The sequence below is a fragment of the Dendrobates tinctorius genome, unplaced genomic scaffold (assembly GCF_039654945.1).
Source record: "Dendrobates tinctorius isolate UK_male_01 unplaced genomic scaffold, ASM3965494v1 ptg000038l, whole genome shotgun sequence".
NCBI classification, from domain to species: domain Eukaryota; kingdom Metazoa; phylum Chordata; class Amphibia; order Anura; family Dendrobatidae; genus Dendrobates; species Dendrobates tinctorius.
The window spans coordinates 28890234-29034412 of record NW_027361706.1 but is presented as its reverse complement, the minus strand read 5'-3'; the positions used below and the strand labels follow the sequence as shown (position 1 = coordinate 29034412).

The 144179-nt window shown below is 43.8% G+C and overlaps 2 protein-coding genes across 2 annotated transcripts; both read left to right on the top strand.

Moving 5' to 3' along the window:
* Positions 1–57317: 57317 nt before the first annotated feature.
* Positions 57318–58850, top strand: LOC141088375 (uncharacterized). The gene is made up of 2 exons (XM_073574394.1): positions 57318–57479; positions 57594–58850. The coding sequence occupies exons 1-2, from the start codon at positions 57388–57390 to the stop codon at positions 58699–58701; spliced, it is 1200 nt and encodes a 399-aa protein (XP_073430495.1). The 5' UTR covers positions 57318–57387; the 3' UTR covers positions 58702–58850.
* Positions 58851–78823: 19973 nt separating this feature from the next.
* Positions 78824–139791, top strand: CDC42EP1 (CDC42 effector protein 1). Its single transcript, XM_073574335.1, has 3 exons — positions 78824–78956; positions 131216–132031; positions 134695–139791. Exons 2-3 carry the CDS (start codon positions 131623–131625, stop codon positions 135231–135233), a joined length of 948 nt encoding a protein of 315 aa, XP_073430436.1. The 5' UTR covers positions 78824–78956; positions 131216–131622; the 3' UTR covers positions 135234–139791.
* Positions 139792–144179: the final 4388 nt, after the last annotated feature.

The window sequence follows — 144179 nt, the reverse complement described above, 5'->3', positions numbered from 1 at the left end:
TCTGTCACAGGACAGTGATGTCCCACCTGTGACTATTTAATAAAGTTAAAAAAAAAATAAAAAAAAGTGTTAAAAATAATTTTAAAAAAATCGCCAAATAAATTAGAAAAAAAAAAAATATTCCCCCAAATAAATCCATTTTTTGGAAATAAAAAAAAACAAAACAATAAAAGTACACATATTAGGTATCGCCGCGTCCGTAACGACCCGCCCTATGAAACTGTCCCATTAGTTAACCCCTTTAGCGAACCCCTTAAAAAATAAAAATAAAAAACGAAGCAAAAAATAATGATTTATTATCATACCGCCAAACAAAAAGTGTAATAACGCGCGATCAAAAAGACGCATACAAATATCCATGGTACCGCTGAAAACGTCATCTTGTTCCACAAAAAATGAGCCACCACACAGCATCATCAGCAAAAAAATTAAAAAGTTATAGCTCGCAGAATAAAGCGATGCAAAAATAATTATTTTTTATATAAAATAGTTTGCATTGCATAAAACCGACAAAACATAAAAAAAGACCACTATGAGGTATCGCTTTAACCGTACTGACCCAAAGAATAAAACCGCTTTATCAATTTTACCGCACGCGGAACGGTGTAAACGCACTCCCCCAAAAGAAATTCATGAAACGCTGGTTTTTGTTCATTCTGCGTCCCAAAAATCGGAATAAAAAGCGATAAAAAAATGTCACATGCCCGAAAATGGTACCAATAAAAACGTCAACTCGTCCCGCAAAAAATAAGACCTCACATGACTCGGTGGGTCAAAATACGGAAAAATTATAGCTCTCAATATGTGGTGATGCAAAAACTATTTTTACAATAAAAAGCGTCTTTTAGCGTGTGACAGCTGCCAAATATAAAAACCGCCATAAATAGTAAATCAAACCCCCCCCGTTATCACCCCCTTAGTTAGGGAAAAATAATAAAATTAAAAAAATGTATTTATTTCCATTTTTCCATTAGGGCTAGGGTTAGGACTAGGGTTAGGGTTAGGGCTAGGGTTAGGGTTAGGGCTAGGGTTAGGGCTGAGATTAGGGTTAGGGGTGTGTTGGGGTTCGGGTTGGAGTTAGAATTGGGGGTTTCCACTGTTTGGGCACATCAGGGGCTCTCCAAATGCAACATTGCGTCTGATCTCAATTCCAGCCAATTCTGAGTTGAAAAAGTCAAATGGTGCTCCTTCCCTTCCAAGCTCTGCCATGCACCCAAACAGTGTTTTACCCCCACATGTAGGGTATCAGCCTACTCAGGACAAATTGCAAATCAATTTTGGGGGTCCAATTTCTCCTGTTACCCTTAGGAAAATAAAAAATTGGGGGCATAAATATCATTTTTGTGGAAAAAAATGATTTTTTTATTTTCACGTCCGAGCGTTATAAACTTATGTGAAGCACTTGGGGGTTCAAAGTGCTCACCACACATCTAGATAAGTTCCGTGGGGGGTCTAGTGTCCAAAATGGGGTCACTTGTGGGGAGTTTCAATAGTTTAGGTACATCAGGGGCTCTCCAAATGCACATGACACCCGCAGACCATTCCATCAGAGTCTGCATTCCAAAACGTCACTGCTTCCCTTCCGAGCCCCGACGTGTGTCCATACAGTAGTTTTCTCCCACATATGGGGTGTCAGCGTACTCATGACAAATTGGACAAAAACTTTTGGGGTCCAATTTCTCCTGTTACCCTTGAGAAAATGAAAAAATTGGGGACTAATTGATCATGTTTGTGGAAAAAATACGATTTTTTTATTTTCATGCCCGGGCATTATAAACTTCTGTGAAGCCCTTGGGGGTTCAAAGTGCTCACCACACATCTAGATAAGTTCCTTAGGGGGTCTCGTTTCCAAAATGGGATCATTTGTGGGGGGTTTCCACTGTTTAGGTACATTAGGGGCTCTTCAAAGGCAACATGACACCCGCAGAACATTCCCTCAAAGTTTGCATTCCAAAACGTCACTGCTTCCCTTCCGAGCCCCGACGTGTGTCCATACAGTAGTTTTCTCCCACATATAGGGTGTCAGCGTACTCATGACAAATTGGACAACAACTTTTGGGGTCCAATTTCTCCTGTTACCCTTGGGAAAATGAAAAAATTGGGGACTAATTGATCATGTTTGTGGAAAAAATACGATTTTTTTATTTTCATGCCCGGGCATTATAAACTTCTGTGAAACCCTTGGGGTTTCAAAGTGCTCACCACACATCTAGATAAGTTCCTTAGGGGGTCTTGTTTCCAAAATAGGGTCATTTGTGGAGGGTTTCCACTGTTTAGGTACATTAGGGGCTCTCCAAAGGCAACATGACACCCGCAGAACATTCCCTCAAAGTCTGCATTCCAAAACGTCACTGCTTCCCTTCCGAGCCCCGACGTGTGTCCATACAGTAGGGTTCTCCCACATATGGGGTGTCAGCGTACTCACAACAAATTGGACAACAACTTTTGGGGTTCAATTTCTCCTGTTACCCTTGGGAAAATAAAAAAATTGGGGACTAATTGATCATGTTTGTGGAAAAAATAAGATTTTTTTATTTTCATGCCCTGGCATTATAAACTTCTGTGAAGCCCTTGGGGGTTCAAAGTGCTCACCTCACATCTAGATAAGTTCCTTAGGAGGTCTAGTTTTCAAAATGGGGTCATTTGTGGGGGGTTTCCACTGTTTAGGTACATTAGGGGCTCTCCAAAGGCAACATGACACCCGCAGACCATTCCATCAATGTCTGCATTCCAAAACGTCACTACTTCCCTTCCAAGCCCCGACGTGTGCCCATACAGTAGTTTTCTCCCACATATGGGGTATCAGCATACTCAGGACAAATTGGACAACAACTTTTGGGGTCCAATTTCTCCTGTTACCTTGGGAAAATAAAAAAATGGTGACTAAAAGATCATGTTTGTGGAAAAAATACGAATTTTTTTTATTTTCACGCCCGGGCGTTATAAACTTCTGTGAAGCACTGGGGGGTCCAAAGTGCTCACCACACATCTAGATAAGTTCCTTGGGGGGTCTAGTTTACAAAATGGTGTCATTTGTGGGGGGTTTCCACTGTTTAGGTACATCAGGGGTTTTCCAATCACGACATGGTGTCCGATCTCAATTCCAGCCAAAACGTCAAATGGCGCTGCTTCCCTTCCGAGCTCTGCCATGCACCCAAATAGTGGTTTACCCCCACATGTGGGGTATCAGCGTACTCAGGACAAATTGCACAATAACTTTTAGGGTGCTGTTACCCTTGGAAAAATAAGAATTGAGGGTGAAAAGATAATTTTTGTGGAAAAAATATGATTTTTTAATTGTACGGCTTTATGTTATAAACTTCTGTGAAGCCCTTGGGGGTTCAAAGTTCTCACCACACATCTAGATAAGTTCCTTAGGGGGTCTAGTTTCCAAAATGGTGTCATTTGTGGGGGGTTTCCACTGTTTTGGTACATCAGGGGTTTTCCAATTGCGACATGGTGTCCGATCTCAATTCCAGCCAAAAACGTCAAATGGCGCTGCTTCCCTTCCGAGCTCTGCCATGCTCCCAAATAGTGGTTTACCCCCACATGTGGGCTATCAGCGTACTCAGGACAAATTGCACAATAACTTTTAGGGTCCTGTTACCCTTGGGAAAATAAAAATTGGGGTGAAAAGATCATTTTTGTGGAAAAAATATGATTTTTTAATTGTACCGCTGTACGTTATAAACTTCTGTAAAGCCCTTGTGGGTTCAAAGTTCTCACCACATATCTAGATAAGTTCCTTGGGGGGTCTAGTTTCCAAAATGAGGTCACTTGTAGGGGGTTTCCACTGTTTAGGTACATCAGGGACTCTCCAAACGTGACATGGCGTCTGATCTGAATTCCAGCCAATTTTGCATTGAAAAAGTCAAACGGCGCTCCTTCCATTCTGAGCTCTGCCATGCGCCGAAACAGCCGTTCCCCCCCACAAATCAGGTATCAGCGTACTCAGGACAAATTGCACAATAACTTTTGCAGTCCAATTTCTCCTGTTACCCTTGGTAAAATAAAAAAAATTGAACCTGAAGTATTTTTTTTGTGAAAAAAAGTTAGATGTTCATTTTTTTTTTAAATATTCAAAAAAATTCTTGTGCCGCACCTAAAGGGTTAATAAACTTCTTGAATGTGGTTTTGAGCACCTTAAGGGGTGCAGTTTTTAGAATGATGTCACTTTTGGGTATTTTCTATCATATAGACCCCTCAAAGTGGCTTCAAATGTGATGTGGTCCTAAAAATAAAATGGTGGTGTAAAAATGAGAAATCGCTGGTCAACTTTTAACCCTTATAACTTCCTAACAAAAAAAAATTTTGGTTCCAAAATTGTGCTGATGTAAAGTAAACATGTGGGAAATGTTAGTTATCAAGTTTTTTGTGTGCCGTATCTCTGTGATTTAAGGGCATAAAAATTCAAAGTTGGAAAATTGCGAAATTTTCAAAATTTTTGCCAAATTTTCGTTTTTTTCACAAATAAACGCAAGTTATTTGAATGAAATTTTACCACTAACATGAAGTACAATATGTCACGAGAAAACAATGTCAGAATCACCGGGATCCATGGAAGCGTTCCAGAGTTATGACCTCATAAAGGTACAGTGGTCAGAATTGTAAAAATTGGCCCGGTCATGAACGTGCAAACCACCCTTGGGGGTGAAGGGGTTAAAAAGCCAAAATGTTGCCATGAAAAACACTCCAAAGCAAAAAAATCCCATAATAGGGATCAATTGCTCACCTCCTTCAAAGTGCTGGGCAGAAAACACACACAAAATAGAACCAAGTCATAAAGTACAGATATATGTGGAAAATGGGACCTGAATAGAGCATATAATGAACAGAATCTCACTTCAGAACATGATAGGGCATTATGCACATAAATTAGAACCCGTATTGCACATAAGACCTGGAATCTAAGTAAACCTAGTGTGAAAAATATATAAACACTGATGCCTTGATTATAACAAATGCAGATAGATCAGGTGGTATATAACACACAGTACCATCGGGTACACATAAGATAAAGCCCCTCAAAAACACCAAAACCATCAGGTTATAATATAACCAAGAAATATAGCGATTCCTGAAAGTACACTATTAGGGCTACAGATGAAAAAAACAAAGAGATTAAATAAAGCAGAAATTTCAGGAAAGCAAAGTTTGATCAGCTTAGAGAGGACCTTCGCCGAATTGATTGGGACAATGTCCTCAAAAATAGGAGCACAGAAAATAAATGGGAAATATTTAAATCAGTTTTACACACCCACTGCGAGCTAACCATACCGTACAGAAATAAAAGGGCTAGGAACAGGAGAACACCAAGGTGGCTAAATAAGGATGTAAAAAGGGCAATAAACAACAAGAACAAGGCATTTAGGAAGCTAAAACAAGAAGGCAATGAAGAAGCATTAAAAAGTTATAGAGAAAAAATAAAATGTGTAAAAAACAAATACATTTAGCAAAAGTGGAAACTGAGAAACTCATTGCTAAGGAAAGTAAAACAAACCCCAAACTATTCTTTAATTATATAAACAGTAAAAAGATTAAAACTGATGGTGTCGGCCCTTTAAAGAACAAAGAGGGTGAAATCATAGAGAGCGATGTGGGAAAAGCAAATGTTTTAAATACTTTTTTCTCAACAGTGTTCACACAGGAAAAGGATTTGCCAGAGGAAATGCAGAGTGATAATGTAAACTCCCCATTAAGTATTACCTGCCTAACCCAGGAAGAAGTGCAGAACCGCCTTAGTAAGATTAAAATTGACAAATCACCAGGCCCTGATGGCATTCACCCTCGGGTATTAAGGGAGTTAAGTAATATGATAGACAGGCCTCTATTCCTTATATTTAAAGACTCTATAGAAACAGGGTCTGTTCCTTTTGATTGGTGGCAAGCAAATGTGGTACCAATATTCAAAAAGGGGTGTAAAAGGGAACCTGGAAACTATAGGCCGGTAAGCTTAACATCTGTTGTGGGTAAAATTTTTGAAGGGTTTCTAAGGGATACCATTATGGAATATCTCAATGTTAATAAATGTTTAAATGTATATCAACATGAATTTATGAAGGATCGCTCCTGTCAAACTAACCTGATCAGCTTCTATGAGGATGTAAGCTCTCAAATGGACCAAGGAGAATCATTGGATGTCATTTATCTCGACTTCTCTAAAGCATTTGACACTGTCCCACATAAAAGATTGGTAAGTAAGATGAGAAAGCTTGGGCTAGGGGAAAAAGTGTGTAGATGGGTAGGTAGCTGGCTTAGTGATAGAAAACAAAGAGTGGTTATTAATGGTGCATACTCAGATTGGGCCAGGGTTACTAGTGGGGTACCACAGGGTTCTGTATTGGGCCCCTTACTATTTAATATATTTATTAATGATCTAGTGGATGGCTTACACAGCAAAATAACAATATTTGCAAATGATACAAAACTATGTAAGGTAGTTAACACAAAGGAGGACAGTTTGCAACTACAGACAGATTTGAGTAAATTAGAGAATTGGGCTGAAAAATGGCAAATGAGGTTTAACACAGATAAGTGTAAGGTTATGCACATGGGAAGGAGAAACAGATGCTACAATTACTTACTAAATGGGAAACTGCTGGGGAAATCAGACATGGAAAAAGACTTAGGCATCTTAGTCAATAAGAAGCTAAATTGGAGTGCCCAGTGTCAGGCAGCTGCCACCAAAGCAAATAGGGTCATGGGATGCATTAGAAGAGGTCTGGGGACACGAGATGAAAACATAATTCTCCCTCTGTACAAATCACTCGTCAGACCACACTTGGAGTATTGTGTGCAATTTTGGACGCCGGTGCTCAAGAAAGACATTACTGAACTTGAAAGGGTTCAAAGGCGAGCTACTAAAATGATAAATGGAGTTGGTTCACTACAATACCCAGAAAGGTTATCAAAATTAGGTCTATTTACTCTAGAAAAGAGAAGACTTAGGGGAGACTTAATATATATGTACAAGTATATCAGAGGGCAATACAGAGATCTCTCCAATTAACTGTTTGTACCAAGGACTGTGACAAGAACAAGGGGGAATTCTCTTCGTTTGGAGGAAAGACAATTTTTCCACCAGCATAGAAGAGGGTTCTTCACGGTAAGAGCAGTGAGGTTCTGGAATTCTCTTCCTGAGGAAGTGGTCATGGCCAACTCACTGAATGAATTTAAGAAAGGAATGGATGCTTTTCTTGTGAGTAACAGTATAGAAGGTTACAAATAACAGAATATTATAGGTAGATGGTTGACCCCGCTTAGGGGAAGGAATTTTTTTCCCTATGGAGAAAATTGGCTTCTACTCTGTGGGTTTTTTGCCTTCCCCAGGATCAACAATGCAGAACAGCTGCACTAAAAATAGGCTGAACTAGATGGACATAAGGTCTTCCTTCAGCCTTCAAAACTATGTTACTATGCCTAAATAATGAAGCCCAATTCGGGCAAGAAAGCCCTAACAATGTCCTAACATATAACCAGATGCCCGCATAATATGCCAGGGGGAGGTGGGTGGAAACCCCACGCATATCGCCAACGTAGCATGGCTTCCTCAGGGGAAAATGGAGGTAGATCTTAGTCACAATAATGTGCCTTTTATATGTTGTTAAATTTTTAATAGCTACTCACATGTGAAGCCAGTTCAGCATACAACGTGCTGGTGTCCGGAAGTGATGACAGTGCCTGCGTCAAAGAACACCCTGTGTGGGTTGGTGGTAAACAGTGGTCAAAGAGATCTCGCGCATGTGCGAGTTCACCATACTCAAGACAGAGTCCGGAAGTAATAACGGCGCCTGTGTCAAGTGGCACTCAGGATAGGCTGACGGTAGATGGCAATCAAAGAAACCTAGCGCATGCGCAATAAAGCATAACAGCGGCGCCTGCGTCACAAGATACCTAAAATAGGCTGATGGTAAATGGCAATCAAAAAACAGCGCATGCGCCATGAAGCATTTGGAACGCTAGAAGGATGTAAATGCAACGTACCATAAGAGGAGCCGTTTTGGCATATAGCGGATCGGCGTCCTAAAGCACTCAATGCGCAGGCGCTAATAATACAAACGTCACAAGGCACTCAGTATTTATCTAGAAACAAAAAAGACTTTATGGACGCACAAAAAGCAATCAGTAGAGATCGCAATTATCATAAAGTCATTCAACATGCAAAAAATTATGAACATTTAGAGATCATGTATGCGCAAGCGAAGACAAGGTGTTAGCCAAAGGACAATGGTGGAGACCAATTAGAATTTTGACACACGCGCAATGTAAAGCAAATGACCAACGAGAGAAGTTGTAGTATAATGCAAAACAATTGAAGTTTTGACCCACGCATAATATACACCAAATAAATTAACTGGAAAAATAATATATGAAAAAAACCACCAGAAAAAAAAAAGTAAAAAAAAAAAAAAAAAGTGGTAACAGTCATGGCTGCGAATGGTAAAAACCAAGTGAATAGAAATAAGGACGCGTCGTTGTATCAGCGTCAAATTACCAGTAAAAATACACAGCTTATAGTTGTACGAACATTAATATAAACACCCCCATGATAAACACCACAGGGGGTGAATGGCAAAAAGCAAAAAACAACATTTTACAGAGACGCAGCGTGTCGCAAAGCTATGTTGAAACACTCAAATGAGTAGTGTCTGAACCACAGATAGAAGAAAGGGAACAAACATGAAGTAGACAAAGGAAAACTTAACGAGACCTTATCTTAGCTATATGAAAGCACCTCAAAATTGCTCAATATAATAATACAGAAAATACTTCATCCCCTATCCTATCCTTTTCCTTTAAGACATTTCAATAGCACTTCCTCCCCCTACAAACCTAAAAAAAATTGTGTGTTTAAGGCCATGGATCAAAGTTACTAAGATAACATATGGTGACAATGCAGGTTATATATTTATTGTCACATATGACAAAACAAACTTTATTAACCCCATTTGCCAAACACTTTGGAGGAGAAAGATGAGCTAAAATTAGAAAGATATTAGTATTTTATTTCTTATAGAAACCGGTGAACAGAAGTTCTTCATTGAGGCCATTAGGCACTAAACTCTGCAACTGAAAGATCCATCTGGATTCTTTTCTTAGTAATACATCTTTACAACGTCCACCCCTTATTGAAGTCTCAACCTTGTCAACCACCATTATCTGTGTTTTACCAGGGAGTCCATTGTGGCACAGCAGAAAGTGATTGGCCACTGAGGTAATTGGTTTACCGAGTTCCTGATCCCTTCAGGCACAAGAAAAATTTTCCATTGTTAATGTGTGTGGTCAGCAGTCCCCCTTATATCTGTCAGTAGTGCCCTCAAGTTTTTCTGTTGTTGCGTTTCCCAGAATGCTTGCAGGTGCCTTTTCTCGGCCAATGAGCAAGGACGCACACTGTGGGCAACGCGATGACATGGGCAGCGGCCACCACCATTTTAGAGAAGGGCATTGCAATGATTGGCTTGCTTTGTGTGGCGTCACAGTGGCAATAAAAGCCCGGACCGCCGACCGCCATTTTACTTCTGCCAATCTTAGTGTAGGGAGAGGTTGCTGCCGCTGTTTCTCAGTAGGGAGAGAGTTAGGCAGGAAAGAAAAGTGAATCTGTGCTTGTGCTGATAGCAATTGTGCTGTACAGTTAGTGTGCAGTGACAGGGGAGGATTTTCTTGTGTGCAGCAGCGCTGGTTATTAGGCTGCCTGATAGCTGCATTGCTGTGTGTACACTGCTGTGCAGACTGCTTTTTACACAGCACTAATACTTTTAATCTTTTTTTCTGCACAGTTACCGACCGTTCATTTTTTCCCACACTGTATAGAGCTGTACGCTCCTCACACACTATCGTGTACTGGCTGGTATCACGGACAAATACATGCTGACTATCTGTGTGTGACTCCGGAGATAAATACGGAGATTTAAATTTTCCCCTACACTGTATACAGCTGTATGCTTTTGATACAGTACCGTATATCTGCTGTTTGGATTATGGTCAAATACATACTGGGAGAGCGTCTGTGTGTGACTAAGGAAATATATATGGAGATTTAAATTTTCCCCTACACCGTATACAGCTGTATGCTTCTGATACAGTACCGTATATCTGCTGTTTGGATTACGGTGAAAAGCATACTGGGAGAGCGTCTGTGTGTGACTAAGGAAATATATACAGAGATTTAAATTTTCCCCTTCACCGTATACAGCTGTACGCTTCTGATACAGTACCGTATATCTGCTGTTTGGATTATGGTCAAATACATACTGAGAGAGCATCTGTGTGTGACTAAGGAAATATATACGGAGATTTAAATTTTCCCCTACACTGTATACAGCTGTACGCTTCTGATACTGTACCGTATATCTGCTGTTTGGATTATGGTGAAATACATACTGGGAGAGCGTCTGTGTGTGACTAAGAAAATATATAAGGAGATTTAAATTTTCCCCTACACCGTATACAGCTATACGCTTCTGATACTGTACCGTATATCTGCTGTTTGGATTATGGTCAAATACATACTGAGAGAGCATCTGTGTGTGACTAAGGAAATATATACGGAGATTTAAAGTTTCCCCTACACTGTATACAGCTGTGCGCTTCTGATACAGTACCGTATATCTGCTGTTTGGATTATGGTGAAATACATACTGGGAGAGCGTCTGTGTGTGACTAAGAAAATATATAAGGTGATTTAAATTGTCCCCTACACCGTATACGGCTGAACGCTTCTGATACAGTACCGTATATCTGCTGTTTGCATTACGGTGAAATAAATACTGGGAGAGCGCCTGTGGGTGACTAAGGAAATAAATATGGTGATTTAAATTTTTCCCTACACCGTATACAGCTGTACGCTCCTCATTCAGTACCATATATCTGCTGGTATTTTTGGTACATTTTCCCAAACATGAGGAAGTAAGGAAGTATGGTGGAAGAGGCTGCGGATGTGGGCGGGGGGGCAGCTGGTACTGATGGTGGTGGTTGTGCATCTGCTGGTTATGCCAAAAGCACAATAGCAGCTTAAGGCAGGAGGTGTTGACCCTGCGTCATCACTTGGCTCAAGAAGGCCTGGAAGGTTCCCTTTTCTGGGAGTAGGTAAACCGCTTTTAAAGCCGGAGCATCAGGAACAGGTTTTGGCTTACATTGCCGAAACAGCCTCCAGCTCTATCGCCTCCTCTTCTGAAGTTTCAAAAACTGCAAGCACTGAGTCGTCAGTGCAGGCTTCTGGTCAGGAATAACACCGTTCCTTGTGTCCTTCACCCCCACCAAAAGTGAAGGATGCGGCAGGCCACACTTCAGATTACTCCATGGAACTCTTTTCACATACCATGCTTGGGTTACCAAGTCAAATCCTGAATTCCCGAGTCCAAGATTAATCTGACATGGAGTGCACTGATGCACAGCCACTGCTAGATGATTCTGCTGGTACATTGGCCCAGAGCACTACATTGCCCTCGCAGTCTACTGAGCCAGAATCTGACCCTGATGAAACTCAGGTGCCCCTTCCCGCATACTATACCACCTTACACGGTGACAAAGAGGAAGGTGCAGCTGAAATTGAAGAAGAGGTGATGGATGACCCCGTTGTTGACCCGGATTGGCATCCATTGGGGGAAGAGGGTGCTGCTGGCAATAGCTCTGAAGAGGAGAAGGATCTGCAGCAGGCATCGATATCTCAGCAGCAGTTATCTGGCAGGCCCGTTGCTGTCCAAAAACGTGTTAAAAAAACAAAAAGAGTTGCAGGACAGCTTGGGCAGATGGTCAAATTAGCACAGCGTGCAAGCCCTGAAATTTGTACCATAGTAGGAAGAGTGCAGTGTGGCACTTTTTTGACTAAAATCCTATTGATGAGGCAAAGGTTATCTGTAAGAAGTGTGGAAGGACCTTTAGCTGAGGGAAAAATCTCCAAAATTTTAATACCAGTTGCATGCTTAGACATTTAATCACCATGCACTTGCAAGTGTGGACGAACTACAAAACCTCAGGTAGCACATGTGCACCTGCTCCGACTGAAGGTAGCTAGCAACTTTCCATCGCTTCCCCCACTGTAAGCCCACCGGTAAGCACACCACCAGCAAGAAATGTTGAGGTGTCGTTGCAAGGCCAAAGCAATCAGGGAATCACAATGTTTTTGCAACAAAAGACTGAATCTAGGCCATCACCACCACCACCATCACCTCACCAACCCCCTCTCAGTCCGTCAGGTCCACTGCTAGTTTCCCCATATGCAGCTCTCAAGTCCAGCTCACCCTAGCAGACACTCTGAGTAGGACAAGAAAGTACTCATCCTCTCATCCTCGTACACTGGCTTTGAACACCTACATTGCCAAACTGATCTCATTAGAGATGATGCCCTTCCATTTGGTTGAAAACGCATCTTTCTGAAAGCTCATGGCTTACGCTGTCCCACGCTATGACCTACCCAGTTGGCACTTCTTTTCTAGAAAAGCCATCACTGCCCTCCACCTGCATGTGAAAGACCGCATTGTCCATGCACTCAAACAATCAGAGCGTGGAAAGGTGCACCTCACAACAGATGCATGGGCCAGTAGGCAAGGCCAGGGCCGTTACGTGTCCATCACTGCGCACTGGGTTAACGTGGTGGATGCAGGCTCCACAGGGGACAGCGGCGGTGGAACAGTGCTGCCTAGCCCATAGTATAGGAAACAGTAGGCGTTCGACCCTCCTCCTCCTCCTTCAGAAGCGAAAGCTCGTCAACAGAGCGCAGTCGCACGAGCACTCCATCCGCAGCTGCCAGTGTTGCACGCGAGGTGTCCCACTATTGAACAGCTAGTGGTAAGCGTCAGCAGGCTGTTTTAAAGATGATGTCTTTGGACGACAACAGACACACCGCGGAGGTACTGGCTGAGTACTTGCAGCGAGAAACTGAGGCATAGCTGGGCAGTCTACATCTTGAGCCAGGCAAGGTAGTCAGTGATAACGGGCGTAATTTTGTGGTGGCCATAGCCCTTGCAAAACGCAGACACATACCTTGCCTGGCTCACACCTTGAACCTGGTAGTGCAGTGCTTCCTAAATAATTATCCGGAGTTAACAGCCTTGCTCCATAAGGTGCGGAGACTGTGCTCGCACATCCGTTGCTCACCCGTAGACTCCAGTCGTATGCAGAGGCTGCAGCGATCGCTCAACTTCCCCAAGCACCGCCTAATCATAGACGTTGCAACAAGGTGGAACTCCACCATGCACATGGTTGAGAGGCTGTGTGAACAGAGGCAGGCTGTAATGCATTTGTGGGAGGATACACGGGCAGGCAGCTTGAGGGCAGACATGGAGTTGTCGGGTGTGCAGTGGTCAAAGCTGAAAGACCTCTGTAAAGTCCTTCAGTGTTTTGTGGAATGCACATGGCTGGTAAGCGCAGACAATGCCATCATAAGCATGAGCATCCCACTTATGCGTCTGCTCATGCAAACTTTGACTCACATTAAGGATCAGGTGTCTGCAGCAGAGGAGGAGGAAGAGGAGGAGGGAAGCCTTGATGACAGTCAGCCATTGTCTGCTCAGGGAACTGTCCTGGATGAGGTGGAGGAAGAAGAGGAAGAGGAGGAGGATGAGGGGGATGATTATTTTGGTGAGGAGGATGCTTGTCGGGGGGCAAGAGAAAATGTTGGCTTGCCAAGGTCTGGTACAGGGTTTGTGAGTGACTGGAGGGATGTGGATTTGGCAGAAAGTGCTCCTCCACCCACCACTGGCAATGCATCATTGACACCTGGAACAATGGCCCACATGTGTGATTATCTCTTGCGGATCCTAAAAAGGGACCCCCTGCATTGTCAAAATTATGAAGGATGATGACTACTGGTTGGCCAGCATCCTCAATCCACGCTATAAAGGCAAATTACAGATCATGCCACAGGAGAACCTAGAGATAATATTGGTGAGCAAACAAGCAACTCTGGTAAACCGTTTGTTAGAGGCATTCCCAGCACACAGCAGCAGTGCAGGTTCTACCATGAACCGTACTGGGCCAAATGGAAGAGGTGTTCGTGGTGCACACAGCTGAACTGGCATTGGCGACAGGGGTTTCATGACCATATTGTGGACTGATTTCTCGAGGACCGCTCACACGACTGTTAATACTGAATCGATTGCAACAGACAGGAGACAGCAGTTGTCAACTATGGTTCAAAATTACCTCACCTCCCCTATCGATGTTCTCCCTCACAGCTCATTCCCCTTTGACTACTGGGCCTGTAAACTGGACACCTGGCCTGAATTGGCACAATATGCCTTACAGAAGCTCGCTTGCCCTGCTGGTAGTGTGCTATCAGAAAGAGTCTTCAGTGCTGCTGGATCAATCCTGACAGAAAGAAGGACCTGGCTGTCGACCCAAACTGTTGATGATCTCACCTTCATTAAAATGAACCATGCATGGGTTTCAAAGGATTTTGTCCCACCTTCCCCTGATGACACATAGGTTGCCAGCAAAATGGCTCGCTTTGTACTCCTCTTTTTCTGACTTCTCCAATTCCTCCATTTGCAGCTGCTAAACGTCCAGCCTATACCTCAACATATGCCAGATTTTCCACCTCCCTAACTGGGCTGTCCCCCCCCCAGGGCCGGCGTCAGCACCTGGCGCACCTGGACAAGTGGCAGTACCCTGAGCAGGTGAGGGGGCTCACTCGTGGGCGATGGCATTGGCACAGGGCCCCTCACAGTATGCCTGTGTCTCTGACGGTGGGAGGGCCCACTCACCGTTACAGACACCGATGTACTGAGGGGCCCTCTGCCAGTGCCGTCGTCCACTAGTGGGCCCCCCTGCTTTCTCAGGGCACCAGCACTTGCAATACTTACCTCTCCCTGCTCCACCGCTGTGATCTCTTCCGCGTTTCCTGACAGTGACATTCAGTTCAGAGAGCACGATGATGTCACATCTGTACGCCCTCTGCCTGAACAGTCCAAGTGCAGAGAGCTGGAAGATGGCGACGCTGAGGAGTCTAGAGTAGAGCAATGCCCAGTGAGGAGAGGTATTTCATTTTTTTAATGTTTGGAGCAATATATGGGGAGCATTATACACCGGTGAATAATATATGGGGCCCATGTTATACTTGAGCATTATAGATAGGGCCTATTATACACTGGAGCATCATATGGGGCCCATTACATATGGAGCATTATATGGGCCCATCATACACTGGAGCATTATAAATGGGGCCCATCATACACTGGAGCATCATCCATGGGGCCCATCATACACCTGCGCATTATAAATGGGGCCCATCATACACTGGAGCATCATCCATGGGGTCCATCATATACTGGAGCATCATATACGGGGCCGACTATACACTCGAGCATTATGAATGGGGCCCATTATATATGGAGCATTGTACACTGTTTGCATAATTATTATTAGGCAAGTTGTATTTGAGAGGAGTCTTTTTATTATTGAACAACAACTATGTTGTCAATCAACCAAAAAGACTCATAAATATGAAAGCTTAATATTTTTGGAAGTTGGAGTGGGTTTTTTTTTTAGATTTGGCTATCTTAGGATGATATCTGTTTATGCAGGTAACTATTACTGTGCAGAATTTTTAGGCAACATAATAAAAACCAAATATATACCCATCTCACTTGTTTTTTTTCACCAGGTAAACCAATATAACAACACAAAATTTAGAAATAAACATTTCTGACATTCAAAACTGTTATGATTGGGTCACCGAGGAGGAAAGCAAGACCAAGCTAAGCCACAGAAAACCAGAGAGGTTGGTAACTAAGCGGATTGCAGACCCCTGATCCTATCCACACAACTAGCAGTAGCCGTGGAGTGTACCTATGATGATTCTAGATGCCTCGACACAGCCGGAGAACTAAATAAACCTAAAGCAAGAAAGGGGAAATCTAAACTGCCCCAGAGCAGACCCCAAAGGAATAGATAGCCCCCAAACATATATTGTCAGAGAGACATCAAAGTGGCAGAACTAGCTCTATTGTTTAGCGAGAATTCGGCCAAGGGCAAAAATGAGACTCAGTCATCCTGATCAGCAGATATAAAACATCTCAAATAGGACTCCAAAGTCTGGTTTGTTCTCTCAGTCTGCCCATTGGTCTGAGGATGAAACGCAGAGGAGAATGATAACTGAATTCCCAGATTGGAACAAAAAGTTCTCCAAAATCTGGAAACAAACTGGACTCCTCTGTCTGATAGAATGTTCTCAGGAATCCCATGCAACCGAACCACCTGTTGTAAAAACAAGGGCGCCAACTCTGAAGAAGATAGCAACTTTGGGAATGGTACAAGAAGGATCATCTTAGAAAATCTATCACAAATTACCCAGATAACAGTCATTCTCTGAGAGACAGGCATATCAGAAATAAAATCCATTGAGAAATGGTCCATGGCCTCTTGGGCACCGGCAGGGGCATCAACAACCCACTAGAACGAGAACAGGGTTTAGACCGAGAACAAGTCCCACAGGGCTGCACAAAATTCCTGACATCACGAGATAAGGCAGGCCACCAAAAAGACTGACTCACCAAATCTCTGGTACCAAAAATACCTGGATGACCAGCCAACGCGGAGCAATGAATTTCAGACCTTGCTCTCTTCCTCCACTGGTTAGGAACATACAATTTTCCCATAGGGCAACGCTCAGGTTTGTCCTCCTGAAATTCCTCCACGGCACGTCTCAAATCGGGCAAGATGGCAGAAAGAACTACCAACCTCACCTAGAAAGGCAGTAGGCTCAGTCACAATAAGAGAATCCGCAAAGAAACTCCTAGAAAGGGCATCCGCCTTAACATTCTTAGTGCCCAGAAGAAAAGAGACCACAAAATTAAAACGCATGAAAAACAAGACCCACCTAGCCTGTCTAGGATTCCAGCGTTTGGCTGATTCAAGATAAATCAAATTCTTGTGGTCGGTGAGGACCACAACTTAATGTCTTGCTCCCACCAACCAATGTCTCCACTCTTCAAATGCCCATTTCATGGCCAACAATTCCCGATTCCCCACATCATAGTTACGTTCAGATGGGGAGAATTTTCGAGGAAAGAAGGCACAGGGATTCATTTTAAAAGTCACCGAATCTTTTTGGGGCAAAACAGCTCCTGCACCAATCTCAGAAGCATCTACCTCCACCTGAAATGGAAGTGATACATCAGGTTGCCTTAGAACCGGAGCAGAAGTGAATCTCCGCTTAAGCTCCTCAAATGCCGAGACTGCCTCTGGAGACCAATTCACCACATCAGCGCCCTTTTTGGTCAGATCAGTCAGTGGTTTGACAATACCAGAAAAATTATTACCTATAAATTTACGATAGAAATTAGCAAAACCCAAAAACTTCTGAAGAGCCTTCAAAGAAGTGGGCTGAACCCAATCATAAATGGCCTGTACCTTGGCCGGGTCCATTTCAATACCCGACGGAGACAAAATAAATCCCAAAAATGAAATCCTCTGTACACCAAAGTAGCATTTCGATCCCTTAACATACAGGGAATTTTCCCTCAAAATCAGGAACACAGTCCGAACATGTTCCACATGAGAATCCCAATCACTGGAAAAGATCAAGATATCATCCAGATAAATGATCAAAAACTTATCCACAAAGTCCCAGAAAATATCGTTCATAAAGGATGGGAAGACAGAAGGGGCATTAGTGAGCACAAAAGGCATCAGCAGGTACTCAAAATGTCCCTCCGGAGTATTAAACGCTGTCTTCGATTCATCCTCGTGCTTGATGCGAATAAGATTATACGCCCCCCTGAGGTCAAGCTTGGTAAACCAGCAGGCACTTTTAACTCTGGAAAATAAATCAGAAATCAGGGGTAACGGGTACTGATATTTAACAGTGATTTTGTTAAGGGAACGATAGTCAATACATGGCATTAATGATCCATCTTTCTTGGTCACAAAAAAAAACAGCAGCTAAGGGTGAAGAGGATGGTCTAATATGACCCTTCTCCAACGACTCCTTGATATAAGGTCGCATAGCATCATGTTTGGGTACCGATAAGTTGAAAATGTGACCCTTGGGAAATTTACACCTGGGCATTAACTCAATTGCACAGTAATAACTCCTATGTGGAGGCAAAGACGCAGACTTACTCTCACTAAATACATCAGAAAAATCAGCCAAATAATCAGGAATATCATGAGACTGGGGAGAGGTGGAGAAAACAGGAGCGTCCCTAAGAACACACTGACAACCCCAACTCACCACAGACACAGATTTCCAATCCAAAACAGGATTATGAGTTTGCAACCAGGGAAAAACCAGAACAATAGTATCATTCAAATTGTGCAGCACCAAAAATTTACAATTTTCTTGGTGGTCCGGGGTGACCCGCATTATCACCTGGGTCCAAAACTGGTGTTTATTCTCCGCCAAAGGAGTAGCATCAATACCCCTCAAAGGGATAGGAGTCCGCAGGGGTATCATGGGAAAACCACAACGTTTAGCAAAGTCCAAATCCATCAGATTCAAAGCTGCTCCTGAATCCACAAAAGTCTTAGCGGAAAATGTAGATAAGGAGCAGATCAGAGTAATTGCCAAAAGGAACTTAGGTTGTACACTGCCCACAGCAAATGTGTACGCAAAACGTTTCTCTCGTTTAGGGCAGACAGAAATAATATGAGAGGTGTCTCCACAGAAAAAACACAGCTTATTACGCCTTCTAAACTCCTGATGTTGTGCCCTAGACAAAACCCTATCACATTGCATGGGTTCAGACGTTTGTTCAAAAGGCCGTAACGCCTCTTGTGTAGTTTTACGTTCACGTAAACGCCGATCAACTTGAATGGCTAATGACTTGGAATCATCAAGACCAGAGGGAACAGGAAATCCCACCATAACATCTTTTATGGTTTCTGATAAACCCTTCCGAAAGAGAGCTGCTAAGGCACCGTCATTCCATGTAGTAAGGACCGCCCACTTTTGGAATTTTTGACAGTATAACTCTGCAGAATCCTGACCCTGGTTCAATGTCAATAGGGTTTTCTCAGCTTGATCAATAGCATTAGGTTCATCATACAACAACCCCAAGAATCAAAAAAATGCATCCACATTAGTCAGAATAGGATTTCCAGGTGTCAGGGTGTCATTGAAAAAGCCCAATCCTGGGGATCGCCGTGCAGCAAGGAGATGACAATTTTAACCTGCTGCACAGAGCTCCCCAATGAGTTAGGCTTCAAGGCAAGAAATAGTTTACAATTATTCTTAAAATTCAAAAATTTAGATCGATCCCCAGAAAACACATCAGGAGTAGGGATTTTTGGTTCAAAAGCAAGTGATTGAGTGAGATAGGCGGAAATTCCCCGCACTTCAGCAGAGAGCTGCTCAACACGATCAGACAATTGCTTAATCTCCACTAGAGAAAAAAAAAATCATCCTACGGCCCAAGATAAAAAAAAGAGGAAAATATATATATATATATATATATATATATATGTATATATTTTTTTACAATTCTCTCCTGCTTTTGAGTACCCTAGAATCTGCAATTTAGGCTGGTGATTGTGTTATGATTGGGTCACTGAGGAGGAAAGCAAGACCAAGCTAAGCCACAGAAAACCAGAGAGGTTGGTAACTAAGTGGACTGCAGACCCCTGATCCAATCCACACAACTAGCAGTAGCCGTGGAGCATACCTACGATGATTCTAGATGCCTCAACACAGCCGGAGAACTAAATAAGCCTAAAGCAAGAAAGGGGAAATCTAAACTGCCCCAGAGCAGACCCCAAAGGAATCGATAGCCCCCCAAACATATATTGTCGGTGAGACAAGATGAAAACACAAACGCAGGTAGGAAAGTAGGCTGAGCAAACGATGGGGCCCAAACTAACTAGACAGGACAGGAAAGGAATGACACTGTCTGCAATCACGCAAAAAAACCTGCAAAAAATGCCCATCACGTTTGATAGAAAAAATACTGAAGTCACTAGACTTCGCCCACTATATCAGCACTCTGGTATATTCTGAAAGCAGAGCAAAGAGAGGCCAATCTAATAAGGGACAAAAACAAACTGGCACAAACAGTAACATAAGGATAGAAATTCAGCACAGCCCCAGCCGGGGCTGGCTGACCACACAAAACTGAAATAGACCAAACCAAATCAAATGTGAACAATAGCAAAAGAACACTTAGCTTGAGCATGCAGGGACTGAGCTGGAAACTAAGACCTCAGGAGGCAGGAAAAAATCACCAGCATGGATAGAGGGAGTTGGCTGTCTTAAATCCAGTCAGAAACTCCCAAAATCCAATCGCCCTCCTCATTATCAGGTGGCAGGCCTCTGTTAATTAGATCAGCTCCATTACCTCCTGTAACCACCAGAGGGAGCCTGGAAAGAGAATTCGCGACCCCTCTGTCAATATGACCATCTCAACTACCTTCACCAGTAACAGAGGTAGGCCAGAAAGTGAATTCACAACACAAAACCCCCCCCAAAAAAGGGACCAACATAGCCACCTTTCTTTACGATGACACTCAAAAGCCTTCCATCCATAGATTCTGTCAGTTGCTTGATCTGTTTATGATCAACATTGCGTGCAGCAGCCACCACAGCCTCCCAGACACTGTTCCGAGAGGTGTACTGTTTTCACTCCTGTAGATCTCACATTTTATGAGGGACCACAGGTTCTCTATGGCGTTCAGATCAGGTGAACAAGGGGGCCATGTCATTATTTTTTCTTCTTTTAGACCTTTACTTGGCAGCCACGCTGTGGAGTATTTGGATGTATATGAAAGAGCATTTTCCTGCATGAAAATCATGTTTTTCTTGAACGATACCGACTTCTTCCTGTACCACTGCTTGAAGAAGGTGTCTTCCAGAAACTGGCAGTTGGTCTGGGAGTTGAGCTTCATTTCATCCTCAACCTGAAAAGGTCCCACAAGTTCATCTTTGGGACCAGCCCATACTAGTACCCCACCTCCACCTTGCTGGCGTCTGAGTCAGAGTGGAGCTCTCTGGCCTTTACTCATCCAGCCTTGGGCCCATCCATCTGGCCCATCAAGAGTCACTCTCATTTCATCAGTCCATAAAACCTTACAAAAATCTGTCTTAACATATTTCTTGGCCCAGTCTTGATGTTTTATCTTATGTTTCTTGTTCAAAGGTGGTTGTTTTCCAGCCTTCCTTACCTTGCCCATGTCCCTGAGTATGGCACACCTTGTGCTTTTTGATGCTCCAGTAATGTTGCAGCTCTGAAATATGGCAAAACTGGTGTCAAATGGCATTTTGGCAGCTTCACGCTTGATTTTCCTTAATTCATGGGCAGTTATTTTGAGCCTTTTTGTTATCAACATGCTTCTTGCAACCCTGTTGGCTATTTGCCATGAAATGCCTTATTGTTCAGTGATCACGCTTCCACAGTTTGGCAATTTCAAGACTGCTGCATCCCTCTGCAAGACATCTCACAATTTTTGACTTTTCAGAGTCCGTCAAATCTCTCTTCTGACCCATCTTGCAAAAGGAAAGGAAGTTACCTAATAATTAAGCACACCTTATTTAGGGTGTTATTGTCATTAGACCACACCCATCCTCATTACAGAGATGCAAATCACCAGATTTACATAATTGGCAGTTGGCTTTCAAGTGTCATGATCTGAAGTGATCTGACAGTTTTAAATTGCACTGGGTGAACTTTTTTTACTTTGGAAAGTTCCAAGGTGTCTTGACTGTCCCCGGTGGTGGTGAGTGGTATTGCACTTTAGGGTTTTTTGCACTTAATTATGGATCAGGTGTGACACCCTATAAAGGTGTGCTCAGGGTGTTCACTCACTGCCTGTGATATTGTGAGATTGCTTTCACTTTGAAGTGGAGAGCCTGGAGGAAGGATGGAGCTGGTGAGGAGTCCTGCGCAGCTTAGCCAGGGGGGACTTGTTGCAGCTATGGTGTCTGGACGAAGGGCTGGCATGGCGTGGTGGGGTCGCAGTGATGGAGTCGGCGGGAAGTGTCTGCATGGTCTGGTGGAGTGGCTACTATGGAGAGTGGCACTCACCATGTGGGACTTGGCCATTGAGCTGGACTCAAGCATGCTTGACTTCGTGGCAGAAGCTGAACACTTCCTTGGGACTCTGGTTCTAAGCAGCTGCAACTGGTGTTGGACTCTGCTCCAAGGCTGCACTAAGGTGAAGGATCCTGTTATGGTGATGGATCCAGGTGGAGGAGAAGATGCACTCAGGTGGAGGGCTCTGTTGCTAGGAGCGCACGCAACAGAGCAAAGCTAAGTGGTGTTTCCCCTGTATTGTCTCTTTCCTCATGTGTGTTATTAGTGCAGTGGTGGGATTAGTCTCCGCACCGACCCATTCCTTAGTGAGGGTTTAGGGTCAGGGTGAGCAAGGGCGTTAAGGTATGCGTGCGGCGACAGGTGCGGAGCCTGTTTAGGGAATGTAAGGAGTGCAGGGACACTGGCTTAGGAGGTCTCCATGTCCCCATTCCCTATCGCAGGGCCCACCATTGTTAAAGTTACCCAGGTTCCCCCTTTATTATTTGATTTACTGTATAACGTGTAATACCTAAATTCGCCAGGTGGAGGCAGCGTATCCACCTGCACGTGTTATTATTTAAATACGCCCCACTGGAGGCGGTGTATCCAGGGTCACGTGTGTTATGGGTCCGCCTTGCGGAAACATCTGCGTCCGGACACACGTGATCATTACTTTATCACAGGCCATACAGTTTTTTTTTTTCTGGTGAGCTTTGGCCATGTGGAGACCTGTTAGTAATTGCTGCCAGGCCTCACTGAGGTTAGTGGGGAGCGGCATGGTGTGTTAGAGACGCTGCAGCAGCAGTTATCTGGGTCTGGGGCCTCTGCTCAGCTAACCAGAAAATAAAAAAAAAATGGCGGCTGCGGTCTGGCTAAAGCCCCCTAGAGTCGCTGCTGGGGAGCGGGACTTGCTCATGCACGTGGGCGTACCCAGGCAGGTGGGAGGAATGGTGCCCCACGGAGCTGCTTGGTGTTCCCCGAGGTGAAGGGGTGCGTTCCAGTGATGAGCAGACTGATGTAGAGTCCGCGGGGTTTATGCCAAATCTTCAAATACCACCGTAGAAGCCGCCCCTCCTGGCCGTGTGGAGGCGGCCAGTGAGTGTATATTTCCTCCATATGCGTTCCCTCTCCTCCTGGTGTGTGCAGCAGGTGTGCTGCGGGGGAGTAGGGAAAAATCTCTACCCTCGCCATTAACCAACCCTAGGAGGCGCAGTCTTCATGGTGAAAGGGTTGGAGGGTGGTGTCCCTTGGTGAATAGTGGGGGTGTGAGTGTGGTGACACAGGGGGACGCCTCTGTTGAGTCCAGAGTGAGTTCACCAAGTTATGACATATGTATGTGTGCAATAAACGTTCAGGTCCGGACCTGTGTGTGAACGAGCATGTATGTGTGCCACCAAAAAACATCGTGGAAGTGTGTTGTGGAGCCTGATCAGCTCATAACAAATAAACATACACATACATAATCTCGTTCCCCAGGTCGGCGCTCTGGAGATGAGTGGTGCCTCCAAAAGGAACTTTATTGCCAATACCAGCGGTGTGTTTGTCATAAACCTGAAGTGTCAGGTAGTGGTGGGGTGAACTCAGGATCTGGGCGTCCCTGCTGTAGGTGTTTCCCTAATGAGGGGTTGTCTTGAGGGTCCAGAGGCCCCTCATTAAGGAGGGGGTACTGTCATGATCTGAAGTGATCTGACAGTTTTAAATTGCACTGGGTGAACTTTTTTTACTTTGGAAAGTTCCAAGGTGTCTTGACTGTCCCCGGTGGTGGTGAGTGGTATTGCACTTTAGGGTTTTTTGCACTCAATTATGGATCAGGTGTGACACCCTATAAAGGTGTGCTCAGGGTGTCCACTCACTGCCTGTGATATTGTGAGATTGCTTTCACTTTGAAGTGGAGAGCCTGGAGGAAGGATGGAGCTGGTGAGGAGTCCTGCGCAGCTTAGCCAGGGGGGACTTGTTGCAGCTATGGTGTCTGGACGAAGGGTTGGCATGGCGTGGTGGGGTCGCAGTGATGGAGTCGGCGGGAAGTGTCTGCATGGTCTGGTGGAGTGGCTACTATGGAGAGTGGCACTCACCATGTGGGACTTGGCCGTTGAGCTGGACTCAAGCATGCTTGACTTCGTGGCAGAAGCTGAACACTTCCTTGGGACTCTGGTTCTAAGCAGCTGCAACTGGTGTTGGACTCTGCTCCAAGGCTGCACTAAGGTGAAGGATCCTGTTATGGTGATGGATCCAGGCGGAGGAGAAGATGCACTCAGGTGGAGGGCTCTGTTGCTAGGAGCGCACGCAACAGAGCAAAGCTAAGTGGTGTTTCCCCTGTATTGTCTCTTTCCTCATGTGTGTTATTAGTGCAGTGGTGGGATTAGTCTCCGCACCGACCCATTCCCTAGTGAGGGTTTAGGGTCAGGGTGAGCAAGGGCGTTAAGGTACGCGTGCGGCGACAGGTGCGGAGCCTGTTTAGGGAATGTAAGGAGTGCAGGGACACTGGCTCAGGGGAGCTTAGGAGGTCTCCATGTCCCCATTCCCTATCGCAGGGCCCACCATTGTTAAAGTTACCCAGGTTCCCCCTTTATTATTTGATTTATTGTATAACGTGTAATACCTAAATTCGCCAGGTGGAGGCAGCGTATCCATCTGCACGTGTTATTATTTAAATACGCCCCACTGGAGGCGGTGTATCCAGGGTCACGTGTGTTATGGGTCCACCTTGCGGAAACATCTGCGTCCGGACACACGTGATCATGACATCAAGCCTATACAGGTTGGAGTAGGACAACATGTATAAAAAGGATGATGTGATCAAAATATTCATTTGCCTTATAATTCTGCACACAGTGTATAGGCCCATCATACACTGGAGCATCATCCATGGGGCCCATCATATACTGAAGCATCATATGGGGCCCATTATATATGGAGCTTTATACAGGCCCATCATACAATGGAGCATCATCCATGGGGCCCATCATATACTGGAGCATCACATGGGGTTCATTATTTATGGGGCATCATATAGGGTATGAAGTATTATATGGAGCACATATGGGGCTTATTCTGTATGGAGCATTATATGGAGCCCATTCTGTATGGAGCAATATATGGGGCCCATCATATACTGTATGGAGCTTTATATGCGACTCATTATACTGTATGGAGCAATATGTGGGGCTCATTCTACTCTATGGGGGCTGTCCTATACTGTATGGCACATTATATGGGGACATCATATACTGTAGCATTATGTAGAGCTCATCATATACTGTATGGAACATTATATGGGACCAATTATTCTGTATGGAGCAATATATGGGGCTCATTATTCTGTATGGCGCACTATGTGGTGGCCAATATACTGTATGGAGGTATATACTGTCCGTTTTTTGAGCTATTGTAGAATTTAAAATAGATATCAGTCATGTAATGTAAGAAGTGAAGTATTTGTCATTGCACTATACCAATATTTCTCTGCCGTATCGGAGCACCATGAATTGTGGTATGTGTTAAAGGGGCCCACTGACACTCTTTCACCCAGGGCACACAAAAACCTGGAGCCAGCCCTACCCCGCCACACAACTTTAGCCAAATAACCTCCAGTTTTCAATGCGTAACTATTATTATAAAGTAAATTAAGTTTGACAAGCTTAAGTAATAAGAATTGATGTCAATGGCATTAAATTGGGCAATGTAGGTGTGTTTACTGTCCTCCACTCCCTGCCGACTTTGCTTCCCCATTGACTTGCATTGGGTCTCGTGTTTCAGTCGGACCTCAGACTTTTCCCGATAGTTGACCGATTTTGTTCGACTCGACTTTTGAGAAAGTCGGGTTTCATGAAACCCGACTCGACCCTAAAAAAGGCAAAGTCGCTCATCCCTAATGAAGAAGAACTCAGCGCTTGAACAGTTAATTTGAAGAAAAAAAAAACATTCTAGGAATCCAAACACAGTTTTGAGTGTTGATTAGGCCTGACACCCTAGACCTTTTTTAAAAAAGGTAAAAAAAAATGTCTGAGGTGTCAGACCAAAATGTCACTTGAAACTGTCTTGGATTGTTAGAGCGCAGAGCTACCACAGGACTGGCGTATAGCAAATGTGGTGCCAATATTCAAAAAGGGGACAAAAACTGAACTTGGAAATTATAGGTTAGTAAGTTTAACCTGAACTGTAGGTAAAATCCTGGAGGGTTTTCTAAGAGATACTATACTGGAGTATCTGGAGAAGAATAACCTCATGACCCAATATCAACATGGGTTTACAAAGGACCGTTCCTGTCAGACTAATCTGATAAACTTTTATGAAGAGGTAAGTTCCAGACTGGACCAAGGGAATGCAGTGGATGTGGTGTACATGGACTTTTCAAAAGCTTTTGATACGGTGCCACACAAAAGGTTGATACATAAAATGAGAACAATGGGGATAGGGGAAAATATGTGTAGGTGGGTTAAGAACTGGCTCAGGGATAGGAAACAAAGGGTGGTTATTAATGGAGCACACTCGGACTGGGTCACGGTTAGCAGTGAGGTACCACAGGGGTCAGTTTTGAGTCCACTTCTTTTTAACATGTTTATTAATGACCTTGTAGGGGGCATAGAGAGTAGAATTTCAATATTTGCAGATGACACGAAACTCTGCAGGGTAATCAATACAGAGGAAGACATTTTTATATTACAGGAGGATTTATGTAAACTAGAAGCTTGGGCTGATAAATGGCAAATGAGCTTTAATGGGGATAAATGTAAGGTAGAACTTGGATAGAATGAATAAGATGTATAATTATGTGCTTAATTGTAAAACACTGGGCAAAACTGTCACTGAAAAAGACCTGGGTGTATGGGTGGACGACAAACTCACATTTAGTGGCCAGTGTCAGGCAGCTGCTGCAAAGGCAAATAATATAATGGGATGCATTAAAAGAGGCATAGATGCTCATGAGGAGAACATAATTTTACTTCTATATAAGTCACTAGTGCGACCACTCTTAGAATACTGTGTACAGTTCTGGTCTCCGGTGTATAAGAAAGACATAGCTGAACTGGAGCGGGTGCAGAGAAGAGCGACCAAGGTTATTAGGGAACTAGGAGGTCTGCAATACCAAGACAGGTTATTACACTTGGGGTTATTTAGTTTGGAAAATCGAAGGCTTAGGGGTGATTTTATTACAATGTATAAATAAATGCGGGGATAATACAAAGACCTTTCTAATGATCTTTTTACTCTTAGACCTGTGACGGGAACAAGGGGGCACCCTCTATGTCTGGAGGAAAGAAGGTTTAAGCATACTCACAGACGCGGATTCTTTACTGTAAGAGCAGTGAGACTATGGAACTCTCTGCCATATGATGTTGTAATGAGTGATTCCCTACTAAAATTTAAGAAGGGACTGGATGCCTTTCTTGAAAAGTATAATATTACAGGGTATATACACTAGTTTCCTTAATATTGCATTGATCCAGGGAGCTAGTCTGATTGCCGTATGTGGAGTCGGGAAGGAATTTTTTTTCCCCAATGTGAAGCTTACTGTTTGCCACATGGGTTTTTTTTGCCTTCCTCTGGATCAACATGTTAGGACAGGTTAGGACAGGATATGGGTTGAACTAGATGGACTTAAAGTCTCCCTTCAACCTTAATAACTATGTTACTATGTTACTATGTTCTTCATATCATAGACAACATTTGTGTTGTCACGAAATCAATTAATTCATATTATTTTCTTGAACTCCAATTAATATTGTTTGGGGCTTAAAAGTTTCCCAACTTTTATAGGGAAATAAACCCTTTACGCCTTTTCCTTCCTTGTTCCCTGCCTTCAAATCACTATAGACCATACAGTCTATAAAGGGAACTTTATAGCTAATACATGGTGCCAGGCTCGGACTGGCCCATAGGGTAACAGGGGAGTCCCTCGGTGGGCCACTGTGCAGAGCTGGGCCCCCAACCCCACTGTATGAGACGTACTTGGCATAATTCAATTGATTCTGTATAGGAAAAGACTACAACTCATCATTCATTAATCAAACTACCCAGTTTATTATTATATAGAGATATAGGCACATTTGTGAAGGAGGGTAGTGTAATATTTGTATGCAAGTGGGCCCCCAAAGTCACTGTTACTGGTGGACCCTTGGCACCCCTGTCCGACACTGCATGGTGCCCAAATAGCGGGCAGCTTGTATCATATCAACCAATGGTTGTAGTATCCCAGCCGTGTGTGTTGGACTCAAAAACGATGCAGCGTTTCAGGGAAAAATATATTTTAATAGCCTCCGGGGACCTAGACCACGCTAGACCTGCCAACAGGCAGGAGAAGCCGCCGATTCAGTTAGTCTATAGTTCGGTGTAGGTCCCCGGTGGCTAATAAAGTATGTTCTTCTCTAAAATGACACAACATTTCAGAATCAAACACACCTGGCTAGGACATCACAGCCAGTGGCTGATACATGCTGCCCATGGTCATCAGTTCTCAGGTTCCCTTTAATTGGTTACACACTCTGATATACTTCTGTTGGTCTAATCTTTTCTATTTTATCAAAATGAGCCAATTTTCATAAAAAACTTTTTTTTTACTTTTCTAGCTTCCCTTGAAAAGCGAAGCCTGTTGCAAACATTAAAGTAGTTGTCCAGTCAAGTCATATAATATTGATGACCGACTTTGCGATGGGCCATCAATATGAGATCAGTGGGGGTCTAATAAACAGCACTCACACTGATCAGTTGTAATGAGCTCCAGCTAATTCTCTTGAATAGGGTCAGATTTGTATCACTCGTCATTATCATTACACAGAGCTGAGCAGTCCTGCCCCATTCAACAGCTGCTTAGTAGGGGTATCAGGTATTAGACCCACAAAGATCTTTAATAGATGACTAATCCCAAGATAGGTCATCAATATTATATGACCAGTTAACCCCTTTAAAGAGCTAACCTTTCTAGTGTTCTTTTTTCAATATTGCTTTTCATTGTTTGTTAACGTCTCCCTATGTATTTTCTGGATTTTTTCCATGATGTGTTTAATTCCTAACTGTCATAGTTTTCTTTCTCCAATCTTGCATTTTCACATTTGATTTTGTTCCAAGTAATAATGTTACCTTGAACAATTCTTTCTTACCCTCACTTCTTTTCATGTTCAATAAAACTAATATAGTCTGTTACTTTTTAAGATGGTTCCGTCAAGGAAAAGTGTTAAGTCAAGAAAGTTGACTTTTTTTTTCCTTCTAATGTCACACATTAGAAGAATGTTCCAACCATTATCATGCACCCCCAACAAGAATTTGTTTAAGTGTTTACTATTCTGAATGAGGAGACAATCTTCTCTGTAATTCCACCAAATTGAGTTATTGTGGAGGCATCACATAGACAAAAAGCATCTTCTCACATCACCATGAATATATTTGCATCATCGAGGGTGAATTTCATCCCCATCGCAGTACCTTTTTTTTGGTAAGTAGCACATCTCCTCCCACTAAAAATGTGTTATGAATGAGTCACCGTAGGAGGCAAAAGCAGAAATACAAGCTAAGTCCAGAAAACCAGAGAAGTTGGCAACTATCAGATTGCAGAACCCTGAACCTATCAACACAACTAGCAGTAGCCGTGGGGGGTTCCTACGATGCCCTAGACCCCTCGATCACAGCCGGAGAATTACATAGGCCTAAAGAAAGAAAGGGGAAATCTAAACTGCCCCAGAGCAGACCCCAAAGCAATAGGCAGCCCCCAACATATAATGACGGTGAAGCAAGATGAAAATACTAACACAGACAGAAAGATAGACTGAGCAAAGACGGGGCCCAAAACTACCTAGATAGGAAAGGACAGGAAGGCTGCTGTCTGCAATCTGCCAAAACCCTATCAAAGACATAAGCCAACAAGGTGATATGAAAAAGGCCCTGAAGCAGCTAGGCTTCAAAAACTAAATCAGCACTCAGGTATTTTCAGAAGACAGAGCTAAATGAATTCAGCACACCCCAGCAGGGAATGGCAGAAATCCAGAAAAACAAAGCAAAACAAAGTCAAAGCACCAAAGCAAAAGGCCGAGCAGCAAACTTAGCTTTAGAGGAGCAGGAATTCAGACTGGTCTCCAAGGATCCCAGAGAGAAATCACCCGCAGGGCAGAAGGGCGTCGGCAGCCTTATATCCAGTCCGTAACTCCACTCAGCCAGTCATCATCATCAGCCTCAGGTGTTTGATAATCAGGCTCACTACCTTTCTTTACCAGAAGAGGGAGTTCCTCGGGCCTCAGTAATGAAGGGGAAAATGAACTCACAACAGTACCTCCCCCTTGAGGAGGGGTCACCGAACCCTCAACTACGCCACCAGGGCGATCAGGGTGAGCCCGATGAAAGGCACGCACCAATCTTTTGGCATGAATATCAGAGGCAGAGACCCAGGAATTATCCTCCTGACCATAACCCTTCCACTTAACCAAATACTGGAGTCTCCGTCTAGCCAGACGGGAATCCAGTACTTTCTCTACCTCATATTCCAAGTTACCTTCAACCAATACAGGGTCTGGTGGTGCCACCACCCGGAACAACAGGTTCAACAAACTCTTCAACAAAGATTTATGGAACACATTATGGATTTTAAATGTGACAGGAAGAGCCAAACGAAAAGAGACCGGATTAATAATCTCCACAATCTTGTAAGGTCCAATAAATCTAGGCTTAAACTTAGGAGAAGCCACCTTCATAGCAATATTTTTTGATGATAACCACACCATATCACCAACCTTAAACTGGGGACCAATGGTCCTATGTCGGTTGGAAAACCGCTGGGCCTTTTCCTGGGAGAGAGATAACTTATCCACCACTTGGTCCCAGATCTGGTGCATTCTCTCCACCACAGTGTCAACACCTGGGTAGGCAGAGGGCTCCACCTGCCCTGAAGAAAATCGAGGATGAAACCCAAAGTTACAAAAAAAAGGTGACATCAAAGTGTCAGAACTAGCTCTATTATTTAAAGCAAATTCGGCCAAGGGCAAAAATGAAACCCAATCATCCTGATCAGCAGAAATAAAACATCTCAAATATGACTCCAAGGTCTGGTTTGTTCTCTCTGTCTGCCCATTGGTCTGAGGGTGAAAAGCAGAGGAGAAGGACAACTGAATTCCCAGCCTAGAACAGAAAGTTCTCCAAAATCTAGACACAAACTGGACTCCTCTGTCAGATACAATGTTCTCAGGAATCCCGTGCAAACGAACCACCTGTTGTAAAAACAGGGGCACCAACTCAGAGGAAGACGGCAACTTAGGGAGTGGTACAAGATGAACCATCTTAGAGAACCTATCACAAATCACCCAAATAACAGTCATCCTCTGAGAGACAGGCATATCAGAGATGAAATCCATTGAAATATGGGTCCATGGCCTCTTGGGGACAGGCAAAGGCATCAACAACCCACTAGAGCGAGAACACGATTTAGACCGGGAGCACGTCCCACAGGACTGCACAAAATTCCTGATATCACGAGACAAGGAGGGCCACCAAAAAAAACGACTCACCAGATCTCTAGTACCAAAAACACCTGGATGACCAGCCAAAGCAGAGCAATGAACTTCAGAGATCACTCTCTTCTTCCACTGGTCAGGAACATACAACTTTCCACTGGGACAACGCTCAGGTTTGTCCTCCTGGAACTCTTCCAGAGCACGTCTCAAATCGGGCGAGATGGCAGAAAGAACTACCCCTTCGCCTAAGATGGTAGCAGGCTTGGTCACCACAGGAGAATCAGAAAAGAAGCTCCTAGAGAGGGTGTCTGCCTTGACATTCTTTGTTCCAGGAAGAAAAGAAACCACAAAATCAAAACGTGTAAAAAACAAGGCCCACCTAGCCTGTCTAGGGTTCAAGCGCTTAGCCGACTCTAGGTAAATCAAATTCTTGTGGTCAGTGAGGACTACGACTTGATGCTTAGCTCCCTCCAACCAATGTCTCCACTCCTCAAATGCCCATTTCATGGCCAACAGTTCCCTATTCCCCACATCATAGTTACGTTCAGATGGAGAGAACTTTCGGGAAAAGAAAGCACAGGGATTCATTTTAGATGTTACAGGATCCTTTTGGGACAAAACAGCTCCTGCACCAATCTCAGAAGCATCCACCTCTACCTGGAATGGAAGTGAGACATCAGGTTGCCGCAAAACCGGGGCGGAGGTGAATCTTCGCTTCAGCTCCTGAAAGGAAGAAACAGCCTCCGGAGACCAATTTAACACATCAGCACCCTTTTTAGTCAAATCAGTCAATGGCTTGGCAATACTAGAAAATTTTGCTATAAATTTCCGAAAAAAATTAGCAAAACCCCAAAACTTCTGGAGGGCCTTCAAAGAAGTGGGCTGAACCCAATCGTGAATGGCCTGTACCTTGGCGGGGTCCATTTCAATAGTTGACGGGGACAAAATAAATCCCAAAAAAGAAATCCTCTGTACTCCAAAAAGGCATTTAGATCCTTTGACATACAGGGAATTCTCCCTCAAGATCCGGAACACAGTCCGAATATGTTCCACATGAGAATCCCAATCCTTGGAGAAGATCAAAATATCATCCAGATAGATAATCAAAAATTTATCGACAAAATCTCGGAAAATATCGTTCATGAAGCACTGGAAGACAGAAGGGGCATTAGTGAGCCCAAAAGGCATCACCAGGTACTCAAAATGTCCCTCCGGAGTATTAAAGGCCGTCTTCCATTCATCCCCATGCTTAATGCGAATAAGATTATACGCCCCCTGAGGTCAAGCTTGGTAAACCAGCAAGCACCTTTAACTCTGGAGAATAGATCAGAAATCAGGGGTAACGGATACTGATATTTAACAGTAATTTTGTTGAGGGCATGATAATCAATACAAGGTCTTAATGATCCATCCTTTTTGGCTACAAAAAAAAACCCGGCACGTAAGGGTGACGAGGATGGTCTAATATGACCCTTCTCCAACGCCTCCTTAATATAGGATCGCATAGCCTCGTGCTCGGGTACAGATAAATTGAAGAGCCGACCCTTGGGAAATTTACACCCCGGGCTCAGTTCAATTGCACAGTCATAACTAGAGTTGAGCGAAACGAGTCGAAAAAATTCAAAAGTCACCGACTTTTGGCAAAGTCAGGTTTCATGAAACGAAACCCGACCCTAGGATGAGGTCGGCCACGAGGTCGGCGACTTACGCGCCAAAGTCGCGTTTCAAAAGTTTGTTTTGCGCTCTTTTTCAGCCAATCAGGATCCACGGACACTGTGGGCAACGTGATGACATAGGCACGGGTCACCACCATCTTTCAGAAGGGCATGCAAGTGATTGGCTTGCTTTGGTGGGCGTCACAGGGGGTATAAAAGGGCGTGCACACCGACCGCCATCTTACTTCTGCCGATCTTAGTATAGGGAGAGGTTGCTGCTGATTCTGTAGGGAGAGCGTTAGGCAGGGAAGAAGACAAAAAAACTGCTTCTGCTGCTAGCGATTTGGCCTGCACAACACACCAGTCACTGTGTGTGCAGTGCAAGGGGAGGCTATATAGTGGTGTATCAGTGGTGTTGGTTGTTGGGCTGCCTTCTAAGGCTTCCTGACATTCCTGCATTGCTGTTTACCCACTGCTCTGCAAACTGCTTTTTTAAAAGCAATCCCAATTTTTTTTTTTTGTCCTGCTGAGAAGACAAAAAAACTGCTTCTGCTGCTAGCAATTTGGCCTGCACAACACACCAGTCACTGTGTGTGCAGTGCAAGGGGAGGCTATATAGTGGTGTATCAGTGGTGTTGGTTGTTGGGCTGCCTTCTAAGGCTTCCTGACATTCCTGAATTGCTGTTTACCCACTGCTCCGCAAACTGCTTTTTTAAAAGCAATCCAATCTCCCTTATCCTCTAGTCACTTTGGTCACAGCTGTGCCATCGAGCCTGTCACATAGCGCTCAGATATTCATTGGGCCTCACACAATCCAAAAGTGTCCAGTGTCCAAAAGTGTGTGCAGAGATTCAAAATCTCCCTTATCCTCTAGTCACTTTGGTCACAGCTGTGCCATCGAGCCTGTCACATAGCGCTCAGATATCAGTGGGCCTCACACAATCCAAAAGTGTCCAGTGTCCAAAAGTGTGTGCAGAGATTCAAAATCTCCCTTATCCTCTAGTCACTTTGGTCACAGCAGCTGTGCCATCGAGCCTGTCACATAGCGCTCAGATATTCATTGGGCCTCACACAATCCAAAAGTGTCCAGTGTCCAAAAGTGTGTGCAGAGATTCAAAATCTCCCTTATCCTCTAGTCACTTTGGTCACAGCTGTGCCATCGAGCCTGTCACATAGCGCTCAGATATCAGTGGGCCTCACACAATCCAAAAGTGTCCATCCAGTGTCCAAAAGTGTGTGCAGAGATTCAAAATCTCCCTTATCCTCTAGTCACTTTGGTCACAGCTGTGCCATCGAGCCTGTCACATAGCGCTCAGATATCAGTGGGCCTCACACAATCCAAAAGTGTCCATCCAGTGTCCAAAAGTGTGTGCACAGATTCAAAATCTCCCTTATCCTCTAGTCACTTTTGTCACAGCTGTGCCATCGAGCCTGTCACATAGCGCTCAGATATCAGTGGGCCTCACACAATCCAAAAGTGTCCAGTGTCCAAAAGTGTGTGCAGAGATTCAAAATCTCCCTTATCCTCTAGTCACTTTTGTCACAGCTGTGCCATCGAGCCTGTCACATAGCGCTCAGATATTCATTGGGCCTCACACAATCCAAAAGTGTCCAGTGTCCAAAAGTGTGTGCAGAGATTCAAAATCTCCCTTATCCTCTAGTCACTTTGGTCACAGCTGTGCCATCGAGCCTGTCACATAGCGCTCAGATATCAGTGGGCCTCACACAATCCAAAAGTGTCCAGTGTCCAAAAGTGTGTGCAGAGATTCAAAATCTCCCTTATCCTCTAGTCACTTTGGTCACAGCAGCTGTGCCATCGAGCCTGTCACATAGCGCTCAGATATTCATTGGGCCTCACACAATCCAAAAGTGTCCAGTGTCCAAAAGTGTGTGCAGAGATTCAAAATCTCCCTTATCCTCTAGTCACTTTGGTCACAGCTGTGCCATCGAGCCTGTCACATACCGCTCAGATATCAGTGGGCCTCACACAATCCAAAAGTGTCCATCCAGTGTCCAAAAGTGTGTGCAGAGATTCAAAATCTCCCTTATCCTCTAGTCACTTTGGTCACAGCTGTGCCATCGAGACTGTCACATAGCGCTCAGATATCAGTGGGCCTCACACAATCCAAAAGTGTCCATCCAGTGTCCAAAAGTGTGTGGAGAGATTCAAAATCTCCCTTATCCTCTAGTCACTTTTGTCACAGCTGTGCCATCGAGCCTGTCACATAGCGCTCAGATATTCATTGGGCCTCACACAATCCAAAAGTGTCCAGTGTCCAAAAGAGTGTGCAGAGATTCAAAATCTCCCTTATCCTCTAGTCACTTTGGTCACAGCTGTGCCATCGAGCCTGTCACATAGCGCTCAGATATCAGTGGGCCTCACACAATCCAAAAGTGTCCAGTGTCCAAAAGTGTGTGCAGAGATTCAAAATCTCCCTTATCCTCTAGTCACTTTTGTCACAGCTGTGCCATCGAGCCTGTCACATAGCGCTCAGATATTCATTGGGCCTCACACAATCCAAAAGTGTCCAGTGTCCAAAAGAGTGTGCAGAGATTCAAAATCTCCCTTATCCTCTAGTCACTTTGGTCACAGCTGTGCCATCGAGCCTGTCACATAGCGCTCAGATATCAGTGGGCCTCACACAATCCAAAAGTGTCCAGTGTCCAAAAGTGTGTGCAGAGATTCAAAATCTCCCTTATCCTCTAGTCACTTTGGTCACAGCAGCTGTGCCATCGAGCCTGTCACATAGCGCTCAGATATTCATTGGGCCTCACACAATCCAAAAGTGTCCAGTGTCCAAAAGTGTGTGCAGAGATTCAAAATCTCCCTTATCCTCTAGTCACTTTGGTCACAGCTGTGCCATCGAGCCTGTCACATAGCGCTCAGATATCAGTGGGCCTCACACAATCCAAAAGTGTCCAGTGTCCAAAAGTGTGTGCAAAGATTCAAAATCTCCCTTATCCTCTAGTCACTTTGGTCACAGCTGTGCCATCGAGCCTGTCACATAGCGCTCAGATATCAGTGGGCCTCACACAATCCAAAAGTGTCCATCCAGTGTCCAAAAGTGGGTGCAGAGATTCAAAATCTCCCTTATCCTCTAGTCACTTTGGTCACAGCTGTGCCATCGAGCCTGTCACATAGCGCTCAGATATCAGTGGGCCTCACACAATCCAAAAGTGTCCATCCAGTGTCCAAAAGTGTGTGCAGAGATTCAAAATCTCCCTTATCCTCTAGTCACTTTTGTCACAGCTGTGCCATCGAGCCTGTCACATAGCGCTCAGATATTCATTGGGCCAAACACAATCCAAAAGTGTCCAAAAGTGTGTGCAGAGATTCAAAATCTCCCTTATCCTCTAGTCACTTTGGTCACAGCTGTGCCATCGAGCCTGTCACATAGCGCTCAGATATCAGTGGGCCTCACACAATCCAAAAGTGTCCAGTGTCCAAAAGTGTGTGCAGAGATTCAAAATCTCCCTTATCCTCTAGTCACTTTTGTCACAGCTGTGCCATCGAGCCTGTCACATAGCGCTCAGATATTCATTGGGCCTCACACAATCCAAAAGTGTCCAGTGTCCACAAGTGTCTGCAGAAATTCAAAATCTCCCCTGTCCTATAGACACCTTGTACCTTGTTTTACATTACTATATAGTTTGTTGGATTTTGTCTACATTTCTACCAAAAATGAGGAAGGCTGGTAGAAGAGGCCGTGGAATTGGGCGGGGGTTGGCAGCTGGTAATGATGGTGTTGGTGGTGGATCTGATGGTAGTGGCAAGAGCAAAATTGGACCAAATGCAGGAGATGCTGACCCTGCGTCATCGTCTGGCTACATAAGGCCTCGAACGCTTAGTTTTCTAGGAGTTGGCAAACCGCTTTTAAAGCCAGAGCATCAGGAAAAAGTTTTGTCTTACATTGCTGACTCAGCCTCCAGCTCTATTGCCTCCTCTTCTTCAGTTGTAAAAAGTAAAAGCACTGAGTCGTCATTGGAGGCTCATGTTCATGAACCACACCTTTCCTTGTGTCCTTCACCCCAACCAAGATTGAAGGATGATGCAGGCCATACTACTGATTACTCCATGGAGCTGTTTTCACATACCATGCCTGGATTATCAAGTGAAATGGTGAATTACCCAGGCCAAGATGAATCTGACATGGAGTGCACTGATGCACAGCCGCTGATGGATGATTCTGCTGGTACATTCACTCAGAGCACTACATTGTCCTCGCAGTGTACAGAGCCAGATTCTGACCCTGATGAGACTCAGGTGCCCCTTCCCGCACACTATACCACCATACACGGTGACACAGAGGAAGGTGCACATGACATAGAAGAGGAGGTGATGGATGACCCAGTTGTTGACCCAGATTGGCATCCATTGGGGGAAGAGGGTGCTGCTTCCAATAGTTCAGATGAGGAGCATCCACAGCAGACATCGACATCGCAACAGCTGTTATCTGGCAGGCCCGGAGCACTCCAAAGACAGGTTCCAAACATCAAAAGAGTTGCTGGACAGCTTGTCCAGAGGGTCAAAAGATCACAGCGTGCTAGGCCGCAAAATGTCTGCCAAAGTAGGAAGAGTGCAGTGTGGCACTTTTTTGAACAAAATCCTCATGATGAGGCCAAGGTTATCTGTAAGAAGTGCGCAAAGACCTTTAGCCGATGGAAAAATCTGAAAAATTTGAATACCAGTTGCATGCTTAGACATTTAACCAGCATGCACTTGCAAGCGTGGACACAACACCAAACCTCAAGTGCCACATGTGCAACTGATCACAACGAAGGTAGTCAGCAACGCTACATTGTTTCCCCCACTGTAAGCCCACCGGTTAGCACAGCAGCAAATGTTGAGGTGTTGTTGCAAGACCACAGCAGTCAGGGAATCCCACTGTTATATCAACGAAAGACTGATTCTAGGCCATCAGAAAGAACACCAACTCCATCACCATCATCAACCCTCTCTCAGTCCGCCCTGTCCACCGCTACTTCCACCATATGCAGCTCTCAAGTCCAGCTCACCCTCCCAGACACTATGAGTAGGTCAAGAAAGTACTCAGTCTCTCATCCGCGTACACTGGGTTTGAACGCCCACATTGCCAAACTAATCTCGTTTGAGATGATGCCCTTTCGGTTGGTGGAAAGCACAGCTTTCCGCGAACTCATGGCCTATGCAGTACCACGCTATGACCTACCCAGTCGCCACTTCTTCTTTCGCAAAGCCATCCCAGCCCTCCACCATCATGTGAAAGACCGCATTGTCCATGCACTCAAGCAGTCAGTGAGCGGAAAGGTGCACCTCACAACTGATGCATGGTCCAGTCGGCATGGCCAGGGCCGTTACGTGTCCATCACTGCGCACTGGGTTAATGTGGTGGATGCAGGGTCCACAGGGGACAGCGGTGGTGGGACAGTGCTGCCTAGCCCACGGTATAGGAAACAGTTGGCTGTAGGCGTTCGACCCTCCTCCTCCTCCTTCTCCAGAAGCGAAAGCTCGTCCACAGAGCGCAGTCGTACGAGCACTCCATCTGCAGCTGCCACTGTTGCACACGATGTGTCCCCCTATCGAGCAGCTAGTGGAAAGCGTCAGCAGGCTGTGTTGCAGATGATGTGTTTGGGCGACAGACACACCGCCGAGGTGCTGGCCGAGTACTTGAAGCGACAAACTGAGTCATGGCTGGGCAGTGTACATCTTGAGGCAGGCAAGGTAGTTAGTGATAACGGCCGTAATTTTGTGGCAGCCATAGCCCTTTCAAAACTCAGCCACATACCTTGCTTGGCTCACACCTTGAACCTGGTGGTGCAGTGCTTCCTCAAAAATTATCCGGAGTTAACAGCCCTGCTCCAGAAGGTGCGAAGACTGTGCGCGCACATCCGCCGGTCGCCTGTACACTCCGTTCGTATGCAGAAGCTGCAGCGATTGCTCCACCTTCCCAACCACCGCCTCATTATCGACATTGCAACAAGGTGGAACTCCACCCTGCACATGGTGGAGCGACTGTGCGAGCAGAGGCAGGCCATAATGCATTTGTGGGAGGATACACGGCCAGGCACTTTGAGAGCAGACATGGAGTTGACAGGTGTGCAGTGGTCGAAGCTGAAAGACCTTTGTAAAGTCCTTCAGTGTTTTGAGGAATGCACACGGCTGGTAAGCGCAGACGACGCCATCCTAAGCATGAGCATCCCACTTATGCGTCTGCTCATGCAAACTTTGACGCACCTTAAGGAGCAGGCGTCTGCAGCCAATGTTGATGAGGAGGAAGAGGAGGAGGGAATCCTTGATGACATTCAGCCATTGTCTGCTCAGGGACCTCTCCTGGACGAGGTGGAGGAAGAAGAGGAGGAGGAGGATGATGATGGGGATGATTACTTAGGGGAGGAGGATGCATCTCGTGGGGCAAGTGAAAATGTTGGCGTGGCAAGGTCTGGTACAGGGTTTGTGCGTGACTGGAGGGATGTGGATTTGCCAGAAAGTGCTCCTCCACCCAGCACTCGCAGTGCATCATTGACACCGGGAACATTGGCCCACATGTCAGATTATGCCTTGCGGATCCTAAAAAGGGACCCCCGCATTGCCAAAATGATGAACGATGAAGACTACTGGTTGGCCAGCATCCTGGATCCACGCTATAAAGGCAAATTACAAAACATCATGCCACAGGAGAACCTTGACCTAATATTGGCTAATAAACAAGCCACTCTGGTAAATCGGTTGCTTGAGGCATTCCCAGCACACAGCAGCGGTGATGGTTCTCACACGAGCCGTACGGGCCGGGGGCAGCTTGGCAGAGGTGTTCGTGGTGCACACAGCAGAAGTGGCGTTGGAGACAGGGGTTTCATGACAATGTTGTGGACTGATTTTTCAAATACCGCTCACACAACTGGTAATACTGCATCGATGGAAAGTGACAGGAGACAGCAGTTGTCAACTATGGTTACAAACTACTTTTCCTCCCATATCGATGTTCTCCCACACAGGTCATTCCCCTTTGCCTATTGGTCCGCTAAACTGGACAACTGGCCTGAATTGGCCCAATATGCCTTACATGAGCTCGCTTGCCCAGCTGCAAGTGTGCTATCGGAAAGAGTCTTCAGTGCAGCTGGATCAATCCTGACAGAAAAAAGGACCCGTCTGTCAACCCAAAATGTGGATGATCTAACCTTCATTAAAATGAACCACGCATGGGTTTCCAAGGATTTTGTCCCACCTTCCCCTGATGACACATAGGGTGACAGAAAAATGGCTTGCTTTGGTCCACCTCTTCCTGGTACTTCACCTATTTCGCCTTTTGCATCAGCTGAATGTCCAACATCAACATATGCCACTTTCTAAAACTCCCTAACTGTGCTGACTCCCCCCCCATGGCCAGGGTCACCACCTAGCGCACGACACCGTGCGAGTGCCGTTGCCCTGGACAGGTGGGTAGGCCGACTCTTGGGCGCGGGCACTGGCACAGGGTCCTTCATAGTGCAATCAAGTGTCTCTGACGGTGGTGGTGCACACCCGCCGTCAGACACACCGCTGTACTATGAGGGGCCCAGTGCCAGTACCGACGCCCACGAGTGGGCCCCCCTTGCTTGGGCAGGGCCCCAGCATTTGCAATCTTTACCTCTCCCTGCTCCTCCGCTGTGTAATCTGGGCCGTCAAATCCATACTGTGCCTGACACCGTCTGAGCCTGCCTCCTGATATATAGACATATATTTTGAATGTGTACGCTATCCATACATGTTATCCGGGGATACGGTACCCTTTCTAACCTTTGTGCAATCACGTGCAATCCATACTGGGCCTAACACCGTCTGAGCCTGCCTCCTGATGTATAGACATATATTTTGAATGTGTACGCTATCCATACATGTTATCTGGGGATACGGTACCCTTTCTAACCTTTGTGCAATCACGTGCAATCCATACTGGGCCTAACACCGTCTGAGCCTGCCTCCTGAGACATATATTTTGAATGTGTACGCTATCCATACATGTTATCCGGGGATACGGTACCCTTTCTAACCTTTGTGCAATCACGTGCAATCCATACTGGGCCTAACACCGTCTGAGAATGATAGATGGGGCCCACCATACACTGGAACATTCCAAAGGTGGACATCAGACACTCGAGCAGCATTTACAGGGCCCATTATACACTAGAGCATTAGAAATGGGGCCCATTATGTTTGGAGCATTATTTGGGCCCATAAGACAGTAGAGCTTCATCCATGGGGACCAACATATACTGTAGCATTATGTGGAGCTCATCATATACTGTTTCAAACATTATATGGGACCAATGATTCCGTATGGAGAAATAGATGGGCCTCGTCATGAGATGTAAAAAGTGGGGTATTTTTCATTGTACTATACCGCTATTTATCTGCCTTATCGGAGCATGATGAGTTGTGGTATGTGTTAAAGGGGCGCTCTTTCGCCCAGGGCACATGAAAACCTGCAGCCAGCCCTCCCCCCCCCACAACTTTAGCCAAATAACCCCCATTTTTCAGTGCGTAACTTGTATTATGAAGTTAATTAAGGTTGACAAGCTTAAGTAAGAAGAATTGATGCTTTTGGCATTCAAATGGGCACTGTAGGTGTGTTTCCTGTCCTCCTCTCACTGCCGACTTTTATTCCCCATTGACTTACATTGGGTTTCGTGTTTCGGGACGACCCCGACTTTTCCCTATAATCGGACGATCTTGCTCGACCCAACTTTTGGAAAAGTCGGGTTTCACGAAGCGAAACGCGACCCTAAAAAACCAAAAGTCGCTCAACTCTAGTCATAACTCCTATGAGGAGGCAGAGACGCAGACTCATTCTCACTAAATACATCATAAAAGTCCGCCAAATAATCAGGAACATCATGCGACTGAGGAGAGGTGGAAAACACCGGAGCCTCACTAAAGGCACACCGACAACCCCAACTCACCACAGACACAGATTTCCAATCCAAAACTGGATTATGAATCTGTAACCAGGGAAACCCCAGAACAATAGTATCATGCAGATTATGCAACACCAAAAATCTGCAATTTTCTTGATGGTCTGGGGCGACCCGCATTACCACCTGGGTTCAAAACTGAGGTTTATTTTTAGCCAAAGGAGTAGCATCAATCCCCCTCAAAGGGATAGGCGTCTGCAGAGGTGTCATCGGAAATCCACAACGTTTAGCAAAATCCAAGTCCATTAGGTTTAGGGCTGCTCCCGAATCCACAAAAGCCTTGGCGGAAAATGTGGACAGGGAGCAGATCAGAGTAATAGCCAGAAGAAACTTAGGTTGAACACCCCAACAGAAAACGTGTGTGCAAAGCGTTTCTCTCGTTTAGGACAGACAGAAATAATATGCGAGGCATCTCCACAGAAAAAACACAACTTAATATGCCTTCTGAACTCCTGACGCTGCTCTCTGGAAAAAACTCTATCACATTGCATAGGTTCAGACATTTGTTCAACAGGTGGCAACACCTCTCGTGCAGCTTTGCGTTCGCGTAAACGCTGATCAACCCGAATGGCTAATGACATAGAATCGTCAAGACCAGAGGGAACAGGAAATCCCACCATAGTATCTTTTACGGCTTCTGACAACCCCTTCCGAAAGAGAGCAGCCAAGGCATTATCATTCCAGGTAGTAAGTACTGCCCACTTTCGGAATTTTTGACAGTACAATTCTGCAGAATCACGACCCTGGCTCAATGCCAGCAGGGTCTTTTCAGCCTGATCAATGGCATTAGGTTCATCATACAACAACCCCAAAGCTTGAAAGAATGCGTTCACATTAGTCAGAATAGGATCATCTGGTTTCAAAGAAAACACCCAATCCTGGGGATCGCCACGCAGCAAAGAGATGACAATTTTAACCTGCTGCGCGGAGCTCCCTGACGAGTTAGGCTTCAAGGCAAAAAATAATTTACAATTATTTTTGAAATTCAAAAATTTAGACCGATCCCCAAAAAATACATCAGGTGTAGGAATCTTTGGTTCAGCAGCATGTGAATGAGCAAGGTAGGCGGAAATTCCCCGCACTTCCGCAGCGAGCTGCTCCACACGATCAGACAATTGCTTTATCTCCATTGAGAGAAAAAAAAAATTCCCCCTACGGCCTCAGAGATATAGAGGAAAAAATATACACACTTTTTTTTTTTTTCTTTTTTACAATTCTTTCCTGCTATTGAGTACCCTAGGATCTGCGGTATGGCGGGTGATTCTGTTGTCCATGAGTCACCGTAGGAGGCAAAAGCAGAAATACAAGCTAAGTCCAGAAAACCAGAGAAGTTGGCAACTATCAGATTGCAGACCCCTGAACCTATCAACACAACTAGCAGTAGCCGTGGGGGGTTCCTACGATGCCCTAGACCCCTCGATCACAGCCGGAGAATTACATAGGCCTAAAGAAAGAAAGGGGAAATCCAAACTGCCCCAGAGCAGACCCCAAAGCAATAGGCAGCCCTGTTATGAATGAGTCACCGTAGGAGGCAAAAGCAGAAATACAAGCTAAGTCCAGAAAACCAGAGAAGTTGGTAACTATCAGATTGCAGACCCCTGAACCTATCAACACAACTAGCAGTAGCCATGGGGGGTTCCTACGAAGCCCTAGACCCCTCGATCACAGCCGGAGAATTACATAGGCCTAAAGAAAGAAAGGGGAAATCTAAACTGCCCCAGAGCAGACCCCAAAGCAAAAGGCAGCCCCCAACATATAATGACGGTGAAGCAAGATGAAAATACTAACACAGACAGAAAGATAGACTGAGCAAAGACGGGGCCCGCAACTATCTAGATAGGAAAGGACAGGAAGGCTGCTGTCTGCAATCTGCCAAAACCCTATCAAAGACATAAGCCAACAAGCTGATATGAAAAAGGCCCTGAAGCAGCTAGGCTTCAAAAACTAAATCAGCAATCAGGTATTTTCAGAAGACAGAGCTAAATGAATTCAGCACACCCCAGCAGGGAATGGCAGAAATCCAGAAAAACAAAGCAAAACAAAGTCAAAGCACAAAAGCAAAAGGCTGAGCAGCAAACAGCTTTAGAGGAGCAGGAATTCAGACTGGTCTCCAAGGATCCCACAGAGAAATCACCCGCAGGGCAGAAGGGCATCGGCAGCCTTATATCCAGTCCATAACTACACTCAGCCAGTCATCATCATCAGCCTCAGGTGTTTGATAATCAGGCTCACTACCTTTCTTTACCAGAAGAGGGAGTTCCTCGGGCCTCAGTAATGAAGGGGAAAATGAACTCACAACACAGCCCCCAACATATAATGACGGTGAAGCAAGATGAAAATGCTAACACAGACAGAAAGATAGACTGAGCAAAGCCGGGGCCCAAAACTACCTAGATAGGAAAGGACAGGAAGGCTGCTGTGTGCAATCTGCCAAAACCCTATCAAAGACATAAGCCAACAAGCTGATATGAAAAAGGCCCTGAAGCAGCTAGGCTTCAAAAACTAAATCAGCACTCAGGTATTTTCAGAAGACAGAGCTAAATGAATTCAGCACACCCCAGCAGGGAATGGCAGAAATCCAGAAAAACAAAGCAAAACAAAGTCAAAGCACCAAAGCAAAAGGCCGAGCAGCAAACTTAGCTTTAGAGGAGCAGGAATTCAGACTGGTCTCCAAGGATCCCACAGAGAAATCACCCGCAGGGCAGAAGTGTGTCGGCAGCCTTATATCCAGTCAGTAACTCCACTCAGCCAGTCATCATCATCAGCCTCAGGTGTTTGACAATCAGGCTCACTACCTTTCTTTACCAGAAGAGGGAGTTCCTCGGGCCTCAGTAATGAAGGGGAAAATGAACTCACAACAAAATGGCTGCGAGTAAGCATGAGATGTAACTTTGTGAACAATATTTATGTTTAGACTATTTTAAGGTTTTTTTTTGCACTTTATGTTTTACTGTGCTATTACATACAACTCCTTTACCTAACACTTGCAACTTATCTGTATTTAGATGTTATTAATCTGATTAATGCTTTTAATTAGGAATAGCTTTCTCTAAGGAGGCCAAATGAGTATTGAGTCTTACTGGCAATACAAATGCGCGATCTCCTGGAATTAAAAAAAACTAATAAGAAAATAGTGAGCCAATGGGTTCCAAAATTCAAAAATAAAATATCCCCATGAGGAGATGACTTGTCAATGTTTTAATTTACAAATAGCCTTGTATATCATGTTAATCTTTCCTCTGTGTATAATCATACTAACAAAGAATATGATGGAATTGAAATTTAATGTTTACTGGTTTTGTATGTGTAAGAAGATGGACAAATGAAAAGACTCACAAAGTTAATGCCTAACAGAGTGTCTGCTAGTGAACACTGCCATCTGCCGGTCAAAGATGATAGGAAAAAAATAAAAAAAAATTTCATCAGCAGGAACTGAAGAGTGAAGTGCATGTTCCCTCGTCAAAGAGATTGGAGGAAACACCAGGTAAGTTGATAGCTGTGGAGCAGTTAATAATTACGAAAGGCCCAGGAGGTCAGTGAAGGTGAGAAATCGGTGTCTTAACATGTATCAGGAAGAACCCACAGTGCAGTGAGATTGGCTAATATCCATCATTAGAAGTGAGCAGAACCTAGTGAAGAATAGAGTGACCAGATCCGAGAGAAGAACCATAAGACCAGACCTGATTAAGGGATCGAATGTCCAGAGCCACGAGAAGCGAGTGGACCATGTTAGAGGGACATTCTTGAGATCCATGAGGTGAGGTGCAGAAGTATGTTACACAGGGGACCGGGACCGCATTTCAGGGAACGGAAGTGGCCAGGACAACGTGTACTAGAAGCGACTCAGCAATAAGGAACTTGTGGCCTAACAGTGTAGTAGCATAGACTCCTGTTTGGGCTTGAATGGTGTGCGTCATTACTACCAGAATAACAGAGCAACGACGATGACGGGTACACGATTGACATGACGCTCCATAGGACAGAATAAGAGGATAGAGACGCTTGTATCTATTGTAAATGTTTAGAGCTTTCTATGATAGGGTTTAATTGTCATATCCTTTACCACTGCTTCAGCCTCAAGAAGTGACATTTAAATTGTCACATTTTTTATTGGTCTCTAGTAATCTGCTAACCTCGTTTAATATTGTATCTGAATCATCCACATTGTTGTTAGAGTAATAAATATTTCTTGGTTAAGTTATAGCTGTGCCCTCATCTTCTGCTCTGTTGCATCCCAAGCTCCTGTTTAGATATCATCGGAGGATAGGTGCATTGAATCATTTGAAATGGTGGGTTAAGGATTGGAACTCCCTTTGTAATGAGTTGATATTGAAAGGGGAATGACACATTAGGCAGTGTAAACTAAACAGTCTGGAACACCCGTGATAATAAATAAAAAATCTCTTGACTTTCATCTTGGCTAATAAAGGTCACCATATGGTATCTAGGGTCTACAGAACAGTTTACCCATAACATCCTTCATTTCTTATTAGTTAAAGAGAAGACAACTTATTTGATGTGCTAGGGCATATGAACATTGCAGAAGGCTGTTGAGACCTCCTTCTGTTGCAGCTGTTTTATGAGACCTTCTTCCATTCTAGAGGACTAGACTTGTCCTTATATTACATGGACGGCCATATAGCTGAATGCCCACCATCATGTAATAAAGAATGTATGGTAAATTTCTGACCTGTTGTGGTTCCCAATGATAAAGTTAGCAATTTGATGGGGGTGCCAGGAACCACATTCTGAAAGGGGTTATCCCTTTTAACGTAACCTTTTCCCTTTAGGTATTAACCAGATCTTGACAGTAAAGAAGTGCCTCATTATCTTCTTCTTCTATTAAACAATGCATAGATTATGACATTTTTCTAAGAGGAACGTCAGACTAATATGTTTTCATTTGAAAACCTGGTCACATTAATAATATTCTAAGAGAGACATGTAGCTTCCCTGATGATTTTTCAGAATTCATTAATATATGAAATAATGTCATGGAGGTAGTGACCTGGAAAGTGAAATGTTATATGTATTAAAATTAAATTTGATAAATCCAAGAAAAAGCAATGGAATATACAGTACAAGGAAATGTGGATTTTTTTTTCCCTCCCGGCACACAAATCAAGTGCAGCAGAACAAGGCTAAACATGCAAACATAAAAATCACATAAAATATAAAAGTGCCTAATATAATTGCTAAAATAAATATACCTAAGGGATCAATGCTTATATGTTTGGGGGGGAGAGCACCATTGGTTATGATTACATACAGAAGCAAACTAAGAAGGAGATGTGAGTGTATGTCTTGATTCATGTTTGGATTCGTGGCAGCTCTGGTTCTGCTATAATTTAAATGTAGCTTTTTTCCTTTCAGGCCAGCAAGGGTTAAAGTCAGTTTCCTTGCTGGCAGCTGCTATGTAGCTGGTCAGCTGATGTAGGTGGTGACCACTCCCACCATCCTTTAAATAGTCAGCTGACACATCAGCTGACTGCTTGTGATAGAGTTTTTCTCTGGAGACCAGCCGAGGAGTTGGGAGCTCTCTAGTGCCAGCGTGTATCAGCTGCTTGACACCCTGGTTTTGTATCGTCTGCTGTGTGGAGCTTGCAGCAGAAGCTTGAAAGCTAAGTTTTCTTGTTCCCTATCTTTGTCTGTCTTGTGCTTGTCACTACCCCATGGGGTTTATACCATCTGCAGTGGTGAAAATAGTGTCCTTGCTGGCCAGTGTGTAAGGAGGTTGACGAGATCGTGAGTACCTGTGTGCCCGGTCCGGAACTAAAAGGGCTGCATCCTCAGTTTCTGGGGGGAAGATTGAGAGAGGCAGACCTTCCCCAGTTGCCGGGGAAGCATGTGTGAGTCGGACCAACCTCTAAACCCAGAAGGGCGGGGAGAACCTGAAAAGGGTGTGCAACGCCAGAGGCATAAAAAGAGAAAGCGCGCGAAGCAGGGGGATCTGGCGCCAGCAGAGTGCAGTGCAGAGCGGTGAGCGGCATGCCCTGCTCCCCCCACCAGAGGGTACCGGTGTGGTGACGGGCCATATAGAAGGAGCCCCAGTCACCTGCAGAGAGAGCCATGCAGAGCAGAGCCGTGCCAGTAGAGTAGAGCCGTGCCAGTAGAGCAAAGCCGTGCCAGCAGAGCAGAGCTGTGCAGAGCCGTGCCAGCAGAGCAGAGCCTTGCCAACAGAGCAGAGCCATGCAGAGCAGAGCTGTGCCAGCAGAGTACAGCCAAGCCGGGTTCTGAAGCAGCCAGGGAGAGGAGTGCTCCATTCGGGGAGCACCAGCGCCACACAGGCCAGCGGCCGCTATCGCCCACCGTCAACAGCGGGGACCGGAGAGAGAAACGGGCAGTGTGTGCCCAGTGACCATCAAAAAGCCAGGTGCCAGACGTTTCAAGATCATGAGTATCGTGCGAGGTCTGCCTAAATAAGACCAGGAGCTTGACCGTTATCCACTACCCGACTGTGCTAGAGAATATCTGCCCAGACACATTTGACTTGACTTTACCAGCACACATTTTGGGGACCCACGCTGGGCTCATATAGGACTGTGGCCCTCACTACAGTATATGGACTGTGGCAGTGAAAGGTACCGGAGACCGACCACTGTCTCCGAGATAGAAAAAACACAGCACTCAATGAGGAGGGAGGTGCACAAGTCGGGTGTCCAGCCAACTAACAATGTAGTACAAAAACTTGGCACTCAAAAGAAAAATTGATTTGACAGTTCCTTTATTGTAAAAGGTATCCAGTTAAAAATACTTCTTTTACTTCTTTAAACGTTTTCGGTCATACAATTGACCTTCATCAGAAACAGAATTTTTCACAGTTGGTTTTAACTGAGAGGAACTGTAATGGAAAATTCCATATATTATTATTAAAGAACCGCTGTCATAAGTAGGCACTATTCAGTACTGGGTATATTCATTAACTGGATGCCTTTTACAATAAAGGAACTGTCAAATCAATTTTTCTTTTGAGTGCCAAGTTTTTGTACTACACTGTCTCCGAGAGATGGGGTACTGTCGTTTGCTGGACTTCACTAGAAAAGACACCGCGCCCGCCGTTGCCGGCGCTATTAAGTTCCCAGCAGGAGCTGCAGTGTTAGGATTTCCTGATGTTTGTTATCGATTTGCCGTTATTTGAACTGTTGCACTTCACTTTGCCATTTATACTGTTTAACTCTTTACCTCCCTGCGTGGAGTATTCCCCTGTAAATAAACCTGTTACCCCTTGCTCTGCCTCATATCTATCACTGCATCCCATGTTCCTGCGATTTCTACAAGTGCACTAGCCAGGGTATAGTGAGATGACAGCTAGGGATTAGGCACATGACGGCGGTAGAAGGAAGAACCCGCATAGGGTGTTAGCGGAGCTTAGTGCTAGGCACAGACCTGAGAAAGGAGGTGCCCCATCCCTCGTTCCCTATTGTTACGGCCTTCCTCTCTCTTGTTCCATCCCCGTTGTTGTTTGTTGTGCCGTCCGTTGAACTGACTCCTGTGGTTCGTGACAGTATGATTGAATGAAAGGTGCACTTTTATGACCTTAGCCAGCATCCTTACCCCTTAACCATCCTAAAAATGCTTGACTGCAGACACAGACTGTCATAAACTGTCCTATTAAGCAGAAGGAATTAAATTTGCTGCTACCATGATGGATACCACTATATGGACACTCTTAATGAGGTTGTCCTAGTTTTGGGACCTCCATCAAGGGATCTGGATTCCAAAGTTCCATGTATGAAAGTTATAGAGTCTGAGCTACTACTGCTTCATTACCGGTCTATAGTAGTTATGAAAGTCACAAATGCTCATTAATTCTTCAATATCACAGGGTGCAGTAGATCACAGTTCTTGGGATTATGGGAATTCTTGGAAGCCAGATCCCCGGAAATCAAATATTGACTATCTATCCTGTGGATAAAATAAATGTTGTTTATGGTACAACCCCTTTAGAAAAGGGGAATGCCCAATTCAGTATCATTTATTAGCAGTGCCATATTTAGCATTAGACAGCGGAAATCTGGTGCCTAGGTTGGCAGCTCTGGCTAAATTTTTTTTTATCCCATCCCCCTCTCTAGGTCAAATAACAAAACTGCCATGTATACAGATTGAAATGAAAATTCTGGCATGCTGGCACTACTGGCATAGCTCCCAAACTTCCCGATTCTCGCGGGACAGTCCCGTTTTTGACACTCCCCACCCGTGTCCCGCCCAGGACGCTATTTTTCCACACTGCACTGAGCTGCCACGCCCCCCCATGCACCAACGCCATCCTCGCCGACCCAGATAGACCCACCGCAGCCTGCAATGATGTGGCTGGGCTGTGTGTTCTGTGCGCACAGGATCTGTGAGAGGGGAAGAGTCAGGGGTCACATGATCAGGGGCCTCCATGTCTGTCTGCACTCTGCAGGACTGTGCTGTTCTGGTTGTCATGGTGCTGGATGAGGTAAAGTTTCTGTGTGGGGTCAGGAGGGGTTTACAGTGTGGAAGTAGCAAGCTGTGTGTGTATGATGTGTGCGGAGCAGAGCTGTATATGTACGAGGTGTAAGGAGCAGAGTTGTGTGTGTACGAGGTGTACGGAGCAGAGCTGCGCGTGTATGAGGTGTACGGAGCAGATCTGCGCGTGTACAAGATGTATGGAGCAGAACCGAGCATGTACGAGGTGTACGGAGCAGAGCCGCGCGTGCACGAGGTGTACAGCGCAGAGCCGCACGTGTACGAGGTGTACGGAGCGGAGCCGCGTGTGTACGAGGTGTACGGAGCGGAGCCGCGTGTGTACGAGGTGTACGGAGCGGAGCCGCGTGTGTACGAGGTGTACGGAGCGGAGCCGCGTGTGTACGAGGTGTACGGAGCGGAGCCGCGTGTGTACGAGGTGTACGGAGCGGAGCCGCATGTGTACGAGGTGTACGGAGTGGAGCTGCACGTGTACGAGGTGTACAGAGCGGAGCTGCATGTGTACGAGGTGTATGGAGCGGAGCCACATGTGTATGAGGTGTACAGAGCGGAGCCTCGCGTGTACGAGGTGTACAGAGCGGAGCCGCGTGTGTACGAGGATTACGGAGTGGAGCTGCACGTATATGAGGTGTATGGAGCCACGTGTGTATGAGGTGTACAGAGCGGAGTCACTCATGTACGAGGTGTACGGAGCGGAGCCACGTGTGTATGAGGTGTACGGAGCGGAGCCGCGTGTGTATGAAATATATGGAGCGGAGCCACGTGTGTATGAGGTGTACGAAGCGGAGCCGCGTGTGTACGAGGTGTATGGAGCCGCGTGTGTACGAGATGTACAGAGCCACGTGTGTACGAGATGTACAGATCCACGTGTGTATGATGTGTACAGAGCGAAGCCACGTGTGTATGGAGCGGAGCCGTGTGTGTACAAGGTGTATGGAGCTGAGCCGCGTGTGTACGAGGTGTACGAAGCCATGTGTGTATGAAGTGTACAGAGCGAAGCCACGTGTGTATCGTGCGCATGGAGCAGAGCCGCGTGTGTACGGGGCGTACGGAGTGGAGTCGCGCGTATACAGGGTGTACGGAGCAAAGCCGCACGTGTACGAGGTGTACAGAGTGGAGCCGCGCGTGTGCGAGGTGTACACAGCGGAGCCGCGTGTGTACGAGGTGTACAGAGCGGAGCCGCAAGTGTACGATGTGTATAGTGAGGAGCCGCACGTGTACGAGGTGTACAGAGCAGAGCCGCGCGTGTACGAGGTGTACAGAGCGGAGCCGCGCGTGTGCGAGGTGTACAGAGCGGAGCCGCGCATGTGCGAGGTGTACAGAGCGGAGCCGTGCATGTGCGAGGTGTACGGAGCGGAGCCGCAGGTGTACGGAGCAGAGTTGTGTGTGTACTTGGTGTATGGAGCGGAGCTGCGTGTGTATGGGTTATGCGGAGCAGAGCAGTGTGTGTACAGAGTGGAGCCATATGTGTACAGGATGTACGGAGTGAAGCCAAGTGTGTGCGAGGCATACAAAGCGGGCTTTTCCCACGGACACAGGAGTACATGGCGGAGCCCCGAGGAGCACTTTAAAACTCGCACATGACAGTCCATCGGAAGTGATGTGCTGGAAGCTGACCGGAAATGAGGTCATTTCATGATGAGATTGTGACGGAACCAGGAATGCTTCAGATCCATCACCAAGTCCTCCTCTGACAGCGCGGACAGCATGATCGCTTTGGAATCGGGGATGCCGGCCATGTGAGCGGATCATGATATGTCCTGCATTGGGAGGCTCAGGTGGGTATTACAATGGGAGCCAGGCTGCTATAGTATCTTTATAGAATCTTTCCTTCTTTCTCTCTCTCTCTCTCTGTTTCTTTCTCTGTTCTTTCTTTCTCTCTGTTTCTTTCTCATTCTCTGTTCTGTCTTTCCCTCTCTAATCTTTCTTTTTTTCTTTCTCTCTGTTCTTTCACTCTCTCTGTTCTTTCTTTCCTCTTTCTTTCTTTCTTTCTTTCTTTTTCTTTCCTCGCTTTCTTTTTCTCTGTTCTTTCTTTCTTTCTTTACTTATTTCTTTCTTTCTCTCTCTCTGTTCTTTCTCTGTCTCTCTCTGTTCTTTCTTTCCCCTCTTTCTTTCTTGCTATCTCTCTGTTCTTTCTTTCCCCTCTTTCTTTCTTTCTCTCTCTGTTCTTTCTTTCTTTCTGTTTTTTCTCTTTCTTTCTCTTTATTTCTCTGTCTGTTCTTTCTTTCCCCTCTTTCTTTCTCTCTATCGCTCTGTTATTTCTTTCCCCTCTTTTCCCCTTTCTTACTTTCTTTCTTTGTTCTTTCTTTCTTTTTTTTCTCTTTCTTTCTCTCTATTCTTTCTTTCTCTCTCGCTCTGTTCTTTCTTTCTTTCCCCTCTATCTTTCTTTCCCTTTCCCTCTGTTCTTTTTTTCTGTCCCCTCTTTCTTTCTCTCTGTTCTTTCTTTCCCCTCTTTCTCTCTCTCTGTTCTTTTTTCTATCTGTTCTCTCTCTCTGTTCTTTCTTTCCCCTCTTTCTTTCTTTCTTTCTTTCCCCTCTTTCTTTCTCTCTCTGTTCTTTCTTTCTCTTTATTTCTTTTTCTCTGTTCTTTCTTTCTTTACCCTCTTTCTTTCTCTCTGTTCTTTCTTTCTCTCTCTCTGTTCTTTCTTTCCCTCTCCTTATTTCTTTCTCTGTTCTTTCTCTCTCTGTTCTTTCTTCCTCTCTCTCTGTTCTTTCTTTCCCCTCTTTTTTCTTTCTATTTCTTTCCCCTCTTTTTTTTCTTTCTTTACTTCTTTCTTTCTTTCTGTCTCTCTCTTCTTTCTTTCTTTCACCTCTTTCTTTCTCTCTGTTCTTTCTTTCCCCTCTTTCTTTCTTTCGCTCTCCCTCTGTTCTTTTTTCTGTCCCATCTTTTTTTCTCTCACTGTTCTTTTCTTTCTTTCTTTCATTCTTTCTTTCTGTTCTTTCTTTCCCCTTTCTTTCTTTCTCTCTGTTCTTTCTTCTTTCTTTCTCTCTCTCTGTTCTTCCATTCTCTTTTTCTTCCTCTCTCTGTTCTTGCTTTCTCTTTCGCTCTCCTTTCTTTCTCTCTCTGTTTTTTTTTCTCTGTCTCTATTTTCTTTCTTTCTTTCTTTTCCTCAGTACCAGTCAGTGTGATCACCAGTGCTAAATGGGTGCGGTTGGGCGTGGACATGAGTGTGACTAGTTGTGAAATGGGTGTGGCTATGGGCGTGGCCTAAAATTTGCCACGGAGCATTGCACGCGCCGCATCCTTTGTCCCTCTTTCCCTTCTTCAAAAGTTGGAAGATATGCTACTGGGGTCAGAGAAGCACCAATCAGCTCCTCGCCCTGACATGCAGCATTGTGATTACACTACTCTTTTCACTGCAGCTCAACAACATCAACTTATCACTTATTTAGGGGGCAGGGTCACAAACACCACTACCGCTGCCAACGATTTGTCATGAGCACCACTAGCTCATGACACACATGCTTGTAAGTGGGGGTTCACTTACTCATTCACTCACTTATCACAATAGCCAGACGATTAGCTTCACGCACCCCACAGACAGTCCCCACATCCACACCACACTTTATGCTGCCACCACTCGCTGTTTTACCAGGCCAGTGAGATACCACTGGGCAACACACTCTGAACATGCACCTCCAGCTTTCCTAAGCTCCTAAACAGTTCACTGCTTGCACTCTGGCCACGAGGTAACACAACCCTGCTATTTTTTCTCCTCGAGATTGGTGCAATGAGGGACAAACTCAAATTTAAGAGTTAATGTACAAAAATAAGTACAAGACTTAAAAAGGTTACAAAAGATGGAATAGCACAAAGACATACATAGAATCAAGAGCAGTATAAAATTAAAGGGATAAAATACAGATATGTCTTACTAATTGGATCCATAAAAGCTTCTTCTGGAGAACACAGCAGGAAATAGGGACAGATCTATAATACTTGTTTCTCCTAGGGTCTGATACTGATTTTCTTTAGATTTCATGTTATAATGGTCCTCACCAGACCTCTTACTCCTCCATCAGCTGACAGTCTAAAATGTATGGGCGTCTACTATGTCTCTGACAGATAATGTAGGGGCAAAGAAGGGACCACCCAGAGGAATTTTAATGACTAATCCTTTTGTTCTGGTGGGAGATAAACTCTGGGCAGAGGAATTTCTCTCATACGGAATGCAGAAGTGCTCGACCAAGCCGAGTATTCCTGTATATGGGGGAGCTGGGGAAAAATAGCTTTCAGACGAGAGCTATCTGATGGGTACAGGGTCCTTTATTTCTCTCTCATTACTCTCCTCGTTCACAGCCGTACCTCTAGCCAGACTCTGTTCTGTCTGCAAGGCTGCAGTGCTATCCACTGAGCCACTGTCCTGCACAATACATTAGTAAAACAACAGGGTGCTGCATGTAATTGCCGAACAGTGTCCAGGGGAGAGGAGGCATGTGAGTTTCTCTGTCACCTCCTTACATACATACCTGCCAATCCCGGCTCAGGAACTCGCAAATCCTCATAGCACGCAGTTCATGTGCTGGGGGGATTTCATAAGTCAGAGTGACTGCAGATTTCTCAACTTAGACCAGACAACTCCTTTAGGCCGGAGTCACACTACAGAGGAATACGGACTAGTGAGAGGCGTTAAAAGCATGCATTACACACGGACCAATGATTCTCTATGGGTTTGCTCCCAAAAGCCGTATATTTCTCGTCCATATTCTACGCATGCTGCGATTGTCAGCGTACTACGCTCGTAGTACGCCAATGCAAGTCTATGGGTGCGCAAAAAATACGGATTACACACGGACCACACGTGTGACATGCGAGAAATATGCAGGTCTTTTGGCTAGTGACAGGAAAGGGGCCAATCCATCATCAGGAAGCCTAGACATGCAAATGAGCTCAAAAAGCGCTCCAGACATCCAGGAAGTACGCCTCCACGGAGTACAGCAGCGTCATGGCGCCATATTTCCTAAATGTGGAGATGCTGATTGTACTGGTGCGGGAGCGGCCAGAACTCTTGGACCAACGTGATGCCCATTATGCGAACCGGGCAAGAAAGGAGGCATCATGGAGGCGCATATGTCGCCAGATGTTCCATGATTTTAGTGATCGGCTACATGAGGAGCAGCAGAAACTGAGTAAGTACAAGCCAAAAAATGATTAAAATTACCTCACATCAAAAAATGCATACAGAATCAGCCCCCCCCCTTCCTGTGCTTGTACTTTTTTCCTCATGAGGCTGGTAGATTTTGATGTGACACATGGTTTGACACTGCCATAATTTGGCCCAGGCCACAAGCTCCTCATCCTCTTAGGCCTCTTTCACACATCAGGTTTTCGGCGTCAGGCGCGATCCGGCGCTTTTGACTAAAACCGGATCCGGCGAAATGCAATGCCGGATCCGGTTTCCCCCCCATTGACTTGCATTAGAGCCGGATCGAGCCGGATGGCCATGCGTTTCATCCGATTTTCGCCGGATCCGGCAATGTGACGCGATCCGGCGTCTGGAAAAAACGGCTACTGTAACGTTTTTTGTCTCCGGCGAAAAAGCCGGACACGCCGGATCCGGCGTGTCCGGCTTTTTCATACAATGAAAGCCTATGAGCGCCGCAATGCGCCGGATCCGGTTTCTTTGGTCTGAGCATGCTCAGTAGCTCTGCCCACAGGACATATATAAAAGCAAGACAATGGGACCCTCAGCCACACCGAACATGCCACCCAAGCCAAGAACCAGGAGCAGGAGAAGGCAGCAGACATCTGCAGCAGCACCATCAGCACCACCCCAAATGGAGCAGCATGCTGAACAACGGGAGGGGAGTCCAGCAGCAGATGAGAGACGGTAATTATCAAATCCCCCATTCCTCCAAACTAGGGCTATGGAATATCAAGATATTCATTGGCCCTTTGTTTCTCTTTATTCAACAGCCGCCCAATAGATGCAGCAGCAGCAGCAGCAATGGCAGCAGCAGAAACACCACCCACAGCCATGGAGTCTGGCCATGAGGAAGACAGCACATCTTCTGGGAGCCCTCCCTCGCATCGTCAGCGTTTGACGGTAAGTTTTTATTTCCAAAATCCATCATCTCTGTAATATATGTGTATTCATTGCCTTTTATTTCAAAACAGGAATCACAAGATGAAGAGGAGCTCCCTGAAGAAGAAGGAAGGGGTGGACAGACACTTGGAGTGGGCTCACAATTTGTAAGTTTTTTGCATCAAACGCAGAAACACAACATCACACTACACACAACACATAGAAAACAATGTTCTGCAGACCACACACAGCAAACAAATGCCTACATCCAAAGACATAACATTTTTTGTTTTCTTCTCTAGTCTTCCCAATCTGGTGCTCGGCCAAGAGGTCCTCGCAGTGCCTCCCAGGGTCGTCGGCGACAGCAACGCGGCGGTCACCAGCGTGTAAGTATAAATATTTTTGCTTTGTTTTTTTTGCACTTTTTATTTCATTTCTTTTGTGGAGGCTAATTATGTTATTTTTCTCTTTTTCTTTAACAGCCTTCACAGCGTGCTCCCGACTCTGACGGTGAGGATGGAGGGATTGATGTGGACCGCCTCATCGATCTCGTCAGAGAAAGGGAGCCGCTCTGGAATATGGCTGACCGCCGCCACGCTGACCTGATCGTTACCCGACGACTCTGGGAGGAAATCTGTTCGCTCCTTGTGGACCGCTGGGAGGACCTCGAAGCTCGGGCCCAGATTAAAGAGCGTAAGTATATACAGTACCGGTTGCTTGATTTAAACCAGTGTTTCCCGAACTCCAGTCCTCGTGGTCCCCACGGATCATGTGTTCAGGATTTCTATTTACTTTGGAAATCCTGAAAACATGACCCCTGGGGACCATGAGGACTGGAGTTTGGGAAACACTGATGTTGTATACTAACCACTTTGTCCTTTCTCGTTTCAGGGGAGAGAATTGTGAAGCGGTGGCGGTCTGTGAGGGATCGTTTCAAGAAGGAGTTCAATAAAGAGATGCGGGCCCCGAGTGGATCTGGAGGACGCAGGAGCAAGTACAAGTACGCACGAGCCCTGTCGTTCCTCCGGGAGACAATGCTCACCAGAAGGTAAATATTACACACCACATGTGACAAAAAAATGTTTACATGTAACTTTTTTTTTTCAGCCAGGGCCATACCATGTCACTATTTTAATTGGTTTTTTTTCTCTTTATTCCACAGCACGGTGAGCAGCACTCGGGAGCCTGCACGATTGGACCCTTCTGAGGCGATCCCTGAGGAGACCGGCACCGAGGGACACTTCGACCGCCCTGGTACATCTGCACCTTCCCAGCCTTCCCACACATTCGACCCATCTGTCCCATCCACCAGCACCAGCACAGGAGCATCGTGGCCGCCTACATTACATGAAGCTGCTGGTGAGGAGATCGCTTTCCCTTTACCCCACCCTTCTGCCCCTGCCACCTCTAGTACACCTGCGGGTACTGGGCGGCAGCGGCAGAGGGGTCAGGAAAAGAGTTATGCGCCAGAGTTCTTGCATCTGAATGCATCTTTCCAGAACTGTCTAAAAGTCATGTCAGAGCAAATCTCCGCAGGCTTTCAGCAGATCAACTCCAGCATTCTGGAGGTGAAGACACTTCTGCAAACCATGCATTCAGAAGCAAGATCTTCGCCAAACCACACCTTTTTCAGGTCTGTTGTGGAGCGCATGGCAACACTATCTCCTACCCAGCAGATGCATGTAATGCATTCATGCCACGGTGCTCTCCAGCAGGTTACCTCCCAACCTCCACCTCCCACCACTGTAGTTCCTCCACCTGCACCCCCTCCAGCCACTTTCCATCCTCCCCCTCCTATTACATCTGCACCCCCTCCAGCCACTTTCCATCCTCCCCCTCCTATTACATCTGCACCCCCTCCAGCCACTTTCCATCCTCCCCCTCCTATTACATACCAGCAACCTCCCCAGTACCAGCAACCTCCCCAGTACCAGCAACCTCCCCAGTACCAGACATCTCCCCACTTCCAGCAACCTGCCCCGTACCAAACTCCTTCCCCGTACCAAACTCCTTCCCCGTACCAAACTCCTTCCCCATACAACTTTCCATCAACATCATCTGCTCCTACAGTCCCTGCCCAACCCTCCACTCCACCGCCCACCACCTCTTCTGCCTCCCACATGTCCACCCATTCTGTAGCTTTTTCCACACCATCACCTCTAACTGTTCCTTCCCCACCACGATCCCAGTCCTCTCTCCACACTCCCATTGTCGAAGTGTCCCGCAGCCCCTCCAGCAGTATTTCCACCCCACACTACACCGAGTTATAATGTTTTTTTTGTAATAAAAATGCCCATTTGGTTGGTTTCAAACCTTTATTAAAAAAGTTTTTTTAACTTTAAAAACAGTTTACACAAAAAAAAATATTTTAAATAAAAGTTAAATTATTGTTTACACTGGTTGTCTGTCATTTCTTTCTGCGGCGAAATATGTTTAAAAAAAAGGTTAAATACAGGGTATTTCAAAGGTAAAAAGGTATTCAAAACCAGGTATATAACTGTGGGTAAATTTTAGCTTTTTGCCACAGTTGTGTTCCTGGTTGTGTTTGAAGCAAAGTATTTCACCTAAAAAGTTGTGTTTATTGTTGGTGATTTCCTAACAATGTACACAACTTTTGTTAAAAGGTGAAATACTTTGCATAAAACACAACCAGGTACACACCTGTGGCCTAAAGCTAAAAATAGAGACCATGACAAGATAGCCAACTTTGGTTGGCAAAGGTATATACTGTTGGTACAGAAGGTACACAAGTTTGGTTAGGGCACAAATCTTTCACACTCTGTCATCCTGCCAGTGTACTCTGCCTTGAGGTGACATAAAGTATAGTGCAAAATTGTCCCTCATTATTGAAACCGTCACAGAACTTCTAGTGGTAATGTCATGGTAATCTTGCAAGGTGGTTTCTTCAGAGGTGTCCTCAATGGAAATGGGTTCCTTGCAGATAACAAAATTGTGGAGTACCACGCACGTTTTGATCACCTCGTCCACAGTTTCTGTCTTGAGGTTGATCGCAGTCAATAGGACCCGCCGTTTGGCTGTCAGAATACCAAAGGTACATTCAACCATTCTTCTTGCTCTTGTGAGGCGGTAATTAAAAATGCGTTTTGGTCTTGTCAATCCTCTGCTAGAGTACGGTTTCAAAAGGTGTTCTGACAGCTGGAAGGCTTCATCCCCTACACAGACAAATGGCATAGGTGGACCAGATGTTTGCGGCAGCGGTCTAGGTGGTGGGAACTGGAAGGTGTTTCCATACAGTTTACGCCCCATGGCAGACAGTTTGAAAACTTGAGAGTCATTGGAGCGGCCATAGGCCCCAATATCAACCGCAATAAATTTGTATTCCGCGTCAGCAATGGCCATGAGGACAATTGAAAAATATTTCTTGTAATTGAAATATTCCGATCCCGATCCAGCTGGCTTTACAATGCGGATATGTTTCCCGTCCACAGCGCCCAAGCAGTTGGGAAACTGACGTATCTGTTGAAACTTGTCAGCAATTTCAATCCACCTCTCTGTTGTGGGCTCTGGTAAAAACTCTTCAGCTAAGGAGTCCCACAGTGCACGGCATGTGTACTTCACAATTCCAGATATGGTGGAAATGCCGAGTCTGTACTGGAAATGCAGTGACGAAAGGGATTCTCCAGTTGCAAGAAATCTGTGGGGAATTAAAAAACAATAAATTAGTTTTAAATCACAGCATTACATACCAAAACTGAGCTATAACACTTGGAGATACAAACTACCACCAACAAGATTGCAGTGAAAGTGTGCTCTGATGCGATCACATCCAATAAATGTGGCTTACCTTAAAGTCACCATCAGACGCTCTGCGGGTGAAACAGAGAAGCGGCAATAGGTGTCCGCTTTTCTTATGAGGTGTGCAATGCGCTCCACCAAGTAATCAAAATTCTCCATTTTCATCCTAACATATCCAAAAAATTTATCCGGGTTTCGTCGAAGGTCCATGCAGAGTGTAGAATAGACCCCACGCGTCATTCTCTTGGCTGTGATGGGGTGGATCCACAAACGTCGTCTACGATGCCTGATGCGCTGCTGTCTCGCTCTCTCCTTCTCCAGAACAATCACCCTCAAACGATTCGCCTCCGCTATAAAATCCGCCAAATTCTTCAAAATATTTCCAATGACAACATCCATCTTCGCCAGTAACTTGCTCTTCTCTCCAACCTGCACTTTCTCCTCGACAACCTGTCAAAGAAGGGCTGTAGGAACACTCTATATATAGTTTTCCAGTAGCCAATCCCGTTCGGAAGGCCACAAGGGTCAATTTTAAAAACCGGATCCGGCGTAATCCGTCGAAAAACGGATAGAAAAACGGATGAACCGGATGAGACGGATCCGGTTTTGTCTGTCAAGAAAAAGACGGATCCGGCAGAAAACCGGATCCGTCACATCCGGTTTTACTAAACATTTGCCGGATCCGGCGTTCCGGCACGACGCCGGATCGCGCCTGACGCCGAAAACCTGATGTGTGAAAGTAGCCTTAGCCAACCAAGTTATTAAGTGTAGTTACTTGATACATGAACTAGTCTGACCTTGTGTATCTGGCCTGGATGCCCCAATTAGATATGTCACCCTGGGTAGAAAGCACACCCCAGAAGGCCACATGCCTAGACTACTGGTAGCAAATTTGACCGATCAAATATGTTAAATTGAGAATATTTCCTGTCACATTGCAGTGGAAGATGTGATGAAATGCTGGCGCAGCATCCGCGATCAGTACAGGCGGGAACGTCAGCAGCGGTCCATGAGTGGGGATGCGGGATACGTCAAGCGAAAATACATCTATTATGACCACCTCTCCTTCCTCGCCCCTATTCTGGATCCGAGACCGTAAGTAGATACCTCACACCACATTACACCGATACTTTACAGGGCCAAAAATATTTATGCATTTTTGGCTCTGTTCTATTATTTCATAACAGAACTCAGTCCAACCTTACGGAGGAACAGACTCAGATACAGAGCCCATCATTGATCCTGTAGGGGATGAGGTGGCTGGCCCATCTTCTCCCCCTACAAGAAGCATGGGTGAAGAATCCTCTCAGGAGAACCCTACCACCAGGACCGTCTGCTGCTGCACCATCAGCCATACTGGAGGAGCAGGGCAACATGAGCAGCAGCCCAACTGCCCAGATCCGGGGCTCCCCCACAGCCTGCTGTAACATCCCGGCGAGGACAAAGAAGGCGCCAGATCCCTGCCCAAGATACCCGGACCAATGTGGGCACAGGGGTCCTCAACTATCTGGCTAGAGTGAATACAGATGATGGGGAGGAGGCATACTCACGTAGCCTGGCCCTTTATCTACGTGCCCTTTCCCGTGAGGTGAGGCTCCGTATTCGAGGATGTTTTCAGATCCTGCTTGATGCAAGCACACCCCCCAATACCCCATATGAGCTGTTTGAATATCTGGAGAGGTGGCAGCTTTCCCCCTGAAATCTAATGCGCATGAGACCACCCACACAGATGCTTGCTCAAGCAGGCTCTGAGGATCCTCAAATACGTGGGCCTACACCTCACCCCCTTCCTCCCCCTACCCAACCTTTACAACAGCAGCAACATATGTCTGCCTCAAGCCAACCCCACCAGTATGGCCACTTTTTCCCACCCAGTGTTGGAGGCTGGTCCCAACCTGGTTGGGGACGACATGGTTATATTGGTGGGTATGAGACACAGGCCTACCCGAGCCAACAAGATGCCCCTCATCATTATTACTCTGGCCAGTACCCCCAACAATCCCAGGAGGAAGGACACTACCCACATCATGGGCAACAGTATGCCCCCACACAGGGTGATGTTGGGCAAAGTAGCCAGCAGCAACCACAGGCTGCTCTTCCGCCCTCTCCTTCCCCAACTTTCCATAATTTATAAGAGCATAAAAACATGCAAATTCTTTATGCATACCGTACATTAGTGTCCATAAGCGGTCTGATGCCAGGAGATGTCCAGTGTGGTTCAACTGGTGCTCTAAATCCCAATCCAAAGGAAAAAAGAGGTGGTCTCCATCATCAAAATTATATAAAAAAAGATAAAACACACATTTATTAGGAAGGTTTTCAAATCATATTAATAAGCCACCGTGACAGGCAAAGCTACCTTACGCATTTCTGACACATATTACATGTCTGTAAAAAAGACAATATTTCACCAAGCTATACTGGGAAAGTCAAAGGATCAAAATAGACTACTCACTTGATAATGCCTAGAAAAGGCGTGCTGCCCTTATTCAATTAGTCACTTTTTTGGCAGCTAAATCTATTCCCAAATCAAGGCGAACAGCCTCAAGAACATCACGCTCTCTCTATGTATTATCAAGTGAGTAGTCTATTTTGATACTTTGACTTTCCCAGTATAGCTTGGTGAAATATTGTCTTTTTTACAGACATGTAATATGTGTCAGAAACGCGTAAGGTAGCCTTGCCTGTCATGGTGGCTTATTAATATGATTTGAAAACCTTCCTAATAAATGTGAGTTTTATCTTTTTTAGATAATTTTGATGATGGAGACCACCTCTTTTTTCCTTTAGACTCAAAATGTCTAATGTAGCAATTTTGTTCTTACATTCTGTTTGGTTTGGATATGTGTGAAAATTGTATTTTTCTAAAATGTTCACATCTGCAAAAAGGCCAGTTTGGCCCATTGCCCCAGTTATCATATGGCAATAATATGTTTGCCTTTAAAAAAAAAAAAAAGGCAAAAGTAAAAATTTGTCTCCTACGGTTTACGTCTCTGTCTCAATTCTCAAAAACCGTGTCAGCATACTAACATACGCTTACCAATGCAATTAAACAGTCATAGAATCAGAAGGGGGAGAAATATATATATTTAGACACACATAAAACCAAAAATTATAACATAGATACAGCATGCTCTTGCCAAGAAGTTTCCCCCTCAGGTGGCATAAAGTAATTAGTGAAAATATCACACACTTTGAGCCCAGAGAGCGGTCTACGTTGAGGGTTGATAGGTGGTCTCACCCTACGCACATTGTCTGGCCTACGCACAACACCAGCAGAGGAGGAACAATCATGTATCCTGGTGAAGTTATGAAGAACCACACAGGCTTTAACTACTTCATTAACATTTTGCTCACTCAGCTGAATGGCAGACTGGAGTACCCGCCATTTGGCACAAAGAATGCCAAAGGAACACTCCACCAGTCGCCGAGCACGTGATAGGCGCAAGTTAAAAATTCTGCGCCTGTGGTCAAGGTTGCGCCGGGGATATGGCCTCATGACATTGCGTGTTAACTGAAACACCTCATCTGCCACAAGGACATAAGGGACTGATTCTTGAGTGGAGCCTGGTAGCTGGCGTGGTGGTGGTAGATCCAACTAGTTGGTGGGTAGCCGCCGAGCCATAATGGAAGTATTGAAGACTCGAGAGTCTCCCGTCCTTCCATAGGCCCCAATGTCAACAATTATAAACTTGTATTGAGGGTCGGCCAGAGCCAACAATACAACAGAAAAGTATTGTTTATAATTGAAGAATTGGGAGCCAGAGTTCGGCGGCTTACGCACCCGGATATGTTTGCCATCAAGGGCCCCAATACAATTTGGAAACTGGCATTCCTCCTCAAAGCCCCTTGATATCCTCAACCAGTCTTCCATCCTGGGCTTGGGCATGACGACTTGATGTAGTCTTGTCCAGATTTCAATACATGTTGACCTGACTATGCCAGAAATGGTAGATCTTCCAATGAGAAACTCATGGTGGGGGGCGGCATAAGACAGGCCAGTGGACAGGAAGCTGAAGAACAACAGAAAAGGAATATTTTAGAATGCACAAATTCCAAAAAAAGCAGGTACATACATACCAAACTTGTTAGGAATTCAGAGCGACTAACACACACATATTTGGTTGCACAATTACTAAGTGAGATTCAGTACATACTACACATAACATTCTGGTCTGTAAGTTGAAACATATGTGGACTAAGATGAGGGCATTAAACTTAGTCCAAGAAGCCAAAAATACATACTTTGGGCAACACATTATGAACATAGACAATGTGGTTGTGAAGTACATACCGTATTGTGAGTAGAAGTCGCTCCTCTGCAGATATAGCTTTGCGCATCCTTGTGTCCTGAAAGGTTATCCCAGGGCGCACTGTCTCCAAGAGTCGATCAAATGTTGCAAGGCTCATGCGACAGTATTGGTAGAATTTTACAGGATGCTCCCGCAGAGAAGAATAGAGGCGGTGAAAATGACCTCTTGTGAGTCGTTGCCTCAAAAGTGGATGTACCCACATGCGTCTCCTCCTCCGCGGATCCACTATCACTGGTTATGGTTGGCCAACGCGGCGTGACAAAAGCCAGTTGAAGAGAACCTGCTCAGTTGTGTTGAAACTCAGACTGTCTGCCATGTTGCACATACAACACCAACACACCTAGTGAAGGCAAGGTCACAAATGGACAGAATGGAGGCAGCCACCTGTTCCTGAGCCAATAAATAGGGTGCAGGCTAATGATTTAAATAGTTAGCAGGCCTCAAAACCGTTAAATGTCCATTTTGCAAGGCTGCGAGAAAATCTCGCCATACGGATTCCATACGGATTACATACAGATTACATACGGATGCTGACATGCGCAAAATACGCGACCACACCTTGCTTACGGTTGACATACGGAGCACTATTTAGGGGTCATTCATCCATATTACGCCTGTAAACTACGGACCGTATTTTGCGTCGGTTAGTGTGACCCCGGCCTTAATGGAAAGATCGCCTCAGAAAATGACCTATTGCTTAAATCAGTTTTTCTATTACACTTATTCTTAAAAAAAAAAATGGCAATGCATATTTTTATATCACAATCTTTATTAAAAAATAATAATAATAATAAAGTTAGTAATCTTTCAATTTTTAAACTTCTTCTTTCAGGAAGAGTTTACAGCAGTTTCCTTATCAGTAAAGGCAGAAATAGGATAACAGGTAAGACCTCTACATACAGCTGATACCACAGGATCCACCAATCACAATAAGTGATGTCACAGCTGACCTTCTTCTCCTCCTGTCACAATGACGTTTGCAACACTCTTTAGATGCTCCAGTACCAAAGTACTGTAAAGGAGGAACCCCCCTCAGGAATCTGGGCTCCTGTATGATAGGTACTGCTTAGTCCCCTGTAATTATACCTCCACTGCCTGCAGTGCTGAATGGTGTCACAACCTCACTGGGGAACTAGTTAAGTAGCACTTCATGTATTGTATTCAGAGGCGTAGCTAGGGGTTCAGCTCAGGGGGAGTGAACCAGGTACGGTGGCACACCCTAATCATAGGTATAGTGGAACCTCAGCAGATGACCACGTTGTTACTGAAAATCCCTATACAAAGTTAAGCACTGATATAACCGCCATACTGTGACCATATAGTGGTAGATACCAGTCCTGCAGAACATATAATAGATTACAGTACAGTTATAGATGGTGACTTTAGGCTGATATTCTTTCTGATGGAGTTGTTCATTTTTCCTGTCTTTTCCATCTGGTGCAGGCCAATATCAGGACTTCAACAGCCACGACTCGTCTGCAGAGATTATAACAAAGACACATCTGATGTCTCACATTTCCAGCCTCGTCTACATCTATTCCCAATCTACACAAAGTCCTCATCCTGCTGCCACCCCAATAGTGAGCTGCTGCTGTATGTATCCCTATTAGGGTATGTGCACACATAGTGGAGTCTCCTGCGGATTTTTCTTTACAAAAACCGCACCTCTTGGCAGAAAACGCAGGTGCGGTTTTGCTGCTTTTTTTCTGCGGTTTTGCTGCAGTTTTTAAGTGCGTTTTTTTTGAAGAATTGTCTGCGGTTTTCTCACAGAAACAGATAAATAAAGTTGGACAAACTACTGATGTGTCGTTCGCGAATGATCCGACACAAAGAGCCGGCTCCCTGCTGTGAATTATGGGAGCCGGCACCCCAGTGAGAGCCACTAAAATTCTTGAATGGCTCTCACTGGGTGTAAAATCCCGGTGGTCAGCAGGCGTAACTCCGCCTACCTGAACAAAACTCCGCCCATTAACCAATTTAATTGATCCATAGAAAGTGGGCAGAGTTTATGCGGTAGGTGGGCGGGCTTGGGACGCCTGCACACACATGCAATAGGGATCCATTTAGGATCCAAAAAGAACCAGCTCTTTTCGGTGAGCGGAGCCATGAGAGCCAGGTCACCAAAAAGAGCCGAACTGCCCATCACTAGGACAAACTACACTCAAGAAAAAAGAAAATGTTGATGTCATTTCCTGCTCCAACCCCTCCTTTTCAAGGCTCCATTTTGCTTTTACCAAATAATGATGAGTGCCAGAAATGAGCAGCAGAGTGCCCAGTGGGCTGAAGATTATAGCGTGCAGCGCCTATCGGTCCGCAGGCCATTCCGAATCCTCATGCTGGGGTGTTTGCTGCAAATCCTGATGCAGCACAGAGAGCAGATATGAGAAAGTAGATTAGGGTTCAATTACGTTAGGTTTGATATTTTTTGGGATAAGGGTTAGGACTGTGATTATGTTTGGGATTTGGGTCAAGGTTAGGATTAGGGTTGGTTGGGAATAGGGTTATGGTTTGAATTTGAATTAGGGTTGTGATTGGGTTAGGTTATTGATTAGTGTTTGGATTAGGAATTGATTTGGGATTGTGTATGGGATTAGGGTTTGGGTATGGGATTAGGGTTATGGTTGGGTTTTGGATAAGGGTTGTGATTGGGTTAGGTTTGTGATTAGTGTTTGGATTAGGAATAGACTTGGGATTGGGTTTTTTTTTAGAAATCAGCGTTTCCATTATGGTTTGGATTATGAATATTTTTGGGATTAGGGTTGTGATTCAGAAAATTCTTCACATGTCTTTGTTTTTTGAGTGTGTTGTGTACAAAACTATAATTTTATTTCAGGCTCAGCAGCAGCAGCGCAGAAGTGAAAGATCAAAGAAGAAGATTGACCACCAGCAAAGAAGGACCCATCAATTATTTGTTTTTTAAGTTATTTTTGGTTTGATAAAAAAATAGTTTATATGTATCATTATGCAATAAAAAAGATTTGAATTGATAATGTTATGGTAATCATTTTTAACTTTGCACTATGTGCGCTTTATTTAAAAATATTGTAAATATTATTCTACGACCCATAGTTCCGTGACCTTACACCATCATACTTATCCCCTACCCAATAGTCCTGTGCTCATGTACCCATGACACTGTCCGTATGTAGCCGTAGTGTAGCCCCTTATTATAATTTTTAGAAAGAACACAAAGTAAATTTGAAAAGCAAAATTTATTATAGAAACAATAAACTTAAAGACAAACATTGCCATTCATTTTTCAATTTCAAAGATAACAGATGGCCACATATTAACCCCTTCCCGACATCCGACGGTATATCCCGTCCATGGGACCTGGGCCCCTATGCCCATGGACGGGATAGTACGTCGGGCGCGATCAGCGGTGTCCACGTGGTGAGCGCCGCTGATCGCGGCCGGGTGTCAGCTGATTATCACAGCTGACACCCGGCACAATGTGTCAGGGGCGGTCACGGACCGCCCCCGACACGTTAACCCCTTGCACACCGCGATCAAACATGATCGCGGTGTACCGGGAGTTAAAGGAAAGCATCGGCAGGGAGGGGGCTCCCTCCGTGCTTCCCTGAGCCCCCCACAGCAGCGCAATGTGCAGCGCTGCTGCGGGGGACTCCTTTCCTCCAGGCCCCCGAATCCAAGATGGCGACGGGGGCCTGAGGAAGCTGGCTTCCTCAGTGCCTGCAAAGCGCAGGCATGAGGAAGCCTTCTGCAGTGCCTGTGTCAGATCGCTGATCTGTCACAGTGATCTGTGATGTGACAGATCAGCGATCTGTCACAGGACAGTGATGTCCCACCTGGGACTATGTAATAAAGTGAAAAAAAAAATAAAAAAAAGTGTAAAAATAATAAAAAAAAAAAATCGCCAAATAAATTAGAAAAAAAAAAAAAAATATTACCCCAATAAATCCATTTTTTGGAAATAATAAAAAAAAAAACAATAAAAGTACACATATTAGGTATCGCCGCGTCCGTAACGACCCGCCCTATAAAACTGTCCCATTAGTTAACCCCTTTAGTGAACCCCTTAAAAAATAAAAATAAAAAACTAAGCAAAAAATAATGATTTATTATCATACTGCCAATAAAAAGTGTAATAACGCGCGATCAAAAAGACGCATATAAATATCCATGGTACCGCTGAAAACGTCATCTTGTCCCGCAAAAAACGAGCCACCACACAGCATCATCAGCGAAAAAATAAAAAAGTTATAGCTCGCAGAATAAAGCGATGCAAAAATAATTATTTTTTATATAAAATAATTTTCATTGCATAAAACCGACAAAAACATAAAAAAAAGACCTAAATGAGGTATCGCTGTAACCGTACTGACCCGAAGAATAAAACCGCTTTATCAATTTTACCGCACGCGGAACGGTGTAAACGCACCCCCCCAAAAGAAATTCATGAAACGCTGGTTTTTCTTCATTCTGCGTCCCAAAAATCGGAATAAAAAGCGATCAAAAAATTTCACGTGCCCGAAAATGGTACCAATAAAAACGTCAACTCGTCCCGCAAAAAATAAGACCTCACATGACCCGGTGGGTCAAAATTCGGAAAAATTATAGCTCTCAATATGTGGTGATGCAAAAACTAATTTTACAATAAAAAGCGTCTTTTAGCGTGTGACAGCTGCCAAAAATAAAAACCGCCATAAATAGTAAATCAAACCCCCCGTTATCACCCCCTTAGTTAGGGAAAAATAATAAAATAAAAAAAATGTATTTATTTCCATTTTTCCATTAGGGTTAGGGCTAGGGTTAGGGCTAGGGGTGTGTTGGGGTAGGGTTAGGGCTAGGGTTAGGGTTAGGGTAGGGTTAGGGATAGGGTTAGGGCTAGGGTTAGGGCTAGGGTTAGGGTTAGGGCTAGGGGCATGTTGGGGTTCGGGTTGGAGTTAGAATTGGGGGTTTCCACTGTTTGGGCACATCAGGGGCTCTCCAAATGCAACATGGCGTCTGATCTCAATTCCAGCCAATTCTGAGTTGAAAAAGTCAAATGGTGCTCCTTCCCTTCCAAGCTCTGCCATGCGCCCAAACAGTGTTTTACCCCCACATGTAGGGTATCAGCCTACTCAGGACAAATTGCAAAACAATTTTTGGGGTCCAATTTCTCCTGTTACCCTTAGGAAAATAAAAAATTGGGGGCAAAAATATCATTTTTGTGGAAAAAAATGATTTTTTTATTTTCACGTCCGAGTGTTATAAACTTCTGTGAAGCACTTGGGGGTTCAAAGTGCTCACCACACATCTAGATAAGTTCCGTGGGGGGTCTAGTGTCCAAAATGGGGTCACTTGTGGGGAGTTTCAATAGTTTAGGTACATCAGGGGCTCTCCAAACGCACATGACACCCGCAGACCATTCCATCAAAGTCTGCATTCCAAAACGTCACTACTTCCCTTCCGAGCCCCGACGTGTGCCCATACAGTAGTTTTCTCCCACATATGGGGTATCAGCATACTCAGGACAAATTGGACAACAACTTTTAAGGTCCAATTTCTCCTAGTACCCTTGGGAAAATAAAAAAATGGTGACTAAAAGATCATGTTTGTGGAAAAAATACGAATTTTTTATTTTCACGCCCGGGCGTTATAAACTTCTGTGAAGCACTGGGGGGGTCAAAGTGCTCACCACACATCTAGATAAGTTCCTTAGGGGGTCTAGTTTCCAAAATGGTGTCATTTGTGGGGGGTTTCCACTGTTTTGGTACATCAGGGGTTTTCCAAACGCGACATGGTGTCCGATCTCAATTCCAGCCAAAAACGTCAAATGGCGCTGCTTCCCTTCCGAGCTCTGCCATGCGCCCAAATAGTGGTTTACCCCCACATGTGGGGTATCAGCGTACTCAGGACAAATTGCACAATAACTTTTAGGGTCCAGTTACCCTTGGAAAAATAAGAATTGAGGGTGAAAAGATCATTTTTGTGGAAAAAATATGATTTTTTAATTGTATGGCTTTATGTTATAAACTTCTGTGAAGCACTGGGGGGTTCAAAGTTCTCACCACACATCTAGATAAGTTCCTTAGGGGGTCTAGTTTCCAAAATGGTGTCATTTGTGGGGGGTTTCCACTGTTTAGGTACATCAGGGACTCTCCAAACGTGACATGGCGTCCAATCTGAATTCCAGCCAATTTTGCATTGAAAAAGTCAAACGGCGCTCCTTCCATTCTGAGCTCTGCCATGCGCCGAAACAGTCGTTCCCCCCCACATATCAGGTATCTGCGTACTCAGGACAAATTGCACAATAACTTTTGCAGTCCAATTTCTCCTGTTACCCTTGGTAAAATAAAAAAAATTGAACCTGAATTATTTTTTTATGAAAAAAAGTTAGATGTTCATTTTTTTTTAAATATTCAAAAAAATTCCTAAAGGGTTAATAAACTTCTTGAATGTGGTTTTGAGCACCTTAAGGGGTGCAGTTTTTAGAATGGTGTCACTTTTGGGTATTTTCTATCATATAGACCCCTCAAAGTGGCTTCAAATGTGATGTGGTCCTAAAAATAAAATGGTGTTGTAAAAATGAGAAATCGCTGGTCAACTTTTAACCCTTATAACTTCCTAACAAAAAAAAATTTTGGTTCCAAAATTGTGCTGATGTAAAGTAAACATGTGGGAAATGTTAGTTATCAAGTTTTTTGTGTGCCGTATCTCTGTGATTTAAGGGCATAAAAATTCAAAGTTGGAAAATTGCGAAATTTTCAAAATTTTCGCCAAATTTCCGTTTTTCTCACAAATAAACGTACCGTAAGTTATTTGAATGACATTTTACCACTAACCTGAAGTACAATATGTCACGAGAAAACAATGTCAGAATCACCGGGATCCATGGAAGCGTTCCAGAGTTATGACCTCATAAAGGTACAGTGGTCAGAATTGTAAAAATTGGCCCGGTCATGAACGTGCAAACCACCCTTGGGGGTGAAGGGGTTAAACATTTGGGACCAACAACCAAAAGGTCAACCACAAAATTAATTATTTAATTCAAATTATAGTACTGCGGGTAGTAGCCATAGTTTGTTGCAGCATCTGTATTGTAACTTTGGTGCGGGTCCAAGCACTTCACAGCTGTATGGGCGACTGGGTTGAAATTCATACTGGTTTTGTGGTTGTCCTTGGCTTTTTTTTCGGTATAATCCGAAAAAAGACGTCAAAATGTCATCATAAGGCAAAATTGGAGTCGGATCCTGCAAAGCTGTAAGCGACATTTGGACAAGGCTAGTGAAAATGGACTGGCGATCCGGGGTCAGAGAGCGAACCTTGTTAGCTATTTGTAAGGCAAAAAAGTCAAACTCGTTTTCTGTGGTAGACTTTTTGATCAAAGCAAGTGTCTCATGTGCCGCTTTTACTATTTGATCCATGTTTTTTTTTTTTGTTTGGCTCTCCTGACACTGGACCGCCAGCCCTTCCTTTAACAACTGTTTCGGCTCCAACTGATTCTTCAGCAGCGGTGGACGGCGATGCGCCAGCATCTGCTGACAATGGGGCACCACCAGAAGCATCTTCAACAGCTGAAGAAGATGTCCCGGCAGCTCCAGTTAAAGGTCCTGATGCTTCTTCCGAATCTTCCTCTGCCAGAGGTACAATGTTGCCTTGAGGGCTATTTTAGATAAAAATAAAAAAATTAGGCAATGTTTACACGCTTCATAGCAGCTACGATTTTGAGGCAGCAAAAAGAACGCTCAGCCGCACATTTTGATAACCCGGAATCATGATCATGCAGAATCAATGCATGATCTCAATATACTGTGATACTTATCTTGCGGAGACAGAGTGCAAACGCAAGACAAGTGACATGCTGTGGGGACAAAACACGTGTCACATGTCCGGGGACGTAGGTCTGCCACCTCCAATGTTTGTACGCATAGTGGAGAGGGAATTTCATCACATCTCCTCCATTATGCTGTTCTATCTGGGCAATACAAATTTAACGCTGCAGTTGTATGCAGCTTTCAATACGCAGCCGACTGTGGTATACCACCTTTACAAACAAAGGATAGATGTCTTTAAAATTATTTTTTTAAAATAATAATTATTTACCTCCGCAATGTCCTGCCAGTTATCAAAAATTGAAGTTCTTCATAAAAAGGGAAGGAGTGTCGGGTGGGAGAGGATCCACTTTTGATACAGCTTGCCACATATTTGTTGAATCTGTCCCTCACGGTCCTCCACCTTTGCTTTACATCTTTCTCTAAAAGAGAAAAAAAACATAAATTATCATATTTATGCAAAAAAATTGAAAAAGTGTTAAGAACATTAGAATTACCAATTTGCAACTGTGTTGCATTGTTAAAAGAATCCCATTCAGGATACAGCTGGCGTAAAAATTTGGTCCAGCAGCGGTCTCAGTAATAGCGGTCCTTGTAGGCCTCGTCAGAGGGGTCCCATATGGGTGGAAAATCACGTACCTACAATGTATAGATTCATCTCATTAGATACTAGATTAAAAAAAAATACCATAACATGACCACAGGGAAAAGCATAACACAAACAACACAAAAAAAAATCCCAACCTTAACCCTACCCCTAACCCTACCTCTACCCAACGCTATCCCTAACCCTACTCCTACCCCTAACCCTACCCCTAATGCTATCCCTTACCCTAACCGTACCCCTAACCCTACACCTAACCCTTTACCCTAATCCCTAGCCTAATCCCTACAATAATCCCTGCACTAATCCCTACCCTATCACAATCCCTACCATAATCAATATCCCAAGCCTAATCACAACTACGGCCTAGGTCCCCAATTATGTGTTGCCTGGGAAGGGTTAATATAGACATATCTTCCCAGGTTCTAGTGTCTGTGCAGCCTTTCTGGGTGTACGAAATAGAGGACCACCAAAAAATAAAAGACGTGGGGTCCCCCTATAATTTATAGCCAGAAAGGCTAAGCAGACAGCTGCGGGTTAATATTTGTAGTCTGGGAAGGGGTTAATATCCATGGCCCCTTCCTAGGCTATGAATATCAGCCCACAGCTGTCTGTGTAGCCTTTCTGGCTATAAAAATAGGGGGACCCCTGCAAAAAAATGATGTGAGGTCCCCCTATATTTTAGGGCCAGAAAGGCTACGCAGACAGCTGTGGGCTGATATTCATAGCCTAGGAAGGGGCTATGGATATTGGCCCCCCCAGCTACAAATACCAGCCCCTGTACATCTGTAAGATGTGCCAATTCCGGCACTTAGCCCCTCTCTTCCCACTCCCGTGAAGCGGTGGGATGTGGGGTAATAAAGGGGTTAATGCCACCTTTGATTGCAAGGTGACATTAACCCAATTAATAATGGAGAGGCGCCAATAAGACGCTGATCCATTATTAATCTAAAAGATAAAATTTGAAATAAAACACAGAGACAAAAATTTTTTTTTTAATGAAATAAAGACACACACTTTTTTACTAAAATATTATTTTTCTGGCATTCCAGTTCGACGCCCTCATTCTCCTAGAGAAAAAGGAAGAAAAACAAACCAAATTTATACCACCTGTTCCGACGCAGTCCATAAGCGAGTGTCCCACGACGATTTGCCATGGAGAACTGTCACATCAGGAGATGTGACCGCTCTCCATGGCTGCAGAAACACACTGACAGGAGCTAAGCTCCTGCAGTGTGTTACTGCGCATGCGCAAGAGTTTACCGGAGTTCATTGACTCCGGTACTCTCGCTTTACAGCACTGCTGAGTGGAAAAGGTCCCACGCAGCTGTAGTACCGTAAAGCGAGGTACCAGAACACCGGGAACCTCCACGATACAGTGCAGGAGCATCGCTCCTGCTACTGTATCGCCGGAGGACAGAAGAGATCGCCGCAGGACACTCGATTAGTGGATTTCTGCGGACAGGGAGTATTTTGGTGCATTTTTATTTTTTATTTTTTCATAGGTGATCAAGGGCTTCGGGGATCAAGATGTGCTGTATGTGATGAGTATGTATTCTGTGTTGTATGTTGTATGTCATGCATTGTATGTATGTTACATGTATGTATATTGTATGTGTAATTTTTTTTTTTTTTTAACTTTACAAATGTGCTCGGTCGCCGCAGGGACTACTCTCCCATCCTATAGCCAGATGGGGGTAGCAGTCCCATACGGCTACTGAGCACAATTGTGGGCCTACCGTCGCATGGGGACAGAGGCACACAGACTGACGCACACAGACAGAAACATACAGACTGACGCACACAGACTGATGCACACACATACATACATTACATACATGCATACATAAACAGAAGCATACAGTCTAGATCACGTGAAGTCATTATTGCCCTCTACTCCTCTTTGGTCAGACCTCATCTGGAATACTGTGTCCAGTTTTGGGCGCCACATTTTAAAAAAAGACATCAACAAACTGGAGCAAGTTCAGAAAAGAGCGCCAGAATGGTGACCGGTCTGCAAACCCTGTCTTATGAGGAAAGGTTGCAGGATTTAGGAATGTTTAGCTTGCAGAAGAGAAGACTGAGAGGAGACTTAATAGCTGTCTACAAATATCTCAAGGGCTGCCACATTGTAGAAGGATCATCTTTTTTCTCATTTGCACAAGGAAAGACTAGAAGCAATGGGATGAAACTGAATGGGAGGAGAAACAGATTAGATATTAGAAAAAACTTTTTGACAGTTAGAGTGATCAATGAGTGGGACAGGCTGCCACGAGAAGTGGTGAGTTCTCCTTCAATAGAAGTCTTCAAACAGAGGCTGGACAGACATCTGTCTGGGATGATTTAGTGAATCTTGCTTTGAGCAGGGGGTTGGACCAGATGGCCCAGGAGGTCCCTTCCAACGCTACGATTCTATGATTCTACATACCAAATCAATGAGACTGCCCACATCGATCCCCATGCGACGGTAGCCTTCCATGATGTTAAGATGGCAACTTCCTTCTTCTTCCCTACACTACACTCCACCCACACACTTCCTCTTCCTCCCGACATCACTTCCTTCTGCAGCGTTTTTTAACCCCATTCTGCAACAAAAACCACAGATATTTTTATCTCTGCGGTTTTGCTGCAGAATTGCATGACTCAATGGAAGTCAATGGGTGCAGAAACGCTGTAGAAACGCAAAAAGAATTGACATGCTGCGGATTGTAACCCACAGCAAATCCGTGCGGAAAAATCTGCAGATTGTGCACAGCGATTTCTAGTTTACCATTGAAAACAATGGTACTGTACAACGCATCTAAATCTGCTGCGGACCCGCAGGGCCAGAAACGCTGCGGATCCGCAGCAGAATACGCACCGTGTGCACATGGCCTTAATGATTTTCTTAGCACCCCACTTGATAATGCCCACCACTATGCCCCTTACATAGTAATATGGTCTTCTTTGTGTCCTTTAAATGGTAAAATTGCACCCTATAAAATTTTGCTGCTCTGTGCAAATGCCCTACAAAACAGTGCCCAAATTTTACCCCTAGAATGTAATAATGCCTCCAGTGTGCCCATTAAACAGTCACAATACCCTGAATGCCCCTTATGCTTAAGTGCAAAATTAACATTTAATAATCTCAGAGTCCTCCCATATATAGTTCCCCTCTACACGGCATGATGCCTCACATAGCTCCAGCATGATGGGAACCACTGTAGCCTCCCAGACTGTATGATGGTCCCCAGTAATCCCCTCACACTGTATTATTGCCCCCAGGAGTCCTCCCTACACTGTATAGATGGCCCTCAGTATTCCCCCCACAGTGTATGATGGCCTGCAGAAGTCACCCCACACTGTATGGGTGGCCCCCAGAAACCCCCTCCACAATATACATATGGCCTCTATTTACCCTACACACTGTATACAGAGCCCCCAGTAGCCCCCCCAACACTGTACGCATGGCCCCCAGTATTCCAGTAGCCCCTCACACTGTATCCATGACCCCCAGTAGCCACCCCCACATTGTATGTATGGACCCCAGTATTCCAGTAGTAGTCCCACACTGTATGGATGTGTAAGGAGGTGAGATATGATGTCTTTCTTGCTTCTCTTCCTTAGAATTGTCCCTCCTATGTTATTATGTATATATTGCTGAGTTACAGTATAATGTTTATGACTAACGTCTGCGGTACTGCTACATAGAAATATGTATTATCGCTTGTCTTTAAAGGTATTGCCACATGTATGTGTTACCATTGTTTAGAAAGTTGTAACATATTGTCTTGTGTATTATAATATTGTATAATATTATGTGCCTGTTGTACATGTACAGTTAGGGTAAGTTAGTGCATCCTTTTGGGGACATTAGAGGAGGGCACTTTAGTATATAGTTGACATAGTCTTGGGTAAAAAAGTAGTTTTGTTGTGGGCCACTAGAAGGGGACATACTAGTGGGCTCTATAGGTATGTCGGATAGGATGTTCATAGAGGGTTAAGTGTAGGAGGGACAGCCGAGTAGTAAGCGGGGACCTCATAGGCAGTTAGGTCAGAGGGGGCCAGGGAGCCCTAGAGTCCACATGGGCTATAGGCCCAGACAGCTTGGCAGCCACGCAACGTTTAAGTGCTGCAGCCCACGTTACCCACGGCCACTGTGTGTCATAGCAGTGGGCCAGTTCAGAAACGGAAAGATGTGGCGACTTGTCACTTGGGCCTATGCTTTTAGGGCAGGAGTTGGCTGGACAGATGAAGTGAAGGGAGCTGGTACTTCAACGAGTTCAGTACAGACGGGTCGGATGCTTTACCAGAGGCAACAAACCTGGTGACTGATGATATTGAGTCTGGGGTGAAACAGGCAGAAGGAATTGTCATCATGGCAAGGTTAGGCCAGGAAGGAACTGGGGAGCAGTTTAGGATGGTCCGGTCCGGGCATGTACTGCACAGAAGTGTCAGCCAGAAAGGGAAAGATGAGGAAACAAGCAAATGGCACAATGTACCAACTGTGGATGTAACGTGTGATGTACTCAGTAAAGAAAGTGTTAAAGTTGACTCAGACTGTGTCTCCATTGCTGGGGGTCGCCTGGAAGAGGGACTGTTATTTCCTGGGAAGTGTCCAGAGGAAGCTGATTCTGGAGATGCAGGTATGCAGAAGAGAAGAGTACATTTTTCTGTAGGGGAAGGATTGGACATGGGAATAGTTGTTATTCAGGTCATGACTACAGTCTTGTCCCTCCCTTAGGTGTAGTCGGCAGGATGCGACTACCTCGCAATGCGGAGAACCTACTAAATGAAATGATGAAGATGTGTGTGCGACTGCTGTGCCCCTGGAAGATGACCGAGAGAAAGAGCTGGCAGCTGTTATCCTTGAAGAAGAAATTGTGCAAGAAACCTTGGATTTGCCTACTACCAACTTTGTGACAACACCGGACCTGACTACCGGATTGAATTTAACTGACTCGAGAAGAAAAACTAACACCTCTAATGTGACCAAGATGGCGGCGGTAAAAATGGCGGGAGATGGAGAAGTGAACAACAACGAGAACCACGTCCTTCATTGGTGTTGCCGTCACCTCTTAGCTCCAAAACCTGCCTGCCAGTTAGCCCTCATCCGCCCCTGGTGGATGCGGATGAAGAGAAGAAGGCCTTGCCCCTTGCCAGCCAACAACAATGGAGGGGAGGAGCAGTTGGAGACGGTCCCACTGGGTGACGGGTGGGGCTCAGAAGAAAATTCCGGAAGGAACTGTGCAGTGCCATCTTGTACCCTTGAACCGGCCAAGATGCAGCACTCGTGCAAAAGAGAGCAAAGTACTGCAGGCGCTGGGCCTCTCTGACCTATCCCGGCGCCTGCGCACTGCACTACTTGGCTCTGCCTTCAACAGGGCAGAGAAGTACGCCTGCGCAGGAGCGCGATCCTGGGGAGCCTGTGAAGCAAGAACATAGAATTCTGTAGATAAGCCCTGAAAGGCGATGGCCGTATCTTATATCGAACAAAAATGCTGACAGGTTCCCTTTAACTGTTTCGGCATGTTGAGCACACTGATACAGTTTAGATTAGCGTAGCTCCGGGTGGAGCCATCTGAGCACAGGGCCTGGGGAAATGTCATCCTCTACCCTGCCGGTAGCTACACTACTGATTGTACTGACCAACGTTTCCACTTTCGGATCAGTCCTTTTCATGCATTTAGAGAAGTATATTTAGATAAGGCAATACTCCTTATTTTGTTCCCTACACATAAACCCAAAAACTATATCAAAAGTGTGAGTACCAGTTATTTGGGAAAGCACCATATATCACCCACTGAGCTCCTTTATTTTTCCTTATTCATTTTTTATGTGCTAAACCTTCTGACCTAAATTCTTCATCCATTCTCCCCTTGCTACTACAGGACTTCCTAACTTCCCTCCTTTCTTTCTCCTATCGCCCTCTCTTCTCCGGATAGGCTCCTTCCCTGCTCGCTCGGTCCCAGCCTACTTTCCTAGCATGCTCTGACTCACTTTGTGGACCCTTATTCTTCCAGCTGTTATGGATTTTTCCTGAAGCTGTGCACAGACTGGCAGTCTGGAACACTGATGGACGAACGGACAGACAGGTAAGCCCTACAACAGTCCATAAGCTTCATATATATCTACTTCTGAGCAACTTTTTTCGTTTCCTCTCGGAGGATCCTAAAACTTTTGTTGAAAGCACAATAGGCATGGAGTGACGTGACAGCACAGATAGAAACCCTGTAAGCCTTAAATCCTCCTTCAATGTTTTATATTCACTTACAATTCTAAATGCTTAATCTGCTATAATGCTGACGAGTGTAAATGGATATCCATGGCTGCGGGTTATCTGCACGCAAGTTCTTACAATAAGGGAGAAAAATGAATATGTTTCCTGAAATTTTGCAAATTTTATTACTAGGATTTAGCCAATTTCTGCTGATTCAAGTCTATTTGGAAGTAGACAACTAACTAAAAGCACAAGGAGCAATGATCCAACTGATTTGAAGCGAGTCATAGAATGAGCTTATATCTTATCCTTTCTGGGCAGCATGGTGGCTCAGTAGTTAGCACTGTTGCTTTGCTGGGATCCTGGGTTCAAATCCCACCAAGGACACCTACAAGTAGTCTGTATGTTCTCCCCATGTTTGAGTGGGTTTTCTCCGGGTTCTCCAGTTTTCTCCCACAGTCCAAAGACATACTGATAAGGAATTTAGATTATGAGTCCCAATGGGGACAGTGATGATTGATAATGTATGTAACATATGATGGCGCTATATAAGGGACTAAGATAAATATTATTCAGATGTCGATACACCATCACAGGTCCTCAACTGCAACTAATATTTACTTTTTTAAATCAAATGCATGTAGACTTTTGTCTTACTGCGTCAGAAACTCTAGAAATGAGAACATTAGTTCAGGACAATGTTCACACAGCGCGTTCAGACGTTACGATCTATATGTCATTGACTCCCTTAGAAACCAGTATGTTTACAATAATAGTGGGGAATGGCATGAAGATCTAGTTTATATACAGTAAGTTACTATAAAACATATACTAGTTTGGCATATTATATGTAGGAAATGGATATGCTCCCAGCATATATGCTACAGATGAAGGCCAAGCTTGGCAAACAATGTGACATAAGTGGCAAATAGTGATGAGCGAGCATGTTCGGATAAGGTGTTATCTGAGCATGCTCGGGTCCTAATGGAGTGTCTTTGACGTGGTTGAAATATATATTCGAGTCCCCGCGGCTGCATATCTTGCAGCTGTTTGACAGGCAAAACACATGCACATGCCTAACAGTGGCTGTTGAACATCTGCGAGACATGCAGCGGTGGGGACTGGAACATATTATTAGAGCACACCGAAGACTCTCAGTTAACACAGAGCATGCTCAGATAACACCTTATCCCAGCACGTTCGCTAATCACTAGTGGCATGAACCTGGCTTCATAAGCAACCTTCATACCTTAGCTTAATAATTATACCCTTAATATGTGTGCTAAGTGTATTTCATATGCATCAGGCAAGGCCAAAGGAGGTTACAGCTTGGAGATTTGTCGTGTCGCTGCATAGGCCAAAATAAATTTCCTGCACATGATGGACATTTGCGCTTTCCCACTCTGTGTCCCCTGCAGTCAGCAATGTCCTCTGTGTACTATGTTCTGGCCGCTCTCTTATCTTCCCTGTATAAATAACTTTTACATTTGTTCAACTGTTTATTATTAATCTGTGCTGCCCCCTTTGTAAAAGAACTCGCTCCTCTCTCCTGAAGAGTACACAGTCCATCTACTTTCACTGTAGGAATGAGGCCACCAAAAATCTAGAGATCAGGGTTGTCACCATGTGGTTGCACAATCTGTTCCCAGGTCACTGCCCGATCTTGGACTTAGAAAGTCGAGAGCAAGTCATAAACTGAATATATATATATATATATATATATATATATATATTATTTTTTTTATTTTTATTTTTTAAACTCTGCACACCCTTGTTTACTGCCAGGCATAGTTAGGTAAAAAAACAAAAAAAAAAACCAAGAGCTAACATTTCAGAATCTTTTTCACCTTTACTGTCACCCATAGACTGTACAAATCCATTGAAAATCTAACTAAAAAAATACCAGGTGGAAAAAGATAAATGAAGAACTAAAATAATGTGGCTGCATAAGTATACACACCCTGAAACTAATACTTTTGCTGAAGTACTCTTTGAATTTATGACATCATTCAGTCTTTTTTCGTAGGAATCTATCAGCATGGCACATCTAGACTTGGCAATCTTTGCCTCATCTTCCTTGTAGTAGCGTTACAAATTTGTCAGATTGTAAGGACATCTCCTATGTACATACTAACATAGTTAGCAAGGCCGAAAAAAGAAATTTGTCCATCCAGTTCAGCCTATATTCCATCATAATAAATCCCCAGATCTACGTCCTTCTAAAGAACCTAATCACTGTAAGATACAATATCGTTACGCTCCAGGAAGACATCCAAGTCTCTCTTGAACCCCTTGACTGAGTTCGCCATCACCAACTCCTCAGGCAAGGAATTCCGGATTCTCACTGCCCTAACAGTAAAGAATCCTCTTCTATGTTGGTGGAGAAACGTTCTCTCCTCAAGACACAGAGAATGCCCCATTGTGGTATAAACAGATCCTCAGAGAGAAATTTGTATTGTCCCCTTATATACTTATACATGGTTATTAGATCGCCCCTTAGTCGTCTTCTTTCTAGACTAAATAATCCTAATTTTGCTAATCTCTCTGGGTATTAATCATAGAATCATAGAATCGTAGAGTTGGAAGGGACCTCCTGGGCCATCTGGTCCAACCCCCTGCTCAAAGCAGGATTCGCTAAATCATCCCAGTCAGATGTCTGTCCAGCCTCTGTTTGAAGACTTCCATTGAAGTAGAGCTCACCACTTCTCGTGGCAGCCTGTTCCACTCATTGATCACTCTGTCAAAAAGTTTTTTCTAATATCTAATCTGTGTCTCCTCCCATTCAGTTTCATCCCATTGCTTCTAGTCTTTCCTTGTGCAAATTAGAATAAAGTTGATCCTTCTAAATTGTGACAGCCCTTGAGATATTTGTAGACAGCTATTAAGTCTCCTGTCAGTCTTCTCTTTTGCAAACTAAACATTCCCAAATCCTGCAACCTTTCCTCATAAGACAGGGTTTGCAGACCGGTCACCATTCTAGTCGCTCTTTTCTGAACTTGCTCCAGTTTGTTGATGTCTTTTTTAAAATGTGGTGCCCAAAACTGGACACAATATTCCAGATGAGGTCTGACCAAAGAGGAGTAGAGGGAAATAATGACTCATCATGATCTAGACTCACATGATCTAGACTGTATGCTTCTGTTAATACATCATATAATTGCATTTGCCTTTTTTGCTGCTGCATCACACTGTTGACTCATATTCAGTCTGTGATCTATTAGTATACGCAAGTCTTTTTCATATGGGCTGTTGCTTAGCCCTATTCCTCCCATTCTGTATATGCTTTTTTCATTTTTATTGCCCAGATATAGTACTTTGCATTTTTCCCTGTTAAAAACCATTCTGTTAGTTGCTGCCCACTTCTCCAGTTTATTTATATCTTTTTGAATCCTCTCTCTCTCTTCTCTAGTTTTAGCTATCCCTCCTAGCTCTGTGTCATCAGCAAACTTAATTAGTTTACCCTCAATTCCTTCATCTAAATCGTTGATAAAGATGTTGAACAATACAGGGCCCAGGGCAGAGCCCTGTGGTACCCCACTTGAGACATTCTTCCAACTGGATGTGCAGCCATTTACGACCACTCTTTGGGTCCGATCACTAAGCCAGTTATGAATCCACCTAACAGTTGCCTGCCCTTGTCCATTCCATGCTTAGTCATTTTTTCAATAAGGATTGTATGAGATACTTTGTCAAATGCTTTGCTGAAGTCAAGATATACTATATCTACAGCATTTCCTTGTTCCACCCAATCAGTAGTATCAGTATTGTAGTTCCCCCATCCCCTTTATTAATTTTGTTGCCCTCCTTTGTACTTGCTCTAGTTCCATTATTTCCTTCCTGAGCACCGGTGCCCAAAACTGTACACAGTACTCCATGTACTAACCAGGGATTTGTACAGAGGCAGTATAATGCTCTCATCATGTGTATCCAGACCTCTTTTAATGCACCCCATGATCCTGTTTGCCTTGGCAGCCGCTGCCTGGCTGGCTGCTCCAGGTAAGTTTGTCATTAACTAGGATCCCCAAGTCCTTCTCCATGTCAGATTTACCCAGTGGTTTCCCATTCAGTGTATAATGGTGATATTGATTCCATCTTCCCATGTGTATAACCTTACATTTATCATTGTTAAACTGAATCTGCCACCTTTCGGCCCAAGTTTCCAAGTTATCCAGATCCATCTGTAGCAGAATACTATCTTCTCTTGTTTTGACTGCTTTAGTTTTGTATCATCTGCAAATATTGATATTTTACTGTGTAAACCTTCTACCAGATTGTTAATAAATATGTTGAAGAGAATAGACCCCAACACCGACCCCTGCGGTACCCCACTGGTCACAGCGACCATCCCCTCTTCTTCTAGTTTAACGCCCTCCTGATGAGTGTAGCGAGTCTTCTGGCGAATGTGTGTTTCCCAGGTTTGTTGAGGTGTAGTCCGTCTCTGGCGAGGAGTCCATCATACAGGTAATTCACACCATAGTCCAGGAATCCGAATCCTTCTTGTCTGCACCATCATCTTAGCCAGTTGTTCGCATCAAGGATCCTGTTCCATCTCCTGGTGCCATGCCCGTCTACTGGAAGGATAGAAGAAAAAACTACCTGTGCATCCAGTTCATTTACTTTCTTCCCCAACTCTTCCAATTCCTTGCAGATTGTCAGTAGGTCCTTTCTTGCCGTGTCATTGGTGCCAACATGTATCAGAAAAAATTTATGGACATCCTTGGAATTGATGAGATTTGGTATCCTATCGGTCACATCCTTGATCTTCGCACCTGGGAGGCAGCAAACTTCTCTTGCTGTTATGTCCGATCTGCAGATGGCTGCTTCTGAGCCTCTCAGTAGTCAGTCTCCCACCACTACCACTCTTCTTCGCCTCTTGGCTGTACTTTTTGTTATCACTTCTGGGTGTTGCTGTGTACCCTTTTCTTCTTTGCTTGCTGGTAGTGCCTCATCTTTAGGCACTACAGCGCTTTCTACAGGTCACCCACAGATATTCAATTGTTTTCAGTTCTGGGATCTGACTTGGCCATTTCAAAGCTTTGATCTTCTCCTGAGGTTTCCATTCTCTTGTTGATTTGGAGGTATGTTTAGGGTCAATTCCATGGTGAAAGGTGAAATTCCTCTTCATCTTTAGCTTTTTAGCAGATGCCTGAAGATTTTGATGTAAAATTGACTAATCTTTTGAACTGTTCAGAATTCCTTCCACCTTGACTAAAACCCCAGTTTCAGTTGCCCAAAAAACATCATGAAAACATAATTCTGCCTCCCCCATGCTTCACTGTGGTTATGGTGTTCTTTTGGTGATGCAGTGTTGACTTTGCATGAAACATACCTTTTGGAATTATCGCCAAAAAGTTAATCTTTGGTTTCATCAGACTATAACACATTTTCCCACAAGCTTTTGGCAAACTTGATGTAGATTATTGCTAAACATAGCTGGGCTTGGATGTTTTCCTTTGTAAGAAGCTTCCGTCTTACCACTATACCCCACAGGCTAGACATATGAAGAATATGGGATTTTGCTGTCACGCACACTACAAAATAAAACGAATACCTTCAAATCAGCATAATTTGCCTTCAAAACAGCATCAAAGCATTAATTCTTCGAGATACATAGTTTTTGAAGGAATTCGCCAGGAAGGTTGTTCTAGACGTCTTGGAGAACAAACTGCAGATGTTCTGTGGATGTCGCTTGTGCAAATTCTTACGTCTCTTCATATAATAATCCCACACAATCTTGATGATGTTGACATCAGGGCTCTGAGGGGCCATATTGTTATTTAAAGGACTCTTTGTTCTTCTTTACAGTGGGGAAAAAAAGTATTTAGTCAGTCAGCAATAGTGCAAGTTCCACCACTTAAAAAGATGAGAGGCGTCTGTAATTTACATCATAGGTAGACCTCAACTATGGGAGACAAACTGAGAAAAAAAAATCCAGAAAATCACATTGTCTGTTTTTTTTTCATTTTATTTGCATATTATGGTGGAAAATAAGTATTTGGTCAGAAACAAAATTTCATCTCAATACTTTGTGATATATCCTTTGTTGGCAATGACAGAGGTCAAACGTTTTCTGTAAGTCTTCACAAGGTTGCCACACACTGTTGTTGGTATGTTGGCCCATTCCTCCATGCAGATCTCCTCTAGAGCAGTGATGTTTTTGGCTTTTCGCTTGGCAACACGGACTTTCAACTCCCTCCAAAGGTTTTCTATAGGGTTGAGATCTGGAGACTGGCTAGGCCACTCCAGGACCTTGAAATGCTTCTTACGAAGCCACTCCTTCGTTGCCCTGGCGGTGTGCTTTGGATCATTGTCATGTTGAAAGACCCAGCCACGTTTCATCTTCAATGCCCTTGCTGATGGAAGGAGGTTTGCACTCAAAATCTCACGATACATGGCCCCATTCATTCTTTCATGTACCCGGATCAGTCGTCCTGGCCCCTTTGCAGAGAAACAGCCCCAAAGCATGATGTTTCCACCACCATGCTTTACAGTAGGTATGGTGTTTGATGGATGCAACTCAGTATTCTTTTTCCTCCAAACACGACAAGTTGTGTTTCTACCAAACAGTTCCAGTTTGGTTTCATCAGACCATAGGACATTCTCCCAAAACTCCTCTGGATCATCCAAATGCTCTCTAGCAAACTTCAGACGGGCCCGGACATGTACAGGCTTAAGCAGTGGGACACGTCTGGCACTGCAGGATCTGAGTCCATGGTGGCGTAGTGTGTTACTTATGGTAGGCCTTGTTACATTGGTCCCAGCTCTCTGCAGTTCATTCACTAGGTCCCCCCGCGTGGTTCTGGGATTTTTGCTCACCGTTCTTGTGATCATTCTGACCCCACGGGGTGGGATTTTGCGTGGAGCACCAGATCAAGGGAGATTATCAGTGGTCTTGTATGTCTTCCATTTTCTAATTATTGCTCCCACAGTTGATTTCTTCACTCCAAGCTGGTTGGCTTTTGCAGATTCAGTCTTCCCAGCCTGGTGCAGGGCTACAATTTTGTTTCTGGTGTCCTTTGACAGCTCTTTGGTCTTCACCATAGTGGAGTTTGGAGTCAGACTGTTTGAGGGTGTGCACAGGTGTCTTTTTATACTGATAACAAGTTTAAACAGGTGCCATTACTACAGGTAATGAGTGGAGGAAAGAGGAGACTCTTAAAGAAGAAGTTACAGGTCTGTGAGAGCCAGAAATCTTGATTGCTTGTTTCTGACCAAATACTTATTTTCCACCATAATATGCAAATTAAATGAAAAAAAAACAGACAATGTGATTTTCTGGATTTTTTTTTCTCAGTTTGTTTCCCATAGTTGAGGTCTACCTATGATGTAAATTACAGATGCCTCTCATCTTTTTAAGTGGTGGAACTTGCACTATTGCTGACTGACTAAATACTTTTTTTCCCCACTGTATGTGGCAGATAGTTCAATTACATTTTCTGGGTTATTATCATGCTGCAGATTGAATTTGGAGAAAATCGAACACATTCCTGAAAATATGTCATGATGCATAAATATTTTCCTACATTTCTCAGCATTGAGGACCCCATTAATCCAACTCCATTTGCAGAAATGCAGACCTAAACTTGCAAGGATCCTCCACCATGCTTCATTTCATAAACTTCCTTCATGTCTTGTTTTTTTGCCATTGTGTATGTGCATGAAACTATTATCTACCACAACTTCACCTTTACTGCATAATTTGTCTGTTCCTCATCCAATTTTAAGTCTCCTATGCAGCTCTTTCCTTTAATGGCTATGTTTCAACCTACATGTGAAAGTGATGATCATTATCACCTATTTGCTATAATTGGTTACTCATACACCTGACTGTAATCCCTCAAAATCCCTCACTGTTTGCAAGTGTCTTTATAAGTATTGATGCTGTTTTGAAACCAAAAGATGGTCACACGAAATATTGATGTGATTTAGATTTCTCTTTTCTTCATTCACTTTGTATTTTGTAAATTGGTAAAAAAAAATGATTAACACTTCTATTTTTGAAAACAGTCTTACTCTGCAGCATTATTTCCATACCTTCCTCAAACTTTTGCACTGCACTGTATAAAATAGACAGCAGAAGTGGGTGAGTGGGTTCAAGAAAATCCTACAAGGGTATAATGAATTTGACAAATTCTTGAAGTAATGATACATACAGTGGGTGAAATAAGTATTGAACATGGCGCCAATTTACTAAGTAAATATATTTCTAAAGCTGCTATTGACATGAAAGTTTCATCAGATGTTGGTAACAAACCATCCAATCCACACAGTCAAAGAAAGCAAACTATAGATGTCAATAAATTATTATGTTTTATAATAAGAAATGACACAGGCAAAAAGAATTCAACACGCTTACTGAACTTTAATTAATACATTGTACAAAAGCCTTTGTTGGTGATGACAACTTCAAGACTCCTCTTGTATGGAGAAACTAGTCGCATGCATTGCTCAGATGTCATTTTGGCCCATTCTTCCACACAAGCACTCTTCAAACATTGACAATCCCGTGGGACCTCTCTATGAACTCCAAACTTTAGTTCCTACCATAAAAATGCTATTGGATTCAGGTCTGGTGATTCGCTTGCCATTCTAGAAGCTTTATTTTCTTTGTTTGAAACCAGTTGAGCGGTTCCTTGGCTGCTTGTCTGGGATCATTCTCTTGCTGAAATGTCCACCCTTTTCTCATGTTCATCATCTTGGTAGAATGGCAGCAGATTTTTATCAAGAATGTCTCAGTACATTTGTCCATTCATCCTTCCTTCAATTATATGACATTTGCCAGTGCCATATGCCGGATATCACCCCCATACCATGATGTTCCCCCCTCCAAACTTCACTGTTGGTATGGTGTTTTTGGGTGATATGCAGTGCCTCGAAGCATGGTATGTTTTATGGCATCCATTTAGTATAATTTTGGTCTCAACTGACCAGACTATATTATTTTCTCCCAGGCTTGTATAAATGTTGTTGAGCAAACTTTAAATGCACTTGAACATGCTTTTGTTCAGCAATGGAGTTTTGATGTTTTGCTGAGCATGCATACAAGCCATGGAGGTTGAGTGCATAGCTTATTGTTTTCTTTGAAACAATTTTACCTGCTGATTCCATGTATTTAATGTAGCTCTACAGAGGTGGTCCTTGGCTCAACTCAACTCATCTAATAATTCTTTTCACTCCTCTGTCTGAAATCATGCGAGGAGCACATGGTCATGGCTGTTTATGATGAAAAGATGTTCTTTCCACTTGTGGATTATGGTCCTAACTGGAACTTTTAGTGGTTCAGAAATTCTTCATTAACCAATGCAATCAGTATGTTTTGCAAGAATAAGGTTGCAAAGGTCTTGAGACAGCTCACTGGTTTTACCCATCATGAGATGTTTCTTGTGTGACACCATTTATAAGCCATCAGTTGAACCAGCTGATATTTTTTACTAAGTGACAAATTTGTTTCTTATGACTGATAGATTTCAACTGGTGTCATGATTTCATGTGTTCAATACTTTTTCTCTGTGTCATTTTTCATTATTACACATAACTTATTTTATGGACATCTGTGGTTTGATTTCTTTGCCTGTATGGATTGGATGGGTTGTTACTGACATTTGGTGAGAATTTCATGTCAATAGTACCTTTACAAATATATACTTAGAATATTGGTGACGTGTTCAATACTTATTTCACCCGCTGTATATATAATTAAGAATTAATTAGTTCTTTGTCTGTATCATTAATGTTTCTTGTTTACCTCTCTATAACTAACAATTCTCTGCTTCATTCAGTGTATTGACCTGGTCCTTATGCTCTTTATTCTGTATTTTTTCTATGCACTGGTAATAGAAGGGTGGATCTTCTGGACAAAGCCAAATATGCTGCAGAAACTGCTGATTATACCAAATTTAGCTCAGCCTCAAAATGAAAACTGCTACTGAAAGCAAAGAATGAGAAAGCGAGAGTGAAGGAGGGAGTGACTTCAGGCGAGAAAGTATCTGGTGGGCATGAGAACTGTACTTTTGGCAGACCTTTTATATTAATGTAACCCTTTCATTTCTGCAAACGTCTGGAATGCAGCAGTATAAGTGTCCATCCAATTTGGCAGCATATATCATAGCTTTTTATTTTATTATATGCAGATAGTTATAAAGCTGTTATCACATTCTTTTTACTATGTGCCCACCGCCACTTTACTAATGGTTTTGGCACGCACACCCAAGTTAGTGCCATAATAATATATAGGAATGAATGTGATGGCTCGGGCATTATGTCGGATATAGTAAGAATGCAAATAAAAAGATATGCAGTATAGAGACATTGTAATTTTTTTTTTTTTTTTAAATTGACAGCAAAAACACCAGTCGTGTCTCGGATTTTACTACATTTCTGATTTGTGAGCAAATGTTTCCCGTAATTTGCATTCCACAATTTCACAGCCAGTAGGATCCATTAGGCTATTTGATTTGGATGTTTAAGAATCACTTTTGGTCATTTTTAAAAATAATGAGTGAATATTTGTCCCTTTGCGTTCTATGGCTGGTTAGCCATCCATAAATCATTTATGCAGCATAAATTCACTTTCCTATGCTGCCTAACTCCAGCCGCTCAGTTTCTTAAAGAGAATCTATCACTTGCCATGAATAATAATAATCTTTATTTATATAGCGCCAACATATTCCACAGCGCTTTACAGTTTAACAGTTTCAAAACAGAAGTCATAAGTAGCAACGTTAACAATACAATCATTAAAGAAAAATAAGACGACCCTGCTCGTGAAAGCTTACAATCTACAATGAGGTGGGGGAGATACAAAGTACAGGTGTGTATTTACAATGATGGTGCAGCCATCTTGAGGGAGTGAGGGATAGATGGAGCTGGTGAATGGGCTAAACACGCACACTTACACATAAAATACTGTAACTTAGATTAGTTAGGCTGCTTTGAACAAATGCGTTTTGAGGGAGCGCCTAAAACTATGCAAATTGTGGGTAGTCCTAATTTCTTGGGGTAGAGCATTCCAGAGGATTGGCGCAGCGCGGGAGAAGTCTTGGAGTCAGATTGGGAGGTGCGGATTAGTGCAGAAGTTAGTAGAAAGTTGTTTGCAGAGCGCAGAGGACGGTTAGGCTGATAGAAATGAGGGAGGAGATGTAGGGGGTGCTGCACTGTAGAGAGCTTTGTGGGTGAGAAAAAGTACTTTGAATTGGATCCCATAATGAATGGGCAGCCAGCGTAACGATTAGCGAAGAGCGGACACGTCCGAGTACCGATTAGCCAGATGGATGACCCTGGCTGCTGCATTAAGGATGGACTGGAGAGGGGAAAGTCCAGTAACGGGGAGGCCAATTAATAGAGCGTTGCAGTAGTCCAGGCGGGAGTGGATCAATGCGACAGTGAAGGTTTTTATTGTTTCCATGGTGAGAAAAGAGCAGATTCTAGAGATGTTCTTTAGGTGTAAGCGGCAAGAGTGGGCAAGAGATTGTATATGGGATGTGAAGGAGAGATTGGTGTCAAACATAACACCCAGACAGCGCGCCTGCTGCCGGGGTGTTATTGTGGTACCACCCACGGAGAGGGAAATGTCAGATTTATGGAGGTTAGTAGATGGCGGGAGCAGAAGAAGTTCAGTTTTGGAGAGGATGAGTTTCAGATAGAGAGCGGACAAGATGTTGGAGACTGCAGACAGACAGTCACTGGAGTTCTGTAGTACAGCGGGAGTAAGGTCGGGGAATGACATGTATAGTTGTGTGTCATCAGCATAAAGATGGTACTGAAAGCCAAATCTGCTGATGGTCTGTCGAATTTGGGCCGTGTAGAGAGAGAATAGAAGGGGGCCTAGGACTGAGCCCTTAGGTACCCTGACAGCGAGAGGAAGAGGAGATGACGTGGAGCCAGCGAACATAACACTGAAGTAGCGGTCAGAGAGATAGGAATAGAACCAGGAGAGAGCAGTGTCCTTAATGCTTAGTGACTGGAGCCTAGAGAGTAGGCGACGGTGGTCAACAGTGTCAAAAGCTGCAGAAAGGTTGAGAAGAAAGAGCAGAGAGTGGTCACCGTTACATTTTGCTATCAGAAGGTCATTGGTAACTTTGATGAGTGCAGTTTCAGTCGAATGTAGGGAGCGGAAGCCAAACTGTGAAGGGTCTAGGAGAAAGGGAGTGGAGAGATAACATGAATCCTTTATGTCATTTTTTTGACCTGGTATAAATGTTGCTGTACTCCTTCATGTGCCTTTTTTTAATTTTTGTTCTTGCGCCTCTCTATTTTTGAGATATGGAACCCTCTTTCTTATAACCTCAATTTAAAAAAAGTTGGGACTCTGGACTATATGTACAGAAAGCAAGAATGAAAACTCTTACGGAGATAGCTTATTCACAACGGAACATAGAACACACATCAGAAGGTGAATATTAGACATTTTTCTTTTTCACATGAAAAAAATGAACTAATTTAAAAACCGATGGTACCAACTCATCTCGAAAAAGTTGTGATGGGACCGTGTCTACCATTGTGTCCTCTCTTCTCACAACAAAATTGTAAATGTCTGGGAAGGGAGGAGACAATCGCTGGAACTTTGGGATAGGAATATTTTCTCGTTCTTGTCTGATATAGGATTCTCCCTGCCCAACAGTCTGGGGTCTTTGCCAGGTTTTTAATTTCATAATGTCCAAAATGTCTTCCATTGGTGAAAGGTCTGGACTGCTTGTGGCCGGGTCATCACCAGAACTCTTCTCCTGTTAGGCCATGCTGTTGCAATGGATGCTGTATGTGGTTTACCATTGTCTTGCTGTAATATGCGAGGCCTTACCTGATGTATACATGGTCTGGATGGAGCAGATGTTGTTCTAACACCTCCAATATAATGCTCAGCATTGATGGCGCCTTACATGTGTAAGCTGCCCATGTCTTAGTCACTAATGGACCCCCAGCCATCAGAGATGGAGGAACTGTGCTCTGATAACAAGCTGGATGGTCCTTCTCCTCTTGAGTCCACAGGAGTCGGTGTCCATGGTTTCTTCAAAGAATTTTATATTTTGATTCATCCAACCTCAGAACAGTTTTCCATTTTGCCTCAGTCCATTGTAATTGAGCTTTGGCCCAGAGAAGATGGAAGTGTTTCTGGATTGTGTTGATAGACGGCTTCTTCTTTATACATTAGAGCTTTAATTTGCATTTGTGGATTGCACTGTGTTCACAGATAGTGATTTCTGGAAGTATTTCTGGGCACATGCAGTGATGTACACAATCAAGTCATGTCTGGTTTTAATGCAATGCTTCCTGAGGGCCTGAAGATCACAAGCATCTAATATTCACTGCTGTCCTTGTCCCTTGCTCACAAGGATTTCTCTGAATCTTTTGATGACATTATATCTGTAGATACTGGAATATGCAAAGTCTTTGTAATTTTACATTGATTAATATTTTTCTGAAATTGTTCCACAAATTTTAGACACACATAGATTGTTCACAGATTAGTGACCTCCGATCATCTTTGCTTCTGAGAGACTCTGCCTCTCTGACATACTCTTTTATATACAATCATCTGGCTTAGTTGAAAATGAACCCTTCAGGTTTTTTTTTTACATTAGTACCACTTAGTTTTCCAGCCTTTTGCTGACCCTGTTTCAACTTTTTTTGTTTTTGTGTTGCTGCCATCAATTTCAAAATGAGTTATTTTTTTCAAATGAAGTAGAAAAATGTCCAACAATCAACTTCTGATATTTGTTCTATGTTCTGTTGAGAATAAAATGTGGCAATAAGATATTTTCAGATCATTGTATTCTTGTTTCCTTTACATTTTACACAGTCTTAACAACTTTTATATAATTGGGGTTGTAAATGCAAATCTAGTTATATTAGGCAAGTGGTCTTGGACCTCATCCTTTCTCTATGGACAATTATTCGGAGTACCACACCCCTAAGGGGGACTGATGGGGCATGTGTTCTGGAGAGCGGGTGCCAGGGAGTAAGAGGCATAGCTGAGGGGGAGTGATGGGGCATGTGTTCTGGGTGCCAGGGAGTTAGAAGCATAGCTAAGGGGGAGTGATGGGGCATGTGTCCTGGGTGCCAGGGAGTTAGAAGCATAAATAAGGGGGGATGATGGGTATGTGTTCTGGATACTGGGTTCCAGGTTGCTAGAACCATAGCTATGGGAGACTGATGGGGCATATGTCCTGGATGCTGGGTGCCAGGGAATATGAGGCATAGCTTTTATATAATTGGGGTTGTAAATGCAAATCTAGTTATATTAGGCAAGTGGTCTTGGACCTCATCTTTTCTCTGTGGACAATTATCCGGTGTATGGTGACTGATGGGGCATGTGTCCTGGATATTGGGTGCCAGAGAGTAAGAGGCATATCTAAGGGGTGCTGATGGGGCATGTTTACTGGATAGTAGGTGCCAGGTAGCTAGAAGCATAGCAACAAAGGGGTGCTGATGGGGCATGTTTACTGGATAGTAGGTGCCAGGTAGCTAGAAGCATAGCAACAAAGGGGTGCTGATGGGGCATGTTTACTGGGCGCTGGGTGCCATGATGTAAGAAGCATAGGTAAGGAGATAGACGAGTCATGTGTCCTGAATGCTGGGTGCCTGGGAGTGAGAGGCAAGGCTAAGAGGGACTGATGGGGATGCGTTCTGGATATTGGGTGCCAGGGACCTAGAAGCATAATTAAGGGGGAAAGGAGGGCATGCGTCCTGGATGCTAGAAGAGTAACTAAGTTGACTCGCTGTACTCGTTACGAGTAGCTCCTAATACTCGGGTACTCGTAACGAGTAGTGAGTCCAATGTAAGTCTATGGGAAATGCGAGTAATGGGCTGTGTGTGTGCTAGGCTGGGCGGGGACTGTGCGAAGACAGTGCCGGGCTGTGCAGGACTGTGCTGGGTTGTGCGGGACTGTGCTGGGCTGTGCAGGTACTGTGCAGGGACTGTGCTGAGCTGTGCGGGACTGTGCTGGGCTGTGCGGGACTTGCTGGGCTGTGCAGGGACTGTGCTGGGCTGTGCGGGACTGTGCTGGGCTGTGCTGGGCTGTGCAGGTACTGTGCGGGGACTGTGCTGAGCTGTGCGGGACTGTGCTGGGCTGTGCGGGACTTGCTGGGCTGTGCGGGGACTGTGCCGGGCTGTGTGGGACTGTGCCGGACTGTGCGGGACTGTGCTGAGCTGTGCGGGGGCTGTGCCAGGCTGTGCTGGGCTGTGCTGTGCGGGGACTGTGCTGGGCTGTGCAGGTACTGTGCGGGGACTGTGCTGAGCTGTGCGGGACTGTGCTGGGCTGTGCGGGACTTGCTGGGCTGTGCGGGGACTGTGCCGGGCTGTGTGGGACTGTGCCGGACTGTGCGGGACTGTGCTGAGCTGTGCAGGACTATGCTGGGCTGTGCTGGGCTGTGCTGTGCGGGGACTGTGCTGGGCTGTGCAGGACTGTGCTGGGCTGTGCAGGGACTGTGCAGGGCTGTTCAGGACTGTGCCAGGCTGTGCTGGTCTGTGCTGTGCGGGGACTGTGCTAGGCTGTGCAGGACTGTGCTGGGCTGTGCGGGGACTGTGCAGGGCTGTGCAGGACTGTGCGGGACTGTGCTGAGCTGTGCGGGACTGTGCTGGGCTGTGCGGGACTTGCTGGGCTGTGCGGGGACTGTGCCGGGCTGTGTGGGACTGTGCCGGACTGTGCGGGACTGTGCTGAGCTGTGCCGGACTGTGCTGGGCTGTGCTGGGCTGTGCTGTGCGGGGACTGTGCTGGGCTGTGCAGGACTGTGCTGGGCTGTGCAGGGACTGTGCAGGGCTGTTCAGGACTGTGCCAGGCTGTGCTGGTCTGTGCTGTGCGGGGACTGTGCTAGGCTGTGCAGGACTGTGCTGGGCTGTGCGGGGACTGTGCAGGGCTGTGCAGGACTGTGCGGGACTGTGCTGGGCTGTGCGGGGACTGTGCGGGCTGTGCCGAATATTGCGAGGCGAGTAGTGAAATTTACTCGCCAGGATTCGAGTAACGCGAGTACCGCATTACTCGCCAAGCACCGAATCCTAACGAGTATACTCGCTCATCCCTAGTAAACAGGCATAGCTTATAGCGACTGATGGGGGAAGAATGCTTGATGCTGTGTGCCATGAGCAAAGAGGTACAGCTAAGCGGGGTAATGGGGCATGTATTCTGGATACTGCCTGCCAGAGGACCAACAAGCTTCCTTGCATTGGCGACAGTATCTAGACATCTTGCAACATTACCAAACAATCTATTTCTTAGTTATACTGCCACCACTCCTGTGGGCCTTTTTTATCCTGATATAATCTGACTATGATCAAAAAATATTAACCCTTTCTCATGAGGGAAACTTGTGGGATCACTTTTCATAAACAACCTTGTTATGGTCTTTATCGTCTGAAAAGAATAGAGCCTACAAAAGGCACAATGTGGCTTCTATAGAGCAAATTGTAAAGGGGCATCCGAACTGTCTTGGCGTCATTCCCCTTCCCAGTGGGTGATATGAATATGCACAAGGCTTCAATCTCCATAGGCATGGCAGTGTTAGCGAAAAAGGGATGTAGGAACCAGAACAAAATGTTACAGAACTTTTCTTTCATTCTTTCCTTGCCTATTTATAATTCAGTCTGTAAGTGTAATTTTCTCTTAAGCTCTGTTAACATCTGCTTAACCATTTCTATTAGAAGTCTCCATTGCAGATTTTGTAAAAAAAAAAACGCTGGTTTAAAAGGGCAAGATGCAAATTGTATCCTTTGATATAACCTCACTGAACTTATTATAGTCCATGGAGTTGTTGCATGCTGTTGGCGAGGCTGACTCCATCTTTATGCGGGCCCTTACACAGCAGTCCAAGTTGGCACCTCTTTGATTTTGGTTTTTCCTATTCACTTTCCAAAAAATATCTATATTTTTTTATTTTCCATGACAATGCCACTGGCTCCCCGCAATATGTTGTGGGGAGGTCAATGGGGTTCAGAATGTATAGTTTCCCCCTCATTTCTAGGAGGTAAAACTGCTGCAATCAGAGCTACAACACACCCGAACCTATGCTACATAGAGTGGGATCGTACATGCATGTGGTGCACAAATGCTGCACAATAAGAATGCATTCAGAAAAGCAAATGTTAATAGTTTATTTTTTTTATCAATTAACATACAAAGTACATGAACAAAAGAAAAGTCTAAATCAAATCAATATTTGGCATAAGTCCCAAATTTTGAAGAACAGATTAAGGGCAAATTTTTTTTTAAAAAAGAAAGCACATTAAATTGACATTTCTGTAAATGTTTTTCATTAGTTTTTAGTAACTTTATAGGAAGAAAAAAAATCTCTTGTATTCTCCCTCTAGAATACAGAGAAATAGAAATATACCGCTATGTACAGATGTATCAGTATAATCTGCCTGTGGGGTCACAGCCTGCAATACAGATTAAGTATACAAAATGATTCCAGTAAAATCAACAGAGCCTGTGACTGAATAGCTTTAGCGCCTGCCTGTAATGCTGAAGGGTGTGAGTTCAAGATCTGGCTAAACTCACACAAAAGAGAAAATGACATTTTTGTAATTTGTTACTATTTACTTTTTATTATTTTATTTATAGGACTTTTTATGTCTAGTATATAAGTACAAAGAAATACACCGCTATATACAATGTATCTCTATGTACCTGTATATTCTGCTTCTTGGTTCACTGCCTGCAATACAGCTCAAGATTACCAAATTCTCCTATGTTTTTCTTTACGGGCTGTGGCTAATACCTGTGAACATAGAAATGCAAGTTTGAGAACCAATCACAGGAGAAGATGTTGAATGTTATAATTTAATTTCTGTCAGTGCAGAGAGGTGAGTATTAGAAGTTGGGACAAAGCCCTGGCCTGCAAGGATAGTCCGGCTGAATCCAGGACGGTTGGGAGCAGCTATGTATTTGGTGTGACCACCTTTACCTTCAAAAAGTTATCAAAGCATTAATTCTTTTAGGTACACCTGCACGCAGTTTTTAAAAGAACTGGCAGAGAGGTTGTGCCAAACATCTTGGAGAGCTAGCCACAGATCTCAAGAAACCACTGGAGCCATAGGCGGAGGAGGACATGACTTGGGGATGGGTGGACCTTTACTCCTGCAGCTTTTTTGGTCTAGTGGTGTAGTAGATTTTTAAGCACGAGGGATGTTGCTTTAAGAGTAAGAAGCACAGTATGTCTGTGCCTGGTGGGTTACTGTGAGGAGGGTGGGGCTTATATAGAGCAGGAGATCTGTGTCTCTTCCTCTTTCATGCACAGGATGAACAAGAGGAAGCATTTCTGCAGTGTCAGGGAGTATAATACTGGGGTTATCACCTCACATTACAGATGATTTTAGGAGCACAGTCATCTCAGACATCATGTACGAGTGTAGTATCAGCTCCTACATTATGTATGGGATCATTATTACCTCAGCAATTCATGTAGCTGCCATGTCCCTCATGTGCATGCTACATTTTCCTCACAGACTGTGAGACAACGTCTGGGTGACCTCCCTGCAGACATGTTTGATATACTACTCTGCATTCACCTCAGACATTGTGTAGTGTGTACTAGGGTAGTATCAGCTCCTACATCATATCTGGGAGCAAGATTACCTCAGGAATTCATGTAGCTGCCATGTTCCCTCACTTATTGCAGAGGCAGCTTTTGTGTGACCTCCCTGCAGACATTTCTGATATACAACATTACTGCTGTATTATACAGAGTCTTCATGAGTTCTGGGTTTATGTATGATAGGACAGAGCAGGGACACATACAGTGTCTGCCATTACTATGGTGGAGCTGGGCAGTGACATGTATTAGAGACACTGGTGAGAGGAGCAGTCGGGGGGATGGTATATGTATGATGGTGAGAGGAGCAGTCAGGGGATGGTATATGTATGATGATGAGAGGCTGCACTTCATGTCAGTGCACTGTATACTGACCCTGCTGTGTGCTGATTATCCCCCCTTCCCAGTTATGGAGTCTGATGATCTGTATAAGACCTCATCTCTGTTACATACTTTGATGCTGGGTGTGCAGATCCTGTGTAACCAGGTTACTCACTATATGTGGTATATGTGTAAAGGCTCTATTCCTGTGCTGTATACTTCACCTGTACCACAGGTCTGTATACATGATATCACTCCTCACTCTGCTATATACGGATCATGCTGGGTATAGACATCCTGTGTCTCCAGGTTATTTTCCTGGCTGTACATATAACCTGGACATGACTTCCAGCTTAGTGCTTGATTTCCATAGCTATTGCTGCCTTTAGTCCTCCCTCTCGTATGTTGCATGATCAGAGTATACCCACCAAGAGCTTATTTTATATTACCTAAGATGGTGGATAGCACAGGCCTGAATGGTTTATGTTTTATCATGTGTAAAATAAATAATCGGGGAGTAACTCGGCACACTTGAGTGGGCACTAATAACTCAGCACATGGCAGGCAGTGAGTGGGCACTAATAACTCAGCACATGGCGGGCAGTGAGTGGGCACTCCTAGTGTGAGGCTGCACATTGCTCTGGAGGACACAGCATGGGCCCAGTTTTCAGCCCTGTCTCTCGTCTATTGTATGTAGTAGAGTGACTGGGATACAGAACTTGCAGTTTTCTGCTCACACACCTATGGCTGCAGGCAGCTTATATTAGACCTACATATTTCTTACCATTTTTGCACAGCTGGTGATTAGAATCTGTAACTGCTGTAGAGGAGCAGGCGGCTTCTCATTTATTGTTACAGCATATAGCACAGCATTGCCCATCTCTGCCTATTCCTGGACCTTACGATGGGATATTTTCCATTATTAACCTGTTGTATACCTTGGTTGTAAACCTGCATGGTTTTCACCCTCACTTATCCCACATGTTTTTGTGCGGTTGGAGGGGTCCTTGAAGTTGGTTAAATATGGTCTGGGGATCCATTGGGATATGGTTTCCTCCTTTTGAAATTCAATATGGTTCTGGATCTGGTGAAAGGTGGAGGGGAGTTTCGGCAAGGGTTTGTCGGATCCCCAGGAAATTCAAGTGAACATTGGAACCCTTGCGGTTATGGTGCTCCCAAGCTAGTGGGGTAACAGCTGGGAGTAATTGTTGGTACATTTCATGTTCACTTTATATTTGGTAATCACCAGATTTTTTGGGAGCTTCAAGGACTCCTACCAGCGTGTTAATATTATTTATGCTTTGATGTTTTATGGTATGTTTGTTTTAATGAAGGTGTGAATAATATATATATATAAAAAAAAAAAAAAAAAAGGGATCGGTGTATACCCACCAAGTGCTTCTTTTATATTACTTAAGATGGCAGATAGCACTGGCCTGAGTGGATTACCTGGAGCCTGGTGGTTGGGGGGGGTCCTTGAAGTTGGTTAGAAATTGGTCTGGGGGATCCATTGGGATATGATTCCTCTTTTTGGAAGTTGATATGGTTCTGGCCCTGGTGAAAGGTGGAGGGGAGTTTCGGCAAAAGTTTGTCGGATCCCCAGGAAATTCAAGTGAACATGGGAACCCTTGTGGCTATGGTGATCCCGATCTAGTGGGGTAACGGCTGGGAGTAATTGTTGGTACATTTTATGTTTGGTAATCACCAGATTTGGGAGCTTCAAGGACTACCCCCAGCATGTTAATGTTATTTATGCTTTGATGTTTATTTTATGTTTATTTTAATAAGAACATGAATTTAAAATTTAAAAAAAAAAAAAAAGTTATTTGTTTCCCTTTTAGTGGGTCCTTGGAAGTTATTTATAAATTGGTCAGTAGGGGTAACCATATTAAGTATGGACCTCTGGGGTGGGGTTCTTGGAGTTGACGCTGAATCAGCGAAAAGGAATTGGAAGTTAAAATTCTGGATCTGGCTTTTTGGTTACGGCTCTGGACGGGTAACTCTGGACGGGGTGTTACCCGGGAGCTTTTGGATCTGGCTTTTTTGGTTACGGCTCTGGACGGGTAACTCTGGACGGGGTGTTACCCGGGAGCTTTTGGATCTGGCTTTTGGTTATGGCTCTGGACGGGTAACTCTGGACTGGGTGTTACCCGGGAGCTTTTGGATCTGGCTTTTGGTTATGGCTCTGGACGGGTAACTCTGGACTGGGTGTTACCCGGGAGCTTTTGGATCTGGCTTTTGGTTATGGCTCTGGACGGGTAACTCTGGACGGGGTGTTACCCGGGAGCTTTTGGTGGTTGGACTTCCCGGAACGGGATGTTTGGTGCCCTCAGGCTGGTGGTTTACGGCTGAGGGTAACGTGGATTTTTTAAGTTCTTGTGTTTTTGCCAAATATTTAGCCAGAATTTTTGGGGCTCCAAGAACCCTCCCCTCATGTCGTATAAGATTGTGTATTTCATACTTATTGTAAATGTTTATGTTATTTGTAAATAAACTGGCCGCTGACCCCCCCCTGGGTTTGGAAGGGTAACCATTTCAGGTATGGCACCCTGGTTTTGAGGGGTAACCATCTTAGGTATGGCCCCCTGGTGTGGAGGGGGTAACCATCTCGGGTATGGCCCCCTGGTATGGAGGGGTGACCATCAGGGTATGGCCCCCTGGTCTCCAGAAGCATTTTTATTTTATAGGACCCTGTTAGGGTAAAGGCCCTGGGGTCATGGCAATCATATTTTGCATGCCTACAGAAGAAATTGCCTCCTCTGAGCCAGGAACAGTGGCTGGAGGGGAGAAGAGAACTAGGTTGTCGTCTGGACAATGCAGTTATCTAGAGCATGAAACTGAAGAGCAATGGGGCAGTATGCCTACTCCCGGTGCCCTTGAGCCAGTGGGAGCGGCTAAGGGTAAAGTAATGAAGTGAATAGAGGTCAACAGTAAATGTTATCAAGCGCATGAAAAACAATGAACAATGGCGTGTCAGTTTTATTAATAATGCCTTTGTAGACTTTTTCTGCTTTAGGTTTATTTAAATTCCTACTTCCAGATATTCTGAACGTTATTTTATGGTCAGTTATAATGTTGTTATATTGTGTATAGTTTTTAATTACTCCCGATTTATAATATCTTTCTATTGATATGTTCATCACTTTTCGGGTAGTGATAGTAAGTGGGTCTAAGAAATTTTACTGCACAGCTACTGTAAATAATGGTGGTTTCTAGAACAAAAATCTGTGATTTGGTGAATTATTAGAGCTGGCTACAATACGTGCGGTATGATAGTTTTTTGAGGCATGACAGATGTCATTATACAAGTAATCAGATTGTGGCTACGACCTTAATTATGGTTTACTTTCCACATTCCCCATTATGGGATCCTCATTGCAGGATGTTTAACAACTGCTATTTTGCTGTAGTTACAGTATTATCGATCATAACTTGGTAGCATGGCATTGATAAAATTAATCTGTCTGAGCTCTGGAATTTTAATTTGATTACTTGTGTGCACAGACTTTCCATAGCATGTAGAAATGGTTGGTGGGGGTCGAGTCCATTTAAGGTGTCAAATGGCCTCTCTGGTGGCGGTTTAGGAGTCAGGTAGAAGTTGCAGGCAAGTTAAGGTGGACTCATTTTAACTAATAGAGGATGTAAAACCTCATGGTGGTGAACAGGCTCGGCTTTGGTGGCCAGCCTCAAGGACGTTGTAATGGTAACGTCAATCAGGGGCGGGCACAGTGGTTAAGCACAGGAGTGAGGATAATAGGGTCATTGGTGCCCTGAAAGTTTACTGGCTCTGCTTGAATGGCAAGCCAGTGTGTGCCGCCCCTTTATGGCTGTCTGGCCTGGTTCTGTATGTCAGACAGCTGGGGATATCACCGTACTTGTGAATCCCAAGGTACTAGCACTTCACCTGACTCCTACTGTGATTGTTTTAATCCTGTGATTTAAATAAAGCTGTGGCCATTTTGACAACCAAAATAATGTGTTGTGTATTTATTCTAGTGCCTAGGTTTACTGTAGTTATGGTGGTTTTAAGATGGAGTGGGGGTCCGTCCCATATCCATAAGTCAAGAAACCACTGGAGCCATAGGCGGAGGAGGACATGACTTGGGGATGGGTGGACCTTTACTCCTGCAGCTTTTTTGGTCTAGTGGTGTAGATTTTTAAGCACGAGGGATGTTGCTTTAAGAGTAAGAAGCACAGTATGTCTGTGCCTGGTGAGTTACTGTGAGGAGGGTGGGGCTTATATAGAGCAGGAGATCTGTGTCTCTTCCTCTTTCATGCACAGGATGAACAAGAGGAAGCATTTCCCGCCCTCCCGCCCTGTATATAATCATTGTCCTAAAATGTTTTAATTAATGCTTGTCCGATGAATGCTTTATTGTATTTTTGAACTTACCATTGTATATTTTGTTCCAGGTTCAATTTTATCATGGCTATAAAGAGTTAACAGCATTAACCTTCTAAGCCCAAGGGAAGGGCCATCCTTCAGCCATGGTTCCCTAGAGGTTTCCTCCACAGGGGGTTTTTACTCTCCTGAGTGCTGTAGGATGACTCTGTGTGAGTCGGAGGTTTGCCAAGCTAGTCCCCTTAATGCTTTTGCAGGGACTTCTAGCCTATAAGTTTACTAAAGTGATTTATAAAAAAAAAAAAAAAAAAAAAAAATAAAAGGTGTCAAATGTGAATTTATAACCCGTCACAGCTTTGCGGTTTAGGAGTCAGGTGGAAGTTGCAGGCAAGTTAAGGTGGACTCATTTTAACTAATAGAGGATGTAAAACCTCATGGTGGTGAACAGGCTCGGCTTTGGTGGCCAGCCTCAAGGACGTTGTAATGGTAACGTCAATCAGGGGCGGGCACAGTGGTTAAGCACAGGAGTGAGGATAATAGAGTCATTGGTGCCCTGAAAGTTTACTGGCTCTGCTTGAATGGCAAGCCAGTGCGTGCCTCCCCTTTATGGCTGTCTGGCCTGGTTCTGTATGTCAGACAGCTGGGGATATCACAGTACTTGTGAATCCCAAGGTACTAGCACTTCACCTGACTCCTACTGTGATTGTTTTAATCCTGTGATTTAAATAAAGCTGTGGCCATTTTGACAACCAAAATAATGTGTTGTGTATTTATTCTAGTGCCTAGGTTTACTGTAGTTATGGTGGTTTTAAGATGGAGTGGGGGTCCGTCCCATATCCATAAGTCATGTGGATCTAGGTTTGCATAAACCTTTCTGTTTCTTTGTGCAATTCCAGACTTGATTTAGTTAAGCTCAGGGCTCTGTGGAGGCCATATCGTCACTTCCAGGAATCAGTGTACTTCTTTACAATTAAGCAGAGGCATAACTAGGTGTTCAGTTTAAGGGGAGACAAATTATCTGAGTGGGCCCCTAGTCGGGTAACTTTGATTACAACTATAGTGGTCCACCCTAATTGTGATTTTAGGGAACCCTCAGCAGATGACCCAGTTGCTACTGAAAAAAAATCTCACAAAAATCAACACTGATATTACCTCCATATGGTGACAGATAGTGGTTGATACCAGTCCTGGCAACCATGCAAGAAAGTACAGTGCCGTTACAGATAGTGACTAACAGCTTACGTTCTTTTCCATCTGGCCCAGACCGACATGACAACTTTTCCAACCAGGACTTATCTGCAAAGATTACAGCAAAGACACATCTGACTTCTCACGTTTCCAGCACGTCCACATATATTCGCAGCCTGGACAACCTCCTCATCCTGCTGTCACCCCAACGCTGAGCCGCTGCCACCGTATTAATGCACCTTCTGTGTGATACAAAAACTGTTCCTCTTACTGTCCCACATAGTAATTCCTCTCACTGTGCCACAGCTCCCAAATGCACAGTATGATGAACCAAAGCTCCCTTATACACAGTATGATGAACCAAAGCTCCCCTATGCACAGTATGATGCCCCTACACCACCATTATAATGAGCCCACCCCTCCCCTATACACAGTATGATGAACCATAGCTCCCCTATGCACAGTATGATGCCCCTACACCACCATTATAATGAGCCCACCCCTCCCCTATACATAGTATGATGAACCAAAGCTCCCCTATGCACAGTATGATGCCCCTACACCACCATTATAATGAGCCCACCCCTCCCCTATACACAGTTTGATGAGCCCACAGCTCCCCCAAACCACAGTATAATGGTCCTCACAATGTATCACGGCCCACACACCGGATAATGGTCCCCAGAGTAGCACCCATATTGTTTAATGGTCCCCGCTGTAGTCTCAACACTGTATAATGGCCCTCAAAGTATTCCCTACAGTTTATAATGGCCCCCACAGTAGACCCACACCCTGTACAATGGCCACACAAGAGTTCCCACATTGTATAATGGTCCCCACATTGTATAATGGCTCTCAAAGTAGTCCTCAAACTGTACAATGGCCCCCCACATTAGCTCCCACACTGTATAATGGCCCCCACAGTAGTCCCCACATCTTATGTCCTAAACTGTACAATGGCCCCCACTTTAGCTCCGACACTGTATAATGGCCCCCACATTAGCTCCCACACTGTATAATGGCCCCCCACAGTAGTCCCCACATCTTATGTCCTAAACTGTACAATGGCCCCCACATTAGCTCCCACACTGTACAATGGCCCCCACATTATCTCCCACACTGTACAATGGCCCCCACATTAGCTCCCACACAGTGTAATGGCCCACACAGGAGTCCCCACACTGTATAATGGCCCACACAGGAGTCCCCACACTGTATAATGGCCCCCACAGGAGTCCCCACATCTTATGTCCTAAACTGTATAATGGCTCTCGCATTAGCTCCCACACTGTAGAATATCCTTGCATTAGCTTCCATGTTGTGTAATGTCCCCCACTATATAGTGGCCCGTCATTAGTTCTCACGCTGTATAATGACCCATGCATTAGCTCCCACACTATATAATGGCCCCCGCATTAGCTTCCACATTAGAGCACGTGGTCTCTATATATGGGGTTGACATTTACCATGAGCTAAACTTACAAAAATAACATATGTAGTGTCAGCAGAAGGCAATGTTCAGTACAGAACTGAGTGTAATAAGAAATATAAATTAACAACCGATTATTAATATTTAACATAATGTCTCTCTCATTAGCTTCCATGCTGTATAATGTCCCTACATTAGCTCCCATGCTGTTTAAGGGCCACCCACAATAGTCCCTACAATCCATGATGGAGACACCAGTAGCCCCTATAATGTATGAGGAACCCACCACAGTGGCCCCCACACTGTACGAAAGTCCACCATACTTTATGATCCCCTGTCACTCTCCCCACATGTTTTATACAAGATATAAACATCCTTTACTCTTCTAATTCAGGATCCTGACGATTCCATCCCGCAAAACGCCGACAGACCAATGCACTGTCATCGCACATACAGGACATCAGAGTTCCGGTGCTCCGCCATGACATCACCTTGCTGGGACTTTGAAGTCCTGAGCTTATGCTGATACATCACCTGCTGTTCTGTAGAACGCAGGCTTAAAGCGACCTCCGGCCTACAGAGCTGAGGGCGATAGTACCGGGAGATCATGACTCAATGCTTCATCACAGAGCTTAACTATATCGGAGAGCTGTGCACGGCCATACAGTTAGCAGTGGCAGTAGCTCTGGGTGGGTCCATCTGATCATGGGGCCCCGAGCGACCGTACCCGCTGACCTCTTAGTAACTACGCTACTGCTCTGAAGATAGTTCTTAATGCATTGGCTGTATGTTTGGGGTCATTATCATGTTGCCTAATAAATTTGGAGCCAATAAGCTGCCTTTTTGATGGTTTTGCATAAAGGATATGTATTTGCTTATAATTCTCAACTTTGAGGACACCAAGATATGGGCAACGTCGAGGATTGTAGATATATAGGTCGGCCAAGGAAGCTTAGTGCAGCAGATGAAATACACATCATGTTTACTTCCCTTCAAAATCGAAAGATGTCTAGTAGTATCAGCTCAAAACTAGCAGAAGGATTGCACAAGCCTATATCTACAGAGGATCTGTGGTTAGTTCTCAATGATGTTTGGAACATGGATCTTGGTAATGCTTTTGCAATATTAAGTAAGGATTATGAGGTATGTATTTGAGCAAATGCTATATAACTAATAAGCTACTCTAGCAGTGCTCTGAATGCTGAGTCCTGTAAAACCCCACCCACACCACAGATTGGCAGCTTTCTGTGTAAAATGTACAATGACAGAAAGTTACCAATCAGTGATGCAAGTGGGGCTGGACCAGGAAGCATGAGACACCTAGTCCTGTAGTGATAATCTCCTGCTGATAAAATACGGATTTAATTGTAACAGCAAAACATCCTAGTAAGTGACACATCACTGGAATCAGGGTCTTTGTTCCTACATCATTTCGCTCTCCGATTACATAGCAAAAACCTGCTGACAGATTCTCTTTAAGCTATGCACCCCCTATTCAATTAAATACCCTTAAATCTATGATCTTATACTGTTCTATACCTGGTAAAAGCACAACTTGGGGACAGTGTAATTGTCCTTTTAGAGACATAGACCATGTAAGGCAGATTGAGAATGTAATGGGTTTATCCTTAGTGGAGAAAGACTTAATGAGTAAGGGCCCATTTAGTCGGGCTCAACATGGCCGTTAAATGACCACCAATCAGCTACCTGCAAGCTAATCAGCAGTCTTTTAATAGCCTCTTTAGACTAGCCAATTCAATACGCACAGAATGTTCGTTAACTGATTGAGATTGCATAAAGGGAATCTGTCACCTTGGAAAATTCTATTAACCTGCACATATAGGGTTAAACTGCTGGTAAATAGGGTTACAGTGCTGCCAGGCCGCCTTATTTATGGTGCTGCTAATAGGCGAAAATGAAATTATTTCCTCCCAGGAACCACCGACTTTCAGTCATGGGATCATGCAAGGAGCTATTACAGTCACTGCTCACTGTACTGTGAGTGACGGCGCTAAGCTCGCCCTGACACTTTAATTAGCAAACAGCTCAACAGCGCATCTATGAATAGTGAGCTGTCAAAGTGCTGGGGTGTGCTTACAGCCGCCAGTCACAGTATAAAGAGCGGTGCTGTGAGTGGTGATTCTAGTCACTTCATGCACCTCCCCGTGACTGAAAGGCGGTGGCTCCTGGGAGGAAATAAGATTATTTTCTCCTGATAGCCGCACTTTCTGTATCGTGGTTGTGGCGCCCCTGAGGCTCAGTCGCCACAGAGGTACTGCACCTTTTCCTGAGGTGTAGTTTCCCCACCATCCGGGTAAGGTGGGAACTCCTTTCCACACTCCAACACTCGCACCCCACATAACAGGGTAGTTCTGCACAACCACATTGCGGCTTAGTGCTTAGAGAGTAGCAGAGCACCTTTGGTGGTTCCCTGCTTGGAACACTGGACGTGCTGGGAGGTGGGTGAAGTTGAGATACATAAAAGAGTGGGAAAGTGTAGGATGACAGGTCAGTCTGACAGAAGGTCAGTTGGGTAGAAAGTCACTCAGACAGGAGTGAGGATCCCTGGAAGAAGGGATGGAAGAAGGAATGCTGCAGCTGCCTCAGTGATCTGAGCCAGCTGGCACGGGAAGGGAAAGGAAGGAAGGAGAAAGACGTAGAACTGAAGCCTAAGCTTCCATAAGAGAGAGAAAGACAAGTACGCAACGAACGAGTAAGGAGAGAGGACATTGGTTGGAAGAGGAACCCTGCCTATAGGTTCTCAGCGCAAGGCCGGGGCCCGGTCCCCGAGGTTGTATGGACGCTTATGGTTCTGCAGCAGACACCGGTGGAGTAGTTGGCTGTAAATGCACTACTCCCATCTAAGACTTGTGGCACAACAGCAACTGGATAGAGAGCCGGGACTCAGGAGAAGGGAGTCCCCGAAGCAGGCTACAGCTGTCTGCCGTACAAGTAGAGTTCTTGGGAACATCTGTCAGGAGGAACTCCAGTGTAACTCAGTACTAGGAGATCTTCACACTTTAAGGTGCTATAGAGGAGTCGTTCAGAAAGGTACATGTTGGCGGAGTGTTGGAGGGGAGTGTTCCATCTTGCCTGGAGGTTGACTGAGTCTCTGACCCGGAGGACACGGCCCGGAGGCAGGCACCCTTGTGTACTGCAGACTGTGAGTAAAGCTTTGGAACTACAAGCCCCGGTGTCCTCCATTCATTCTTGCGCTAACCCGCTCAGCACCGCTACATCTGGGTACCATCCTTTACACTGCCTGCGCCTCTCCTCATCCATTGCAACTCCACGGCCCTGGGGCTACAGCTTCACCTGTGGGGAGCTACACCATCTATGCTGCAACACACCACCAGCCCCAGAGGATCTGCATGCAGCATCAGCCTAACATCTCACTTGCCGAACACCACAGGTGGCGTCACGAACTATTCCACTTAAACTACATTACAAGCTCCCATTGATTTTTGGGCACCCAAGGCCACGGACTGGGTCACAGCTGCTGTGACACCTCCCCCTGACACCGGCCCGGTACCGAGTGCCCCATGGCCCTGGGAGGGCGACCCATGGTCAAGGTGCATTATAACATTATTTATTTACAGATTAGCCTTATATCTGCAGGTGTATAGCGTTTTTTGAGGTGAGAGGTTCCCTTTAAAAAATCATCTCACTTGCAAATTTTGCATTTTGCTAATTCGTTGAGTGATTGCCACTCTGACACACCTGCCCAGGGCATCGCAGGCTCCTCGCCCTTCTCTTGGGTTCTCTGTCCTCTGTTGTGCTCCACGTTGGGTTTTGCAGCAAATTTCCCGGCTTGAATCAATGACATCACCTCCCTAGACCCATTTAAAGGGAATCTGTCACCTATTTCTGGGCCTATAAGCTGCCGGCACGCCATCAGGGGCTTATCTACAGCATTACAGAATGCTGTAGATAAGCCCCCGATGTAAACTGAAAGATAAGAAAAAGGAGTTATATTATACTCACCCAGGGGCGGTCCGAGTCCGGTTTTGGTCCGATGCGTGTCGCGGTCTGGTCCGGCGCTTCCCATCTTCTAACGGTGACGTCCTCTTCTTTGCTTCCCGTCTCGGCTCCGGCGCAGGTGCACTACTCTGCCCTCAACAAAGAAGAGGACGTCACTACATAAAGATGGGAGGCGCCGGACCAGACCGCGACACCCATCGGACCAAAACCGGACCGCCCCTGGGTGAGTATAATATAACTCCTTTTTCTTATCTTTCAGGTTATAATGGGGGCTTATCTACAGCATTCTGTAATGCTGTAGATAAACCCCTGATGGCGGTGCCGGCAGTTTATAGGCCCAAAAATAGGTGACAGATTCCCTTTAAGGCCCATTGGCACACACCTGGTTCTTAGTATTGAGACTCTATTGTTCCATGTTTGATATGTTCCATTATCTGTACTACTGCTTCAACTCAGATCCATCCCTGCTGGGTTCCCCTCCATCTTTCCATCTACTCCTGAGCTTCCAGTTAGTCCTAGTCTCCATGACATCATTTGTCCTCCGGAACCTGCACCAATGTCTAGGGTCCATGTGCCAAATTGGTCCAGAGACTTGGAGAATCCACGGTCCTTGGTGAGCCCTTACAGCCACGCTATTTTGACTGGTCTATAAGTGTGAAACGATTATTCCTAAGAATGCTCATTTCCAATCATCAGGTTTTAAAAATTGGCCTAAGCAGAGAAAAACATCTTTACAAGCAATAAGTTTGCATAAATGTACCTGAATTTTTAGAAATCTTGCTGTACTTACAGAAAAAAAATTATAAATTGTTAATTAATCTCTTTTCTGTTGGGGGGCTGTTACATACAAATGGACTATTGGAAACGCTAAGGAGATTGCTCAATTGTGAAATTGATGTATCAGAAGACCGGATATTGACTTCAAAGCGTTCCATTTCTAGTTTTTTTGAGGCTCAATAGTTGTGTGATGTTTAGCACAATACAACTCAGTGTCTGGAGGCCATCGGTACAGTTGTTCCCATCCATACTCCAGAATACATTTTACTAATTTACATTAATTTCCATGTGTCACAATTTTCTGTGCTGAAGATAATGCTTTCATAAATGATTGAACTTCAGTAAAGGACATGGATATTTTGTTTCTTAAGGATTTAAAGGAAGGAAGTCCCATTAGGTTCTAAGAATTTCACTGGGGCCACAGGGAGCACAGGAAAAGCAATGTAAACTTCCCCCTATTAACAGAGCATTGAGAGGGAAGAAAGAAGACAATGGGATCTTGGAGGGGAAGGGTGAGGGCACGAGTTGAGCGTTGAAGACTGAGAACAGAAACTGTTTCCACCTGTGCCAATAACGATATAAACAAGCAAGTCACCGAGTGACATTACAAGAGAGTTTAATTTTGGAGATGATCCAATTCCAGGACAAATAAGGAGTAATGAGCTGAATTTATCAATGTCCTCTGTCTTCAGGAGGTAGAATACTGACAGCTTTATCTGTGTACGTACAATAGTACTTTTCAACAGAGGATAGTTTGCACACGGATAAACCGAGAATGAGGAAAGCAGAACAAGATCTCATCAAAAGATACATTCACGAGCAGCCATTGATGGTTTTACCGGCTAAATAGGAAGAAGGGTGCCACAAAGGGTTCCTGATAAGTAATGACTGTAGAAGAACTATTGAAAGTGAACCTTTTGCTGGAAGTTTTTAAATTTAAAACGAGTCATTCCTCCAACTGCCGCTGATCAGCTGATTCTGGAACAGTTTTTGTTTTTCTTCTGTGCCCCTCTGTTCCAAAGTTATGCCTCCCTGTAATAAAGCTGCAAATTTTACCTTCAGCCAACTGGATGTACGCCAAAAGAATTTCCCTGTGTTCGCTTGATTTTTCTCCTTTGGTTCTGAGCAATCAAAACACAGCCACGCCCACAGAGAAGTTCTGTTGTATTCACCCCGTTGGATGAAGGTAAATTTGTTACCGGGGGGTCATAACTTCGGAACGGAGGGGCACAGCAAAACAACAAAAACTGTTCCAGAATTGGTGGAGCAGCTCAAATTGAAGAGGCACTCTGTGTAAATTAAAAACTACAGTGAAAGGTCATTTTTAAAACGATATCACTTTTATCTTGGTCAATGTTACGTGTCTTCTTGCATTTGGCAGTAGCTTATCTCTCAGAAAACAAAAGGATTGACCATTGGAATTCTCAGTGGTTGGATCTTTCTCTATGCCAACATCATATATCCAGGGAAAGTCAGGAGACCTTGATGCACAATGGACAGTCAGTCAATTCTCCTTCTATTAGCAGGTTTGTCCCACTATAGTTCAATATCTATAGGGAATCTTCAGATTCGACAGGCACGGCACTAAATTTGTCATAGTGGTTCATGCTGTTTGTTAAATATGATTCTTTAAACTGCCTAGTCTAAGTTTTTAATACTTATTAGCCACCTCCACACATCCGTATAAAACTGGTACCGGAAAAAACTGAACTGATGTCATCATTGTTTTGGAACAGTATACCATCAGTCTGTCATCAGTGTGTCATCAATGAGCCATTAGTGAGTCATTGGTGTGCCATCCGTGTGTCATCAGTGTGCCATCAGTGTGCTATCAATGTGCCATCAGTGTGCTTTTGTAAGGGTGGGCCAGGACTATAGTCGTGGCCAGATACACTAAAACATCAGTGTCCAGGCCTTCCCTCTCTGAAAAGTACAAAACACTGTTCGGCGTACCTGCATCTCCAGGTTCGGCTCCCCCCTGGGCACTTCCCAAGCGGCGATGGCTCTTCTCCAAGACGACTCCCATTAACCGAGACACAGTCCATAGTAACTTGAATGGTTTCTTTACTGACAACTTCACAGAATATGTATGTGGCACCCCTGAGGCTCAGTCGCCACAGAGGTACTGCAACTCCTCCTGAGGTGTGGTGTCCCACCATCCAGGTAAGTTGGAGGCTCCTGACCACGCTCCAACACCTTCATCCCACACAACACAGTAGTTCAGCAAAGCCACATTGCGGCTCCCTGCTTGGAGTGTAGCAGAGCACCTTTGGTGGCTCCCTGCTTGGAACACGAAACGTGCTGGGAGGCAGGTGGAGTTAGAACACATAAAAGAGTGGGAAGGTTTAGGATTTCAGGTCAGTCGGGCAGTCAGTGAGAGAGAGGAGTGAGGAGAAGAAGATCCCTGGGAGAAGGATGGAGAAAGGAGGTGCTGCAGCAGATCTCAGTGACCTAGGTCTGCTGGCACGGGAAAGGAAAGAAAGAGAAAGACCTTGAACAGAAACCTGATCTTCCATGGGAAGGAAAGACTAGTACGGAACGTAGGAGTAAAAGGGAACAGAGGACGTGGGTTAGAAGAGAACCCTGCCTAGAAGTTCTAAGCGCAAGGCCGGGGCCTGGTCCCCGAGGTTGTATGGATACTAAGGGTCCTACAGCAGACACCAGTGGAGTAGTGGGCTGTAAATGCACTACTCCCATCTAAGACTTGGGGGCACAACAGCAACATGGATAGTGAGCCGGGACTCAGGAGCAAGGAGTCCCCGAAGCAGGCTACAGCTGTCTGCCGTACAAGTATGGTTCATGGAAACATCTGTCAGGTGGAACTCCAGTGTAACTCAGTACTAGGAGTACTTCACTTAAAGGCGCTATAAGAGGAGAAGTTCAGAAAGGCACATGTTGGCGGAGAGTTGGAAGGGAGCATTCCATCTGGCCTGGAGGTTGATTGAGTCCTTGACCTGGAGGACACAGCACGGAGGCAGGCACCTGTGTGTACTACAGACTGTGAGTAAAGCTTTGGAACTAGAAGCCCTGGTGTCCTCCATTCATTCTTGCACCAACACACCCAGCACCGCTACATCTGGGTACTAGCTTCTACACCGCCTGTGCCTCTCCTCTGCCTCTACATCTACACTGCCCTGGGACTATAGCTCCACCTGTGGGGAGCTTCACCATCTTGGCTGCAACACACCACCAGCCCCAGAGGATCTGCATGCAGCGTCGGCTTAACATCTCACTTGCCAAACACCACAGGTGGCGTCACGAACTATTCATTTAATCCACTACATTCCACCATTCAAACTCCCCCATTAATTGGGCGCCCAGGGCCACGGACCGGGTCACCACTGCTGTGACACATTCCGCTGACACCGGCCCAGTACCGAGTACCCCACAGCCCTGGGAGGGCGACCCATATCTACAATTGGCACATAATTGACAACACATCCGTCTTTGCATGCTTCCTCAGCTTTCCCTACTTTGCCGACACTTCCACACGGCACGTGCCCGGGCCAGACTGTCTTAGACTGCTTCCCAGCTCCTTCTTGGCCTAACCTTGGCATGATGACAATTCCTTTTGCCTGTTTCACCCCAGACTCAAAATCATCTGCCACCTGGTTTAGTTGCCTCTGGAAAAGCATATTGAATCACAGTATCCAAAGAATTAATCGGTATGAGATCAAATCCAAACAATTCACAGCTATCTCATATACCACTTAAAATTTAGAAAAACTTTATAAACAAATATACCAAAAATCACACTAAAATTAGTACTGCATCATACACAAAAGAATGAACACCATAGGGAGGTGCCTATCCCTACACTGACCTGTGTAACCCTACCTAGCAGCGGAGGTTGGAGCCCTAGGACCTGCGCATTGGCCCTTCCGCTCCTCGACGGCTCTCCCTGCTACCCCTATAAGGCCCTGTGGTGGTAGGGGTGTGATAAGGTGTTAAATAGGTAGGTGAGAAAGAGGAGAAATGTTTGAATGGAATATGCTTGGGTTGTCTTCACAGATGATCTTCTATAATAAGTTGCTTTGGATAATTTCAGCTTAAATGGTTAATCCTCTACTCTAAGGAAGGAATATCTCACTATCAAACTCTATCTCATGGCCTATATGGTGTAACTATATTTTCATACTAATTGTATGTATAAAAGGCGCCCCCCGGGACCAACAAAGTTGGAGGAACCTACTTAGTTGATAAAAGTATGAAATATACCAAGGGATATTACCTATTCAATACATATCCTATCACATTCATGTACAAGATACACAGGTCACTAATATATACCAAAAGAACATTTCTCTGACCAAAAAAAAAAATCCCACAAACACACATGAGGTACACCGCATGAATAACAAAACAAAAACAGACGTGTGCATACCACACCATAGGTCATCTAAATATGTATATAAAAGTTGCACGCGATAGGAGAATCACAATATACGGGGATTTAGATAACCCAATCAGACATATTCAAAAAAATGGGAGCAATGGGAGCATGATTTCCATATAGCCAATCTATATTATCTTGAGTATTACACCATCATGGGAAAAAATAGCCCAGTTATTTATAACCCGTATGGTAACAGAATCAGCAGATATATCACCAATGCAGACTCTGTTATGAAATTGACAATCTGTGGGGGTTCAATAGTTCATTCATTCATGGACATATAGTCAGGAGATGTACAAACATGCTTTCAATATGACCTGTCCACATGATCATGCAATTAGCGATAGGCTAGATAATCCCGTTCATTTATGGACCATTTAGTCACACAGATTAAATATTAGGGGGTTAAATAACCAATTTGTTTACAGGCTATATATTCATAAGACCAACAGATATAACTCCAGTACAGACTTGACGCGTTTCCCCTCTTCCAAGGTTCATCAGGAGTATGGTGGAAAAAGCGGAGTACTTAGCTTAAGCCTTAGATATTCACGGTACAGCTTGATGAACAGGGACGATCCCCTCTAGTGGTATGATGCATGGAGTTTGTGACCGCTGAGCGCTGTTATATAGAGCACATGAAGACAGCAAATGCTGTGGAGTGCGTGTCAGCTGATTGCGTGTCAGGTCACTGCTTCCGGCCTCAAGGTGTCACTCTTAGAGAGTAACCGCGCCGCTATATGTAAATCTCAAATGGTAGTTAGCGTCATAGCAAATAACGCAATATTTTAATGCGAATACAAATGCCCAAGAGGTGAAGGTTTAACTGCGCAAAGATGGAAGCCAAATCCATGCTTCCGGTTACTGAATGCCACTCATAGGGTGCAACGGCGATGGTGTTTATATATTCATGCCAGAAGTGCATATCCTCCCAGTACTGTGGGCTTTGTTACGCATGACCGGAACTGTCAAACCCTGCTATAGGGTGTAGCGGCAAAGTTGTTTATGTATCCATGCTGGAATGTTTACGTATCCTCCCACGTCACGCAGATGTGAGAGTGCCGATCACCAAGTGGTACGGGCTTAGTTACGCATGGCCGGAACTGTCAAACCCCGCTATAGGGTGTAGCCGCGATGTTGTTTATGTATCGATGCCGGAAGTACGTATCCTCCCACGTCACGCAGACGGCGACAACCCTGGCACACCCTGCAACACGTTTCCTGCAGCGGTGCTCCAGGTGTGCCGAATGTCTGTGGAGAAAATCCAATCTACACGAAGATTTCATCCATCATAAGTTTATGCTTAGAACATACAATACTGCCCTTCACCTCTCTAAACAAACCTATTTCAACACCCTCATCACCTCACTGTCCAATAACCTGAAAAGTCTCTTTGACACTTTTCATTCTCTACTCAACCCAAGAGTACAGGCTCCAACCACGGAGCTCTGAGCTGACGATCTGGCCAATTATTTCAAAGAAAAAATTGACCAGATCCGACAGGAAATTATCTCCCAATCACCTCATACTATGCACCGTCCTCCCTCCCCCACTGCATCTAGCTCACTCTCTGATTTTGAACCAGTCACAGAAGAAGAATTAAGCAGGCTCCTTGCATCTTCTCGGCCAACCACTTGCACCAGTGACCCATTTCCATCACATCTCCTCCAGTCCCTTTCCCCTGCTGTCACCCCTCACCTAACTAAAATATTTAACCTCTCTCTCTCTTCTGGTATCTTTCCCTCCTCATTTAAGCATGCCATTATACATCCACTACTTAAAAAACCATCTCTCGACCAAAACTATGCCGCTAACTATAGACCTGTCTCTAATCTTCCCTTCATCTTTAAACTCCTGGAACGCCTGGTCCACTCCCGTCTTATCCGCTATCTCTTTGATAACTCTCTTCTCGACCCTCTCCGATCTGGTTTCCGCTCTTTACACTCTACTGAAACTGCCCTTACTAAAGTCTCTAATGATCTACTTACAGCTAAATCAAATGGTCATTACTCCATGCTAATTCTCTTGGATCTCGCTGCAGCATTCGACACTGGATCATCAGCTCCTCCTCACTATGCTCCGTTCCATTGGCCTCAAGGACACCGTTCTCTCCTGGTTCTCCTCCTATCTCTCTGACCACTCCTTTACTGTATCTTTTGCCGGTTCCTCCTCCTCTCACCTTCCCCTTACTGTTGGGGTTCCTCAAGGATCGGTTCTAGGCCCCCTTCTCTTCTCCTTGTACACTGCCCCTATTGGTGAAACAATCAGTAGATTTGGTTTCCAGTACCATCTCTATGCTGATGACACCCAATTATATGCTTCTTCTCCTGACATCACGCCAGCCTTTCTAGAAAACACCGGCGATTGTCTAAACGCTGTGTCTAACATCATGTCCTCACTATATCTGAAACTGAACCTGTCAAAGACTGAACTCCTTGTGTTTCCTCCCTCTACTAATGTACCTATACCCGACATTGCCATTTCTGTGCGAGGTTCCACTATTTCTCCCCAGCAACATGCCCGCTGTCTTGGGGTCATACTTGACTCCGAGCTTTCCTTTGCCCCCCACATCCGATCACTGGCTCGCTCTTGTCATCTGCACCTCAAAAACATTTCTAGAATTCGACCTTTTCTTACTTTTGACTCTGTAAAAACTCTTACTGTTTCTCTTATTCATTCTCGTCTCGACTATTATAACTCTCTCCTAATCGGTCTCCCTCTTACCAAACTCTCCCCTCTCCAATCTGTCTTGAATGCTGCAGCCAGGATCATATTCCTCACCAATCGTTACACCGATGCCTCTACCTTGTGCCAGTCATTACACTGGCTACCCATCCACTCCAGAATTCAGTATATACTTATTACCCTCACCCACAAAGCCCTCCATGGCTCAGGACCACCCTACATCTCCTCCCTTGTTTCAGTATACCACCCTACCCGCGCCCTCCGTTCTGCTGATGACCTGAGGTTAGCATCCTCAATAATCAGAACCTCCCACTCCCATCTCCAAGACTTTACAAGTGATGCGCCAATTCTTTGGAATGCACTTTCCAGGTCAATACGATAGTCCCCAATCCCCACAATTTTAAGTGTGCCCTGAAAACACATTTTTTCAGACTGGCCTATCGCCTCAACACATTAACCTAATCTATCCCTGTGTGGCACAGCCAAAAGTTTTACCATAACCAGGTTCCCCGCATCATGTTCCCACATGCTTTATGCATCCATTAGCCCTCTGTGTCTGTACTGTTACACACTTAACATTATGGCTGGTCCAAACAATCAGGGCGACTGTTACCACCCACCTTTCGTGTCTACCTCTTTCCTCATAGACTGTAAGCTTGCGAGCAGGGCCCTCATTCCTCTTGGTATTTGTTATAATCTATGTGATTATTGTTATGCTGTAATGTCTATTGTCTGTACAAATCCCCTCTGAAATGTAAAGTGCTGCGGAATATGTCGGCGCTATAGGAATAAAATGTATTATTATTATTATTATGTGAGAGTGCCAATCACCAAGTGCTACGGGCTTAGTTACGCATGGCCGGATCTGTCAAACCCCGCTATCCTGCCATCCAGAAATGCGCAGGACCGGATGTGTCTCCGACAGTGTTCAGAGCCGGCCCTCATAGGGGCTCAATTTAAAACCTGCGCATGAGCATTACTCGTAGCATCGCACAGCACAACTGAAAAAAAAATATATAGTATATAGATAGAACAAAGTTACCACATTGTATATTAGATGTATCATGTTACAAAGAAATAATAAAATAAATCGGCTTCTATATATATCTTATAAGGTATCAGTATTCCTCAATGTGCCAAAGCGTTGGTAACCACAAAGTCAATATCACAGTGTTAGTAGTGTAACACAGATACGGCACCAATATATATATTTTTTTATATTGGCTAAACAATATTTTCATCTTAAATAGACTGATATACAGAACCATGTGTAGCACTGATATATTTTTTTATATTAACTTAATGATGTTTATAATCTTCAATTAAACTAATATATACATTCATAGCAAAAAAGGTCTCAAAAATAGAACAACACAAGTCACTTAATGTACTCCATAATCTCAAAATATTCCCCAATAGTAGCAATGGAAGGGAAGATAATATACTGTATCTTTGCTCTTCAGATAGGAACAGATAGAACCATGAGGGCCCATTTGGACCGATGAACATCGGGCGGCAATCGATATCCTCAGGTCCACTCGGACAAGGGGACTAGACAGTATGTATCAGGCAACTTTTTTAGAGAAAGCAATTAAATTGCATTTGTTCGTTCAAACTCTTTGGAGAAACTGTCTCCAACCTGTGGATCCATCTCAGTTCTTTTTGTAGAATTTTCTTGTTCCAGTCTCCCCGACGTATAGATGACACCTTATCACACCCCTAACACCACAGGGCCTTATAGGGATAGCAGGGAGAGCCGTCGAGGAGTGGTGGGGCCAATGCGCAGGTCCTAGGGCTCCAACCTCTGCTGCTAGGTAGGGTTACACAGGTCAGTGTAGGGATAGGCACCTCCCTATGGTGTTCATTCTTTTGTGTGTGATGCAGTACTAATTTTAGCGTGATTTTTGGTATATTTGTTAATAAAGCTTTTCTAAATTTTAAGTGGCATATGAGATAGCTGTGAATTCTCTGGAAAAGCATCCGACCCGTCTGTACTGCTCCCTGTGAAGTTACAGCATCTTTCTGCTTCTCACTCCATCCGACTCCAGCCCTAAGAGCGTCTGCCCAGGCTATGAGTCGCTGCATTTTTTCTACTGTTCTGGCTCACTGTACCGATGTCCAATAGCCGTGGATAACTTAGACTTTTGCTACTTAACGTTGCGTGGCTGCCGAGCCGTCCTGGGCCTATAGCCCATATAGACACTTCTGGCGCCCTGACCCCATCTGAACTAACTTCCTTCTAACCTAGCCTTACCTCTCAGCAGCCCCTCCTATACTTAACCCTATCCTAATAAGAGCTCTATATTCTAAAGTACCCCCCTCTAGTGTCCAAAGGGTGCACTACACCTTCCCTATTTAAAACATAGCACTATTAAATGGAACACAACATATATACAGAAAATGGTAACACATATAACAGTGTGGCAATACCATTGATTCTGGGTGTTAATACATGACGACGTAGCAGTACCACCGGATTACTATAAATAAAACATTAAGTTCAGTGAGCCATCAGTGTGCCATCAGTGAGCCATCAGTGAGCCATCAGTGAGCCATCAGTGTGCCATCAGTGAGCCATCAGTGTGCCATCAGTGAGCCATCAGTGTGCTATCAGTGAGCCAGCAGTGTGCTATCAGTGAGCCATCAGTGTGCCATCAGTGAGCCATCAGTGAGCCATCAGTGTGCTATCAGTGAGCCAGCAGTGTGCTATCAGTGAGCCATCAGTGTGCCATCAGTGAGCCATCAGTGTGCTATCAGTGAGCCAGCAGTGTGCTATCAGTGAGCCATCAGTGTGCCATCAGTGTGCCATCAGTGAGCCATCAGTGTGCCATCAGTGAGCCATCAGTGTGCTATCAGTGAGCCATCAGTCTGTCATGAGTATTTTTCCTGTATGGCTAAAGAAAATGAAATCACAAAGCTTCTCCTATATATTGCAATGTTAAACATGTACAGTACACAGATGGCACATGGATAGAACATGAATTCCATTTGTGTGCTGTACATGTTTTACACGGACCCAAAAACTTGTATTTGCCCTTGTCTTCCATGCTGCTGGTAAAAAATGGACATGTCTACATGTGGTTCACACAGACACGGTCCATGTGAAAACATGTGAAGATCATCATAGCTTATAATGGGTACGTGTGGTATCCATCGAAAAAACAGATGCCACACGTTCTGGAAACACAGACATGTGAAGGGACACTGGAAAAAAAAGTGCCCAATATTTCCAGACTGTCCGGGAATAAACGAATGGTTGGCAACCCTCATAAAGACATCTGATCAGCACAATATTGTGAACCTATTAGGCCGGGGTCACACTAGAGAGGAATACGGCCGAGTGAGAGGCGTTAAAAGCATGCATTACACACGGACAAAATGATTCTCTATGGGGCAGCTCCCATCAGCCGTATATTTCTCATCTGTATTCTACGGTCCGTGCCAATCGCAGCATGCTGCGATTGTCAGCGTACTACGACAATGAAAGTCTATGGGTGCGCTAAAAATACGCATTACACACGGACCACATATGTGACTTGCGAGAAATACGCACCCGGTGTCTTTTAGAAAAGCCGGCAATTCAGTGCACAATACAGTAAACTCACACTGACAGGTTTAATAAGGAAATGAAAGAATAGATATAGACACATAGAATACATATATATATATATATATATATATGTCATTGAGACACATTTATATTTCACAGAGTTCTTCATAGCAGAATAGCCGCTAATTCAATTGCCGGGCTTCTATCAAATCATTCCCCAACCGGAAATGAAATGACACATGGTTTATATTCAGTAAAGCACTTCATTTCATGTTTTTTAATATGTCCCTGACTAATAATTAGATGAGGGTTTGTGTGCAAAATTTGGGAGTTGTAGTTGTTATTTTAAGGGGTTAATTCATTGTTAAAAAATGCGTGGGCTTCCCATTGCCCTATAGTGGTGGCGAGTGGGTTAATCTAACAAAGGGTTAATGTCACCATTTGATTGTAAGGTGACATTAACCCTTTGTTAGATTAACCCATTCCCCACCGCTACAGGGCAATGGGAATCCCACGCATTTTCTAACAACGAATTAACCCCTTAAAATAACAACTACAACTCCCAAATGAAATGCTTTACTGAATGTAAACCATGTGTCATTTCATGTCGGGTTGGGGAATGATTTGGTAGAAGCCGGCAATTGAATTAGCGGTTATTCTGCTATGAAGAACTCTGTGAAATATAAATATACACTCACTGGCCACTTTATTAGGTACACCATGCTAGTAACGGGTTGGACCCCCTTTTGCCTTCAGAACTGCCTCAATTCTTCGTGGCAGAGATTCAACAAGGTGCTGGAAGCAATCCTCAGAGATTTTGGACCATATTGACATGATGGCATCACACAGTTGGCGCAGATTTGTCGGCTGCACATCCCTGATGCGAATCTCCCGTTCCACCACATCCCAAAGATGCTCTATTGGATTGAGATCTGGTGACTGAGGAGGCCATTTGAGTACAGTGAACTCATTGTCATGTTCAAGAAACCAATCTGAGATGATTCGAGCTTTATGACATGGCGCATTATCCTGCTGAAAGTAGCCATCAGATGCCTGTTCTTAGCTGAGAGGAGTGGTACCCAGTGTGGTCTTCTGCTGCTGTAGCCCATCTGCCTCAAAGTTCGACGCACTGTGCGTTCAGAGATGCTCTTCTGCCTACCTTGGTTGTAACGGGTGGCAATTTGAGTCCCTGTTGCCTTTCTATCAGCTCGAACCAGTCTGCCCATTCTCCTCTGACCTCTGGCATCAACAAGGCATTTCCGGCCACAGAACTGCCGCTCACTGGATTTTTTTTCTTTTTCGGACCATTCTCTGTAAACCCTAGAGATGGTTGTGCGTGAAAATCCCAGTAGATCAGCAGTTTCTGAAATACTCAGACCAGCCCTTCTGGCACCAACAATCATGCCACGTTCAAAGGCACTCAAATCACCTTTCTTCCCCATACTGATGCTCGGTTTGAACTGCAGGAGATTGTCTTGACCATGTCTACATGCCTAAATGCACTGAGTTGCCGCCATGTGATTGGCTGATTAGAAATTAAGTCTTAACACACAGTTGGACAGGTGTACCTAATAAAGTGGCCAGTGAGTGTATATATATATATATATATATATATATATGCCTTTCTATGTGTCTATATCTATTATTTCGTTTCTGTTAGAAACCCTGTCATAGGGCTCCATTATATGTCCATTTTGCAAGGCGGCGAGAAAATCTTGCCATACGGATTGCATACAGATGCCATATGGATTACATACGGATGCAGACATGCACAAAATACGCAACCACACCTTTGCTTACGGATGACATACGGAGCACTATTTAGTGGTCATTCATCCGTATTACGCATGTAAACTACGGACCGTATTTTGCGTCGGTTAGTGTGACCCCGGCCTAAGGCATAAAGACAAAAAATGAGTGGATCCAGGATTCAATGGTGAATCCTGAGTTATCAGCTGTGTATAGAGGGGCTACCCATCATTGTAATCCTACCTGTGATGATAAAGAACTGCTGGAAACTCATCCCAAAAGGACATGAAGTATGTGTCTAAAAGAGCCCCGGTGGTCAAAGTGAAAATTGAAAGATTCTTTTTTTTTTTTAAACAGATCATGATATGAAAAAATTGCCAAAAATATTTCAAAATATATATTTAAAGCAAAAACAAGGATTGAAAAAAAAGGCTTTTTTTTGTTGAGATTTATCTTTTGAAGAGGTGTTCTGTGAATTCAAAGGGTGTTTGTCTGTAAGATTAACCCTCCTAAGCCATCTATATGGGCATGTAAGTTATAGAAAGCTGAATAAAATCATACCTTGATATCTGTGATCTGATGTCTTTTTCTAGAGAAATCCACATTTTTCTTAATATGTAAATGAGCTGTTAAGATCTATGGGCCGGACATAGATCTCCCTGAGAATCTGCTTCCAGTGATTATTGTAAATGAAAGGAGAGTTACCAGTGTGAGACATGTAATGATCTACATGTCTCACACTGGTAACACCCACTTTCATTTGACTTAAGCTCTGGAGGCAGATTCTCAGGGAGATCTATATCAGGCCCATAGATCTTAAAATTTAATATACATATTAAGAAAAATGTATATTTCTCTGGAATAACACATCAGATTGCATATATCAATTTTATTCAGCTTCCAATGACCTGTGTACCCATTTAGACAGCTTAGGAGGTTTGATCTTACTGGCAGGTTCCCTTTAAAGTGAACCTGTCATGTGAAAATAAAGCTTTTAACCTGCAGATATGGGGTTAATCTGCAGGTTAATAGCATTGTGAACCTGCCTGGTGCCAGCACTTCTACCCACGCTGCCAGGAGGAAACAACCTTATTCCCTCCTGCAGCTTTTGAGTTCCAGCCATAAGGGATGTCACCGGCGCGCGTTCAGTGTGTAGAGAGAGGCAGCTGTAAGCGCGCCCCCAGCACTGACTGACAGCAGCTCAGCATTACGGCTGGCTGTCCTTCAGTGCCTGGGCTCACAAAGAGTGGTGACTGAGCCTGTGCCAGCACTACTACCTCTGTGTCTGAACCCAAATGCTGTGGCCCTGGCAGCGGGGCTCTAAGTGCTGACTCCGGGCAGGATCGCTCTTGACTTGCAGATTTACCAAATATGTGCAGGTTAAAAGCGTTTTTTCACTTGACCGGTCTCCTTTAACATTGATGAGCTCTAGGATAGGGTGCGAATGGGACAGCAAGATCTCTCCGATTCACCATCGTTCATGGCCACTAAACACGGTATGGCGCTTGCCACTTTTAATGCCCCGCAGAATCTTCGATCAGCTGATTGTGGGGGTACCAGGAGTGTGGCTCCATCGTAATGACCTGGGCATGGATAATATTGAAGAACTGGAAAACCCCTTTAAACCTTTTTGGAAGGTACTTTTGAAACTTTATTGATTACCTGTAAATATTTCCCTGTGTAAGAACTTTCCCTATGTATGAAGTGAACCATTATTACAATTATGCCCATAGTTTAATAGGTTTGATAATGCACGTGTTCAGTATATGAGGCGCAGTGTCCAGTGTGTATGACTAATTGATAACCTCGCCCCGTGGTGATGGAGGTCAGGGTCTGAACAGTAGCTGATGATAAGTGCGTGGAAACCGAAGGATTGATAACAGAACAAAGGGAAGCTTGTGTGCGCCGGATCTCTGGAGGCCGAGACTGCCTCCAGTCCTGAGTGGTGGAAAGACACTGAAAATCCGCACTAAAATACCCAGGTATCGAGTTTTGTGCCAAAACCTGATTAAGGCTAAGTTCACACTGTGCATTTTTGCTGCGTTTTTTAAATACTTTTTTTTATGCTAATTTTCAGCTGCGTTTAACGGTACCAGCTATGTCTATGAGATTTCAGAAATCTCATGCACACACATTGTTTTTTTTTTGTCATCAGGATTTTGTACTTTGCTCGTTTTCTTTGGACATAGAGCATGTCACTTCTTTCAGTGTTTTTCACCCTTTGAATTGAATAGAAAAAACACATGAAAAAAAACCGCACCAAAATACGCGCCACAAAACTTGCGTTTTTGCCGCAGCTTCTTTCCTTCCAAGCACTCAGGTTTTGCTGCAGAAAAAAAATGCAGCAGAAAAAAAATGCAGCAAAAACGCCCAGTGTGAACGTAGCCTAAAGAGCATGCATAAGAGACAAATGTAGCGTGACAAAACCGCAATTAAAAAAACACAAAAAAACGCAGCAAAAAAGCACCAAAAATGCAGCAAAACCTGAGTTTTTGCTGCAGCTTGTTTCCTGCCAAAAGATCAGTTTTTGCTGCAGAGAAAAATTAAGGCTGCAAAAACGCCTAGTGCGAACATAGCCTTAGGGGCATGGGCCCACGTTGGTGGTGGGAGGAAAATCACTGCATACAAATCCACATGTTTTTGTCTCATTTTTACTTGCGGTATCCACTAATTTATTTTCAAGGGTGAAAAGCGCTGCAAAAACCCAGAATGAAATGACATGCAAAAAAGCTCCAAAGATCAGATTGCGTGCGCGAAATAAAAATGCAGATTTCTGAAATCTCATTGATTGTGCCAGTACAGTATAATCCTGCATACTTTATATTATGCCACGTGTGAACAGACCCTAAGGGACAAGATTTTTTTTTTTTTTAAGTCTACCAAAGTTGTATGTGACTTCCACCAATATTTATAGTTACTTCTGTCTTCGCTGGGTCTTGGATTGACCACCAGAATGGCCGCCCGAGATATGCAGCTCATTCATTCAGTGAACGGAATGTGGTTTCCCTCCATCTTTTTCAGTTTGAGACTTGCAATTGGTATTCTGCTGGGGGAACGTTGTTTGTCTGCGGCATCAGATAATGGCCAAAGGAAATCAAAAATTGTCTCAACCAGTTCTGTCACAACTAAAATCATTCTAAAGATAGCAGACGCTAGATTTAACTTATATATAAAGTTTTTGGGGATTTTTTTATAAGTAGATATCCCACCAAGGACATTTCTAGCATATGTAGAACCCTAGTGCTAGAATTGGGGTCCTTCATCCCCCCCAACTTAATGAAGAGAAGTGACTGCTGCATCCTACTGGAGAATGAATAATCAGCAGGTTTTTCCAATGTAATCTGAGAGCAGAATAATGTAGAGATAGAGACCCTGATTCCAAGGATGTGTCACTTGATCAGCAGCTCGCTGTGGTTTCAATACAATTAGTGTTTTATTATCAGGAATATACTCGTATGACTGCAAGACTAGGTGCCTTGTGCCAAACAGTCCAGATAATCTGTGTAACCCCACTCCCACTGCTGATTGGCAGCTTGCTAACAACGAACGGTGTATACAGAAAGCTGCCAAGCAGTGATGTGGGCGGGGTTATGCCAAACTCAGCATTCAGAGCACTGCTAGATCTGCAGCAGAGAAAAACAGAGATTCTAACAGAACTGCACCAAACAGTCCAGTAAGTGACATATCACTGGAATCAGGGTCTCTGCTCCATAATCACCGACATAGTGCAGCTTTCAGATATCAGATTACTCATTACAGATCATTCATACTCTTCCAATACATAGGGCATGCTGAAATGGCCAATACACAGAATTGTATGGTAGTAAAACCCTTCATTATTCTGCTGTAACTCAAGAGTGATGTTGAATTTCAATCCTTACCGTAGTAGTGATGGGGGTTATCCTGCATATAAACTGACCTGTAGTCTCACATTTTTTAATTATATGACAATTTGGGTGTATGGTGGTTGGGGCTAACACTATTAAAAGGAATCTGTTAGCAGCTTTTTGCTATTTAATCTGAGGGCAACATGATGTAGGGGCTGAGACACTGATTTCAGTGATGTGTCACTTATTAGGATATGTGCTGTTATTTCAATACAATGAATGTTTTATCACCAGGAGATTATCACTGCCTGGACTACAGCTCACGTGAGCCCTGGTCTGACCACACACCCCCAGCTCACTGCTAATATACAATGTACACAGAAAGCTGTGGTGTGGGCGGGGCTAGCTTTCTGAGCTTTGCTGCACGCTACATCTAAAAACCCTGACTGTGTCACAACTGCTGCACCCAGTATTCTAAGTAACACATCACTGGAATCAGGGTCTCTGTCCCTACATTACGATGCTCTCAGATATGGTAGCAAAAACCTGTTGAAAGATTCCTTTTATTTTTATAGTAGCAGCCATAAAACTTTGTCACCCAGCAAACTCATATAGGAGACCAAGGTTGCTCAGAAACGTCAGAAAAGAATGTGAATGACAAAAGCCAGCTGCTGCAATTTCTACATCATTCTCTGATTTGTGGGTATAGGCTCTCTCCGATGTGTCGGCACCGACACAAACGTTCCCTTTAGGAATAAACACACACCACTTCCAGAAATAAAGAGATATTTCTAATATTAGAGGATATTATCCATCCATAGAATCCAACATACTGATGCTGCATACAAATAGGCACGCCGGTAGCTTTTATCGGCGGCTATAGTCCTTTTTAATGCATGATTCTCCGAGAAACCTCTAAATTGCAGCACATTTGAATTTCATGGCTCGGATATTATCTATGACTGTGAGCATCGGGACTGATTGCGAAGGTGAGGGACCATGAATGGAACATTTACCAAATTGCTTTTCATGTAGGAACCTACTAAAGGCAAGCTATAAAGAGCTCCGTCCTTTTCAATCCTAATTTCTTGGCGTACAGTATGTGTTTTATTTATTCCCAGCGCTCTTTATGTACATTCGGTGGAATGCCGTACTTGTGTGTCACGAGATATTTTAGGAAAACCTCTACAATACCGGCTTTGTCTGAGTTTTTTTCGACAAGTGAATGGCAGTCATTTTGGAAAAAAAAAAGAGAGGGTACATTACTGTAGACTCACTTTTTTTTTTAAAGTCAGTGGAAATAAATGACCACTTTTTTTAATTTTGGTTCTTCTGAAAAATAAAATAATTTTGTAAAAATATTTTAGACTTATATTACAATAAGTCTTGCGGTTTGTAGAATTTATTAAAGGAAGTCTCTTGGCAAATATAAATGCACTGTTTTATGCCCAGGGCAAGGAGGGGTCTGAGCATGACCCTATTGATTTTATTTGGGGGGTTTTGAACCCCTTATATCGTATCATAGAGTGATTACTAATACCCAATAATGCTGATAAGCATGCCTTGATAGGTACCGACATAATGGTCATCATTTGCATTGGTTCAAGTCCTTTTTCTTTCTTTGTCTTATGGTATTTGCTGATTTTTTTGTGCCAAATTCATCAAAATGGCGCATGTGGTTCATGAATTTGCCAGGAAGTTAAAAAAATTGTCTGTTTTACTGTCTTGAACCATTCTTTTCAAAGTTGGGGAAAAAAAGCAACTTTTGAACTAAGTGCATAAATCTACACCATAGGGCTAGTGGGGTGGAGTTGTGCCAAATTTTGTAAATTTTTGAAAATTCTCATTTGATGAATCAGGCAAAAATATCTAGAATATAAACCATTGAAATGGAAATATTTATTTATTTTACTCATTTATATAGTAGCGCCTTTAATTCCACAGCACTATACAGGCAATATTGGAGCTGTCCCCATTTGGGCTCACAATCTAGATTCCATATCAGTATGTCTTTCAAGGGTGGGAGGAAACTGAAGAACCTGGAGAAAACCCACGCAAACTCAGGGAGAACACACAGACTCCTTGCAGATGTTGTCCTTGATGGGATTTGAACCCAGTACCCCAGTGCTGCAATGCTTACCACTGAGCCACCATGCTGCCCCTATATAAATCCTTATCAATATCATATAAGTAACAAATCTTGGAGGTACCCTAATTCTAACATATCAGACCAATTACCACCAAGTATAATAAATCATATCTTTTCAGATCAAATAAATTTTTATAATGTCAATCTTTATTGTCAAATCAATTACACACAACATACAAATAATAAAATAGCCCTTAAAATACAAAGACAATAGGGCGGTTCGATTACAGGCACAGTTATAGTAAATATATAAATTATTATACAGCATAGAGGTGTAAATATTTCCTTATATAACCAATAGTTCAAACGTTTATATATAGCAGTATATCATTTAGGTGTGGTAAATTAAACCTGCTGTACACAATTAGTATGAAAAAACGTCACATATCAGCATAGACCCACTTATAATAAACAAAGGTCAATAGCATATCAATATTGATAAAATAATTTCAATTATATCCCCTTTAAGGGAATTTTAAGAGAACATTCTATACACACCATGTGCCAATATATAATTGGATCACACCACCTTGTACCTCGACGCACGTTTCACATTCAGATTCATCGGGGGGGTCTCTGTTTTTTAAGGGTTTTTTATGGGGTTATTTTATTCTTTGTATGTTGTGTCTAATTGATTTGATAATAGAGATTGAGATTCTAAAAATGTACCTGACGTGACAGATACGATTTATTATACTTGATGGTAATAATTGGTCTGATAAAAACAACAGGAATCATTACACTTGATCCACAAAGCAAAAGAAAAAACATAGGAATGTACATATAAAATGAACTAAAAAAGAACAAATAGAATAATGAATTGGTGCAAACAAAAAAGGCGCAAAATACACAAAGCTTGACTAAAAACAGGGGCAAAGGCAGTTATGAATTGGGGATGATATGTACATTGAGTTTTTATATGAGTCTATATCTATTATCTAATATGTGTAACTCTTTCTGAACATTGGTACTCACAGAATAGCTTTACAAAGCATTCAGTTAAAAAAAATTCAGACAAAAAATGGGACACAGACGGATGCTGCTAAAGTTTTTGAGGGAGATAGCTCATCCTAGAGCTGGATTCACAGCTCCACAGCTCAGTATTTCTTTATAAAGTCTTCCATGCTGCTGTTGCTTCTGTCTTTGTGCTAATGAGGGAATGAAGAGCAGAAATCCCTTTCTGCCTGCCGTGTTATGTTGTGTATGGGAGACATCATAGAAGCTAATCTCCTCCCACCAGGTCAGAGTCAACTGCAAATAGAACCTGAAAAGGGGAATACTGGTAAAAATGGCAGATATAAGTCACACAATGGCCAGAATTAGTTTTGTCCTCATATGCAACACAAAATAGCTTATTCTGAGTGATTACTTGATGGTACAGTTATTCATTAATTGCTCATGTGTCAGTGCTTTACGGGAACTGAGCTGGATTACTTCACTAGAAACAGTTGATAGATGTGCAGAGACCAGGACTTTGTATGATTAGTTTATTTTATTGTACGCCTATAACAAATAAAGGATTGTCCAAAATATGCCATATTCTGTATTGCCGGTAGCGAAGAATCAGGTACTGTAGCTCTATATAGTCTAATACATATAGTATTTACAGTTTAACAATATTTGTTGAAAAGTGCAAAATCAATTCTGAAAAATTAAAGAGAATCTGTCATCAGGATTTTAAACCCCAAACTATTTAAATTTGCATGTAGCTTTTTCCAAGACAAGTCCAGCAATACCTTTACGTGTACAGTCTGTTCCTCCAATTACTGAGAAATCAGCATAGGAATTGATAAGCAAATGAAGCTGAAGTGCTATGGAAGATATGAATCCTCAGTCTCTCCATCTCTAGCTCTGCATCCTCCTGCTTGACTGACTTACTTTGCCTGCAGTCACACAGAATAGAGGCTGTCAGTCAAGTAGGAGGAGGCACCTTTTGGGCAGGGAATAGAGCTGGAGTGACAGAGGCTTCAGATCTACAAATAGATCTTTAGTCTAATTTACACATCAATTCAAATGCTGATTTCTCAGTAACGGAGAGAATGGGCTGGCCATGTAAAGGGTTTGCTGGACTTGTCTTTGATAGAGATTTATGCACATGTAAATAGTTTGGGGGTGAAATCCTGCTAACTTTAAAGGGAATCTGTCACCCATATTTAGTGATATCATGTAAAGATATCACCCAATTGTGCGTCCCATAAGGATTCTATTAGGATTTTTTATTCCCCCCGACCCCGCACCTTTGAGGCATAAATACCTTTTTTATCTTGTTGAGGATGTATGCAAAATACCGGCGCATGCACAGTAGCGATTATATGCTTCGCCCACAGTTGGGCAAAGCATACTGCGCAGGCGCCGGAGGCCTTTTCAGTGCACAAGCGTGGAAAACTATGGCATCTGTGATATTCACAGATAAGGATTATGTGTAGCAAGCCAAGGAGGGGGGGAGAGGGTGACTAAGCCACGCCCATCGGGCCGGACCGCGGTGATTATGTGGATCAGAGTTTGATCACAGTGGGATCAGTTTTTGTTGGAGGTGGAGAAAAGAAAAATCCCCATCTTCTCCATTCTGTCAGTCCGTGAACATCAGTGTCCAATGTTCTCCATTGACCCATTGACTTGTTTTGATGATATTGATCTGCTCACTTGGATCAAAATTGGTCATGTCACCAATTTTTTTTCTCTAACTACGTCCAATAAAATCGGTTGTGTGCACAAGCCCTTCTTAAGACAAGCTCATCAATAAACGGCAATGTCTACTGAGAACATAGTGCTCCAGTCCAGAAGTGTGCCACCTATGGTTTCTAGGGCACGTGCAATGCATCCACAGTAGAAGAAGAGCATTTCTTTGTAAACTATACAATTACCATGAATGACTGGCTTCCCCTATGAATTCACTATGCAAGAAAACATGCTAAGCCCCTATTTAAATGATTAAGTAGTTAAATTTGCATTTTGAGGGTGACAGTCTCCATAGAAGAAAATCGAACCATTTTGTATATTGTAGCCGATTCTGATTGAGGCTTTCATTTGGCACAGATTCTAGTCAGATTACATTATTAAATTAGGATTTCATATTCTACTTCATAAAATGTATACAAATCTTTAGAATATTTTTTGGAAATATTATACTGAAAAAGGGACTAAGTTTAGAAAAGGTCACCACAAGATGAGAGTCTGCAAAGAATTCTATTTGACTAAAGTCATGCTTTCTTTTTCAGGTTGGACATCAGTCTTTGCTCTCAGGTTGCACGGATCTCATTTGGGTTAATTTTTCCAGAGTTCATTGATTTCTTTAAACATCTACAATTTTCTCTTCCTTCCACCACCTGAAAAGCACAAGACTCTGAATTAGCTGACATAAGATCTTCTCATCTGAGCTGTCTGGTGATTCCTTACATCTACTGCGTGGTTTCATTATTTCAATTTCACAAGCACATACGCCGGTTATAGAAGATAACTACTTGTCGTCTTTTGTAATACTATTGTCACTTTTGGTTTAGGAAACCTCAAGAGTTTGTCAAGAATCTTATAATAAGTATGTGAGACATTATTAGAAAAGACAATGGTGTAAGGATCTTCTTTATGTGTTTTTTATTCAACAATTTCACATCATTAAGAAGACAAAATGAGTCTTGGCAGTCTTCCGGTCATAAAAAACCTAGTTTCTCGATCCAGACGAGAGCGGGTATCATTAACACCAGAAATGATCAGTCCTCCTCTTGGTGACTTTAGGCACACAATGCATGTAGGACGAAAAGGAGAAGTCTTTGGGGACACCTCCTTTCTCACCCATTGCCATGAGAAGCACAGGCACCCTCGCTGGAACTACATCACCAAGAAATTACGCCAAGCTCGATGGATGTCTCCTGAACGCCAGTCCCTTGGACATCCAATTTCTCCCCCTCCACCTATTTCTCCAATTATTAAGAATGCTGTGTCCCTGCCACTTCTCCATAAGCAAAATTGGGATGAAGAGATAGATGGGAACCCAGGAGAAGCCTGGAACACTATGTCAGAGTCACACAGCCATTATGGTAAGTTTGAAACTTAAAAGTACATTTAAAGTCTAAAACAAAATATAAAGTGAGAAACCCTGTAATTATGGTAGTTAAAGGGAATCTGTCACCATTTTTTGGACTATAAGATGCGGCCACCGACATCAGGGGCTTATCTACAGCATTCTGTAATGCTGTAGACAAGCCCCCGATGTAACCTGAAAGATAAGAAAAACACATTAGATTATACTCACCGGAAGGGGCGGTCCGGTCCGATGAGTGTCGCAGTCCGATCCGACGCCTCCCATCTTCATACGATGCCGTCCTCTTCTTCCCTTCCTGTAGTGGCTCTGGCGCAGGTGCACTACTCTGCCCTGTTGAGGGCAGAGCAGAATATTGCAGTGCGCAGGCGCCAGACCTCTCCTGACGCCTGCGCACTGCAGGACTCTGCTCTGCCCTCAACAGGGCAGAGCAGTGTTCCTGCGCTGGAGCCACTACAGGAAGGGAAGAAGAGGATGGCATCTTATGAAGATGGGAGGCGTCGAACCGGAACGCGACACCCATCGGATCGGACCGCCCCCTCCGGTGAGTATAATCTAATGTGTTTTTCTTATCTTTCAGGTTACATCGGGGGCTTATCTACAGCATTACAGAATGCTGTAGAAAAGCCCCTGATGTCAATGCCGGCAGCTGATAGGGCAAAAAAAGGGTGACAGATTCCCTTTAAAAGCTTGGATGTTTCCCATTGAGAGGATGCTTGCCTTTTTCGAGCAGCTTATAGTAGAGTCAAAAGGGTTTTTAGAAGTTGCTGGTTCTCATTGTGGAGATCCATCCGGTATATGGAGTTAAACGGCAATACTCTCTGGGAAACGTATGCAAAGTTGCTCTCTTCCAGAAGGAATTATATGGTTTCCCTAGTGCCACATACAGGTAGATACCTTTTAAGTCAATTTACAATCTGTTGAAGAACCTTGAAGTATGAGAGATATCAACCAAACGAAGAGACAAAGTGGAAAGTGCTGTTTAACCATTTTTGTTTTTCCTCTTTATTTTCACCCTACTCTTTAGCCGTTTTGAGAAAGTCAAGCTCATAGGGATGGCTAAAGGGGTTGTCCACATCCATAAAATTACTGTTTCATATGTTCCTTATATGAAAAAAATGTACTTATAAATTTTTTTTTTTTTTTCAACGATGCCCCATCCATCAACATTGGTCCTTGATTTGAGCAACTCCACTTCCGGTTTGTTTCTCACATCAGAGAGCATTTCCTGTGTTTTCATGTCATCAGAGCTGTGCGTGTGAAGCGGTCTGGCTGATTTCTAATTTAAATGGCTAAGACATTCTTTATGATAAACGATACATAGACAGAGAAGGGGTTAGTGTCACAATTAAAATTAGCAACCAGCCTACTCCCTTCATACACAACATTAATGATGTACCATCACAGGAAACACTTTTCTGTGTCAAGCACAAGACCAGAATTGAAACTCCTGAACCTAGTTGTCACGACTCTGTTGTTGGGTGTCCCAGGGCCAGGAGTTCCTACCCTGTCGCTATCACTAGGGGTGTCCTAGCTCGCCCTGCTCCCCAGATTAATTGTGATGGTGAAGATGCCGGGACCACGCACCTTGCCTTAGTTCCTGAATCTGCTCTCAGTCTGTACCCTTCGCTCAGAAGGGGAGTAGTAAGGTACCATAATACACCAACCAGACTAACAAGGTAATAGGAACAGGGATAAAGGAAAATGCCAAGCATGCAAATATACACACATAAACAATATAGGTAAACACCGTGGAGTAGAGGAGGAGGTTAAACCAAAGTAGGAAAAGAAAAGGAATTATCACACACTCAAAACCTAGCAACAGTCACAGAAAAATCCACCAAACACCTTCTCCAATAACAACCACCAACAACTTTCAGCCATGCAGCAAAAGCAATTTCAATGACTGCTAGCCAGGACCCAGATTATATAGGAGATGGGAGTGGCTAACAGTGCACAGCTGAGAGCCTTAATGCTCCAAGAGATCTCAAATGAGCAGATTAACCTCTGCACTGCCCCAAAAAAAAAAAATCGTTTAATAAGAAAATGAAGTGCTTCTAATCAGTGCAGGAGTAGGAGAAATCAGATGCTGCGGTCTTCTGGCTCCTCTCTGTTGCGGTAAATCCTTGACACTGGTGCCAGAGAAGGTATCTAAGCATCAGGATATTTTTTAAAAATAAAATTATATTAATAAATTCTACATAATCATGTAAAGAATATATCTAAAAGTAGTACTTTTGAAGTTGTTAACCTTTTTAAGGGCAGTATAGTCTCCTTCTCTGTGTTCCCTAAACTGCTTGGTGTAATCAAATACTTGTATCCTAATTTTTATATCCCCCTAATTTGAGCTGAAGAAATATTAAGCAAACATAGTCCACATACAGATAACCACGTAGACTACAGGAGATGGTGGATAAAGAGGCATTTCCTACTTTTATTGACTACTATTGGACCATTATTTTTATGTATAGTACAATCAATTATTGGGTAAATCTGACAGAGATGGCCTTCAAGAACAAGTGTGAGACAGAGACATTGAATCAAATTTGGCTGACAGGACAGAGTTATTTTTTATTCAGTCTGTAGCCCAATTCTCTGATCTTAGACTGCACATTTATTGCACTACAGCACTAAGTAATCATTTTGTATTTCTCCGTGCAGGTCTAGGATCTGGATTTTGCACCATGCCAAGGCTCTCATCCTCAGAGGATCCATCAGAGGATACTAGCTCTCAAAAACCTGATGAAGACTGGGCCAGCTCCGGATTTCCAGATACTGAGGATTGCAGTGTCTGCACTGTTCCTTCTGAGCCTTCTAGCAGTCTGTGGCGCGCTGACTCGATGCAATCCTTGGTTATGGACTTTGGCCCATCACTCATGACTGAGATTCTAGAAGGTATAAGCTTCTCAGATAGTTCAAAGAAAACAGAAGGGGCAAGTGTTCTCCACGAACAAAGTATGTTATCAACCACCAATTACCCATCCAATTTTGATGGAACTTTAGTGAAAAGCCAATCTGAAATATATCAATTCCACTGTGATATTCATGAACCCAAAGGTTTTTCAAGTTGGGAACCAACCACAATAGCTGAGGAAATGGAGATTGATACAGACAGTGGGATAACAGGATCTGAGCAGGGAAGCAGATGTATCACCGCAGAATTATATGATTCTGGTGATGGATCTGAAATAGAAATGTAGACATTGCCAAAATACTGAAAAAGACTTCGGAGATTTGTCCTTAAATATATAAAGTTATATTTTTACTGATGAAAGTTAACATTTTAAGAGAATACACTAGAATTGTTTATGAACTGAGAACACATATGTAACCTCATACACAAAATATTTTGAACCTTTATACAGAAGGACAATATCTACCTGGAAGATATCAAGAGTCAAGACCTTCCTCAACTCTACTAATATATAAAGGAGAGAGCATTCATGTTCAAGACCAAAGAAGAACATTTGTTTCTGATCATTAAAATTCCATAATGGATCATGAAAAAAATGTGATTTTTGTATCTATACACAAGTCTTACCAGGATGTCTTGCGCTTTATAAAATATAAATGTATATACAATATCGGTCAATAGTTTGGACACACCTGTTCATGGAACGGTTTTGCTTGTTCTTATTGGAATGAGCACCACAAATGATATGACAAGGCATACTGTACCTGTTCATTTGAAGTCATTCCATTTGACTACCTAATTAAGCTATTTGACAGAATGCCAAGAGGGTGCATGAAGCTGTCATTAGAATAGACAGAGAGTACTTTGAAGAACCTAAGGTTTTACACGTAATCTGGTTTATCTCACAAATTCACACATATTTCTTTACTCCTCGTTTCCATAAATGCTGTCTTAAGTCTGAATCTACAACGTGCACATGCCAATAAGAACAAGGAAAACCATTGAAAGAACATGTGTGTCTAAACTTTTGACTGACATACAGTTTTGTGACAATCCTATTTTAAATCATTCTACTATTAATAAACTATACAGCTAAATGAATTGATAATTAAGATAGGGAAAAACAGTCATCCAGGCAAATTTTATATTTTTTTGTTTTTTATAAAAAAAATACTTATAAAATAAAATAAATAATACCTTAAAGAGGTTGTCCCAAGATGAAAGTAAATTTTATCTAAATCCCTATCTATATGAGACCCCAGTGCATCATGGGAAACTGAAATGAAGCATCATCAGAGCGGGGGGGCAGTTAATGCGGTCACAGTCACAGCTTTTGTCCCCTCCCTGAACTAAAGCGTCATCAGAGACGGTCATTTCACGGGCAGGGCTTGTCCCTGCACTGTGCATTGTGTGATGTGCACAGTTCCAGCGCCCGCTCTCTTGTCAACTCTCTGTGAGCCGGCAATAGAATGGCATCAGAATACCTGGCATATAGGAGATCAGCGCGGTGCTCCCCAGGTGGGTCACTGGTCTCTGCCTGGTATTGTAACATCACTGTATTGGCAGTACATTACTGCAGACCTGAGCTGACAAGAGAGCGGGCACTGTCATTGTGCACATAGCACAGCGCACAGTGCAGGAACAGAGCAGGGACCAGCCCCGCCCCTGAAACAAAAGTCACTGATGATGCTTAATTTCAAGGAGGGGGCAGAGGCTGTAACAGTGACCGCAGCCTCTGCCACCTGCTCTGATGACGCTTCATTTGAGAAACCCAAGACACTGGGGGCTCTCAAACAAATCGTCATCAGAAAGGAACTACAAAAAAATAGACTAGCAAATAGTAGGGGATAGGGAATTTTATAAGGGATTTTTAAAGCAAGTGTACTAGAAAATAGTTTAGATTATGGCATCAAATAGATAGAGAATTAGATAAAATTTACTTTCGCCTTCAGACCACTTCTTTAAAAGGATTCTCTCTGGTGATTCATGCTGCCTGTTTGGGCATCATAAATTAGGAATATGCTCCCTAATTGCATATATCTATGTTTTGCCTCTAAAAGGCTATGACATTTCAGGAAAAATATACTTCATGGTGGAGCAGGGGAACAAGGAGACTAATGGGACCCAAACACATAAGATAAAAGGCGTCTTAAATAGTGACTTTGACAATAATGAATGACGGCTGTTTCATTGAATTGAAATATTGTTTGTTTTGACCCATGCCTGATCGATAAACCATGATCTTTCAAACGACCTATCAGGCATATTAGATTTTTCAGATGATGATAAGCACTGGCTGCATCACTAGACAAAAAAATGCTATAAGGCCGATGCTGTATGAGATACATATTTTTTACATCCACAAGGTAGTTCGTCCTTTTTCTCTAATATTTATAAGGACCTTAAATAACTAGTACCCACCCCAACCTGCTCAGCTCAGAAAAATTGACAGGTCTCTCCCAATATACACGTAGCCTTATTAGCTTCCCAAATACTCCAAAAACTTATTCCAAGTAGACAGAGAAAACTAATGACCATCATGCCCCATTCCGCTAGATTGATAGATCTCTCTACATACATAGGGAGAGACCTGTCAATGTAGCCAAACCCAAAGAAATGTGAATAGCCAGGCAGATTCCCTTTAATGATCCCCTTACCATTTACATTCCCACCTTTCCAAGGTCATCCACCTGCTCAACCAATGAAATAGGGATACAGATATGTGACAGCTGCAGGCAATCACTGTACTCACGGGTAACATCAGTAGATTCGACATCAGTCAATCATTTATAGCATTATGAGTAGTTTTCCAAAGCGGTGGCTAGACAACTTTTATTACATGGTCACAGCTTACTTTTAGTTGTTTTTTTATTTCTGAATATTATCTAGTGTAAATACTTCTATGCCCCAAAATGACAAGAGTATTCTAGGAGCGATACCTTTCTTGGCTAACCAGAAAATTTATTTTTGCAAGCTTTCAAAGCATAGATGCTCCTTCTTCAGTCCTTTAGATGTACAGTTGTGCTCAAAAGTTTACATACAGTACCCCAGAAGAATGTTTGCTTTCTTGGCCTTTTTTCAGAGAAAATGAATGATAACACCAAACCTTTTTCTTCACTCATGGCTAGTGGTTGGGTGAATCCATTTATTGTCAAACTACTGTGTTTTCACTTTTTAAATTATAATAATAACCCAAAACATCAAAAAGTCCATGATCAAAAGTTCACATACCTCATTTCTTAATACCATGTATTGCCCTCTCTAACATCAATGATAGCTTGAAGTCTTTTGTGGATATTGTGGATGAGGGTCTTTATTTTCTCAGATGGTAAAGCTGCCCACTTTTCTTGGCAAATAGCCTCCAGTTCCTGTAAATTCCTGGGCTATCTAGCATGAACTGCGTGCTTGAGATGTCCCCAGAGTGGCTCAATGATATTGAGGTCAGGAGACTGAGATGGCCACTCCAGAACCTTTTCATAGAACCTTTTTCAGAACCAATTTCATATTATTGATGGTCTCAGCCAATATTGATGTAGAGCAAAACAGTGAGAACATTGAATGTGTCATTAGGTAGCATGTTATGTTGAAATGTTAGCTTGTCTTCAACATTTCAAAAAAAAAAAAAGTAAAATGTTTGTTTCCGATTTCAGTTTTGCTATTATTCCCAGATGTTACTAAATAGACCATTGGCTTAAATTCAGGTCTAAATCTGAATATAATTTACCCATTCTGCTAGACAAAGAAGAACTAAATTACACGTCTCAACGTTCCAACATTCCACTGTTCCAAAAGTGAAATCATTATGGTCAGAAAGCCAACATAGTTTATTCTTGCCAAGGATTGCCAAATCATACAAGAATTATAAAAGCAATGGATGACCTCTATACAAGCCTTACTCAAGCTGTATTCACATGGATTTATATAAAGACCCAAGAGAGCGATTTTTGGCTCTTGTTTGTAGCACCTTTATTTTGAGAAATGCCAAAGCAAAAATGTCCGGGTGCAGCCGATGTAGCAAGCAAACTTTTTTTTTATATATCTGTTTAGTCTCTTTCAAAAGTGGTTACAAAGCTTTACAATGGCATGTGGCTTGGCATACAGTTTCACATGACTTTATTTTTCGTGAACAAATACTGGAACATCCATTCACCCGTATGTACCAGTTGTTCAAAGGTTAAAATTGCAACTGCCGAAAATGTTTTGGCCTTCAGAAAAATTCCCTGCGATGTGACATTTGGGCAAAACATCTTGTGGATTTTGTTGTTGTACATAAAAAAAATCATTTTTATTTATACTATCTACCTTGAATCCTTGAGGGCCAAAACAGCAGACTTATTTTAATTAGAACCTATTCAACTCATCACATCTTCAATATCCTCAGTTTAATTTTAGATTTTTTAAGTTCTGGCTTTCAAAGATTTCAAGAGTCCACGGAAGGAGATGTAGATTTTAAAATTGGGGGTAACACTCCAAAGTGATTGGTCACATATACAGCTCCCTAAGCACATGGATGACTATGTAACCTAGACCCTATGGGACTGGTTGAAAAATATTCAGAAAACTTTCCCTTGTTATGGGTATTTGATTTATGCTGTATGATAACAATGTGTACAATGTACCTATGCAATATAGATAATGTGGTGCACATGCGGGACAATGCAGAATGTAGATTTTCTATGTATCCAAAATTTTATGGCTTATGCATGTATCAGTGAGGAGGCAAAAAAAAAACCTAAAAAGAAAACCACAAATACATTATATTGATCAATATGAACTTTGCTTCTTGTTATGTAACAGAATCAGCTTATCTTATAACAAAGAATAAATACTATTGTAATGAAAAATTGTAGGTTTTCTGCTTATGTCTTTCCAGGAATACAACTCATGTATTAAAATGTCTGTTATGAGAAGTACTTGCACCTGTGCTATTCATCAGCATTAATCCTGCCAGTCGTGTGTGCTTCCTGGTCGATGAGATGATGATGTCACACTCTTATTGCAGGCGACAACTCTAGCTCCATGACATCTGGGATTTGTAGCTACATCCAAGCTGGAAAATTGGAAGTTGAAAATACAGCCCTGGCCTCCAAACAAATTCACTATCAGGATGCAGTGGACCCATATAGTGAAGATGGCGGCAACACAGGTGCAACAATACCGATGAGACAGCTGCTCACATCCTACCAATCCAATGAAGACTTGTATGCGGCGCCGTTCACCCTATGGCAATGCACAGCATCTCTGCCTTTTTTTACTGTTTTCTTGAATTTTTGGAGGATTTTCAAGTCCTCTTTTTGTGCTATTGCTGTTTAGTGTTAGGACTCGTAAGCGTAGGGACCCGTGATGAGGGTTACGAGCTTACGTATTTTGGCCAAAATATGAACTAATAACTCACATTTTTTATGTCTTTTTTGCACTTTATTTTTCAGGGTGCAGTTGGTCCCATTTGGTCTTGTAAACTGTGGTGTCTGTTCACATGGGATGCATTTTGATAGTGCTGGGCAGCTCGCCTGATCGGATAGAAGGGCGTAACTAATAGGCTGTTAAACTGGATGCTGTGCATGGCCATAGTGTGAACGGAACCGCATACAAGACTTCATTGTGCATTAATATACCAAGCAACCGCCCCCTCCATGGATTGAAAGCAAAATGTGGTAAACATAGCACATATAGGTGGAAAATTTCACAGAGAGTAGAAGGCAAATTGCCAGTAACCACACAATATACGGACATAAGAGGGACCAACTGCAAAAAGCATGCTAAGGAAAAACAAGGGGCAGCCATAGGATCCCATAAAATAAATATTTTATTAGAAACAATATTAAAAGTACACAAGGTACAATGGCAGGGGCAGGAAAAAGTATTGTGCACTAAAATTGAGCATACAAATGATATAGGCATAAAGACCAAAACCTGAGCAGATACATATATATACCAAGTTAATCAAACCATGGTGCAGACAATAATGAAAATAACCTGACGAACATCTACCAAAGATAATTCAGATATATAAATGAAAGGCCGATGTACATATGGCTCCAAGACTAGTCAAATGAAGGCATATTGCCAATCATATAGATAAAGAGCACATGAATATATGGCGCAAAATAAGTGTGGACAAATTTATTTACCGTCACATGGACTGTACATGAAGAATTACATTATAATTTAGAGACAGTGCTCATAACGTAGCAAACAATGTTTGCCTATTATAAATAGCAGCCATGCAGTCTATATAGTGTCCAACACACAAGATGAAGATTCACTAAAGTGCCATAAAAACGGTCAGCATAAAGAGCCATACACCAAGGACAATACCTGAATGGTAGAAGGGTACTGCGGAGGCTAAGGCCGTCAGCCCTCCCCGACGCGCATTTCGGAGCACTCACGCTCCTTCCTCAGGGGGCACGGTATGGCGGCATACAAGCGCCCATATATATGTGGCGCCACAGGAAGTGCTGCGCTCCCGCACAGCGTGGTCCACACACAGCGCCAGGCAGGCCACCTCCCCTCACCTGATGCCACTGAAAACACATGGGGCCCCATGTGACCCAGCGGCGACCAATGGAGACGAGGCACCAGCAAAAATGCCGGGCAGGAGCACGCATGCGCGGCAGTGCGGCACCGCAACAGCCATGTGAAGTAATTGCACACATAAGGGCAAGATACAAAATAAGAAATATTTGCAAACAAAACCAAATATGAAAGAGACATAAAATGCAAGATTTAGAAAGACCTGGGATAAATACATATACAAAAATAGGATACAGAATAACAATAGGACATACAAATGCATATAACCAATAAATTATATATATGCATATTAGAGAAAATGTGCATATATGGCATAAGTAAACTTTCACTATAAGGTACAAAAAGGAATATGTAACATACATGTATAAGATGAAATAATATACAAATTATATGTGAATAAGAAAGATATTACACCGTATGTATATATATAAAAAATATATATACAGAGAGAAAAAGAAGGGGCTATTTAAATGAGCCTAGGGTCCAATACATGCACATATCATATCAAAAGGGCATCAAAGCAGAAAAGTGAAATAACCCAAAAAAAAGGTCATTTCATAGTCCGTCAAAAGGGAAAAATATATCCATATTTAAGAGAATCATCCCAGGAGAAAAAAACCAGCCATAATTCCTCTCTCGTATCCAGAAAGAAAACAAGACACAAAACCACACGGCTTGATGCTTCAAGATTTCCATCACCAATATTCCAAACTTCAATATCAGTCTGCATAAAAACACGCAAGATATTATCTGCCAAAATAAAAACAAGTGTGAAAATAAAACATATAAAAACATTGTATGGTCACATGATTGTGCACAATATGCACAACAGGCCAGATTCGCAAAAAAAGGGACAAGAGAGATGTTTTCATTAAGTCCATCCGGATGGATAGTCTTTAACGTCCAAATCCATCTTGTTTCGAGCTGGGCCAGGCATCTGGATAACCCCCCCCCCGATATTAATATTGAGGGAATCAATACCCCGTACCCTAAGTAGGAGCCATTACATTGGTGAAACTCCTTAAAATGACGTGGCAATGTTTTAAGGGTGGAAGTGTCCGTGCACTCAGATGCCGCCTGAATTCCCAGCACATGCTCTATAATTAGGAATTTTAATTGTCTTGTAGTTAGGCCCACATATATCAGGCCACATGGACAAGTGGCATAATACACCACGTATCTAGAAATACAAGTAAAACGATGTTTAATTGGAAAAGACTCCGAACCATCCGAATTAGAGAAGGTGGTACTACGCTCAAGGTTGGGACAGGTGACACACCTGCCGCACGGCACACAACCACCCCTGCCTGGAATTTCATCAAGGAAAGTAGAAACCGATTGCCCAACATAATGGCTACGGGTGAGTTAGTCACCCAAATTCCTGGCCCGCCTGAAAGTGATGGATGGATTGTTAGGGAGGAATTTCTGAATTACAGGATCGACCTTTAGTATGGGCCAAGCCCTCTCAATGGCCAATCACATTTTCCTATGTTGGAGATGGTATGATGTAATGAACCTTACCCTATTCCCCGTATTAGGTTTCCGGACCACATTCCTATATAAAAGATTATTGCGGGAACAATATTTGGCCCGATGGTACGCTTTTTTAATTGATCGCCCACTATAACCCCGGGCCCAAAACTGTAATTTTAATTCATCCGCACGTTTTTTGAAATCTTCATCAGTTGAACAAATTCGACGTAAGCGAAGAAATTGACCTACCGGAATCGCCTTAATCATATGGCGGGGATGACAAGAAGAGGCGTGAAGCAACGTGTTCGTCGCTGTCCCCTTACGAAAGATATCCGTCTGAATAAGACCAGTTCTATTCTTTCTGATTGTAACGTCGAAAAAGTCTATCCTCTCCTGATCCCACACCAGGGTAAGGCTACTTTCACACATCAGGTTTTCGGCGTCAGGCGCGATCCGGCGTCGTGCCGGAATGCCGGATCCGGCAAATGTTTTGTAAAACCTGATGTGCCGGATCCGGTTTTCTGCCGGATCCGTCTTGTTCTTGACAGACAAAACCGGATCCGTCTCATCCGGTTCATCCGTTTTTCTATCCGTTTTTTCGACGGATTACGCCGGATCCGGTTTTTAAAATTGACCCTTGTGGCCCCTCAAGGCAGAGTACACTGGCAGGATGACAGAGTGTGAAAGATTTGTGCCCTAACCAAACTTGTGTACCTTCTGGACCAACAGTATATACCTTTGCCAACTTTGGTTGGCAATCTTGTCATGGTCTTACTATTTTTAGCTTTAGGCCACAGGTGTGTACCTGGTTGTGTTTTATGCAAAGTATTTCACCTTTTAACAAAAGTTGTGTACATTGTTAGGAAATCACCAACAATAAACACAACTTTTTAGGTGAAATACTTTGCTTCAAACACAACCAGGAACACAACTGTGGCAAAAAGCTAAAATTTACCCACAGTTATATACCTGGTTTTGAATACCTTTTTACCTTTGAAATACCCTGTATTTAACCTTTTTTTTAAACATAGTTCGCCGCAGAAAGAAAAGACAGACAACCATTGTGAAACGATAATTTAACTTATTTAAAAATTTTTTTTTTTTTTTTAAATTTTTTAAAGTGCAAAAAACTTTTTTAATAAAGGTTTTGAACCCAATGGGCATTTTTATTAAAAAACACACATTACAATTCTGTGTATTGTGGGGTGGAAATACTGCTGGAGGG

Bases quoted from the DNA above. Each gene is read 5' to 3' on its own strand.
- LOC141088375 (XM_073574394.1), top strand. From the start codon at position 57,388: ATGCGGGCCCCGAGTGGATCTGGAGGACGCAGGAGCAAGTACAAGTAC. The intron at 57,480-57,593 runs GTAAATATTACA...TTTATTCCACAG, and splicing joins GAGACAATGCTCACCAGAAG to CACGGTGAGCAGCACTCGGG.
- CDC42EP1 (XM_073574335.1), top strand. From the start codon at position 131,623: ATGAGTCTTGGCAGTCTTCCGGTCATAAAAAACCTAGTTTCTCGATCC. The intron at 132,032-134,694 runs GTAAGTTTGAAA...TTCTCCGTGCAG, and splicing joins AGAGTCACACAGCCATTATG to GTCTAGGATCTGGATTTTGC.